A 122,252-nucleotide genomic window follows, 5' to 3' on the forward strand; every position below is an offset into this window, starting at 1 on the left:
ATTGTTAGTGTTTCTAAGATTTCAGAAGGCTATAAATATCCTCTAAGGGTAAGCATAATTCATCATTCAATCATATCTCATATGATTTGATTTCTTTTTTTCTTTAGTTTAATAAAAAATATTTCTTTTCTTCTATTTTCGTTTTCTTTAACTTTCTTTTAAGCCGAGGGATAAGTGATGACTCAATTCCAAAGTGGGAATTGAAAAGCACTCAAATAACTTCGGAAATCTCTCTCAATTTTTGTGTGCTTATTTTCAAAATCAAAGTAATTTCAAAATCAAAGATTGACTTTGGTCATGGTATTGTTGTGCTTAAATGTGTGAGAGGAAGAATTGACTTATTGAAAGCACATTCGACTTCCTGATAACACACTTAGCAAATTGATTGCTAAGAGGGAATTGAGATCGGAATTAGTAGTTATTGAAACAACAATCTGAGTCGGTCTTCACGACACGATGATTGACCTTGTAGACAAGGTAATCGACGTGAATCCCAAAATAAAAATCTTTTTCGATGATCCAAGGAAACTGAGTCAAAGCGAAAGTCTAAGGGTTGATTTTTACAAATTGAATCTACTTCTTTTAATTTTTCTTTCTTTTTAATTTCTTTAAAAAAATTATTTTCTTGCTTCTGTTTTATTTATTTCTCTTCATCTACAATCCCCACATTTATTTAAATATTGTTCAATCTATTACTAGGTGCAAAGATAAAACAAAGCACGAATAAATCATGAAGTTTTTTAATTTATGTGGGATCGATTATTAATTCTACTTCTATTTTTACTACATTTAATTTTCTTTATTTACTATTTGAGAAGAAAAAATTATTTTGATGCGAAAAACTATGTATGTCACACCTGCTTCTTTCAAATGAAAAAATGTCTCATCGAGGATGATGTTTACTTTCATGTTAGCGAAAGCTTTAACACTTTGTGACGAAAATTAAACTTGAGCGTCATCAGACTCAGCACTCGATGAACCTAGCCCGAGATGGGACATTTTCTAGGAGAAGAAACCCCATAGATCTCCAGAACGTTCGGCCAAAGATACCATATCAAACTACTAGCAAAAAACGTAAAATGATATCAAGAAGAACAAAGAATTCATCATATTTTCCATACTCATCAGAGATTACATAGCTCTTGATATGTAGCATACAAGATAGGTTGTTAGAGATATCAGACTATCAACCCTAGCTAACTGCATATAGCAGCTTCTACCAGCTCACTACACCGACGCCACTTGTACACACACTCATAATACTCAACACCGAGTAAAAACACGGGCAATTAAAATGAAACTTTTTTTAATTAATATGATGTAAGTACAAGATAATATTTGTTTAAAGATAACTCTCAATTATTTGATATTGAACGCTCACACTCTTAGTATTCCTAGTTCTCGAACCTGAAACCTCAAGAAATAACAATAATTTTTTTATCACTGAATTCACAAAATAAATTATAAAACATGCAATTTTAGTTTTATATAAAAGCCATGAAAACTAAAATTTAAAAGCCGTGTAAATAAGTTAAAAAGTTAAATTTGTATATAAAAAAGTACAATTATAACGCATGCAATTTTACTTTTACTTTTACTTTTATACTTAATTAATTAATTAATCGACAATCACAAATGAGTTTGTACCATTAGGTATCATAAATTAGTTTAAAACAAGACCGAGATAATATCAATTCCTTTAACCACTCAGATAGATTGATTAATGCAAGTCTACTGCATTTTCAAGCTGTATTATTCCATCAAAATTAAAATTTCACTGTATCAACAGTGATAAAAATATTATATTTTTAAAAAAGTAATCAGATTTAAATTTTAAAAATAATAACAAATCTTAAATATAAATCATAAAACAATGAAAATTTCTCACAGAGGAACTCAAAAATTTGATGCCACCCTCAAATAACTATATCATTTAGACACTTAACTTCCGATTCGTGTATGTTTATCGTTTTTCATTTATTTGTTAATTACATAAATATAAATATAATATATGTACGAAATTCGTAGTTCGAAAAAGATTTATAGAAACCGTTTAAAGATTAAATATAAAATTGATATTAATTTAAGACTATCAATTTTTATTATTATTTCATCAACAGTTTAATTGACTATTTATGATATTTATTAAAATATATATTTATACCGACAAAAAATTACATGATTTTGGTGGATACAGGACATATGAAATAGCGACGGATCCAAAAATATTTTTCAGTTTGAGCATACATGAGCCAACAACACGAATTTTTTGAATGTGTATTTATCAAAAAAATTCAGGATGAACACCATTAATAAAATAAAAAACCAATCGAAAAAATTAAGATTTCATATTAAACACTTACTCACGCTCAAATGTATGCGGTAAAACATCAACATGCAAAAGGTAAAAGGAAAATCGACCTTAAAAAAAGTCTAAAAAAATAGTATTTTGAAAAGGGGTAGAAAAAAAACAACAAATACATGTATGAAACTTTGTATAAAATATATTTTAAAAATAATAAATAATATCAAACAATTATTTATTTCTTTTCGACGCTTATATAACATGTCATGAATTTAGAAATGAGATCTCAAATAATATAGAGTGATATATTATTTCGAGTTTAAATAATTTATAAAATATATGTGAATTTCTTAAACAAGTTAATAAAATCACAACAAAAGAATAACTACTCATTTCCACCTTCTACTGATATTTTTAAGGTAAACTATACATTTAGTACCTCAACTATCGGTTTTGATCTGTATTAGTACCTAAATTTTCAATTTTTTGAAATCATACATACATTTAATTTTTATTTCATTTTAGTATCCCATCGTTAAAAATTTAACGCATTTAGTACCTAAACTATCATTTTGGTATGTTTCAGTACCTAAACTTTTATTATTTTTCAAAACTTAAAGTTGAATTTTGAACGGGATACTAAAATAAACAAAAACTGAACTTTAAGTATATTTTTTAAAAAATTGAAAATTTTAAGTAGTAAAACATATCAAAACTGATAATTAAGATATTAAACTTATAATTTATCTTATTTTTTCATCAGTCCAGTGTTTAATATAACTATGTAAATGATATTATTTAGAAATTCTTTTATTTTTAAAAATGTAATAAAATTTTATTTCGAAATATATTATTTATATTAAACATTAATAGACATTACTCCCTCGATCCCTCCGCTATAAGAATGTTAACTTTTTGACGTTCAAAAAATATATATTTTTTAAAAATCTCACGGGTGCGATGAATGTTAGTACAGTACAATGGGAGAGCATTTTTTGATACGCCTTCACAAGATTTGACGTGTACATGGGTGACGTGCATGGTTGATGAGGCAACAAGCGGAGAATTATTATACTGATAATAATAAAAAGGGAAAGGGTCATAAGCAAGGATTTTGTGTATAGAGAAGAAGGGTTGAGGTGGATTTATTATGAACGTCAAGACGCCAGCATCCGCCGCAAAATGTTATTGGACGAACCCCAAACCCAGACACCCCTTAGAAGAGGGTTAAGTAACTAGCTACCATACAATATCATAGCTAGCTTTCTAATTCTAAAATAATAATTATAACTAGCTAGATTTGGGAAAGGGTTAAGTAATTAATTTAACTTGGCGTTGGTTGCCTTAATTAATTTTGTATAGAACTCAAACAATCTGATCCCGGATGATCTATAGCTTAGGTGGTCAAGCACTGACATATAGAGAAATATGTTGGTTTGTTCCCCTATAGTCAATAGGCTGTACTTGCATGTTCAATAATGGAGGGAAGAGGGAGGGAGCAATCAAAGTTGTTGCCACGGTAATAATCATATGCGATGTCTAAGCTAAGAAAGATCATCCTTTTCATAATAATTAGGTACGGAGAGCATTAGTTCCATATAAAGTAATGATAAAAACCTGTTTAGGCATATATATAAGCAAATTATAACAATCTTGGTGATAAAATTAACTGTTTGAGACTCCAATCAAAACATCCAAGGAGAAGTTTATAACAATGAATTAATCATATAAAGCGTCTACATCAATTATTAAAACAGATGCATGTATTCTAGATTTTCTTATACTACTTGCAAATATAAATCAATTAGAACAGTGACTATGCTTATTTACAGGAAAAGTTATTGGACCACATCATATAAAGCGTCTACATAATTTGCTTAATTTTAGATGTTGTGAAAAGACATCGAGACAAAGAAGACGCCTCTATCTTTAACTGCTTTGCTGTCGATATGTTGACAAAATAACAAGGTTTTTCACATGATGCATCTATCAACCAATCCATCAATCCCAGATTCTATATGTATATAATGTAAAACTATGGCCTACCGTCCCCCATAATTATTAAAACTAAAGAAGCATGAATCTGCAATTAAGGGAGGCCATCAATCTGATCTTCCTAAGCTAATTATAACAGCTTCGGGTCTTTGATTGCACCTTGGATTTAATCTCTGGGATCCACACACCCACACAGAAACCCTAATCCAGAACCCAAATCATTTAGCTTCTATGTTCAAATTTACTACCACGTCAATTATGATTATTTTGGAAGGTAGCTCCCAAGTCTTATGAACCAACCTATAATCAACCAACTAGATTGATTAGAGAAAAAACTATTGAGTGTTTGAACAAGCCGCTGCAAAGCCTAGCCTAATCTTCATTGAATGTTCATAAAGATTTTCAATGGAATTAGTGATTGAGTAATTGAGGGGTAAGGCATCTTATGTCCCTAATTAACTAGGGTTACCTATATTAGTCATATGATTCATATCACAAACATACACATCGTTCATTTTCAGGTCGAGCACGGCTCAATATGATTACACCCTAATTCCAAGTCGAACTCAACTTTTAAAAGTAAAACTCAATCAAGATTCGAATTTCAGGTCATGCTCAAACTGTTAAGCTTAAGCTTCTGATTTCTTGAGCTCAACTCATTATGACTAGATCCTAATTTTTGAGTCGAACTTAAATTTTAAAGGCAAAACTTTATACTTAATCAGGATTCAAATATCAAGTCGTGCTCAAACTGTCACACTCAAGCTTCTTACTGCTTGAGCACGACTCAATAAGAAAACGCGCTATTTGTAAACGTAAGCTTAAAAGGAACAATACTGCCCATGAAAACAATTCAACAATGGCACTTCCAAACCCACACAAAACTAAAATAAGAAAACAACTGCTGATACGCCACCTTACCGCAATAACTCCATCCACAACAGAACAATACAAAGATCTTATAGCAAATCCTTTAAACAAACTTTAACAAAACTTGACCGCATAACTAAACTTGGTTAGTCCAAGCCTTTTCCTAACAACAACAAAAAAAAATTATTAAAAAATAGATAAACTTTTATTATTATTATTGTTATTATTATTATTAATAGAAATGGAATACACAAAATTATAATCATACAAGAGACAAAAACATGTATGCTACCAGCATCAAAGATATTCCTAAATATTCAGCAAAGTGTTTATGTGTAAAGGATTATTTTATGCTTGCAGTAAGCATAATCCTTTCAACAATCACTACAGCAAAAGTGGCTTATTGCGGTGTTTTTTTCTTCTTATAGCAGCATTTTTAAGCGCCGCTAAAAATACCTACGGCGTAAAACAAACGCCGCTAAAGTTTGCGGCGTTTTTCAACAAAAAAACGCCGCAATAGGTTACAACATATAGCGGCGATTGTTCAACAAACGCCGCAAAAGGTATTGATATTTAGCGGCGTTTAGAATTAAAACGCCGCAATATGTGTTGATATTTAACGGCATTTGGCAGACAAACGCCGCAATAGTCGTTGATGTTTAGCGGCGTTTTCTTCAAAAACGCCGCAGTAGATGTTTATTTTTACCGGCGTTTTCCTACAAACGCCGCAGAATATGTCTTGAGATTTCGCGGCGTTTTTATCAAAAACGCCGCTAAATGTATGGTATATTGCAGCATTTTTGTTACAAACGCCGCTAAATAACACAGAATTTAACAGTTCTAAAAATTATACTTAATACCCCAAATCTGTTTTTTCAACCTGTTCCATTATCCAACAAACAAAACAGCAATAACATCAAATCCAATATAATAAATAAAAGTTTTCATTAACGTAATATAAGTTAAGTTAAACACGGTTCAGTAACATTAACATAATGCTCATAACATAAATGAGGCTACGATGGTGGATTCTGAGGTTGCGTTTTTTGTATCATCAGCATCATATCATTGAGTCGTTTTTCAAATTCTTTACATCTCTGCTGATATATTACTTCTCTCTGTTCTGCTGCTGCTTCTCTCTCTGCTTCCGTTGCTGCTCTAGCTACTTCCGCTGCTACTCTCTCTGTTTCCCTTGCTTCATTTTCCGCTTTCAAGTTAGCCATTTGTTGATCCATCTCAGCCAACTTTTCTTTTAAACGACCAACTTCTAATTGGGAAGATCGAGACTGTGATGACATGTACTGTGATGAACTGGATCCAAAATATTTGGTGGGAGTAACGAATGATCCTTGACAGCGCACTCGACCATATCTTTCAGGACCCAAAACGTCATTAATAGCTTGGTTTTCAATGTCATCATCATTAACAATACCTTGACTCGAAGCAGTAGCATGATACTCTGCCCTTTTCTCCCTCAATTTTTCCTAATAATAAAGTGAATAATTAATTAAAATAAAAAATGTCATGGTACAAATATAAATAAAGTCAGGTAAATTTAAAACATCTACCCAATAAACGTACCATAATTTCTGCAGCGTCAGCAGTCATAGGAGTGCCATCCTTCTTCGTATGTGTCATGTCGAAGAGTTGGATTCGACCAACTTTAGAACCGGATGTATTTTCCTACAATGTACCATAATGTAATTACTATGAGTTAGTATGTACATGGAATACAAAAAAACTATTTCAATAATCTATAATACCTCCTCATGAGCTATACAAGCAAAGCTCTTCGATCCAGCCGTGTGCGTAAACTTTTGTTGTTGCCTGCTAGCAACACCAACATGCTCTCGGTCCTACAATGTCAAACAACCACTTATAATGATGATTTAAATTTTGTTACAAGTATTTATGAAAAATACATCATACCTGTCCTTTTTTAGAACTCCAAAATCTGACTGCATCTTCCCATTGGTACCTGAGCATTCCTGGTGGGACTGTTTGCAACTTCTCTTCAAGGCTGAGATCATTCTTGAAGTATTTCTTCTTTAAGGAGCTCTTGTGATCCCTCCATCTCTTCCCTAACGCTTGCTTCACATAATCGTCAGAGACCTCTAAAACAAATTTCTCCTATACAACAAATAAGTGTGCACCGTAAGTATAAATTAGTATTGAATTTATATAGAGTATCTATTATAATGACATTATTACCTTAACAAAATCCAACGCTTGATTTTTGTTACTATTAGGCATTTTGCGCCATGACTCATAATTGATCGGTAACAGATTCACATTACGTCCAACTATGCCTAAGTAACCTGCTAGAAGACGTGATTCTGGGCCAATAGGTTGACCAGCATCGTTTCTTGAAACTTTGACACGATGCCCAGGAGGAAGTTGGTATAATTCCTTTAAAGTTGTACGTCCTCGAGTCTTGCACGTTCCAGTATTTTCAACTATATAAGAAATTATTAAATGTCAGTTTTGAAAATGAACAAAGTAGTAAATAAAGTTTCGAAGATTACCTTGAATTTCTACTTCTTCAACAGTTTCAGGAACTTCGGAAGACTCAGGTGCATTCGTTTCCTCGTTATTTCTTTCTACATGGTCTTCAGAAGCTCGAACAACCCGCAAACCAGATATTTTTCTCCTCGGCATTATATATGTAATAAACAAACATGAGTAATAAAAAACGATTTAATTAATGAATACATTGAAAGACAATATATTAAGGGTTATAACATTATAAATAAATAAATGAAGATATAAAATCGTACAACAGTCTTATGTAATGTCAGTTGTCATAAATATCTTCATCAACGTCCTCCCGAACCCATTGAAATTGTGTTGTATTACTGATAGTTTCATCTAAGTTTTGTGGTAGTAGAGGTAAACACTCTGATCTTGTTTCAATGTCATCTCTACTTCCATCCCCGATGTCTATCAAGTCTCTGGGAGTATTTCGAAGCACAACATACCAACCGTCATCCATTGGATCGTGACAATAAAATACTTGTTTCACTTGAGAGGAAAATACATATGGTTTATCCATCAAACGTTGACCCGTGTGAATTAATCGAGAGAAATTCACCATTGAAAACCCGAATTTATCTCTTTTTATACATCTGTTTACATCAACCCAGTCACACCGAAACAACACAACCTTTCGTTTTCCATAATAATCTAACTCAATAATGTCCGTAAGATTTCCATAATAATCGACCTCTCCATCCTGCGAATTATTGTCCCTTACAGTAGCATAACTTGTAGTTGATGAAGTAACTACGACTCCACAATTTTGTGTCCTCCTTAATCTTTCACGAGATTTCGTGTGAAGCCTGAACCCATTAATGAGGAAGGCATTATATCTTTTAACTATTCTATTCGGACCTTGAGAAAGCCATTTAACTTCTTCACTAACTTCTCTCCCACTCCAAACCTATTACACATGAATAGTGAATTAATTTGCATTGATGTCGATATAAAAAGCAAGACATATATTATTTATAAGTGTTCCGTAAGATTTAGTTGCTTACCGTCTGGCCTAACCATTCATGAAAAGTTTCTGTGAATAACTTATGTAGCTATCGCTGATTTAATCTTCGGGAGCGTGCTCGAGATCTCAATACTTCTTTAAACTCACTATAAAGAATATTATGTCGTTAAAAATTGATAAATATAAAAGATAAAGAGATTTCATTAGGATTGGGTCCGAAAGACTTACGTGCGAAAGTGATCTATTGAATCGTGATGGAAAAGAACATATCGGTGTGCTTGTACCCAAGACGTGTCATCTAAATGTGCAATTTCAACTTTCCCTAATGGTTGACCATAACTTCCAAACAAATAATGTTGAGTTAAGTCATCAGTACCTAACTCATCATTTCGATTTGGTCTATTCCATCTTGTTTCAACATGTTCCAAATATCTAGAGCAAAATGTCATACATTCCTCTGCCAAATACCCTTCAGCAATTGATCCTTCCGGATAACGCTTATTACGACAATAAGACTTCAACTTGCCCAAGAACCTATACAGAAAACAACATACTACGTAAATACATTTTATTCAAATGTATAATCAGTAGTAATTTGAAACGTGTAATTCAATTAACACCTCTCTATAGGGTACATCCATCGATAGAAAACGGGACCACCAACTCTTGCTTCGTGAGGAAGATGAATTAACAGATGCACCATAATTGTGAAGAATGAAGGCGGAAATATCTTCTCCAAGTTGCATAAAGTCAAGGCAACTCGATCTTGTAGTTTATCAAGTTCTTCAACCATTAGAACTTTCCCACATATGGCTTTCATTATATTAGAAAGTTCAATGATACAAGACGTCACCTTACTCGACATGCAACCGCGAACAGCTACTGGTAGTAAATCTTGCATTAATATGTGATAATCATGAGACTTTAAACCATAAAGTCTTCGATCTTTAACACTAACACATCGAGAAATGTTTGATGCATACCCATATGGGACCTTTATATCCTTCAACACCGTGCAAAACACTTCTTTTTCTTTCTTCGAAAGAGAAAAAATAGAAGGCGGCAAGAAATTTCTTCCATTCGGACGTAATTGCGGATGAAGATCATGTCGAATTCCCATGTCCACTAAGTCAAGTCGACTCTTAAGATTATCTTTAGATTTTCTACCATCATTCAGAATGGTCCCGATAATATTCTTACAGACATTCTTCTCAATATGCATTACATCAAGATTATGTCATTCTTCTCAATATGCATTACATCAAGATTATGTCTCAAAATCTGCTTTTTCCAATAAGGCAACTCGAAGAATATACTCCTCTTTTTCCATAAGTCTACCTCATTTGGATCATCCTCTTCATCATACTCATCATCAGTTTGTTCGTCAACTTCAAGCTCTTCATTGACCTGTTTTGCCTTTTTCTTTGATCGTGTACTAGTTGGTTGATTCATCTTTCCATAAGTAAAATTGATATTTTCAACATTCTGAATATTTCAGAGCCGGTTGTTTGGTCAGGAGCATTTCGAAACTCTTCATCACCATCAAACATATTCTTTTGACATCTAAATCTATGATTATCAGGTAACCACCGACGATGTCCCATATAAGAGAACTTTTTTCCATTAACCAACCACTTCGAACATGTTTGTGCAGCACAACAAGGACAAGCATAACGACCTTTGGTACTCCAACCAGATAAATTTGCATACGCAGGAAAATCATTAATTGTCCATAATAAAGTAGCGCGTAAATTAAAGTTCTCCTTCGTCAACACATCGTACGTTTCGACCCCTTCCCATAACTGTTTCAACTCTGCAATTAACGGCTGCATGTAAATATCAATATCATTTTCGGGGCCTTTCTCGCCGGGGATTATCATGGATAAGATGAAAGATGATTGTTTCATGCAAATCCAGGGAGGCAAATTGTATGGAACAAGTACAACAGGCCAAGTACTATACGAAGTACTCATGAGTTTGAAAGGATTAAACCCATCAGTTGCAAGATCGAGCTTGACATTTCGAGGATCTCTCGCAAAACTTGGATACTTTTTGTCAAATGACTTCCAAGCTAAAGAATCTGCAGGATGCCGTAATAATCCATCATCGGTTCTGCCATCATGATGCCACCTCATAGACTCAGCAATCTTGGAGGACATAAACAATCTTTGTAGCCTAGGTATGAAAGGAAAATATCGCAGAATCTTGATCGGTTTCTTTCTTGATCGGTTTCTTTCTTGATCGTGCTTGAGCTTCATCCTCAGTAACATTTTATGCCTCTCTAGTAATCCATCGAGATTTTCCGCATACATGACAAGACTCCTGATTTTTTCGATCACCCCAATATAACATACAATCATTCGGACAACTATGAATTTTGTCATATCCAAGACCCAAATCTTTGATCATTTTCTTCATATCTTTGCATGATTGAGGGATTTTTGCAAAAGGAAACACTTCTCCTAGTAACTCCAACAATTGCGTAAAGGAGTTACCAGTCCACCCTCCCAGGCATTTTAAGTGGAAAAGACGAATGCAGAAAGAAAGCTTTGAAAACTTTGATCCCTCATAAAGTTGTTCATTCATTTCATTCAGCAACTTGTAAAACTTTGTCGCTTCTCCATTTGGCTCTTCATCACATCCACTTCTTCCAATCTCACTGAAATCATTAACATCATCCTGACAATAATTTTATGTATCATACGACTGATGATTGTGCATATTAAATGCATCTCGTAACATCCCTTCCATGTCATCTTCTCTAAAAGTTGGATGGGGAGAAGGAGCACGATAAGTCGAGTAACTCGTGGAAGCAGATCTATCTGATACAATCTCTCCATGAAAGATCCATTTTCTATACCCCCAAACAAATCCAAAAATTACTAGATGCTCGTACACAACTTCACGAATGTGCCGATTAATGTTCACACAATTCTTACAAGGGCAAAGAATCATATTTTCTTGGCTTGCATTCAGAAAAGCTAAATTTAGAAAGTTTTCAACTCCATTTCGATATTCGACGCTTACCCTTGAGAAATCCATCCAACTCTTATCCATTTCGTATTTCTGGAGTTTCAATTTCAAATGTTAATTGCTAATAATATAGATAAAATTAGAACCTAAACAGAAGCATTAAATTATCATATTTAGTGCATAATAATATTTGCATAGTATAAAACTAATCACTCGTAAATTATACAACTTTTAAATTGATAAAATTGTATGGGAGCAAATGTATCTCAGTTAATTTATAAAAATTATAACGAGAATTATATACAACTGCATACTATAGAACTAAATACTTACACATGTTTCATCGAAATGTAGCATTTACATCTAAACAGACTCATGTGAAATATAACCAGATTTAGATAGCTACCATAATCTACTAGCATCTCTTTGTTCATTTGGTTTTCCCTCTGCGTTTATTTATATGATAGAGTGATAGAGTGCTGTTAGTAACCAATCACCCTAATAAATCTGCATTAGAATCTAATTTATTCATATTATTTGAAGCCTATAGAATGAGATTACAGATTAATTTATCATCTGTGATTTTGTTTTCAATGTTGACTTTGGAACACCGAAAAGTAGTGGAAATTCAAGTTATCGGTGGTGATATTTCTAAGTGGGAGAAAAGATGGCTATGTGTATGGACCGGGAAAGAACCATCTCTTTGTTCCGGGGCCGGTTAACATCCCAGAACCGGTTATTCGGGCCATGAACAGGAACAATGAGGATTACCGTTCCCCTGCCATTCCTGCAATGACAAGAACTCTTCTTGAAGATGTCAAGAAGATTTTCAAGACTACCACCGGCACTCCTTTTTTGATCCCAACTACAGGTATTTATTGTTTTAATCACGCTACCATGTTTTCAGCTATCCATCTGAAGTTAATACTTAAGATTGACCGACTTGAAAACTAATACCATTAATCAATCACATAAGTAATATGTTGTTAATACTTAATAATAGTATCTTACCTGTTTCAGATTAGCTAACGAAGATAATGTTGGTGTTTGAATTCAGGAACTGGTGCATGGGAGAGTGCACTTACTAATACCCTGTCCCCTGGAGATCGAATTGTATCTTTCCTTATTGGACAATTCAGTCTGTTGTGGATTGATCAACAACAACGCCTCAAGTTCATCGTCGATGTAGTTGAAAGCGAGTGGGGTCAAGGTGCGAACCTTGACATTCTGGCGGAAAAACTTGCAGCTGATCACGCCCACACAATCAAGGCCATTTGCATTGTTCACAATCATGCAACCAAAAAATCTTTGTTAACAACAATGCAACAATAAAATAATTAGACTTTCCAGTTTTCCATGAAACATTAGCTTATTAGCAGCAAAATCCGAAAAGAAACTCGATTGAAACTACATCACACGAATCGCTTATTAGCTTATTAGCTTATTTCCAGTTTTCCAGTTTTCCATACAACAAGAAATGTTGTTGGCAAGAAGAGAAACTCGATTGAAACTACATCACACGAATCGCTTGAGATTAGGTAATGATTGTACATACCTTGTTTCAAAGCTGAGATTGAGATGGTCGGAAATTTGTGACTAGAAATTGACGACAACAGCTTGATGCGCCGCGACGTTGATGATTGGTTGTGCAACAGTGGTCACCCGCGGCGTGATGGTGGCGAGTGGTGCACCGATTTGTCAAGTATGCACTGCTAATTCGAGGAAGAAGATTTGGGGATAAAACAAATAAGGGATTCGGGCTGCAGAATTGGGGATATCTAATAAATTAAAGGACAATTACGACGTTTATATTAAAAATGCCACAAAGGAACTATTCTATTACGGCATTTATTACGAAAATGCCACTAAGGGACACACCATTGCGGCGTTTATGTCACAAACGCCACTAAAGTACAACTTTTTAGGGGCGTTTTTTAAAAAACGCCACTAAATTCAAAGTATTTTACGGCGTTTTCTTAAAACACGCCGTTATAAATGACAATATACAACTCTATTGCCACTACAATATTACTCTTTTGCGACGTTTTTGGATAAAAACGCCACAACATGTCAGATCTATAGCGGCGTTTCTGGATACAAACGCCGCTAATTACCTTTTATTTAGATAATATTAGTTGATTTTACATATTTCATTTCTAATGTACATCAACTAAATTGACTGATATATGTATAAACATTATATGGAGAGCTATTGTTGTTCCAGAGAAGAAGCTTTGAGGGAAGAAGAGTTTAATTGATTTTAGGGTTTGGGTAGGAGGAAAAGAGGACTATATATTTAACATTTTGCGGCGTTTATACAAAAAAACGCCACTATTGATTACACTATTGTGGCGTTTGTTAAAAAACGCCACTATTGATTAAAACTATTGTGGCGTTTATCTAAAAACGCCACTATTGATTAACACTATTACGGCGTTTGTGGTATAAACACCGCTAATTTACCGATATATTGCGGCATTTTTTAACAAACGCCGCAAGAAACCACACTATAGCGGCGTTTTTTGTAAAAACGCCACTAAAGTATCAATTTGTGGCGCTACAATTGTAAACGTTGCTATATGTTTAACTTTTGTGACGTTTTCTTTCAAAACGCCGCTAAAAACGCCGCTACATATTAGTTTTGTTGTAGTGAATTCTGTTAAAAAGTACCCTGTACAGAGATTCCCATACCCCACATTGATGAGATCTTTATCACATATTATATATCATACCCTGTACAAAATTGTATTTTATATTTCATGTAAATGGATTACCTAATTTGGTTGGCCCTAATAAATTAGAGAGGTCAGGAGAAGCCATGAAAACATTACATCACCATGATGACTTATTTTGTAACCATGTTTATTTGATCAGTATCAATTTAAGAGTTTAAAAGTACCCTGTACAGAGATTCCCATACCCCACATTGATGAGATCTTTATCACATATTATATATCATACCCTGTACAAAATTGTATTTTATATTTCAAGTAAATGGATTACCTAATTTGGTTGGCCCTAATAAATTAGAGAGGTCAGGAGAAGCCATGAAAACATTACATCACCATGATGACTTATTTTGTAACCATGTTTATTTGATCAGTATCAATTTAAGAGTTTCTTTTTGATACATTGACAGTAGTTTTCCTTTTTAGTTTACCTAATCTTTTCCCTAGTAATCACTTAAGAAAATTTAAAAATTGTAATTATTGCAAATAGTATAATTACTCCATTATACAGCAGTTGAACTCTAAAAATCAAAAGCATCAATCTAAATGGAGTAAAAGGATATACACATGCTAGTTACTTACCCATAGGCCATTATCACACCTGCATTTTGGTAGAAGGAAAAAATCTTCTGGTTTCTATTTATCTTCTATCTGATGAACGGCTAAAAATGCGAAGAGATAAGATCAAGTTCATGAGAATGTATTCATCATCGTTGAAAATATGGAAATGTAAAAAGAAGGGCTTGGTTTTCAAGTACGAAACCTAAGCTGTCAGCTAGCATGAAATGATGTTGAGAATTCATGGTTGCATGGCCAGGACGGAGACATCAGCACCCTGGGTTGGCCAGAAAGGTTTTAGACAGGGTGGATGTGCTTGGTTATCAGCATCCAGATGACTGATGAGCCCACAAGGATGAAAACTGCCAAGAGCATCTATTGTTTTCTATATAGTATAAAAACGTTCAAAGTTTGGCAGGTAGAAAAAGCTGCCTGGATATGCGAATCTAATCATACTTTTTGGCCACTTAAAACAACCTACATAAATAAAAAGTATACGCAATCTGATCAGGTGGATAATGCTGAGGAGACCTAAGGGTATAGTAGAAGATATGGGTAAACGGGATATTGATGAGCTTTGACATCGAAGCAAAAAAAAAACTCAAGGCATGCACCAGAAGAAAGCTTTCCAGATTATGGCATAAACATAAATATCATATTCTAAAAGCATTAATGTTCTTCCGACAGATCTTATCACATTTTTGAGAGCTTAATGCAAATATGACAAACTCCTACCAGTTATTGATGACCCCCTAGTCTACAACATCATGGGCCCTCAAAAAGAAACATTCAACAATTGTCCTAAATATGAGGAGTGGGGCAACAAGGAAGGATCCAGTCTCTCCATATAAGCCCACTAGAGGTCATATCTGTACGGACATCACAAGACTCGAACCTCTTTGGTCCTACAGTCCCCCCACACTACAAGAACTTTTTGACAATATAATTGATGTAACAATATCAGATACACAAAATATAGAAGATGTAACATCAGATCCCACGGGTGGTGATACTTGTGAACCCGGGTAAGATTCGTAAAATGTCGGTGGGATGGTGATACTTGTGAACCCGGGTCAGATTCGTAAAATGTCGGGTTGGGTATCCGACCTGAAACTTGAATTATTTTTTAAAAAAAATACTTGAATTTTTTATTGAAACGACATGTCAGATCATTCGGATAATTTGAATAAAATATTTTTGAATACACCTAATTGCTATCGCAAATAAACCACAAACTCTTACGTGTACCTATCAACAGAACGCAAATGCAAACACCACCCCAATACTCTAATTGTTATAGCAGCCTTTCGGGGCAGACCCCAACCACTCGATCCAAAATATATTTGCGAAACCGCACGTTACAAAAAGATGATTCGGGCTCTTCGTTCTGCCACCACACCACCGGATCCACACATTGATGGATCCTTGGCCGGTACCCGATCCAAAATCAATAACCATAAACTCTAAATCCAAGGTGGAATAATCGAAGTTGAAACCAGAATCATCAATATCATTATTGACTAGCAAAGCATTAAGTTTCTTAACCGAAAACGCTCATGTCTTATCCAAACTGCTTTTAATATTATATATTTGAAATTTTAATATTTTTTATTTCAAATAAATTTTTTAAAGATTAAATAAATTATCAAACTATAAAAAATTAATTAAATTACATAGCTATCTAAACAGCTAAATTAAGTTCATTTGTCATGTGATTATTTATCATAGATTATCACAATTATTATCATAATCATCAGATCGATATCGTAAGTCATCACTTTCACATTGCAATAATCAGCGACAATATTTATGTTAGATATTTATCATCAAACTAGTGAAATACAATAGGTTTTTTTCCCCGAATAATAAAAGGGAAAAACGAATATAAAATGAAACGTGCGCGAATTCAACAATTGAAAACGGAGAGCATTACGCGCGCCAAACACATTACGGTTTCTCTCTCTCTTTTTCCCCTCTCATTTCCAATAAACAAAAATATCTGGAAGGGGAAAAAGCAATTCGAAATTGACGGGAGAGCTTCTAGCGGATCCTATTGTCTAACGCAAACCACGCGGTAGCATGAATTTCTTTTGCTGGCTTTACTTTCCCATTTTCTCATCGTCTCAAAAAGTTCAGATATCTGTTGATTTTTCTCTTATTTTTTTTTTTTTGTATCTATTTTTCCTTTTTGTCCATTACTTACTTAGTATTGAAATGCAAAAAGCGGGGAGAATTTGATTGAGGTGTGAAAATTGGTTTTTGATTAGAGAAGATGGAAAAGGAAAAGGAGAAGGAAAATACGTCGAGGAGTTGGCTTTCGAAGTTACAGCCGAGGGATAAGAATAAGTCTTCGTCTAAGAAGAATCATACGTCGGCCGGCAGTGGAGGCGGCGGTGGAGGAGGAGGAGAAGGGAACCAGGATGCGAATTTGGACGAAGAAGCTCTTTCCAATATCACCAAACAAAAAGTCGCCGCTGCCAAGCAGTACATTGAGAATCATTACAAGGAGCAAATGAAGAATCTTCAAGACAGGAGAGAGCGGTACGGATTCCTAATCTTATGCTTAATTTTGCCCAAAGTATCTTCCGTTTTCTTTTATAATTTGCAGGTTAATTATTGTTACTGCTAGAGACTAGAGATTTAATCGACATCTGAGTAAAAATAATTGTTATTAGTAGAGACAGATTTAAACTGCCGTTGTAGTTACATTTATCACGATTGTGATCTTTGCGGTTATAGAAATATTTTCACATCACATCTCACGATCTTTTGTAATTGATGTAATAATTTTATCTCAGATTTCTTATGGTATTTAAAATAATTTATTCAATTTTCAACCAAAGAAATAAAATATTACTCAAGTTATAAGCAGGGCCGAGCCGGTTCCACTCCAGGGCAGATAATAATTTCGAGCGAATAGTATAGTGAGATAACGGCATTGGACATTTTATTGCAAAATTCATTTTAGAATTTAGTAGATTATTATCTTCTATATTAAAAGAACTCAATTTTTAATTAACAGACGAATGGTCCTGGAAAAGAAGTTGGCGGATGCTGATGTCTCCGAGGAAGATCAAAACAACTTACTGAAGTTCTTAGAGAAAAAAGAAACTGAGTACATGCGTCTTCAGAGGCATAAAATGGGTGTTGAAGACTTTGAATTATTAACCATAATTGGCAAAGGTGCGTTTGGAGAGGTATACTTCTATGTATGGTCAACTCCATTGGATTCTGTTTCTCCTCGCGCAAGAAGTGCTAATGCTTTAGATTACTCAATTTCCTTGTTATCCAATTAAAACTAACCTTTTGATTGCTTATTACTAACTATTATTATTATTATACGGTGCAGGTTAGAATTTGTAGGGAAATGACATCTAGCCAAGTATATGCTATGAAGAAGCTTAAAAAATCAGAAATGCTTCGAAGAGGCCAGGTACTTATTTGTTCTGGCCAAATGGTGGTGTCGTGGTTATGTATACTATTCATTCGGGTGGCTTCAATCTTATTTTAGGTTGAGCATGTGAAAGCTGAAAGAAACCTGCTCGCTGAAGTTGACAGCAATTGCATTGTCAAACTCTACTTTTCTTTCCAAGATGACGAGTTCCTTTATCTCATAATGGAATATCTACCTGGCGGAGACGTGATGACGTTACTTATGAGAAAGGATATATTGAACGATGATGAGGCTAGATTCTATGTTGCAGAAACTGTTTTGGCTATCGAATCTATCCATAAGCACAATTATATTCATAGGTTGGCATATAGACAAAGCAAATCGTCAAGGTGATTTCTCTGATGAAAGGTTAACCTTTGGAGTCTAAATGTTGCAGGGATATCAAGCCTGACAACTTGCTTCTGGATAGATATGGACACTTGAGATTGTCAGATTTTGGACTTTGTAAACCTTTGGATTGCAGTACACTCCAGGAACAGGATTTTTCTGTAGGAAGCAGCGTTAAGGAGATTTCAGAAACTGAAGAACGATCAGGAGCTTCAAAACGAACTCAGCAAGAGCAACTAGAGCATTGGCAAAAGAATCGAAGAATGCTTGTAAGTTCTCGGTCATTAGGCTTCAGCTAGACCTTCAACTCTCTATATCTTGAACTAGAAATAGTAAACCAAATTAAGTTAAATACATTGGTCGATTTAAGCTTTGTTGCTTTTGTCTGGTGAATCAAAATTTAAACATAGTCTCATCTCTGCATCTTTTCACTCGTGGAATCACTGAATGAAGACCCTGACCCTGTATTGCTTTTCAATTGTAAATAGAATTGTTTCTGTTTGCATGTGTTTTGTGTTTTAGTCTTAGAAGTAGTGGTTACAAGCTTCTTGGATGAAATCATCAGCGTCTGCTAGATGATTCATATTTTTGGGATCAAATACTTGAATTTTACAGGCTTATTCAACTGTTGGAACTCCCGACTATATTGCTCCAGAAGTCCTCTTGAAGAAGGGTTATGGAATGGAATGTGATTGGTTAGTAATTCATCTCGAAACAAAATTCCAGTTTGTTTCACATGCCAATATCCCTTTTGGTTTGTTTGACGCTGCTATTTAAATCATAACTGTTTAATGTAGAAACGGAATTGATTATGTTTAGTTTCAGGCTAGAATGATGACTCCTTTCTGAAAGGTTAACTTCCATCTGTCCCTAACACATAGTAAAATAAAGTGATGTTGTCTACCGATTCTGCCTATAATGCCCTTATTTCTTGCTCCAACAATATCATAGATTGTTGTGCTGATGAAAAGTATTTTGCACAGGTGGTCACTTGGTGCCATTATGTTTGAAATGCTTGTGGGATATCCACCTTTTTATTCAGATGATCCGATGACAACTTGTAGAAAGGTAACCTGAGAAATATCGCTAATTAATGTTAAGTGCTTTTTCCTTTTTTGATTTGTTACTTAGTCTGGATCTGGCTCGTGTTTTCTCTGTTTTTAGTTTCTGCTACTGTCATTTGAGGAACAATTTTTTGGTCCTGGTCATGCTGAGGAACGTGAAAAGAAATTTTCATAATCCAGTAATAAAAGCATTTATGTTTTTTCATAGTTTTGTTTCTAGTTTTATGAGTTTTTATTAGGGAAAGACAGTTTCAAGTGTAATTATTTTTCAGCTTCATAACAGCCATATCTTTTAATAAAAATGAACGAATTTAAGAAGAAACAGACGGATTTAAACAAGTTTCATTTGTCAAATAATGACACATTTTTTTAATTCCTTCCACAGATAGTAAACTGGAAAAATCATTTGAAGTTTCCCGAAGAAGCCCAGTTGTCTCCAGAGGCTAAAGATCTGATAAGCAAACTCTTGTGTAATGTAAATCAAAGACTAGGGTCAAATGGAGCAGGTGAAATCAAGGTGTTGTTTTATGTATCCTATCTATTCTAGATTCTTGAATCCGTTTTGCTTCCGATTGAAGGAGATTATCTTGCTTCATTTTAATTCTCTAGGCTCATCCATGGTTTGAAGGTATAGACTGGGATAGGATATATCAAATGGATGCTGCATTTATTCCCGAGGTTAATGATGAGTTAGATACCCAGAATTTTGAAAAGTTTGATGAGGTTCTGATATCCCTTAAATTTTGGATCCATATTGCTGTCTGTGTTGCAACTCTGATGTCATTCATGATGTTTGCTTATTCTTCGCCGTGCAGTCCGATATTCCAGATCTAAAACCATCATCAAAATCTGGCCCATGGAGGAAAGTAAGTTTCAAGTCTCTTTTCCATCCATTGCATTTCAGTCTGCTGTTAGCTAATGATAAAGTTATTGCTTTCTTTTCTCTCTTATCATTTCCCGGGACTAAAGATTTTATTTTAATTCAATGTGAAGAAGCCGTAGCATCTGAGTCATCTATCCTGAAATGTATTTCATTATAATTTCAGGGAGTCTTCACGAAATGCATTTTCATGATATCGAGCTCTCTAATCCTAACATCCATCTCCTTTGCAGATGCTTTCCTCAAAGGACCTCAACTTTGTGGGATACACGTACAAAAATTTTGAAGTTGTCAATGATTGTCAAGTGCCTGGGATGAGTATTCTTCTTTTTCTGCTTTAATTATCGAATTATGTACATAGGCATGCATGGGCAGCATGGCATTTGTTTCAGAATCATGTGCAAGAATGCATGTCTAACCATATTTCAAGATGCTAATGCTTCTTATGGACCTATGGTTATTATTAACTTAAATACCATATTTCAAGACTCGCGTGTAAGTGTCCGATATTGATATGTACTTGACATAACCATGTTTAATATCGAAGTTTTTCTATATATTTAGAGGATCCTTAGATACCATGTCTCAAATCAACATAGTTTCTTATATTCTTACAATTTCATTGGGTCAAATTTTCAAATAAGCAACCCGAATGAAAAGTACACCAAGTTAGTATTTTGATTTTGCAAATTAACATGACTAGGGATGGATAAGGGGGACGGTTGAACAGTCGCTCTCTTGAAAATTTCAAATTATATATTTGAGATTTTTTTCTATATATTTTCTATTGATAAATATTTTTGCCCCTCGCATAAAATCTTACGTCCTTGGACCTGAACATGACATCTGTTCTCTCTTTGCAGCTGAGTTGAAGAAGAAGAAGGGCAACCAACCAAAGAGGGCGTCACTGAGGTCACTTTTTGGTACCGTCGCATTCTCTTTGCTCTGCATATGGTGGTGGTCATTCTTTTTACATGCACGTAAATATAGCTGACTGCCACTTTATTTGACATATTTCATAGATGGCGACGAGCCACAAGATGGTTCAGAGTCGACTACTGATGATCAGTGAATGTTTAACGAAGATTTTTGTTCTTCTGTAAGCCTCTCCAACTGGAAGCCACCGAAAGGCAGTGCGGATCCCAACTCCTATCTTTTTCGAACCAAGATGATGCGGGTGCGTCGCTAACCAACTAAAAGGGTACTCTCTTTCTAATACTGCCTTTTGTAATTGGGACCCATTGGTGGTTGGTGGCTATGATTTACAGCTCAAGTCATAACTACCAAGGAAAAGTACTGCAAATAAATTGTTTTTTTTAATTATATTATTTTTTTATAAATATATTTTTTTAAAATAAAGATCAATACAAGAGAAGGATAGAAAGGAAAAAAGAATGAGGGGAAAACAAGACCAAGTTGTAACTACTGATTCGTTTTTAAATACTAGGTGTAAAATATTTTTCTTGTTTTTTAGTGTCAAAAACAGAGGAATATTGTACCACGATGCAAATATATGTATTTTTTTTTCAAAATCAATATGATGATAATATCGAATTTGTTGGAAGCGTAGATGGGCATTCGATAATTTATATAACTCGAAATTACTATTGACATGAAACAAAATACGTTACAATGACACTATCTCAATATTACAATACTACAACATTACAACACTAGCTGCGACTAGTTTACAAACACAATCTTGATATCCTAAGCTTTGCTAAGTTTTACCTTCTCTCTAATAGTTTTGCTAAGCTTTATCTCTCTAATAGTTTTGCTAAACTATTATTCATTTTGGCTTTTCTAAGCCTTCATTTTTCTCACTTGTGTTTATATAAATTAAAGCTATCAACACATATTTATATGAGTAATAAATCGTCTATTTTTATGCTCTATATTCTTCTAGCCATCCTTGCTTCTTTCTTGCCGTCTTGAATTTGTTTGTCTTGATTAAATTCTATGCAATTTTGACTTTTCAAAGTCTATTCTTATTTGATAAGAATTGCTTGTTGCTAACATTTGGTGTTGTCACGTTTTTTCCCTTAATTATTAAGCATATTCTTTTAGCCATCCTTTTTTTTTACTTTTCAAACATCTAGAATTAAGTTTAATTTCCAACACTCCCCCTCAAACTTGATTTTCCATTCCAAGCTTTTCTTTGCTTATCATCTCCAATCGATTCTTCATTTCTTGGCAAGTGCACGTTGTTGCGGCTATGTATTCTTCTTTTTTATTTTTGATGACAAGCGAGTGATTCTTCATCTGCACTTCATATCCTTTTTCCAGGAGTTGACCAAGACTGATGATATTGCTTTTCAAAGCAGGTACATAATAAACATCTGAAATGTATTTCTTTTCTCCATTTCTCTGAGTAATCATGACTTCGCCTTTTCCTTTTAGTTCTGCGTGCGAGTCATCTCCGAAAGTTACTCGCCCATGGAACGTTTCATCTAATTTCACAAAAAGTTCAATTTGACCACACATATGGTTACTGGCACAATTATCAAGATACCAAATATTTTTCTTGAATTCTTCATTTCCTTTATAAGTGAGGAATACATGAGATTTTTCAATTTTTTCTTCTTCAGCTGCTGTTACGTTATTTCTTTCTTCTTGTTTAGGAGCAGCTCTACACTCATAACTATAATGACCATACTTATTGCAATTATAACATTGTACCTGAAATTTATTTCCTTGTTGATATATGCCTCTACCTCTACCTCTGAATCCTCGTCCACGACTTGATATTGGATTGTTTTCAATTATTTGATCGGTGTCATATGATCGACCACCACGTCCACGAGTTTCTCGTCCTCCTCTGTATCTACCACGATAACCACCATGTTTTCCTTGACCTCGTGTGTAGCTGCTGCTAGCTTCTCCTTCGTTGAAATTCATCTTGCTTTGTAGAGCTTGCTCCAAATTTTCTGAATCTTCATTTTGTTTTATTTTCTGCTCATGGGCTTGAAGTGAACCCACAAGCTCATCGATCGATATTTGGGATTAATCTTTTGATTCTTCGATTGCCACAACCACATAATCAAGTTTTCTTGTTAATGACCGCAATTTATTTTCCATCACTTTAAACTCGAACCAAGCTCTGATACCACTTGTTGGAAGCGTAGGTGGGCACTCGATAATTTATATAACTCGAAATTACTATTGACACGAAACAAAATACGTTACAATGACACTATCTCAATATTACAATACTACGATGCTACAACACTAGTTGCGGCTAGTTTACAAACACAACCTCGATATTCTAAATTATGCTAAGCTTTACCCTCTCTCTAATAGCTTTGTTAAGTTTTACCCTCTTTCTAATAGCTTTGCTAAACTATTATTCATTTTGGCTTTTCTAAGCCTTCATTTTTCTCACTTGTGTTCGTATAAACTAAAGCTATTAACACATATATTTATAGGAGTAATAGACCGCCTATTTTTATGCTCTATATTCTTTTGGCCGCCCTTGCTTCTTTCTTGTCGTCTTGAATTTATTTGTCTTCATTAAATTCCATGCAATTTTGACTTTTCAAAGTCCATTCTTATTTGATAAGAATTGTTTGCTGCTAACATTTGGTGTTGTCACGTTTTCCCCCCTTAATTATTAAGCATGCACTTTGCTTAATAATTAAGCATATTCACCTTTTTGAATAGTCTGGAGTGATTATAGGTGTCAGAACCATCTTTCGGTTGGACCCGAAATTGGGCTTCGACTTAAAATAATGGGTTAGAGTCGTCACCGACCACTTCAAAACGAATTTAGGTGGTTCAGACACCATCTTATCTGATCTGCGTTGTACCAAAAACGTGTCGGGTTCGGGAGTCGGTTACAGTTAAGGAAGGATTAACATCCTTGAACCGCTCTCTTGGTACCAATTAATTTATCGGTTGTCTTTAATTGCGAAAATTAAAAAATTAAATTAGAATTTAACAATTCGATTCGAATTACTTACTTTTGATTGGTTGAAATTACAGCTAAAAAAATATGTTAAATGATAAAATAAAAGGAATATCGAAAAAAATAATCAAGGGAGAAAAAAAGAATAAAATGTTAAAGGAGGATGAAACATAAGAAGAAAAATATTAAATTTCAAGAAAGGAAAAAAATAAGATAAATAAAATAAAAATGTTAGATTTTAAAGGGGAAAAACGTTTAGGAAATAATGATAATTTTATATTAAAAAAAGAAAAAGAAAGTCAAAAAGGCTAAAAGAGAAATGTTGAAATGTTGAAAATGTTAAAATAAAAATTGAAAAAGTTGAAAAGATTGTTGAAAAAAACGTGAAGAAAAAATATATATTAATGATAATAAAATACATATAATAATAACAACAATAAAAACAAAAGAGTAATGAAAACAATATAGTAAAAAAATAAAAATAGTATAATATAATAGTAATAAAAAACAAAAAAATATGGAAAATAAATAAAAAATAATTATATATATATATATAATAATAATAAGGATTGATTTGAAAGCAAAATTAAATTTGAGGCCAAAATAAAACATGCATAAAATCTTGGGCCAGATTCAAAACATATAAATTGAGGACTAAAATATAAGGATAATAAATTCAAATTCCAAATTAAAATACTAAAAATGAAATTTAGTGACCAAATTACAAATATGACAAAACCTGAGGATCGAAAATAGGGTTTAGCTACTCTCAAAATTACACCGACGCGGGAGGGTATAAATACCCCAAAAACCGGCTATCAAGGCTCAAACTTTCATTTGCTCCTTTTGCTCTCTCTCTCTTCAAATGAGAGAACAAATATTCTCTCTGCCTTTTCTCTAAATTTCCCCGCCCGGTTGCCAAACACGGTTGCCGAACCGCCGCCTCCGACCACCACAGACGGTGGCCGGAAAAATCTAAACACACCCAAATGTTCTCCTCACCTCCCTTAACAACAATCCGAAGCCAAAATCCCCAAAAATGGCCCTAAACGGTGTAGATCTAGAGCGTAAGTTTCAGTTTTTTACCCTTCTCGCCGATATCCCTTCGTTTTCCCGAGGCCTTCGGCTTTGTGGTTGGTGTTTCAATTTTTGGTTATATGTTTGGTTCTCTGTTCGGTTCTTTTCTGGTATTATTGTCGTGTTTTTGTGGCTTTGATGTAGTTGGGGTTCTCGGTTTTAGTTTGCTTGTGTGGTTTGGGTCGTTGATGTTGTTGTTTTGTGATGGCTCGATTTGTTGGCCGCATGTTCTTGCATAGTGTTCTCTGGCAGTATACTGTCATTGATGGTTTCTTGTCGATGGCCCTCCCCCGTTGGTTCTGCATGTATTTATATAGCCCTTGTGCATCGCCTATGGCATGTATGACTAGGGTTTTCAAACCCTGAATCGTATCTTGCTGCTGGGCTGGTTCAAGCCCGTTATTTGGACTGGACTGTTTGGATTGTTATTTGGACCTGTAAAAAAACAAAATAAGTTAAATTAAATGAATAAAACGAAATAAATTAAAAATAATGATAATAATAATATGATATAAAATATAATATATATATTTCAAAAATATATATTTTTTAAACTATATTATATTTTTAAAAAGCGTTTTCAAAACTATATATTATATAGTTTTCCCAAAATGTTTTAAAAATATTATATAAGTTTTCAAAAAAAATATTTTTAAAACTATATATCATATATTTTTTTCAAAAATATTTTTAAAACTATATATTATATAATTTTTCAAAGGTGTTTTAAAAATTATATATTATATAAGTTTTCAAAAAGTTTTAAAAACTATATAATATATAAATGTTTTCAAAACTATATTATATATATATATATATATATTAAAAATATTTTCAAAAACCATATTATTATACATATAAACAAAATAACTCTGGGCGAAAATTTGTGTCTACAATAAGGTATTAATTATTCAAAATTTTCTTAATCTATTAATAGTGTACACACACTCTTTAAACACAATTGGTCGAATTAATTTTTTTTTAAAAGTTATTTTATTATTGAAACTATTTAATGAGTTTTATTACTCGACAATATTAAAAGCTCAATATATATATATATATATTACGAAGCTTAGACTTGGTTTGGTAGTTAACCTATGCAGTTGTTGGGGTGTTACATGGCTTCGAATTCAAGGTTTTCTCATGCGGATAAAAGTAAAAACAAATAAAATTTGGCTGGTGCTTCCTGTCACCCTCTTCGGCTTCAACTGGGACATTATCGTTAATCCATATCAAACCATGCATTTTTCCAATGTAATTATTTTTTGTCTACAATGTTAATGCACGTTATAATGACATTGATTGAAAAGGATATTTATATAAATATATATTGTTTTTTTCTCTTAGTTTTGTAAAATTAACACATTAAATTGGCATTTGAATACACTCAAGCAAACCCTATTTTTATTAATCTCTTTGTTAACCACTACACGATTTCAAAACTCAATAGAAAAAACGCCTAAGAGTTCAGACTTGGCAGCATTATATCATTAAGAGTTGACTTCGACGATAATTGCTTATATATATATATATATATATAACAAGAAGGAGTGAATAAATTAGTTACTGAATTCCAGTAGTCTCTTGTAGCATCAAAATCGTAACATGCTTTGATGTTTTATGGTAGATGAGTTCTTTAATGAATCGATCATGAGTCATATTTGTCAAGTATCTGTCACAATATTTATTTTTCTCAAAATATATTTTGTTGTGAACTTGAATTTAATACATATATAATAATTTAATTTCATTCTATTATAAATATTATTAATATTTTTTAATAAAAAATATATTTATGATCGAGACCAAGAATAAACATATTCTAAAGGAAGCCAAGGGCATCGACGACGTCGTCAGCGTACTCTCTCGTGCTCTCCCCCTCGCGTACGTAAAATCCCAAACACTAACCCATCACATTTATTTGGAGATTTTTCTATTTTCTTTTATCTTTTTCAAACAAAAATAAAGTTGATTTGTTCACATATATTCATTTTTGAGAACTTGATATGATAATCTAAATTGGCAAGCTAAAATAGAACGATTGGTTAAAAACCTTCCTAAATTTAGTATTATTAAAGAATTAACGCATCTTCTGCTTTACAGCAGATTTTGCTTTCCCATTTCTTCCCACCACCGATCCTACTGAAAAACATGTGTCAGAAACAGTCCAATTTTTAGTAAAATTTTTCCATGATTTTTACTCTTTTTCTTTTACCTTCCGTCCTCAGCTGGTTCGAGGAGCAAAATAATTCTTCTTTTTTCCCTTTGAATTTAGAAGATTCTTTGCTGTTTCTTATTGAAAACGGGAGATATTTTCATCATTTTCCTATGCAGAAAAAGATGCTCCAGTTGAAGGAGAAAATCAATGTTTGGATACTAGGAAAATCTGCCGTGGCGAATCCAAAAAAAAAAAAATCATCGACTGGATCAAAATAAATATTTATCTAACATGATTCTTATATATTTTTTAATTTAAAAAGGTAATAATTCTATGTGTGTGTATAAATATATAACTTTTTAACATAACTCTTAAGTGGTGTTTGGTTGGATGGAATCTCTTAGAATTGGGGGAATTGGAATCCAATTACACCACTTTCCCATGTTTGGTTCAAGTTTTTCAAGGGAATTGAAATTCTTCGTGACTTCAACTTTCCATGAAATGAGGGTAATTGAAATTTGACCATACTACCCTTATCAATCTTTTGGTAACTTATTCATATATTGAATAAAAATATTTTTTTATTATTTCGGGTCGGGTCGGGTTTCTAATTCATATATTCGGGTCGGGTCGGGTGAAACTTTATTTTGGTCGGGTTGGGTCGGATTTTTTAAGTGTGATATTCAGGTCGGGTCGGGTCGGATTTTTTAACTGTGATATTCAGGTCGAGTTCGGGTTAGGGTGAAAAATACACTACCCGAAAATATATATAATTTTACCTTATATATAGGAATAATTACAATAATACCCATCTATATATATATATATATATGTTTTTTCAATTAAGTCACTGTTTTTATTGAATAAAAATATTTTTTTTATTATTTCGGGTCGGGTCGGATTTCTAATTCATATATTCGGGTCGGGTGAAACTTTATTTTGTTCGGGTCGGGTCGGGCTTTTTAAGTGTGATATTCGGGTCGAGTCGGGTCAGGTTCGGGTTTAGAGTGAAAAAAACCGGACCGTCCCGAAAAAATATATAATTTTACCTTATATATTTAAGAATAATTACAATAATACCCATCTATATATAATTTTTTTCAATTAAGTCAATGTTTTTATTGAATAAAAATAATTTTATTATTATTTTGTGTCGTGTCGTGTCGGGTCGGGTTTCTAATTCATATATTGAAGAAAAATAGTTTTTGGTATATTTTTTGGTAACTAATTAACATACTCCGATTGGAATGTATCGAAATATTGTTCTATCTTTTGGTAACTTATTAACATATTTTGATTGCGATGATTTTAACTTATGATGTTTATATTATCATGATTTTTATAATTTATTGAAATGAATAATCAATCAATAAAATAAAATTTTAATATTTTTTAATTTTTTATAATATATTACTACATATAAGTTGTAAAACAAACTAAAATAAAGCAAAAAAACAAGAAGGGCAATTCTGTCAGTTTACATTACTGAAATCAAATTCATCTGACATGTTTGCGAACCAAACAGAATATGAAATTGGATTCCAATTCCATTTCCTGCCAACCAAACAGAATATAGAATTGGATTCCAATTCCTGACAGATTTCAATTCCTTCACAGATTCCAATTCTCTCATAAACATTCCAGCGAACCAAACGCCACCTTGGAGTATTTTTTTATTGGGTTAACTACAGAGATGATCCCTTTTCCTTTTGGCATATCTTATTTTGGTCAATGAATTTAAAAACGCTATTCTAGTCACTTTTGTTTTCGATCTATCTTATTTTAATCACTGAACAGTTGATTCCTGTTAGCTTACTACGTGACATGTTAGTAAAGATGATTTAATTTTAAATTTATCCTTATATTTTAGACAAATACTAAATTGACCCTAAAATTTAGATAAAATATTAATTTAACCCCTAAACTAAAAATATTGTATCTAAAGTTTAGGGTCAAATTAATATTTTATCTAAATTTTAGGATTAAACTAGTATTTTATCTAAAATTTAAGGGTCAAGTTAAAATCAAACCATTTTTTACTAACATGTCACGTGGTAAGCAAACAGGAAACAACTGTTCAGTGATTAAAATAAGATAGATAGAAAACAAAATTTACTAGGATGAACCTTTTTTAAAGTAACTAACCAAATTCAAACAGTACAAAAACTAAAGGGAACACTAATATTATTTACCCATTTTTATTCTAACTTTTTGGGGCATAAGGCGGGCCATGGCCTAGGCCTACACATGCCCCTGAAAATCTGGGTTTTCTCTATGTGTCTGTCTCCTCTTTTTGGGGTTCCATGTTAAGATTTGAAGTTAATCAAAGGCAACAACGAGGCCTGCTAAGAGGCCTTAAAGACGTTTCTCATATATTTGGTACGCTGATGCGGATTCTTTTATACATTTCTCAAATTTAGATGTACTGGTCTGTTTAATAATGGAGAATTTTATGTTCCAGAAAATGAAGATTAAGAGCCTGAAATTTGTCATATACGACTATCTTACTAAATGTTTTGATTTTATTATAATCACAAAAATAAAATAAAATTTGTCAACGTGAAAGTGGAAACAACATGATTCATATAAATGCGAATGAAGGGGTTTAAACGGAGAAGTAAGAGAGGAGGAACCTTCCAAATTTGTCTCTCAAGGTACAACATTTGTTGGTTCGAGTTTATCACACCAAGGGTCCGTTTGTGTTCGTTTTTTTAATATTTTATCCATTTTCTAATGTTTGTTTGACGGAAAATAAATTAATCAATATAATTCATTTTACTAATCATCAATACGATTTTTGTTTTCAGCAGACAAATCATCAAGGCGAAGTTCATCTGCAAATGCAAATGAGGAATGCACAAAGGAAAAACGTCCGTCGGAAAAAGGTTGAAAGACACCGCTGCCGGTAACGAGACCCCAAGGCCGAACCAGACCACCCACAACACTGATTCCGAGTCCGCGTTAGGGCCCAAGTCCAGAGTTCGAGATGAACAACGAGGTAGTGATGCACGACAAGCTACCACCATGGAAGCTTAATGTTGGTAAATATTGGTAGCTAACTTTAAAAGTTGCATTCTTTAATTGTTTTTCCCACCTTCGGGAAACCTTGTATATAGTAACATACATAATAGTTAGAGAATCATATTAAGATGATATCAAATATATTTAAAAACATAAGAATAGGTAATCGAGTTTTTGAGGATGGGGATCAAACATTTTCAAATGTTCAATACGTATAAAATCATTGAGACCTTAAAGTGCAATTAAACCATAAATTATACCTAACTTTTGTATTTATTAGAATATGCAAACACATGAAAAATTAGACGAAATAAAATAATAAATTATCATAAATTCAAACTTATTTAATAGGCTATGAAAACACATCTACCATATAATCTTACAATGTCAATTCCAATATCAACAGCTTTAAAAAGAAACTGTTAGGCGTTAGCCTCCTTCTGTGGTTTCCATTGCAAAGTATCCCACCCGAAATTTATGAATTTACAAAGTATTCCATGCATGGGGATTCAGCATTAACCAACGTAAACAGAAATGATTTTCGAAAATCAGAGAAAACATTTTCTGATATTTATTGCATTATTCGTTCAGATCACACACTAACAACATCAGATTTACATTGCATGAATGCGGGCATCTCTTGTGCATACATTCGGATCTAAAAAGAGAACCAAGAAAACTAAACTATTGAACTGAGGCTGTGTACTCCACAGAGAACTTCTCCAGTTGGACGGAGGGGGAAAAAAGAAAGGATAAAATACTACTCAAAAATTGGAAAAACGGTGGCCAATGAGGTGTCTACACTTGTGAGAAGACAACCTCACATCTGCAAGAAACGAGCGAGCTGGCTCGGGTTGAAGATGCCCGGTATGTGGGCCCCATCTGACTTCAGCAAGCTTGACACTTCAACGTACCTTTGGCGCTTCTCATCCCTCGGCTCCGGCTCGGCGTCGCCGGCTCTGGATCTCTCGTTTAGATCCACGTCTTCTCCGATTCTCCTCTTGGCTTCGCCGGCCGTTTGTTGCGGTAGAGCCGGGTCCGACGTTTGGCCGAACAGCGTCCCCCGGGTGAGGTACTCGTGGGCCAGGTATCCAGCCAGGAGCTGGTTGGAGAGGACCTGCTGAGCGGCTTTTTCGGAGCCGGGTAACGGTACAGCCGGCTTGGGTAACTTTGTGAGTGGGGGGTTTAACCGTTTGAGGTCAAAATCATCTCTCTCTTTGCGCTTGTTGGTGGGCATGGAAACCCGACGGGGTGGTAAACGCATCGTTTTGGTGTTCATTATTCCGCCCTTTATAGTACATGCCACGTCATAAAAAAATTATTTTAAATAAAGGACGGAATATTTTCTATTAAAAGATAACCTCTTTTTTTAAAAAAAAAAAAAGATTATCTGGGTAAATAATGAACGGGAAAAAATGGCGAAGAGTTAAAAAAAAAAGGAAAAAGGAAAATTGTGCCGGATAAAAAGTAAATATTTGAAAAACAATATATTTTAAAAATAAAAATGAAAAGTAAAAGTATAATATTTGAGGAAAAAAAGTTAAAAGAAAATTGACAGCTGCCGGAATCTGGCTTTAAGAACAAAAACGAAGAAGAAAAGAAAGAAAGAGTGAACGAGATAATTGAGAGAAATTAAAAGAGCTGATAGAAAAGAGAGGGAGGTCTCGTTGTAAGTTTTTATAGGGAGAGGGATGAGAATTAGCCCTTAGGATTAACGAAATTACAGTATTGCCATCAAGAAATTAAAATTACGAGAATATCCTCCGATCGTATCTCATGACTTGTTTATGTTGTTATCCTTATATTTTATATTATAAATTGCTTATTTTAGAAATTTAATATAATAACCCGATTTTTATATAAAAGCAAAATTATATTTGTTTTTTTGGGATAAATATACATATAACCTAATTTAAGAATAAATAATTTAAGAGGGTTGTTTTATAATTAAACCTCGTGTAAAAGTGGAATTGAGTACACAATTGAAGAGTGTAAAGATGGAAGATTCTTGATTAGCTACATAGGATAGGATTAATGGACATTTACATTTTCAATGTTGTAATTAATTTTAAATTTTATTCCGCTTTCGTGTAACGATATAAATGAATAATTTGTTGGTTTAAATAGTAATGTATTACATTTTTAATATAAATGTTAATATTCAAACTCATATAAGATGAGATAACATTAATATTTTTTAGAAAGTTTTATAATACTCGACGAGCACTGTTGAATACCACTAACGATTAGCACAGCTGAGCATATTTAATTTAATTTATAAAAGAATTAAAATTCTAAAAGACTCAATGTATAATTATAAAGTTATTTAAACCAAGAAAAAATATTTAGGGTTTTTAAAATTTAGGGGTGTATATTTGATCCAATCATTATTGAAAAAAGTTTATGAAAAATAATGCAATTGATATTTTATTTTAAATAATTTACCTTTAAAATTCTAACTAATTTATAATTATACGTTTCGCCCTTTAGAATTTTAATTTTTTATAAATTAATTTAATGGCACTCAGCGATACTCATCTAATGTGGAAGACTCGTAATATTTTTTATCACTTGATCAAATAATAAATCTCATATATATGAATATTTTATTACTAAAAAATAAATTACAATTTGATTTGGCCTTTTATGTTTCATTACAACATAAATGCTTGAATCATAATTCCAAATCAACTTCCTCCTCAATTCAATTCTTATATATATATATATATTTTTTTTAAATAAACGAAATAAATACTAATTTGAATCCTAAATTTAACAGCAATAAATTCTAAATTTATAAAAATTATTTACTAATTTTAGTTTTTATCATTTAGATATAAATGTGACATCTAAACGCAACCAATCGTTTTTCATACATAAAATCCTCACAGTGAAGAAAACTGAGCAAATCTATGCCTTACATTTCAGAAAAACTCCCTAATAGATTTATTCCAAAGGTGACACTAAAGGGGTAGATAGAAAATTAGGGTTGTTTATCGCCAGTTAATCATATTGTTTAATCTAAACATTTTAATTAATTATTGCAACGGTTAATAAATATCATTTAACTATAATCTAACCGTTAATAAATATTTAATCACTAATAGTTAATTGTTTTTTTTTTGGATAAATCAATTCCATTACCCAAGAAACAGGAAATCCTGCTACAGTAAACAAAGCCGATAGCCAGCTAGCTATAGCAGAACAATAAGATTCAAGTAATGCCCCAGTTAGTACACAGCGATATTAGACAGATCACACCGGTTAAAAGCTTTGCCCACCAACCGGATACGGATGGCCTCCTTGATGTCACCTAGCACTTCCTCCTTCGATCTTGCTCTATTCCCAAACAATCTTTTATTCCTCTCTTTCCATATACTATAGATGTGCCCAGACCAGGCGAGCTTAAGAATCCCCACGATGAGGGACTTACCCTTGAATAGAAGGGTGGCCCACGCCAGCTCACTAACCCAGCTGCAAGCTCCACGAGAAATGCAGCATAACTCAAGAATAGATTCCCAAAGCTCTTTAGCAAATTGGCAATCAAAGAAAATATGGTCCCTTGTCTCTGCCTCCTCACCACACAGCAGACATTTATCAGTTTCTATGGCCAAACCCATATGCTAGAGTCTAACCCGAGTAGGAAGTCTGTTTAAAATGGCCATCCAAACAATAATACTTTGCTTGGGAATACGTCCTGAGAACCAAACTAGGTGGTGCCAAGGGACCTTGGAAGCAGGAGAGCGCAATTTGTCCCAGATGTATCGCGTACTAAACTCGTGGACTTGACTCACAAGGATGGAAGCAGCCTTAGGCCTAATTTTCAGCAGGTACTTAAAGCTCCAGCTAGCGTTTTTAGGGACTTTCATCTGCCAGAAGTCAGCGTTTCTAATAGTTAATTGTTATTAATGATTCAATTACAGTTTAATATGCAATCTATTATATATTTTTTTCAAATTCATTATCTTTTAATCATAATGAAACTATCTCCCAAATAAATATTATATTAACATTTTTATAAATAAATACTTAAATAGAAATATTTCAAATACAAATTTCATTCATAGTTCAAAAGGCAAAAAATAGTACGCAAATATATTATATAGTAATTAGTACATCAACATATTATTATTATTATTATTATTATTATTATTATTAAGTTAAGGGATTACAAAGTAATATTTGTTTTATATGCTTTTAACTATTTGACAGTAAACGTTCAATCATCCTAATGTAGTTGTTGGAGCTCGAACCCAGGGATTGAGCCAGAATTAATATTGGCAAGGGTCGAAATATTAGACTATTTAATAAAAATATAAAGACTTATTAGGTATTTAAACTCGAAATTCAACACGAACCAAGCGACCTTAGTGATTAAGGGACTGTTATTATCCTTGAGGTTTCGAGTTCAAGCACGTATATAGGGGTATGAGCGTTCATTGTCAAATAGTTGAAAGTCTTTGTACATATATTACCTTGTATTCACCCTAAATTAAAAAAAAACTCAAAACTCAAAACTCGAAAGACAACTTCTAGTTTGTCTAATATTTAAACTTGCAATGACTTAAATTGTAATTAGACCAAAAATTTGAGAACACAGACTTATCATTTTTTAGTTCGACCCCTACTTGATTAAATATTTAATATATTTTTTAAATTTAAATATTTTTTTACATGAACCAAAATATTATTAAACTAAAATTATATCGAATATATAAATTTTAACAGGGATCGGGGCCCCCTTGGACCCTAAAAAAACTTCGTCCCTGCTCGAAACCTTAACCTCTAAGAAAATAATAATTCTATTAACCACTTAGGTAAGTTGAAACATACACCTATTACATTATTTTTAAAGTTCTAACACAATACAAAATACAAAATACATCATCATTAATCATGTTATAAAGTTCAGCACATAACAATACTTTAATTGAACATTAAAGTTTCAAAGATAAATATCTGACAAACGATTATACTTTTATTTTCTCTTAAAAATATATCTTTAATTTAATAATAATTAGTTAATCGTTTGTCGAAATCCAAACTCATAATTATAATCGCTAGTCATCATTTTTGATAATTTGATTAATTGAAATCAAATAATGTAATTAATTAATTTATAAAATATAACAATTACATCCATCAATGATTACAGCTAACGGCTATAGCTTTAGCGATGAAGTGGGTTTGGGTTTGACTGTTTATTGGGTGAAGAGGAATCTTATGATAAAAATATTTTTTATATTTTTAATAATATAAAATATTTACTTAAGTTTATTAAAAACTAGTACTTATTAATAAAATTATATTTATTATTTTAAAATATTTTAACAGAAGTATAAATAGTGATTATTGAATACATATGTCTTATAAAATAAGATGAATATTGTACTTCAAAATGTTGAAATTTTTTCATTAATGATAATAATGTATAAACAAACTTTGATCTATTAATTTACGAACGGAAAGATCTGGTTTTGAACTTTATAAACTCAATAACACATCTTTTTAATTTATTATATTTTATATAATTTATAAATATAAATACAAACATAAAAATGAATTTAAACTTGTACCTTATCCATCTATGCAATTTAACCACAACAACATGGAATAATTTTATTGTGTATTAATATTCAATTAAAAAATCTAATTAGTTTTCAAATTATATTATGTTAGTGAAAATTATATATTAATTCAAAAATTCTTGAGATGTCTCGAATTGCGGACTGATGCACTAAGCCTTTTAAGGGATTAAATATATTTTATTATTTATAAAATTCAGATTAATATGTTAAGAAGAAACAAAAATAAAATAATTTACATATTCAAAACGACTCCATAGCAAGATATTATAATCTTTATTCTAAATCACGCATTTAATTGGCACGAAGTGATAGGGAAAGGACAAAGCACGCCTTCCTCTTCCACGTGTTATATAAAAGATTCACACATAGGTTTTTGTTAACTATTTAGAAGATATAATATTAATGAATTCGTCCCAAAAAAATTAGACTAAAAAGCATTTATTAATATTTTATAAATTAAAAGTAATTTTTTAAAATACAAAATAAAATGATTGGACAGACTGAGCTTTTATGAAACGGCGACATTTAAGTTTTGAATATTTAAATTGTACATTTTATTTTCTAAGTATTAAATGAAAATAAATATTGTGGTTTATTTATCAAATTAAGTGAATAAAATTATAATTTTGTACCTCAGCACTCAGCAGAATCAAATTAAATCTTGTTGAGGTTAAATCTAAATGTCTTTTTTTATATCTATGTAAAATATAAAATTACGGTTCATTCATTTCAAATTTAAATGGGACAAACCTTAGTTTACCAAAATTTGAAAGGACCTATAAAGTACTAATCTAGTGTACTAATCTGTTCTGATATGCTTTAGTGAGTATACTCGTATACTCACTCTCTATTCTATGGTAGACATCATGGTGCGGCTAAGGGGCTACATCTCGAAGCTCATACATCTCTCTAGTCTACTGAGAATGTGTTCCCCGGAATCTCTACATTAGACACCACATTCTCGACTAGCCCACTCATTGAGTGTCGGACCTTGCGCACAACCTAGTCAACTTAAAGTGCCTCGCGCACTCCCTTAGGATATATTCGGATTGAAACTATACTTTCAACTTTGCTAACTTTTCTAAAGGAACTCGGGTGTCCGAATCGTTTCTCTAGCATCAAACAAGGCAAATCTTGTTTAATTCTACTTTATTCTTGTTTCTACATTTGAAATTAACTTTATTACTATTCTCACTTGTAGTCTTATTTGGAGAGTAATTATCAGCTTTTGGGAAAACCTCACCTATCTCTAAACATATATTCTTTACTGCTCAACACAAAGACTTGGTATCAATATTGGCCTTATAGTATCAATACTAACTCTATAATTCTCCTTGCTTTAAAACTCAAACCATACCCTTCGTATTGATATTGGCCTTACATTATCGACACTCTCTTTGCAGTTTCGATACCCCTACAGCTATTTCATTTGTTTCAACTCAACTTTAAACACCTTCTTTAGCACTTATTATAGTGTTTTACACCTATTCGATCCTATTTATGGTTATACAATGGGTCTAGGTCATTTCGAGCAATATTTTTGGCCAATTTTGATATTTTGGGCATGGGTTTCGAAACCCCAAACCTCTATACAGAATGTCATTATGGACAAAAGATTTCAAAACCAACCCTGAGGTTTCGAAACCTATACTGCAGAATTCACTTTTTAACTCGAGAAAACTCTCCTAAACACTCTAAAAACCTTTCCAAAGTCCCCAAACTCCTACCTTGATGTTTCCCATTTATTATTAAGTCTTATGTGATATTAAGGGGCATAAATAAGGCTCTTGAACATGCTATAACACCATTACAAAGAATTTACCATTAAATTATACTCAACAAGTTTCAACCATAATTCTCAAGCTTAAATCTTAACTTTCTAGCTAAAACTCATTTCTAATGATCTACATCTGATATGAGGAAGTTGTAAGTGTGTTACCTTGCCTTCTTGGTTGTTAAACTCCTCTTGAATCAACTAGAAATCACATTTCCTTTATCTTTAGCTTTGGAACTCTCTTTCACCCCTTTAACTTATGAAAAGTAATTAAAGGAATTGCTAGCTTATCTAAGGCTTGAAACTAAGTTTAAAACACTTTATACTACTTAAAATTACTCAAACAAGCTTAAATCTCTTGGTTTTATTCAAACTCCCAAAAACTCATTTTTGAAAACCAACACCAAAACTAAAGATTAAGGGCTTGAAATAAAGCTTAAGGGATGAGGAATATGATTCTTACCTTGGTTTCTTCTAATTTGGCTTGGAATTTGAAAAGCTTCTAACTTTTTATTTGCTCATGGGAAAAAATAACAAGAGAGAAAAGAAGAGGAAGAAGGGAATATATTTTTGGGGCTTAGTTTCTCACGTGAAAAAACCTAAATAAGGGGGGTTTATCTCTTTAAATCGACTATGGGCAAACTACTCTTTTGGTCCCTTTTCTTCTAACTCACTTTTAAAACTATCACTTCTTCTATACTCTTGGGCCTTACTTAAACCCAATACCTATATAACTTGGTCCAACTATCTTGGGTGGTCTGGCTTGATTTAAAGATATCGGGTTGACTCAAACTATTAACTCAAATTTTGGGTATTACATAATGTCTTATACTTATCCCATATTAATTAAAAAAAGAAGAAGGCAAATTCAAGTAGCAAATCATGTCAACAACCAACATGCAAATCTAACCTCATATTAAGATTAGGCATGCAAACAAACCAAACAAACAGAAAATATTGTTCATGTTTATTCATTTAATAAATAAACAAATATAAACTAACTTTTCGTCGAACGGTTTATTGAACTTTTGATTCGTTTACAGGCCTAATTATGATAATCATTTATGCATGTAATCATTTTATTATAACATTGAGTAGGCATATTCACATGAGTATACTTTTATTATCATATCATTTCTTATTAAGAACTAAAACACATCTCTTATAACAATTCAACCACATGATACTTACTATATCATAATCACAATGTCATGCAGATTTCATTTTTAATCATTTCACAATAGGTCTTCAATCTATATATATCTCAAGTCAGCAGCAAGCAATTTAAGAATAATCCTAAAAGTGATACTCTAGCATGGCATCACTAAGCAAGGTACAATAGTAATAATTCATGCAAACAATCAAACTGAGCAGATTCATGCATTTCACTACAATCATGTTATAAATTTCATCTCGAGAGTGTTTCTGATTTCTCATCCTTAGGTATATCTTACATTAGGTGTTTAGACATGCTTAAAACACAACAAAATCATCATTTGACACCAAGCAAGGTATAACAAGTCAAACATACCCTAACTCTTAGCATTAAATTTGTTTATCTACCTGGTTTTTTAGCAACCACCATCTCACTTTTAAGCTTTAATCATCAAGACCTTCCTCTTTTTCTCTTGGATTCTCTCTCATTACTCATAAGACATTTTCAACATGAAAACGAGATTTTATAACACTTAATAACACAATAATAACATAAAAACAATGAACGAGAACCAAATCATATGGGGCATGGTTTCATAAATGGGTACCATAGATCCTCCAACTTTAATACTTAAACCAAAAATCCCCTTTTTAACTCTATTCAGACCCAAATTTGTTTCAGTTAAATCAATCCTTAAATCGTTAGTTCTAATCAATCTCACAACTCAGTTTATCTCAACTCGAATCGACGTACAAATATTTACTTTGAATTTTTGTATTGGCGTTATAGGATCAATAGCTTAACTTCAACATGGATCTAATATTTTTTTTGATTTATTAGTAATTAAATACTCTCGCTTGAACCTCAATAATAATTAATTTGTTAAATTAAATTGCACGTTTTTTATTAACTAAAATATGAGGATTCCATGTTTTTTATATAAAAAATGTAGAATTTCATTTTAAAAACAACAACAACTCGAATACATGGTTTGCTTAATAATCAAAGCTTTTTCGATGCTTTTCAAGCCTTACAAGTTAGATCATGAGGACCGACCAAGCAGGCAGCTCACATGAGGAATATTACCATTTTCAAGCTTTTCATTCGTCAAAATATATTATTAATATTGAAATTGATATTTAATTTAACTAATTTATATAATCATTTTTATTAAATTCGGCCAAAAATATGTTTGTGAAAAAATAAATAAATAACATGAAAGAAAAAATATTTTAAAGAAAGAAAAAAATATTTAGATACTATTTGAATCAATTCGAATTGATTCAATCTACATAAAATAAAATAAATTATTTTTATTAATTATGAGATTTAAACTAATAATCTCAAAAGTTAGGCTAAAAGCCTAAAAGTAATATCACTAAACTAAATATATATTTTTAATTATAATCTAATATTTTCAATTTGATCCTAATAATACATTGAAAAAATAAATAAAGGAGCAAAGTCTCATTTCTCTTATTACTTACCTACCATCTCCATTTTCCTTCTTCTTTATTTTTTTCCAACATCAATATTCCCTTCGTTTAGCCAAACACAAATTTGACATTTAACATTTATCAAATCTACATTTATACACGATGAAGAATCTACTTACATCGGTGTAAAGCCAAGTGAATTTTATTAATATATATATATATGATATTTTAACAATTCGATCATTGAATTTATTAATATTATTATACTCGTCATGTGTGTAAATTCGAATCAATTAGATATCTTTATCATGTCGACTTAAAAGTAATGTCTTTATTAATATGTAATTATATAATTTACACTAACGACCGCTCGAAATTTCTTTACTTGACTTGTAACATTCACATTTTCCTCTAACACTTGATCATCAGAGTACAAAAGTAAACCCCCTAAGCCCACAAGTATTAGTTAAAGGCTTTTAATTCAGCTGCCAAACCCTCCTAATGGCCTAAACAGCTTCAGCAATCTCCTCAGTGCTCAGGCACATATTAGGCGAGAGCTTTAACTACCCTTCACTTAATTCAAACCATTTCTCACTACTAATTGGACCCAAAAGTATTGCACAATATGGCTAAAAAATATTAAGATAAGCCATGTCACCAGACAGTAGCTGAGAAAACAGAAAAGTGACCAAAAAAATCTAATGTTCAAAGTTTAGTGATTAAATTGATTTTTTTTTAAATTTTAATGAAAAAAAGAGTGAGAAGAAATTTGTAATTTACCCTAATAATAATAACATTAATAGAAAATATATTTGATTAGAATAAATTTACATATTGTTTATAATATGTTTTTGATATAATTGCCTATATCCTTGAGCTTTCCCGTCAACAAGTAGTTGTTTCTGTTGAGGGATTGTTTTTTCCGGACTATATATTGTACCTTAAACTCGGAATAATTTATTTATTTATTTTCATTTCATAAAAAAATAAATTAGTTGACCTTATTCCCATATGTAGTGGGGTGAATAAGAGATAAGATAGTAGGTTGCTCCCAACTCCATGTTGAGAATAACTTCTGTGGAAGACTTATATTCAGATTTTATTTGTGACTAAAATTTTAATTGTATCTACTTGTAAAAAAATTTGTGTTACTAACCTATGTGTGCCTATCTCAAAAATTATTTTTGAATCCACCATGAATTAAATAAATTGGATCGGAAGAGTTACCTTCATTTATACATTGTTTAATCCGGATTAATCGATTAAGATCGAATTCCGATAGATATACCAAAAAGAAAAAGAAGTTGAATAAAATAAAATGCCAATAGATCTCGTTAATGACAGTCAAAATGCAGCACTAAAACATATGAAAAAGCATCCCATGTGGTTTAGAAACTAGCCTTAATGGACACTGAATCTCAATTTCTCAGTAACCTGCCTTATTTAGTTCTCTTTTTATTTATCAATATTTTTTCCTTTAAAGCTTAAATCTCCAAATCTTCTTCCTCACGATCCAATTCACAATCCATCGTTTCACTGTTTTTTAATGTTTAAATCCAAATAAATGATGAGCGAAAACAAAGGAGGGGCCAAAAGGGCAAAATAAAATTTTCGAAAGAAGAGAAGAAAAAGTTATTGAAGGCATTTGGCTTTGGGTTCTTGATTGATTAATTTTGTTTTTTCAAAGGTACAATCTTTTAGTAAAGAATGTTTTGTTTGGATTTGAAGGGAACAATCTAGAAAAACACAGATGGGTGGTGTTGCTATTGATGGATTGTGGTCTCTTTGCTTTTCTTCTCTTTGGAAGAACAAAATGTGAGCTTTTCTTTCTCTTTGACTGTATAAACTTGAGATTGACTTCATACTACTGTTAGTTTTTGGATCGCCCATTGCTTGAATTCATACATTTTTTGGGTAATTTTAGTGTCTCACTGTCTCTTTTGTTTTTAAATTTATTATCTAGGAATTTGATTGGCTGTTTGGCGAGATTTTTAAAACGGGGTTAGTGAAATATAGGTGGGTTTTGGGTTTTGAACAGTAATTTTTTGTTTCTGAATTCTGGGTTTATGTTTCTTAAATTATTCTGTTGGATTTTGATTTCACTCTTGGTTTATGCAGATGTCTTGAAATCTCAAATGCTGGATTGTTTTTTTTCTCTTTTTGATTCTTCTAATCTGTTTTTATGTGGCTAAAAGCTTGAACTTCACTGTAATTTGATAATATTGCATTGATCATCGCAGTGTAACATGTTTACTAGATATGAATTATGCATTCTTTGGATCTTCTATTTGAGTTCTATTAATGCATTTTTTGTTCTTGAGTGATTCTCCATTTGAAGCAATCTTGTCCTACCGGTGGGCTCTTCTCCACTCATGGAATCTCGATGCAGAAACTACTGCAAGAATTCAAAAACAGTTTGCTATTTTTCTATTACATTCTGGAGGTGAAGCAAGCCCCCCGAACCTCCTGTCCCAAATGGGCAGTTCATTTGTTCCTGGTAATAACATAGAGGAAGCTGTGCTCCTGCTAATGATTCTACTAAGAAAAGTTTCTCTAAAAAGAATTGAATGGGATCCATCGATTTTGGATCATCTGTCATTTGCTCTCTCCATATCCGGTGATTTCAAGGCTTTGATTAAGCAAATAAAAGAACTGCTTCCAGGGTTTATTAATCACAAAGAAAGATATCGTATTTTATCCCTGAGTTACCATGGGGCGGGTGAAGATTCGGTTGCTTTGACTATATTGCGAAATATGTTGAACAGTAACGAGGATCCACAATTTTGTTCCAGCATTATTGATGGCTTCTAGAATTTGTGGGGAAAAACCTAATCTTGCCGAAGAAGGGATTAATTTTGCTTGTAGAGCCCTTGAAAGCCTGGAAAATGGATGCAAGGAGTTGGAAGGCACTGCTAACCTTTTATTGGGCGTGGCATGTTCAACTCGTTCGAAGTCTGTCTTATCTGACGTTGAGAGGGTTACAAGACAGTCTAAGGCCCTGCAGGCTTTGGAAAGTGCTCGAAAAATTTCAAGTACGAAAGACCCCATTATTCTTTATAACCTTAGCCTGGAAAATGCCGAGCAGAGAAAGCTGGAAGCTGCACTTTATTATGCAAAGTCTTTGCTAATAGTAGAAGGTGGTTGTTGTTGGCGCGTATATTGTCAGCTCAAAAATGTTTTGTGGATGGTGAAATCGTTGTCAATGCTGCCTTGGATCAAACCGGGAAATGGGATCAAGGCGAATTGTTGCACACTAAAGCTAAGCTTCAAACTGCACAGGGGGAGCTCAAGAGTGCTGTTGAGACATATAGTCAGCTTCTTGCCCTTCTTCAAGTACAGAGTAAATGCTTTGCTTCAGGGAAGAAACATCATAAGATCTGTTAAGTGCATAGCATTCTTTCGATTACCTATAGATTTAATCGATTTCTATTTGTCTTGGAAGTATCTGAAATGGTTCTCCTACCAAGTTGACTTGGGTAATGCATTAGTTTACGTTATAAGTTGATAAGTTAGAAGGTGAAGTTTCAGAAACGATCTCCGGTACCATCCTTCTTGCTATAACTCGGGTGCTTGCCGATGGTATGAATTTAGGACCTTTTACATTAGAAAAGTAGGTTGTAAATGGCCTCATATATATATATATATATATATATTTGAAAGGATGTAAATTGCCTTTTAGGGTATATGAATGAGGGTAATTATCCATTTTAACTTGAGAAACGCTGCATGTTCTTAGAACATTAAAATCGGAGTCTGCAGAGTATAATGCTCTTTCTTCTGTCAGATATCGTTTCTCAGGATACACCCCTTATGGCAGCTAATCTTTTCAAATGACTGTTTACAGGATCTAAGATACCCTTCTGCAAGTTTTGAACAGGAAATATGGCATGATTTAGCTCATCTCTACATAAGCTTGTCGCAATGGAGAGATGCTGAGATTTGTCTTTCGAAGTCGAAGGCCATCGATTCTTACTCTGCTGATAGAATTCATGTCACAGGTAACTAACTATATTCTTCCCTTAATTTACGTTGTTGTCCGAGTTAATGTAAGACGTTTTATTTCGCAGGTGTATTGTATGAGAGAAAATGCCTGCTAAAAGAAGCTCTAGAAGCTTTTCAGGCCGCCCTGGATATCGATCCGGATCATGTCCCGAGCATGATATCGACCGCCTGTTTGCTCAGACGAGTCAGCAGCCAATGCAACGCAGTCGCGAAAAGTTTGCCGATGAACGCTCTTCGAGTCGATAGAATGAATCCGTCGGCATGGTACAATCTGGGTTTGCTTCACAAAGCGGAAGAAGAAGAAGGCGTTTCATCAATGGAAGAAGCAGTTGAATGTTGGAAGTTTTACATTATTCATAAATGAAAATTCATGATTTAAGAAATTCATACATCGCTAATATGATTATAAAATGATTTCTTACCAAAATATCTTCAATACCTAATCTTATTTTTAATTTCCAGACTCTTGGAAAAGAAATGTAAAATTTGGCCGAAAAGTAATTAAGGGATTTTAGAGTAAGCTTTGGAATTTTCTTTTCCAAATGCTGAAAATCAATCTAAACAGGGATCTTGATCAAATTTAATGTTTGATCAATCAAAGCCATATTCTTCTTTATAATACAAATTTTCAGCCAGATTTTCTCTTCAAAGAAAATTGAAACCTCTAATTTTTTTCTTTTAACAAAATGATCCTTAAATTCCTTAAATTTGATCAGTTTTATCAAATTAATCCTTTAACTTGATCATTTTAGTTAAATTAACCTGTGAACTTTTATTAATAACTTATAAATTGAAGGGTAAATTGAACACCCAAAAAGGTTCAAGGCCCAGTATATATATATATTAAAAATATTTTTATACATGTTTAAATTGTGTGTCTACTCTTGTGTATAATTTATTTTTGTTGTACTTTTATTGATGCATGTATGATATATATATATATATATATATATATCGCTTTTATACTGAATCATTTCAGTGGTTATTATGACATTTAATATTAGATCATATCGTTTTAATCGAGTATTAATTATTATATAGAATATCGATATAAACATGTTCATTCTCACTATACATGTAAATTCAATGTTTTCATCATCGTCTTTAATTAGAATGACTACAATGCGAATATATATAAATTTTCATTGATATTTTAAGGAGAAAACTATTTTTATATAAAAACCTATTATTTATTCAAATATATTTATTTCAAGAGTCTTTGATGTCACTTTAGACTTGATTTTTTTTTTGAAAAACATTGGTTGTGTACTTATTTTGTTTTTTGAAAAATGACAACAATTAATACTTTAATCTTGGTAATTTCTGTCATTTTTTGTCATTTATTATATGTAACGTCTCAAATTTCGGGTCAGTAGTTTGGGTCAATTCGAGACTCATAAATTTAATCCAATGGACCTATTAAAATATTTTAGACCAAATTAAGTTGAAAGTGGGTTTGAGTTGGGCTCCAGAGTTGGAAAATGGTGATGATTTTAATTTGAGATAAAAAAGAGCGACCAAAAGTCAATTTACCCATTGCTTAAATCAAAGGATGAAAACCCTTTATTTTATGTGGTTGGTTATCACATGAACCACCCCTATTTCCTTACCAAAGATTCTTCCTTTCCCTTTATCTTTTTGTCTCATTTTCTTCTCTCAAGTTTAAGACAAAGGAGGAAACTGTAAGAATTTCAAGCTTAGTTTGGGTTAACCAAGGTAAAAATATTAATCTCCATCCTTTAATCTTCATTTCAAGCACTTGATTTCGAGTTTTGGTCATAGTTTCAAAAATGGATTTTAGGGAGGTTAAGATAACCGTGTGATTCTAGCTTATTTTTAGTAGATTTAAGTTATGTAGAATATTCTTAATTCTAGTCCAAGCCTCCTGATAAGTTAATAACTCATTTTATTGCATTAAATTAGAAAAGGAAGTGGGGGAAGCTCCAAATCTAGATGAAAAAAGAAATTAACCATTGGTTGATTTCGGAAGAGATTTTAGCAGCTAGAACACAAGGTAACACATTCACAACTTATTCATACCATTTGTGGATCATTAGTAATGCATTTTAGATTAAGTGTTGAGTTTGAAACATGTTAAGTAGTTCATGGTAAATTCTATGTTTTGGTGTTATAACATGTTTTAAAGCCTTATTTATGACCCATTTTTATCACATAATACTTAATTAAAGATTATGAACCTCAATAGGACGATTTAGGTGAGTTTAAGTGTCTAATTCGTGCCTAAATAGGGCATTTTCGAGGTTGAGTACCTGGATTGGAAGAAAAGTATCGATATTGTTCTTATGAGAGACAAAAATCAAAGAGTTTTATGAGGGCGGTAAAGGAGTATCGATATTGGGGTCCCGGTTTCGGGTCCCAAGGGGTTAGTATCGAAACTATTTTTCCAATGTTCAATTTTGGTATCAATATTCATGGGAGTATCGATACCAGAGGTATGTATCGATATTCATATCAGGAGTATCAATACTACTCCTTTTCCCTTTAATAAAGTATAGCAGTAGAGTATCGATACACTGGGAGGAGTATAAATACTCTAGGGGCAGTATCAATACCAAGAGGCTTGGTATTGATATCGGTGTACATTTTTTGACATGAAATTCAAGGTACTTTAAAATAGAGATGAGGTTTCCCAAAAGCTCTATAATTACTTTCAAATAAGACTACAAATGAGGACCAAAGATAATGTTTAATTAACTTTAGGAACGAGATGAATTTAGGGTGACATAAAACTAGCATTGTTTGAATACTCGGGAAATGATGAGGACACCTCGGTTACTTTAGTAAATGATACTTGATAGCTTGAGCATTTGATGAACCCGTTTAGAATGACTTAGTTGTTAGTGTGACACTCGTCTAGTGATCTCAGTGTTTGGAATTTGTTTCCTTACACAAATTAGAAGGTGGAGCATTCGAGGAGCCTTTTGAGTAGTCGAGATCCAGACCGAGTTCAGAGCATAGTACGTCTCGAGTATTTCTTTAGAGGGCATGTATATTCATACACCTGTTGTGTATTTGAGTCGTAACTTTATTTGAAAAGTTGGTATTTATATTTTGATGTATTTATTTTGGGAGCTCCCCGATGTAAAACTTTATTTATATTTTATAGATGGATTTCTTTATTGAAATGGTTATTAAAATGGCCGTTTTTATTAAGAAATTAAGAAAAATTTTGGATTAACCACTCCGGTAGTTCCTTGTGGCATTCTAATCGTTCGACTGTGTGTCGTACTGGTTTAGGGTGTTACATAATGTGTACGAATAGCTAATTAAACTTAATTAGTAGCTTATGTTATTGATTATGTTATGAACAATGATGTTTTACTAATGTTGAAAATTTAATGATATTCTAAAATATTTCTAATTTCTTATTTGTTAAAGTTTACATGTTTACAACGTTCAACTTTCGGGAATGTTTGCATCAACCGAATGATCTAAGTGGTTAAAAAGAATGATTGTTATTCATAGATGTTCCGAATTCGAACACCAACGACTGCAGGGTATTTGAGCGTTCATTATCAAATGCAAATATTAATACATTTCATAACACGTTACAACAAAAATGATTAACACATTTCATTGAAATCACTCCAAACAGACAAAACACTACCATATTCACATAAATCATAAAACTTCCCTATATTCATAAGCCAATAAAATTATCAACTCTCAAATCTCTAATGCAACATTAACCCAAATCATGGCATAACCCTACACAACATTTTCCATCTAAAACCAAATCCTAAATCAGAAATTACAATAATCTTTCATTATCCATTTCTAAACCTAAAGAATGTTATTTAAACAACACCACCAAGGTAAAATATCCAACACCATCCTTTCATTCTCAGTAGTTTGTTAATTTTAGAATCAAACCACTCAAAAAAGAATTACAAACTTTTAGCACAAAAAATATTATGTACGAATTATGTAAAATTTAACTCCTTCGTAATTCGATAAGACATTTACAATGACAAAATAAAATAATTCTTTTGTTATCCAAATGAATGGTAACATGTCATGGACATGTTAATTTCAATGAAAAAAATGGCATGAAAAATAAAAAAATGACTCACATTAGCATCGTCGTTGAAGTTTTAACGATCGGTGACTAAATTTAAAAAAAAAAGTAATGTTAATGACTAAATTCATAGAAAAAGAATTTGATTACTAAAATAAAATAAATAATTTAATGACCAATGATGAAGTTTACGCAAATTTTTTTTTAAATAATCTGGTATTAGTATATAACGGTATATGTTTAAAGATAACTCTCAAATTTTTTATATTGATCGCTCACACCTTTATTATCTATGATGATCAAACTTAGATCCTAAAAGAATAACAACAATTCATTTACTACGAAGATCACTCTAATTCATGCCCAAAAATTTATTCTATACTTGAAAATGGGAGACTATATTTTCCCTCTAAAGGGGAAAAATTTGGACACATTGTGTATATAATTGGAGCTCGTGACGAAAACGCTATATACTAAGTGAGTGTTTGATCGGGTCGAATCAAGTTGAGTTAAAAAATTTAGAGTTAACGAGTCATATTTTACAATTCGGATTTGATTTGAAAATTTTTCGAGCCAAGTTGAGTTTATAAATTCGTGTCGAGTCGATTTTTTATTTAAATTTAATTGTAAATATTTATAATATTTATTATATTATTTGATTTCAATTTACGTGATTTTCTATAATTATATATACAATACAAATATATTTTTCATATTTTGTTTTGATATGTGATATAAATATATCATACAAAGTCCAATGGCTCAACTCACACTTGAAAATAAATCTACTAATTACTAAAAATTTCGAATTATTCGAGTTATATTTTACAATTCGATTTGAACTTAGATTTTTTTTAGTAAAATTAAGTTTATAAAATTACAACTCAAAGTCAATTCAAATTGAATTTTTTCAAATCAATTCAAAAAATTCGATTTTTGGAATCGGAACGATTTTTGCTCAAACTAACTAACAGTCAAATTTTCCATCGTTAAACTCCCTTCTTCAGTAGCCACTTTCAAAACCCACCAAAAGAAAACCGTCTTCCATTTCGCAACAAACCAATGGCGGCTCAACCCAAACGAGGCGGAGTTTCCCTACCCGAGAGGGGATCAGCTTCCAAGCCCGAATCCAGCATCCTCGCCCGGATCACTTCCTCCCCCATCGTTTCTCGTGGTAAGCAAGCCGCAAGCGACGCCGCTTTCGTCTCCAAGAAGCTCATCCACAGCACCGGGAAAGCCGCCTGGATTGCTGGAACAACATTCTTGATCTTAGTTGTCCCTTTGATCATCGAGATGGACCGTGAGCAGCAGTTCAATGAGCTTGAGCTGCAGCAAGCTAGTCTCCTCGGTGCCCCGCCCACTGCACCCGCCGGTAAGTAATCGGGTCGGATTGTGTCATATCATGTCAGAGCTTGTTGGCTTTATCAGTTTTCAGCCATGTTTCAAGCCATTACAGTCCAAAACCTTTTAGATGTAGTTTAGGAGTTTAAAATTTTACCCTGTTTTTAAGCTTGAATTTCCTATGGAATGTTATTGGATTTGGTTTTATCAAGTTTATGCTTGTGTGTTTCATGTTAAATAACCTTTCGAATGAAAACCAGTTGGTGGTGGATTTTTCTTTTAATCTTTGATTGCAAATATGATCTTTAGTATCATTGGGATATTAGTGATGAATAGCTTTAACTTGAATGTTACGTGAAAACTGCCTTACATCATCAGTTATTCAGTTTAGAAAAATATGGAATGAATTGATCATAGTTCTAAGGACAATCTTTTCTTGGCTCTATTTTGATGTACCAAAGTTTTACTCAAATAGTCAAATGCATTTACTTGATCGATATGTAATGAAAAGGTGATTTTGAATTACATTGCAGAAGTTTAGTGTACATGACATACTTAGATGATTGAACTTAAGAGTCCGTGCTTCTATCTTGGATTTCTTATATTTCAATATTAGTCCTCCTTATGAATGTCATGCTGGTGTTGACCATTGACATTGGTGATAAATAGTTGGGAATTGAGAGTTGGAGACTTGGAGTAGGGTTAAAAATTATCGTAAGAACTTCTTCTATTCATTAGCTCTTTGTCATGGTAGGTGCACCATGGTAGCTATGATTGTAGTATTTTAACGGTATTGGTAATAGCAAGAAAACTAAAATACTTTAGTTCTTTTTCCTTGCCATTTGAAGTCGCATATTCATGATATATCATAAAGCAAACTGGAAGATATTAAGTTCTTGAAGGATTTTAGCTGTTGGATTCATAGTTGAACTAATTATTCCAGTAGGCATTGACGCTGCTTGTTTTCCAGTTGCATTGCTGGTTGAATCTATTTGATCGTAAAGCTAGATGTCATAGGCAAGGATGAGTAGAATAACCGTCCTCATTGAACTTAAGGTCTGTGATCCCTTTGCCCTTGAAAATTTATTTTTAAATGGCAGGTTCGGTAAAGAATATAATGTAAGATCTCTGGTCTTTGAATATTGCGATCAGGACACAGATTCTATGCTGTCTAGAGTAAGATCTTTCGAGAGTACTCTAGCAGTAGAACCTCCCGGTTTAATCTTTCGTCTCTGAAGATTGCGATCAGGACACAGATTCTATGTTGTCTAGTGTCTAGAGAACCCTTAAGCTTTTGCTGCTCACAAGCTAAAATCCATCTGCCAAATGGTGCTGCTGTTGCACCCGCTGCTTCAGGTATTTACTTTCCCCATCTTTAGCATCTAGTGAATGGAAGGGAATAGGTGGTAACTACATATAGTTTTCAACATTCTTTTGATGATTTCACTTATGGCCATGCGAAAATGCTATTTATGGGATCAAATGATCAACAGAGGAGAATTTTCTGAATGGTTTAAAATACTTTGCTCTAGTCAAAAGAAGTTTTCTTTCTCTTTTAGCGCACACGATTATTTATTTATAGCCCAAGCTCACAGCGGCTTTTAAAGTACACACCTTATGCTACCCTCCTAATTGCAGATAATCATATTCGTCATCCTATAAAGGGGAAAAAGAATATCAAGAGGTTTGGGAAATAATCTTAAGTATTCATCTGCTACTTGGCTAGCTTGCTTGTAACTCTAGAATCTAAATATAGGATGCAGGTGTACCTAGCAAAATAAAGTGAAATCAGGCATTTAGGCCAAAAAAGAAAGAAAGAAAAAGAACAGGCGAGGCTGGATGGTCCAAATCTTGACAAATATAAAGGTTTAAGAATACAAGCAAAGGAGTAGTTTGACATGGATTGTAGGAGCTATTTTCTTTGTATATGTGGCATTGGCTTAAAATATGAGGTAATCTGCCTCATAGTGACCACTTATTTACACATACTGGTCGGTGGAGAATTAGATAGGTCGGGCCCTGGTCCTAATTTAGTGAAGTTGATTCGTTTGCCTTTAAGGGTAGTGGGGACTTGGGAGAAAGCATTTTGACCTTAAAGGCGTTGATAGGACCAGAAAAAGGACAAAACCACTTGCACCCCGGTTCACTTGTTCTGACTAGCACTTTTTAAAGATGGTGAAACTGGGGTAGCCCTTTGAGACCCAAAAATTAGAAAAGAAGTGTTTGTTTTCTTTGGGACTTCGATCATTGATGAATAATATAGATACAGAAAAAGATGGTTGGCAGTAGGCTCTAGTTGTCTCTCTTTAAAGTATTGTTGTTTCAAGTACCTTTAATTTGTTTTAGAAGTGGTGGTGTGCTTTACAAGGTTTTCTTTTACACATACAATCTGCCCTTTGAAGTTAAAGGCGTGAAGAAGTTCATAAATTTCCTTGTATCTCAGCTTTTGTAGGACCAGAATCATTCCTTTTGTAAGAAATGTGTCGTAGCCGTCTTTCGGTTGGGCCCCGGAATTGGGCTTCGACTTGAATGAGTTGGGTTAGAGTCGCCACCGACCACTTTAAAACAAATTTAGGTGGGTAGGAAACCATCTTACCTGATCTGCGTTGTACCAGAAACGTGTCGGGTTCGGGAGTCGGTTACGGTCAAGGAAGGATTAGCACCCTTGAACCGCCCTTTCGGTACCAATTAATTTATCGGTTGTCTTTAATTGCGAAAATTTAAATTTAAAAATTCAATTCAAATTACTTACCTTCGATTGATTAAAAAATTCCCCTCAAAAGCCAATAATATTATTAGATTGTATAATAATAAAAAAAATGGATATTGAATAAATATTAGAAATTATATTAAAAATAAATAAATTATGAAATAATGCTAGCACTTTGTTCCCAGTGGCATACACCCTCTGTTTTGGAAACCTACGTACTAAATCAACAAGTTCAATTAGTACCCTTATTTTTTATAGTTATCGAGCAGGGCAGTGAATTACCTATAGCTCTTGAAAGATCCAAACTGCCATTGACACGTCCTTTTCTTGATATCACACAACGAGAATCGCCAGCATTTACAGCAAGAAGTTTGATGTTCCTTAGAACTGCTACGCACGTTGTGCTTCCAAAAGTTGGTCCATAAAAGTCAGAGTGAGGGCCCTCAACAAACACTGCACAGGGAGGAACATGTGGATCACTGCACCATCCGAGTTTCTCTTCTGTTTCTTTATGAACTTCACTATCACCCCTTCTCTTTGTCATTTGCCATGTTAACCCTCTATTTGGCTCCAGACCAGGCTATGAAATTTCCAGTCCATACTTCCTCACCAGTTTAATATACTCTTCAGCGTTGAAATGCTCGACCCTGAATCAGCCTCCATTTCATACGTTGGTCTCTTGGTAAAACACCCAAACGATGCCCCTCGAAAAACAGAATCGATTTTGATAATGCGTCGGAGTAATCGTGGTGGGTAGAATGAACCAAAGGTAAAGAAAAAATAATAATGGAATGAAGAGTAAAAAAATGGAGTTTCATGACGTTTTGAGGTTTTTGGATTTGGAGTCTCGGATTTGTCTCTTGATGGCGATATATGTATGTACTGGGGAGTCACGAGGGGGAGTTGAAGGCTTTGCTTATAATGTGAGTAGCGTCGACAGTGATTTGGGTGTATTTGTCAGTGAACTTCACATGCCTCGCAAAACGTGAACGCATAATTTGATGGTAAACCGAATGAGGACAAAACAGAAATGGAGGACCCCCTTCAATTCCTTCCTCCCCCTTTTCTTGACTCGAGCATTGCTTTTAAATAGAAAAAAGCAGGAACTGCTTTCAGTTTTTTTCGGCATCCGTTGCTCTTTTCTGGGCATGGTTTTGTTGGCTAGAAACGTGGAAGGGAGTGCCGTTAGGATCGTGGGGTTGAGGCCTGCAAAATAATTGTATATAAATCAATAATAATACTAATAATAATAAGTAATTATAATAATAATAATATAATATATTTTTTTAAGTCCGGTCAAAAACTGGTGTCTACAGCTGCCCCTCTTTGCACATTCTTGTGTTAGCAAGAATAGGGCAAAGACGAAAAAGACAACCAGTTTTTGTCGGTGTTCTCAAATGTGATTGAGCTTCCTGGAATTGGGCATTTGTCTTCTTCTCGGTTTAAAGACTCTGGTTGGAAATTCGACTGGAAAGTAGTTCATTGACTCCATCATGTGGTTGATAGGCCCTCGAGCTGAACGAACTCGAACTCGAAAGGTCTTTGGCAGATAGCCCTTCTCGACTTAAGCTATACTGCAAATGATGTGCCTTAGAGCTGAGCGTAGTTGAACTCGAAGGTCTTTTGGTCACAGATAACCCTTCTAGCCTTGAGTTATGTTGTAAATGATGTGCCCTCGAAGCTGAGTGTAATCGAACTCGGGGGTCTTTTGTTGGCAGATAACCCTTCTAGCCTTGAGTTATGATGCAAATGTTGTCTAAAAAAAATGGCTTCCCTTCACATGTCTAAGCCATCATAGTTCTTCAGGTGGTTCATCTGAGCGGGTCTGAACCAAGTAATATGATTTTTGGATGACTTCCCTTCACAGGAAAGTTCACTGATAAATTTCGTCAGTCAGATATCATCCGTCGTGAAGTTGAAATCCAAGTAAGTAGCATTGTTCCGAGTCCAATATCCTCCACTGTGAAGTTGGAATTGACTCTGAATGAAATTTTGTTGACAATCAGCCGCCCCTTCGTCATGAAGTTGAGCTTGTGTTGTCTTGGATTCAAGATCCTTCGTTGAGAAGTTGAAATTGGCTCTGAAATTGGGAAGTTGTTTATTGACAACCAGCGGTCCATTCGTCGTGAAGTTGAACTTGTGTTGTCTGGAGTCCAATATCCTTCGTTGTGAAGTCGAAATTGGCTCTGAAATTGGGAAATGTTTATTGACAACCAGCGGTCCCTTCGTCGTGAAGTTGAACTTGCGTTGTCTGGTCCAATATCCTTCGTTGTGAAGTCGAAATTGGCTCTGAAATTGGGAAATGTTTATTGACAACCAGCGGTCCCTTCGTCGTGAAGTTGAACTTGCGTTGTCTGGAGTCCAATATCCTTCGTTGTGAAGTCGAAATTGGCTCTGAAATTGGGAAATGTTTATTGACAACCAGCGGTCCCTTCGTCGTGAAGTTGAACTTGCGTTGTCTGGAGTCCAATATCCTTCGTTGTGAAGTTGAAATTGGCTCTGAAATTGAGAAATGTTTGTTGACAACCAGTGGTCCCTTCGTCGTGAAGTTGAACTTGCGTTGTCTAGAGTCAAGATCCTTCGTTGAGAAGTTGAAATTGGCTCTGAAATTGAGAAATGTTTATTGACAACCAGCGGTCCCTTCGTTGTGAAGTTGAACTTGCGTTGTCTGGAGTCCAATATCCTTCGTTGTGAAGTTGAAATTGGCTCTGAAATTGAGAAATGTTTGTTGACAACCAGCGGTCCCTTCGTCGTGAAGTTGAACTTGCGTTGTCTGGAGTCCAATATCCTTCGTGGTGAAGTTGAAATTGGCTCTGAAATTGGGAAATTGTTTATTGACAACCAGCGGTCCCTTCGTCGTGAAGTTGAACTTGCGTTGTCTAGAGTCAAGATCCTTCGTTGAGAAGTTGAAATTGGCTCTGAAATTGAAAAATGTTTATTGACAACCAGCGGTCCCTTCGTCGTGAAGTTGAACTTGCGTTGTCTAGAGCGACCCGATATCCTCCGTCGTGGATTTGAAATCATGGATATTTGGCTTCGAGCTAGATATCCTTCATTGTGAAGTTGAAATCTACTCTCGAGCAAATTGTGAGTTCGAGAGAAAATTTTCAATCTGTCGAGTTGGTCGAAGTGTAGCTTCTTGCTGCCGAGCTAAGCAACCACCATCGTTCTTTAAAGACGCTTACGAATCAAGTATCCTTGACTCTAAAAGCTGCAAAAATCATGTATGCTAAAATGAGGAATGTGATGCACCTAAGTATGTCTAAGATGCATGCAACATGAATGAATTATGTGTTATCTCTTCGTGCTTTGTCTGCCAATCTGGTCCATGGAATCGATCGTGCCCCATTTGCTTCTCGAGCTTGGGCTTTACAGACATTTCATATCTGAGATTGTTCTGTTTGAAAATGTTTTTCTCATTTTTCTTGTTTCAGGAGAGAAAATGATAAAAATGCTGTAAAATATTATTCGAAATTGAATCAAGTTATAAACGTGAGTTCAAAGAACATCAAAGGAATCAATAGCTCTTTTAACGTTTTCAGAGTTACAGCTCTTTGACAAATGTTCAAATGGATGGGTTGGCTTTAGCTTGACCTCCTTTCTAAGGTTTTGGAAAAAAATGTCATTTTTTTAAATATCTTGACATGCTTTGGCACTTCAATTGGGTGCGGACAAAATGACGCAACTAGCATGATCACTTACTAGACCTTTTATTTCAGTCCTCTGAAATCTTCTATTTGTTCAAGCTTTGTAGGCTCCTCTAACAAAGGCAGTGCGAAAAATATCGGTCTAAAAATGAAATTCTTGAGTGCTCGTGTGTAGTCGACTATAACATGTGTTCCTTAACTCCCTTAGTCCAACATTACTGAAAATTTCTTGCTCAGATAAATTTGATTTAATTTTCCATAGTTTGGCTAGCTGAATCCATAAAGTCGGGGCGTTTAACCAATTACTTTAGAGGGACAACTTAACATTATAATCACTTTTATCAGGTTTAACTGAAGGGTTCATCTCATCACAAAGTCTTCGGCCTGACAAAAGCAGTGGAGCAAACACCGAATTGCCAAGTGTCCGAGCAATGTCATGGTTTGAATACAATCTATTCATAAAGCCAGGGCTTTCGAGTTTCCTCTATAACCAATTGCCTTAGTGGAATAGCTCAGTTTTACAGATTTAATTTCTTAAGATTGTCAAGAAGAACCTGTTATAGTCTAGGTGTTTGTTGAAAGTAAAAAAATTCATCTTTAGAGTTCAATTTTCAAGCAACTGACCTAAACTAGATTCACTTACTCGACTATTCCATCTGTGAAGATCATTATCATCACTGAACGTCTTAAATAAAAAGTATAATAATGTCATATGCAAAAGGGTGCCCCATGTTGTCCACACCTTATGAAAGGAAAATGTTATATTGGTTAATTACAAGAGCAGGGTACGGTGTTTGAGTGTATATTCTGGGTAAAGTCAAATTCCTTGTTTTAAATCATGTTACTTCGTCAAATATATGTAACTTTGAATCATTTCAGAGTTTCTTAATTCAGATGATATTCAAAGAATTGCAAGTTTGCAAATGTTATTCATTGTTTAACATCTTTAAAGTAACATAAATTTATTTAAAAGTCCTTACAAAAACTTGAGAAAAAAATGAAAAAACAAATTCAAACAAAATGTCTCAAATGATGAAATGGTCTTCCTCACTTGGATGCCCCCAAGTTGTTGAAGTCGATCAGATTCTTGTTACGTATTTTATGTATGATTCTCTTGATTGTGGAGTAATTCTCGATAGTGCGCCCTGGGACTCCGCTATGGTTTTCGTAATGAGCGTTCTCATCATACTACCTGGGGTACGGGGCTACATGGATTTCTCTGGATATGGTGACACCACTTATGCGTCAAACAACTGTTGGTAAAGCTCCTTATATGTCATAAGATCAAAATGTTCTCATTTTTGATGAGACATGTGAATGTAAAAAAAGGAAAAATAATACGAATGTAAAGAAAAATAACAAAATGCACGATATGTCTGAATGCATGATGCATGAAATGTTCGAGGCATTGATCCAAAAAATGTACCTGTTATTATAAATTATCCTTATTGGGCCAAAAGTGTTACGTCTTAAGAGACAAAAATATTTTGAAGGCATATACCCCGAACAACTTCTGATAGGTTGACTAGTCTTCTGCCTTCGTCTGTCACCGGTTGAATACCCTGTCAAACCGTTCCGGCTCCTTTGGCTAAAATGTGCAAATAACGAGCTGCTTGCCCCCAAAAGGTCTCGAAGGACTGCATCCCCGGCTTTCACTATCTGCCGAGCTTGTTTCTAACGAAAATGCCATTGGAGCGAGAGAAACTATCCAAAGCTTGCTTCTTGAATTCATCAGCAATGGCATCCAGCTCAGCTAGGGTTTCACCATCTTGTTCTTGTAGTTTTCGAAAGGAGCGACCGGGTCAGTGACCTTTTCCTCGTCTTGCCCCTGCAACTTAGTCTTTGAGTATTCTTTGACCGCGGTTGGACTTCTGAGTTTTTTTTTATCTCTTTGTATTATAACCCCTTTGTCCGTTAATACAGATTATTTACGTTTAACAAACACATTTTTGGTGGATCAACACCTCGTTTTAATGATGCGAATGATAAAAAAAATGCCAAGAAAAAAATGAAGGGAGGAAAAACAAGTTAGTGAGATAAGGAAATAATAAAAAAATGATGAAAATGAAAAGTCCTACCCCACATGATATCTACCCCACATGTTTATTATTCCTACCCGGACATGATTTCTATCCCGCGTGCTAATTTCAAACAAATCCTAACCGCATATTTGTCTAGTTCGCATGCTTGGAGCAGAAAATATAGCAGAAAATAAAAATAGCCTAGGGTTTGGAATGAGGTTTTGGGGTGGGCTCTAATTCCCTATAATCTCCCGATTTAGGTTCTAAAAAGGTACTCGAGTTCTCCTTGATGGTGCCCCCTTGGGCTTGTCAGACCCTTAGTCCTAAGCCCATTACAAGCTTGTGTGGACTAAGTTAAACTCGAGAGGAAACATTCACTTATGCCCGCACGGTGAATAAATTCACACGAAGACATAAGGTATATGAATCCCGAAGGCTACTTGCTAGGCATATGCGGTGAATAAATTCACACGAATGCGTCGCTTTCACCCCCACTTAAAAGGGTTTGGAGCTCGGGTATAGAGCCAAAGATGAAAAATCTGAAATCATTGAACAAACGTTAGTACAACTATTTATTTGAAAAATAATCAAAGGTAAATAATTGAAATCGAATAAATAAATTAAAATTAAAATTTACAATTTTCGCATAAAAAGACAACGGAAAATTAATTTTGGCCTGACTCACTTACCTGTCCCCAGCGGAGTCGCCAAGCTGTCGTAGCCGTCTTTCAGTTGGGCCCCGGAATTGGGCTTCGACTTGAATGAGTTGGGTTAGAGTCGCCACCGACCACTTTAAAACAAATTTAGGTGGGTAGGAAACCATCTTACCTGATCTGCGTTGTACCAGAAACGTGTCGGGTTCGGGAGTCGGTTACGGTCAAGGAAGGATTAGCACCCTTGAACTGCCCTTTCGGTACCAATTAATTTATCGGTTGTCTTTAATTGCGAAAATTTAAATTTAAAAATTCAATTCAAATTACTTACCTTCGATTGATTAAAAATTCCCCTCAAAAGCCAATAATATTATTAGATTGTATAATAATAAAAAAAATGGATATTGAATAAATATTAGAAATTATATTAAAAATAAATAAATTATGAAATAATGCTAGCACTTTGTTCCCAGTGGCATACACCCTCTGTTTTGGAAACCTACGTACTAAATCAACAAGTTCAATTAGTACCCTTATTTTTTATAGTTATCGAGCAGGGCAGTGAATTACCTATAGCTCTTGAAAGATCCAAACTGCCATTGACACGTCCTTTTCTTGATATCACACAACGAGAATCACCAGCATTTGCAGCAAGAAGTTTGATGTTCCTTAGAACTGCTACGCACGTTGTGCTTCCAAAAGTTGGTCCAGAAAAGTCAGAGTGAGGGCCCTCAACAAACACTACACAGGGAGGAACATGTGGATCACTGCACCATCCGAGTTTCTCTTCTGTTTCTTTATGAACTTCACTATCACCCCTTCTCTTTGTCATTTGCCATGTTAACCCTCTATTTGGCTCCAGACCAGGCTATGAAATTTCCAGTCCATACTTCCTCACCAGTTTAATATACTCTTCAGCGTTGAAATGCTCGACCCTGAATCAGCCTCCATTTCATACGTTGGTCTCTTGGTAAAACACCCAAACGCTGCCCCTCGAAAAACAGAATCGATTTTGATAATGCGTCGGAGTAATCGTGGTGGGTAGAATGAACCAAAGGTAAAGAAAAAATAATAATGGAATGAAGAGTAAAAAAATGGAGTTTCATGACGTTTTGAGGTTTTTGGATTTGGAGTCTCGGATTTGTCTCTTGATGGCGATATATGTATGTACTGGGGAGTCACGAGGGGGAGTTGAAGGCTTTGCTTATAATGTGAGTAGCGTCGACAGTGATTTGGGTGTATTTGTCAGTGAACTTCACATGCCTCGCAAAACGTGAACGCACAATTTGATGGTAAACCGAATGAGGACAAAACAGAAATGGAGGACCCCCTTCAATTCCTTCCTCCCCCTTTTCTTGACTCGAGCATTGCTTTTAAATAGAAAAAAACAGGAACTGCTTTCAGTTTTTTTCGGCATCTGTTGCTCTTTTCTGGGCATGGTTTTGGTGGCTAGAAACGTGGAAGGGAGTGCCGTTAGGATCGTGGGGTTGAGGCCTGCAAAATAATTGTATATAAATCAATAATAATACTAATAATAATAAGTAATTATAATAATAATAATATAATATATTTTTTTAAGTCCGGTCAAAAACGGGTGTCTACAAAATGTTAATCTTGATGTTCTGGTTTTGTGGTTTTCTTGAGGTGGAAAATGCAGCGATGGCTACTTAATATGGTATTTCCTTCGAAAAATGAGGCATTCAGTGCAAATGTGTCACCATGAGTATGGTCTAATATAATTCGATCAGCTTATTCAAATTCGATATTACTTTTATTTGTTCTAATTTTTATAGATGATGAAATCGGTGACGGGCGTTAGACGAATTTCGGAAACGTCTCCGACAGCCAAAACTCGTAGTGAAAAATAAAATGACTCCGTTAATTAATTGAAAGATAAAGATGTTCATCTTCTCTTATTTTTTTATGGATTCGAATTTCAATATTTATTTTGAAAATATAATATCTCTACTTAATTAAAAAGCAATATTATTGTACGGTACACAGTGAACGTGAATATATTATAGGGTAAATTATGCATTTAGTTATATAATTATTTATGTGATTATGATAAATATTATGTTTTAATTTTATTTTGATTAATTATTAAAAGAATATTTATGATGTTGACATGTTAGTTATTATTATAAAATAATGTTTCTTCATAATTGAAAAATAAAAAAATATTATATCAATAATTTTATTAATTTTTTAATAATAAATTATTAAAATTATATTAAAATATAACGTTAAATATGACTATAAAGAAAAATAGTTAAGTGATTAAAATAAATTATTTAAACAGTTGAATTATTAAATATATAATTTATTGTACAGTCTAATCTAACACTTCCACGTGTAGTAATTTTATCATTTGATCTGATTCTTAAAACCCACACCTGCGTTATGTCCCCAGCAATTAAATATTTTAATGTTTTCAGTTTGTAAACAAAATGATATATTTGAATTTTAGGAAGCCCAGTTATATCTGAAATGACAGATGTCACAATAAGAGAGATGATTCCGTCACGTGTCAGTTAACCAGCAGAACCGGCGTGGAAAGATATAACGATTCTGCTGTATGTAATCTTATCTAATTAATAAAATAAAATAATTAAAAGAGGGAAGCGTGTACCGTGTCTTGTCTCCTGTCCCTCGAGCCGAAGGAGAAGCAAATTTTGACTTTTTTTTAGATGTCACAATAAGAGAGATGATTCCGTCACGTGTCAGTTAACCAGCAGAACCGGCGTGGAAAGATATAACGATTCTGCTGTATGTAATCTTATCTAATTAATAAAATAAAATAATTAAAAGAGGGAAGCGTGTACCGTGTCTTGTCTCCTGTCCCTCGAGCCGAAGGAGAAGCAAATTTTGACTTTTTTTTTGCGTAAATTACACCAATCGTCAATAAAGTTTGTTTTCTCTCTTATTTAATTCTCTGTACTTTAAATTCGTTCAATTTCTTCACTAAACCTAATACAATTAGTATTTTTGGTGACTCGGCTGTTAAAAATTAAATGGCGTGGAAATGATATCGTTTTAGAAAAACAATTTTTTTACCAAAACGATTTAATTTTGCATCTATATAACAACTCATTTATAACATCGTTTAGTGAGAAAACGATTGAGTGATAAAAAATGTTAATTATGTTAAATTAAGTGAGGAAATTGAATGAATTTAAAGTACAATGAGTGAAATAAAATAGATAAATTTTCAGTGATGATTTGTGTAATTTACCCTTCTTTTTTTGTTTAATATTTACTATTCGGACCTGAAAACCAGATTTCAATTCCGATTAATATAATGTTTTCGGTTTTTTATAAATAAAAATCGGGGAAAGTGGAGGAATCGAAGGGTTGGGTTGATGTTGAGGTGTGGGTCTAACGTTGATGATATCTTTAGCTGTCAATTTTTATCACTTCATTCGGTACCCGTGTGTTTTACGTTCTTTGATTTTCTTTGGCATAACAACATTTTACCCCTTTCAAGTTTATTAATTTAATCATCTTAGTCCATAAATCTTTGATTATATTTCTTTTAACCTTTAAACTTTTCAAATTTATAAAATTGGTTCAAATGTAAAGAAATAGTAATGAAAAGTTAAACCGATTGATGAATGAAAAATGTTACGTCTTTATCACAATGCTAACCGATTTGTTTCCGTTATTGATGAATGAAAAATATTTGAAAATGTATATTAATATTTTGATAAGTATAAAATAATTAATTTTAAAATTTTATTAATGATATAAAATAATAAAATCACCGGTTTTAATTTAATAGTCTCATCACTATTCTACTATATTCGAGTTAAATTGATGAAAGAAATATTTAGGGTTAGAAAACGTGTACTGAAAGATTAAGGGTTAAAACAATAAAACTAATGAAGTTGAGAGTAGGTGGTGTCATTCTGCCATTTGCTTTTGAGACATGGGGTTTTGAGGAGGATCCGACATTGTCGTGATTGACAGGGATGGGCCCCAGACTCCGATGTGTCGAGGCTTGTGATTATGGGCCCACATTTGTCGGTTTGTCGTCTGGTGTTTGTACTATATGGGCCCCACCCATCAACTCTACAGTTTTCAGTTTTCTTCTTTTCGCTTATCATCAATTCGGTCTAGTAAAATTGTTTTAATATTTTTAGTATGGTTAGGAAGTATTCAATAATCAAATTTTATCAAGATCAACAAAATAATCAAATTTTAAATTAATATTAATTAAATATTATAGTGGAAAATTTTAAATAAAAATATTTAAATTTTATTTGTTTTAGATATTTGAGATCTTTTAAGAAAAATACTCTAAAATACACGAATTAACTTATGTCAGTAGTTAAAGAAATCGTTATTGTACCTAGAGGTCATGTGTTTGGGCACCAACGACTGTAGTGGGGTAATTTGAGCAGTCATCGTCAAATGATTGAAAGTATTTAGAATAAATACTACTTTGTAATCACCTTAGCTTGATAAAAAAATAAAATATTCTAAAATACTAAAATAATATAAGAACCATTATAAGCTAATATATATTTAAATTTTTTTCTTTATTTACGATAGTAAAGGTAATCTTATAAACACAACTATTAAGATTTAGATTCTTAAAAAATAATAATTTTTATTACTAAAATTACTTGATGAATTCGCCGTATGAACTTTTTGAGTGACATTGATCCTAATGAAAAAATTCAAAAAGTTTAATGATTATATTACAGTTTTTGAAAGTTCTGTAACCAAAATATATGTTAAAAGTTTGGTGACTATTTTTATAGTTTACGCTCAAATATACGAGGTTATTTTACCCGTAACTCAAAAAAACGTTGCCAACCTGACATTTCCTTGTTTTCTCAGCAGTTTTAGTTTTTTCTTCCGGTCCAGTTTCCTCCATATCCACCAAACAATGGGAAGCTAATATTTAGGGTTTAACACAGACAAGAGCCTCTCAAAGTCTCCAATCTTTTCATTTCCCTCTGCCAGCAAAAGCTCCAGCCTTTTACTTCCACAATTCATCACTTTTTCTCTTGCTTTCTCCACTTACAAGTTGGAATCTTTGGTGGTGTTATATTTCCATGGTTAATGGTGGTTCTGAAAGTGGGTCAACGAGTAGCGTGTCAAGGGAGGATAACATGGTGGTCTCCTCTGAAGATTCTTCAAGCCCAGATGAATCCGAATTGGAATTGGGTCTTGGCTTGAGCCTCGGCGGCGGTGGTGGTTCCAAGATGCATCGGGCTTCAAAGTGTGGTCAATATGCTAGGATATTGACCGCTCAAGATTTCCCTTCTTCGTCTCCTCCTCCTCCCTCCTCCTCCTCCTCCTCTTCGTTTTCTTTAAGTGGAGCTAATGTCACGACAGGGACCAAGAGGACTGCTGATTCAGTGGCTGCTGCTGCTAATGGATCTTGGTATGCTTTAGCTTTAGCCTGATTTATGAATATTCCATGTTTCCATATATATTCTGTTATGGTGTTTAGTTAAGGACGTAAGGGATGGTCTCATCAACTACTCGATTTTGTTACAATGAATAGGAGATCATGGTGGAGAGAATTAGGGAAGGAAAAGAAAACTAGACTTATCCAACTAGGCTAAAGTATACTACTAAATAGCGGTTGTAGATCTTGCGAACACTTGGATATGATATGTTTTCTAAACGTAACTATATTTTTTAATTGCGGATGTGGTTGTGTCATCGTAGTGAGCTTGAAAACCGTTAAGATGAGACCTTTACAGCCGTAATTTAGTACGATACTTCTTGAAGGATTGATTCATTTAGGAAGGGGTTTCCAAGGGGAGACAATTTAAAGAGTTAGGTTGATGATTATGTGTGGATTTGGGATGCTTCCACTCTCGTTGAGACGGATCCTGTTAGTTGTGTTTTGCAAACATACTATTTTTAGCGATGTTGTTCCTAGGAGTATCAGTGTCTGATTTTCGGACACCATTTTGGGACATGTTGTGTAGGGATATGATCCTTTAAAAACCCCAAATACATGGAAAAAGGTTTTAACATGCTCGTGTCATACCTAAGTCTTGAGTAGCATTGCTATTTACGGTTTCTACTTATTTTCAAGATATAGATGATGATAGATCTCAACTTTCCGGTCTTCAATTCCAAACTCGGTTTATGTTCCTGTTTGATTGTTGATCCGATAATCAGCTTAGAATACATGGTTTAATCATTGAATGACTTTTACGATTAATAAGACGGTCTTACATTGTGACATATATGAGTGATAATGATGAACGAATTGAACAAAGACGAAAAAATAAGAAGGTAAAAAATCGTCATTTTGGCAACTTGGTCATGCAGGATGATTGTCCCTGTATTATACAACTGATCCAATTTTCCAGTTCTTGAACCAAACTTAAAGTAGAAATGGAACCATATTAAGTAGGAGACGGTTTAATGTGTATGATTATTCTTTGATACCTTTTCAGTATCCCGTTAGTAGCTCACACCTTTCTTTCTATTAACATACTGTTGAGTTATGGTGCTTGAATTGTTGATTTTGTTTGAAATGCAAACAGTCAAGTGGCTGGGTGGCCTCCCATCAGAGCTTATAGAATGAATAGCATGGTTAACCAAGCAAAAGCATCAGTCACAGAAGGATTTAACTCGACGACTACGGAGAACTGTAGAAAGGAGACCTCAATGGTTGAGAACAGCACCATTGGCAGCTACCATAGTAGTGGTAGTAACACTAATGCCAGCAGGACATCTCTTTTCGTGAAGGTCAAAATGGATGGAATTCCGATCGGAAGGAAGGTCGATCTGAATGCCCCTGAATCATACGAAAAGTTAGCAAAAACATTGGAAGAAATGTTCCTTGAAACCACCCCAAGTGCCAATCCAGCAGGCGAGCTTCCCTAATTTATTTTGTTTCAAGCATTGTGTTGAATTCCACTTTAGAAGAGTGTACTGTGATTTTTCTATTAGGTGATCATCCAAGTATGTTTCTCTTACTAGTGTTTGTCATGCTTTGTTATTAGGGTCGAGGGCACGGCAGCATGATGTGACAAACAAAACGACAAGACATTCAAAACTGCTAGATGGATCATATGATTTTGTTCTTACTTACGAGGACAGGGAGGGTGACTGGATGCTTGTTGGAGATGTTCCTTGGGAGTACGTATAATTTCCATTATGCATAAACCGTCTATTAGTTCGGACTCTAGGATAAAGCAGGGGAAGGGTTACTGGAAAAAGCTTAAAATCTTCATATACGTGCCATTCCTCTAGTGCACTTGAACTTGCCTTAAGGATGGAAAGTTGGTCATCTCCTTAACACTCACTGTGTATGTTCTCGGGTTTGATTCAGGATGTTCGGTAGCTTGGTGAAGAGGCTTAGAATCGTGAGGAAATCCGAGGCTACCGGATTAGGTATGTATGCTTATTCATGCCTGACCTTGTTTACAATGCTTTGAGTCTCATTCATAATTCACAGCGCCAAGAACTGAAGAAAGGAACCAGAGGCAAAGAAGAAAGCCCGTGTAGAACACGTTTCTCTCAAATCCATCCCTTGGAACATACAAAGGAAAAGAAATGCAGAAAAGTCGGAGCAATTTGGATCCCTTTGTGTCTCTTGTTCGTTTCCTATCATTACATGTTTTTGTTCCAAACTCAGTTACAGTGTTTCGCCATAGAATTTTAGTTTATACAGCATAATACTTGGTGAGTGATGTGTTCTTTTCTCTCCTCCTGAAGTCCTGATATATAATAAAAAAAATGTATGTTTTTATCTCATGAATTATCATTCCTCTTTTTTTTTTTCTCTAATGACTACATCACTACCCATCTTAACATTAAATAACAAAACATGTTCAACATTTATTATCAACAATATATACATCAACCTCCAAAATAAATTTTAAATTATCATCGGTCATTCGAGATTCTGTATTTATTCATATTTACAAACATTATGTATTTTGTTTGTGTATTATATTTATTATTTGTTTATATAATTATAAAATTTACATATAATTTTTCTACTATTGTATCTATAATTGTGAATTAAATATTTTAACGATGAAATTCAATTTTGCATTTTTGTTAGTATGAATATATTTAGGGGTGGCAATTGGGGGAAAACTCGAAAATCATGGGGATCCGAATCGACAGGATGGGGAATAACTGAAATCTTTACCTACGGGGATGGGGATGACAGAAGTTTTATTCCAGAAGTTCAAATGGGGTTGAGGATAGGGATTACTATATTCGAATCATGTGGAAAACTGTGGGGATCTCCGATATTTTACAAAAAAACCGTGGGCATCTTTGAAAAATATGTGGGATTACGTGTTGTCACTGTTACATCTCAAAGGAACTAAAATTAAAGTTTAGATATTTTCTCATTTAATATATATTGGTTTGTTGAGATTGAAAATAGTTAAGATTGAAAATGGTTAAGATTGTACATATACATTGGGTGTTAGATAAATATTAACGTTTGAAACTTTTATATTATAGATAGAGATCAATTTGAGATAATCTAATATGTTTTATAAATTTTAAACGTTGCATTGATTCAAAAATGTTTATTTATTTTTTAGGATATAAATTAACCAAAACTCGTATAGATTCCCAAGGAATGGTTCTGAAAACAAAAAAACTCGAAACATATAATGAGAATTCCTTAAAATCATATCCACAAATGTTAAGGACGAAGTAATGAAAAACCGCCTCCGTCCTGTTGTCACCCCCTAAATATCTTGGCAAGTTTAGAGTAAGACAATTTTTACACGTGGAGTACGTGCAACAGTGGTTGTTTATAAGGAAGAGGATAATGAATGGATTAAGGAGACCACAACAAAAGTGAGATGACAGATTTAGCCTGAGCCTGAGCCTGACTGACAGCTGTGTCACGGTGTCATTATCTCCAAGACCGTAATACCCTCTGGTCAAACACTTATTTTGTCCATCCAACTATCTTCTTTCGTCTGTCCATCTTACATCTACGGAAACCATTTTTTTATAATAATCTCCATTATAATAATCTCCATTTCACGCCAATACCATTTTTTCCCATTATTATTATTTAAAATATTTAAATTACTAAAATCGAATTACTTTAATAATGAAATATTTTTATAACTAAAAACTAAAACCATATCATATCAAATTATGCATTTATATTAAATCTGATTCAATTCAAAATATATATGTCAACATATTTTGCCATTAAATAGTAATTTTCCATTAACCGTTTTTGAAATGTGTAGAAGGGCAATTTAAGTCAAATATTGATAATGGGGGAAGCAATATGCAAAACCGTCATCAGCCCGACCTGCCGTCTCTATGTATAAATTAAGATTTAAAAATATTTAGTACCACCAACAACCGATTGATTTAGTGGGACGAGACACTAGATCTCTTAAGTAAGGTCATCGGTTCAAATCATAGCTTTTGCGAATAGAATAAACTAGGTTGGGAGAGTCGTCATCGCCTCTACAATACCCGATTTGTATTAATCGGTTAATAGATAAGATATCAGTGATTAATTCAAAAAAATATTTAGCAACTATAATTTATAAAACTATAAAATTATAATAATTACACTTACTAATATGGTACATTAAATATGGATTAAAAATTCTAGAATGCAAATTATTAATACGTTGGATTTAAAACACCAGAACGTATGAAATCTTACACAAATTGTATCGGTATTGGAAACCCAGAAATCTTATAATCTCACTCCCCTGTCAAAGCCATAAATATTATGTACACCTCAAACCCTCAGCTTGCTTATTACTAACAGACTGCCAGATCAAGCCAGGAGAAAAGAAAAACAAAGTGTGCTTCTCCAGCTCCTCGTATTAGAATTCTTGTTTGTAGAATTTTAACCAAGATATGGCTGAGAATAGCCTTAGAATTGTCGTAGAAAGAAAACCCATCAGAGTCAAAAACTGTCGGAGCTCAACATCAAGTGTTGGCCCTTTTTCCTTTTTGCTCCATTAATAATTTAGTTTGCGGGGGGGGGGGGGGAGGGTTAATTTTTTAGAATGAATAACAGATGGGGTTTTTCACCTGGGAGGTACCATCTCAAGTTTGAGGCAGAGGAAACGTGTTATTTGCTGAGGGGGAAAGTTAGGGTTTACCCAAAAGGTACATCGACGACGGAGTGTGTAGAGTTCGGTGCCGGAGATCTCGTAATCATCCCTAAAGGTCTTATCTGCATTTGGGATGTTTCTGTTGCTGTTGATAAACACTATAAATTTGAGTCTTCTTCTGCTAATCAGTAATTATTATATTATCAATACAGATACCTTCATTAATTTCTTCTCTAATTCCTTTACGTCACCAATACAAATTGTTTCTCCTCACGGCATAGATTTCTTCGTGACCTGAATAAATATGTGGTAGTCCATAATTATTAAGCAAGGTTATGCAAGGGATGATTAAGGAACCAGGTAGCTGAAAATGCTAATATTTTTTTTCTGGTCAAAGGAATATGTCTTATTCAAACTAATCCTTTATCACACCAAATGCCTCCTTTGACCGGTCATTCTGTTATACTGTTTTCGTTTTGCCATGAAGAAGACAGCTTCATTTATTTACGGAACTTGAAATTCAACGTAAAATTTTAAAATTTTGGAAGACCAATATTACCATTAAGCCATGGATATGGAAAATAATTTTTTTTATTGAACTGATAAATATATTGGTATAATTAAGCAATATCTAAAAAAATGTAAACATCCAATCTTCTTCCGTCTCATCAAGATGAACACAGAAACAAATTCTCTTCGCTGTACTGAAACAGTGGTATCGTGTAAGACATTCAGGGACAAAAGTAGGGTACAAAATATTTACAAGAAAAACAAGCAAAATCTGGGTGGGAGGCAAAAACAGGACAGCCACCAAACTAAAATTTTCATGCTGATTTTTAAAATAACATGAATCAAATGGAATACCTGCTGCTACAGGCTAGACAACAGCTATAAATTGTTTTTTTATGTGACAGGCTTACAGGTTGGAAAATTGATCAAATTTGATAAACATCAAAGTTTACGACTGAAAATTTTAAGTTCACAAGTGGTTACGATGGATCCCGAATATTTGACAAGTTGATTCAAGTTGATAATTGGCTACCATGGATACCAAATATTGACAAGTTGATTCAAGTTGTCAAGTAGCCAACTTTTGTACATGGTTCATCTTTTAGTCTCTAAACTATTATGGTATTTGTAAGTTGGTTCTTAGAAATTAACTATAAATAGGCCTAATCACTTTCACTTGAAATTATCCCAAAAATTATTTTTCTCATTTATTTTTCTCCATTCTCCCACTTTGTGATATTTTGGAAATTATAAGAAAATCCGTTTGTTGTAATATTTTCTTGATAAAGAAGTTATCATCCGATGGTGTACCTAATGAATAAACAATATTTCGTTGAACCTCGTAAATTTGGTGTGTTCTCTCTATTATTGTTATTTATTAGATTTTTACTTTGTGTTTCAATATTCAATAGTTTGACTAGTTTATCCGCTGTGTGGTTTTGATAGTTTTATCTTACGTTTTAGATTAATTTTGAAACTATGTTCGTTTGGGAAATAACTCAAATTCGTTGATCTTATGCCAACATCAAGGCCCTTTAGGGTTCCAGCTGACACAGTTAACTATCATCGAATGCCGGATAATAATATCTCAATAGACGTAGGGCTTTGTCGATTCCAGATATATACCTGCCAAGTTGCATAATATAGAGATGCATGCACTTCACTGGAAACATACAAGCAAATTAATGAACGAATTCACCAGCTATGGATCTTTGTACTATCTTTTAGAAGAGTCTAATTAAACTTTTTTTTAAAAACAGTAAAAGAATTCGATGAAAATTTCCAAAAACAAGATTAGAGGAGGATTCATTTTCTATCCTTGACCTCTCATCTCCTGAAGAATGAGATTTGGAGTCCAGAGTCCGAACCAACAAGGTAAGTAAAGTAGGTATGCTATGTGCTTACGTGATGGTGGATGCCACACGTATCCAATCCCAATATCAGCATCTTAGCGTTAGAAAAAAGTATACGAACTAAATTACTCTTCGAGGATCTGGGTTCATGTATAAAAAATATCAGGAGTTTGAGCATTCACTATCAAAAGGTTATGAGTTATCTTTTAATAGATAATGCATTGCACTTACTCTATATTAATACAAAAAATAGTTTGTGTCACCACATACAAAATTAAACTACTGAAAGACCACAACCCATCGTAAAATATATGTTGTGAGATCGAGTCAAATGTTGTAAAACACAAACTGCATATTCAAAATCAATATGAATATTCAAAACAAAAAAATATCAACAAAAATACAAATAGATCAGTTAAAGCTATATAAAATCCAATCATGAGAAAATTAAATAGTCAAACGACTGATAAATGAAATATAAAACATATTAAAAGATAGAAAAAAAACATATCATAAAAGTATAATTATTAAAACTTAAAAAAAATAAAGATACAATAAAAAAATATGCCTATCCACGGTCAACCCTAAAACTATTGCTGTTGTCAACCGATAAAGCGAATGAAAAAAGAAGAAGCAAACATAAGGAAAAGCCTTAAAGAAAACATAGGGCGTAAAAATTATCAAAATCTTAATATTATTACTAAAATTTCATTAACATGATATATATAATCATAATTATGATAAGAAAATAGTTATTCTATATCTAAATTGCGTTTTATAGTTTATATTAATATTTATAAACTTTTTTTTGTCTAAATTGCTATTAATATTTATATTTATTTAAAAAATTAATTTTTTATTTAAATTTGATTTCGTTGTTTTAAGTTAAACGTATGAAAATATAGTTTATTTATCAAAATATAGATAAAATTTTAATATAAATAAAGGATAAAAATTAAATACTAATTTTAATTTTCAAATTTGAGTTTATTATTATCTTTTGAATGCGTTAAAATATATTGTAAAAATCAAATTCACGTCGTAAATGTATGGGAGAAATAAAATTTAAATATCATTTAAATAAAAATTTATATAAATATCAGTTTAAACGTATTTACAAATTTAAGTATTAATTAAAAATATAATTATATATTTGATTTTTAATAGAAATTGTTAGTCTTATTAAAAAAGTAAAGATATCCAAAATTACAACAATAGTCTACAACTATCATCTTAAACTAAATATATATTTTGAACATTTTACTATAACATTTAAACCAGTCACTTTAGATCATATAAGGATCATGAAAAAAGTTAAAAAATAAAGCAAAAATTATAATAAAAAATAGATACAAACAAATCTGATTGTATCGATAATCGAATCACAAAAAGAGATTAAACTATTGAAAGACCGACTAGAACCAAAAACCCGATCCAAGCATCGTGAGAAATTATCTACGAACGCAGAATCAAGTATCCAAATTCAATTCGATAGTCTATAGTAGGGAAGATCAATAAGATTACAAATAAGCGTCATTTTGATCAGTCTTAACGTCGTCAAATTTAACTATGAGAAAAATAAAATAAAATAAACGACTAAATAATCGAGAAAGAAAATTAAAAACGTGTTATAAAGACAAAGATAATTATAAAATAAAGATAAAAATAAACGTGACATAAAAATAAAATTATTCTAATTAAAAAATTAAAATAAATAATGACCGATAACTAACATCAAAATCGATGTTACGATTGATGGAATAAAACCAAATAAGAAAAAGGTTGATTTGATTAGTAGGAAAGGGCACACACATATAATATGATATATTTTCCAAATATAAACAAAAATGTTGGCATACAATGATTTAAATTAAAGAAATAATAATTTAGGAGTTCCTTAAAAGGGAAAAAACGTTTCAAGTGACGGCAACAAACGGCTTCAGGTTTGTCGTTTTCGTCGGTGCGTTACAACGACGCGCTGAATAAAAGAGCGTACCAGACAACCGCCATCAAATTTCTGGAATTATATTTATTTTATTATTTACCAAAATTTGCCAAGTATACATATTTTTAATAAAAGAATGAATAAATTAATTTTATAATCTACTAAGTCCACTGTTCCGATTTTCCCTCTTATTTTAAATGAAAAAGCAGTAGTGGCCAAAAAAACAAAAAGAAAAAAACAAACAAAGAAGCAGGATTTGCGTTTGCTGTAGGTACACCCAAGCAATAAAAGCACGTCCCACCTTCCCCCACTCTCGCAAAGTTTATCGTATAATTCTCTCTTTTCACTTTCTGAAATTTTATACTCTGCTTCTGAAGATCTTCCCTTTCTTTTCTGTTCCCCTCGCTCTTTACAGTAGATCCCTCTTTTTCCTCCCTTTTTTTCTCTCCAGAAAAGAAAAACTTTTCTCGCTGCATTGTTGCGGTAGATCTTTGCCGCGTTTCATGGATCTATAATCGTGGAGCGCTGCATTTTCTTAATCTTCTCTTTTTTCTAGGGATTTTTTTTTGTACCGTTTGCTTTTTTTGGGGGTTCGGTGGAGCAGTGTAGTAGCTTCAGTTTTGGTCGGTTTATGAGGAGTGTTGTTTCGCTCGGAGGATGCGACGGAGTGTTTGGCGGGCGGAGAATGGTCCGGTTTAACCTTTGGACTATCCGGTGGCTTTCCGGCGAGGCTCGTCTGGTTCGAGTTGATATCCGTGTCTGACGATGGTTGCTTTGGACTCTGGCTCGGCGAGAGAAGATGCCTGCTTTGACTCTGCTACAGTTGCTTTTTGTTTACTTGCTCAGCTTTCTCTCTTGTTCTTGTTTAGGTACCACTCTCTCTGGATTCTTGCTGTTTTCTTTTGTTAGATTTATTTATTTACTTATCTATTTGGTTACTGTAAATATAGTAGAAACGAAAGGAAGTGGAGCAATATCCAGTTCTAGTCCAGCTTTAAATTTAGTTGGAAATAAATAAAAGGTCAACATGTTTTATTAAGCTGAGTAGATTTTGCTTAGTGCTGATTGGCTTTCTTATGTTTAACTATTTGTCCACTTTAAAGTTCTCCCTTTAGCTCACTGGCTGGCCTTCGCCGGGAAAAATGAAAAATATAAAAAATGCTTTGCTTTTTGAATAGTCGTTTAGTCACCAAAACTAAGTACCTATAAAGTCTCCAATTTTCTCGTTCCCTATCAGGGATAGACCGAGGGGTGGGTGGGGCAGTCTCCCCTGGAAATTTAATTTTATCATATATTTTAATTTTTTTCTATATATTTCTTATTGAAAATCTGTTTCACCTTCTAGAATTTTAGTTCACCCTTTGGAATTTTAGTTCATCCCCATTAAGTTTAAGTTCGCCCCCTTGTTCCCTATAGTATTTCGAAAATAATTGGGAATTTTGGGGAAAACTTAGATAATTGATCAGTATTATAGTCCCTTGAGCAACATACGTTTCCCTGTTGGTTTTCTGCTGATTTACAAAAAATGCTGTAGTTGAATTATCTTATACCATGTCTCATATGTGAATATATACGAGTTTATTTCGCTGTGGCACCATTTAAAAGGGAGTATGAGAATAAAATATCTTATTAAAAATGTTTTTTAACTTTTATTTTGGGTATTTTGAGTAAACAATCACAATCTACTACTCTTGGAAGTGTTGAAATCTTTTTCACAGTTATCGAATTTGTTGTAAACGTGTAATATACATTTATACTTGCTAAAATGATATACAGTTATTAAATGCTGCATGCAAATAAAATGTTTTGATATACCATTTTGGGTTTTATCGACATTTTAGAAATATTTTTTATACAGTCCATTTTCAAGTTTTATACTGAAGTATATTTTCATTTTATTCATTTGATATTTATAATTTTGAAAATTTATGTTTATATAAATATAAATGCTTGTGTTTTGAAGGTAAATACCATAATTTAATGAACATATTCAATCGTTGAATGAAACTGTGAAAAGATAAAATTAATCATCAGAGAAGAAGCATTACTAATTAGTTAAAAGAATAAAAAAGTACAAAAATAAAAATCAACCGGCACCTATAAGTACAAGTTGGTACAGACTGATACAATTGAAATGTACCAGTTCTAAAACTGAAACTGTATAATGCTGGTACTGCACTGATTTTATTCAAAACTGATATGAATTGGACGGTACAAATAATTCAAATTCAAATACAGACATGGACATGTATTAATATAGTGACTACAATAACTCTGGTTAATGAAGGAAGATTAACATCTATGTCATTTTATTGTACTTTAATTTCAGGGCTGCGAATATTCTTGTATCCTTTACAACCAGTGCATCGATTGTCGGCAGTGGAATCAATAGTTGACCGTGGTAATCATTTATTTCATTGATCTTAAATGTTAATGCAGTTGAACAGAACTCTTGATTTTTCCTCCTGTCTAGACTTGAAAGAACCTATTATGTATCTCCAAAATTCCATATAGCTTGATGTAGATATAAGGAGGAATGTTACCTGAAGATCTTTGAAGTAAAAGAACTTTTGAGTGATATATATTTCTCTGTGGCCTAGTCCACTGAACTTGCTCTGAGCCATGTGTCTTGGTAAACACAACATGTTTGGCAAGTATAACACAGGACTGAAAACATTCGAAGAGACATTTGGTTTCTACTTCTAGTAGATGGATAGATGTGTTCCTGATTAAAAATTGTTATCTTTGACTAGTTTGTGATTTTTGTCTATTTTCATCCGCCCATTGATTGTTATAGCTCTAAGATTATCTCTAAGGATCTTTGTGTATTCTGTTCAGAATAGGAAGTCTTACCTGTCTATTCACGAAGGATGCATGGTTATGAGATGAGATATGTTATTCTTATTCATTTGTTACCTTATTCTCTTCTCTTAGTGCATCCGATCATTAGAAAGCTTAAGTGAAAGCTTCTTTTTTTCTTGTTTAATTCCTATTCTTTTTAGGTCAATGTTATCTAAAGGTTTCTGGATCCTCCTATTAGTTGTTCTGTTATATAATCCAATATGATAAATTCATGATTTACAGAAAACTAAGTGTACAAGTTATGTTACCAGTTTATATAGATGTGTGGTATAGATTATGTTACCCAATAAGGTTGTTTCTATCCTAGCAGTTAGGTCTATTTCAATGCACGCGATATTCTCTCTACCAAGAGCACCCCAGGAACATGTTAATCCTTCTTTTGCACCTGCTGCTGCACCTGTGACTTCTCCTATCCATCAAGGTACTTATTGCAATCTGTTTCCAATACCTTGCTACTACATTAATGCTGCCATATGGCTTATGTATATTGCACTGCAGCTCCTGTTGCTACCCCCAATAACCATGTGGCATCCAGGCATCATCGTCATGGTGGTCACCATCGCCATCCTCATGTTAAACCTCGAGCAGATGCTCCATCACCTTCAGAACAAGGTAACATGTTATGCGCCTTAAGCAACATATAGAGGAGATGGCCTGCTGATGCTTGGTTTCTTTTTTTTTTGTTGCCAAAAGTAAAACTAAATTGTTGTTTAAACTTTAACCTTAATTGATGGGTCTACAAAACTTATTGTTAGACTTGGGGATTATGGTTGGGTTGATATTTTCATTCACGTAAGGAGAATGTTTGAATAATGAATGAGTCTTAGCATGTGCGTAGCCTTCACATGGTATCGTGTGCTTTCATTTTTTTTAAATATCGTTTTAAAACACTCTAAATGCTTGTTTTGCTTCTTTGTGGGTTTTTATTATAAATCTGTCAGGTTGCGATCAACTTTGTGCGGAGCCACTTACTGCAACCCCTTTTGGTTCACCTTGTGGCTGTGTTTTCCCAATGAAAGTCAAACTTCTTCTGACTGTAGCTCCTTATGCTGTTTTCCCTGTGATGGATGAGCTAGAGATTGAGATTGCTGCAGGCATATATATCCAACAAAGTCAAGTGAAAATAATGGGTGCCACAGCTGATACTCAAAATCAGGAGAGAACATTGGTAGAGATTAATTTGGTTCCACTTGGAGAGAAGTTTGATAATACAACTGCAATTCTTACATATGACCGTCTTTTTCATAAAAGACTCTCTCTAAATTCAACTCTGTTTGGAACATATGAGGTGGTATCCATCAGTTATCCAGGTGGTCATCTCCGTTTCTTTTAAGAACTTATTGTCATGCTATTTTGTTTTCATGTCATGGTTTTAATTTGGAAATATGTTTTCAGGAGTTCCTGTTTCACCACCATATGGTATTTTTGGGAGTGGTCCAACTGGAAGTAGTGGAGATCTCCCTATCACAGCTAATTTTGTTAGCAAGAACCAAAAGATGAACATCAGGATTGTTGCAATTATTGTTTTATCTGCTTTTGTGCTCTTATTGGTTTTAGCTGGAGCAATCTCTGTCCTCATAAAATGGAGGAAGTTTGGAAGACCATCAAATGCTGTTAGTCCGGCATTTCCTTCTTCATTGAACAAAAGATCTGGTAGGTTAGATTGTTAGCTTTATGTTTGACATATTCTGTTGCATGGAATTGCAATGCATTGCGATGTGGGTAACTGGTTTCCCACTATTGTTGTTTAGGCATAGGTACAACCCTAAGCTGATATGTGACATATGTCTATATGTATTTTCAGTTACTGCAACAATTGAATCATAATTGTTAATCATCTTTGAAGTTGGAATATATGATAAATGGAATTTTGACGCCTGGATCTAAGCTACTTATATTTCCTTGTTGTCTGTATGGATTATTTTGATATCTGAAGTAGGAATATATTATAATCTGATCTTCATGTTAACGCAGGCATTGGTTCTATCTTGTCAAGCAGCATGGCAAGCTCTCCATCAATGTCACTCATTTCCACCATGGCTACTTGTGCTCTCCCAGTTAAAACATTTACGCTTGTTGAGCTTGAGAAGGCAACGAACAATTTCAGTTCAAAGAGGATTCTTGGTGAAGGGGGATTTGGACGAGTTTACCATGGTATTATGGAAGATGGAAGTGAGGTAGCCGTTAAGTTACTTACAAGAGATAATCATAATGGAGATCGTGAATTTATTGCGGAAGTGGAGATGCTTAGCCGATTGCACCACCGTAATCTTGTGAAACTTGTTGGTATATGTATTGAAGGACGCATACGCTGTTTGGTGTATGAACTTGTTCCCAATGGAAGTGTGGAATCACACTTGCATGGTATATTTTCCTTATCAAATCATCCATTGTTTTGTCTGTTTCGTTTAATGGACTGATTGCTTGTTCATTTTAGTATTTTTCGTTATGTTAATGAAGCTACTTATTAACTTATACTGTTAATTCCTATCTATGTTGCCTACGCCCCTACTGTTGAAATGCTACCAGTATATATATAAATTCTAGTTTGACTAAGATGGATTGACCATATCCAAGTTTCTTTATAGTGTTTGTATTGGTGGTTTAGGTGTTGACAAAAACAAAGGACCTCTTGATTGGGACGCTAGGCTGAAGATTGCCCTCGGAGCAGCTAGAGGATTGGCTTATCTTCATGAAGATTCTAACCCTCGAGTGATTCACCGAGATTTTAAGGCTAGTAATGTTCTATTAGAGGATGACTTCACTCCAAAGGTCTCAGATTTTGGTTTAGCAAGGGAAGCAACTGAAGGATCCCAGCACATTTCCACCCGAGTCATGGGAACTTTTGGGTAATTATTTGCCGATGCATAATTAAAATACGATAGTTCTAAATTTCCTTGAAACCTCTTGCGTATCACTACATATCCTCCAATTTACTGGACGGTGAAACCATCTAGTATTGTATATATTAATTATAAGTTAACCCATGCAAATTTTATGGACTTATAAATTAAAACACTTGATATATAATGTTTACAGTTTCTTATGTCTGAAATGTCATTTTCAATCATCAATTTCTGATATCGCCTGCAAGTTTTAAAGTTTTTTTTCTACCAAATAGATGTCGTGAATTAGCAACTTCCGGAATATCGGTATCTGATGGTCAAAATATAAACCTTTCAACTTCCTTGTCTTCTGTCTGATTTGCTTTTCAAAATATTATTAAAGCGGAATTTTGTGAATTTGCAGGTATGTAGCTCCCGAATATGCAATGACAGGGCACCTACTTGTTAAGAGTGATGTTTACAGTTTCGGGGTTGTGCTTCTTGAGCTTCTGACTGGTAGAAAACCTGTGGATATGTCCCAACCTCAGGGACAGGAAAATCTAGTAACTTGGGCACGGCCTCTACTGAGCAGTAGAGAAGGTGTACAGCAACTGGTAGATCCTTCCCTGGCCGGAACATACGACTTTGACGACATGGCTAAAGTGGCAGCAATTGCTTCCATGTGTGTCCACCCTGAGGTGACTCACAGACCTTTTATGGGTGAAGTTGTGCAGGCTCTGAAGCTTATATACAACGACACCGATGAAACTGGTGGAGATTGCTGTAGTCAAAAGGAGTCTTCTGTCCCTGAATCTGACTTTAGAGGGGATTTTGCCCCTTCTGATAGTAGTTGGTGGAATGCTGGTGAGGTCACCCCCCGCTTCACTTACGGACAATCTTCATTTCCTTTTGTCACAATGGACTATAGTTCTGGTCAACTTGACGAGATGGAAAACCGACCATTTTCAGCTTTGAGTTTGGTTGGAGTGGGAACATCTTTACCAATAAGACATGGTAACAGATCAGGTCCATTGAGAATGGTTCGAAGCAAGCCAAGTTTTTATACGTTAAGAGGGAGCATGAGCGAGCATGGGGGACTCCTTCCAAGACGAATTTGGAGCGATGCCAATTGGGTTTGATCACTTCTTTTCCCAATTATTTTCATTTTTTTCTATTTTTGAACTGTAAGCAGTCGATCATAGTCTAGCATTGGGGGAATTCTGGAGTGTTTGCATGTTCGTCAAGAAGCGGAGACCTGACCTCGGCTGCTTGTTTTCTTGATTCCTCGCCATACAAAAAATGGAGATGTAAGTTGAAAAACTTCTCGACTGCTTTTATGTTCATTGGCATAAATTTTAAATTCTTGTTATCTAATGCCAAATCCAAGTGCGACAGGTTCATTTACAGTTTGTGTTGCAAACAAAATTTCATTTCCTGAGATCTATAACCTTTATAAAAATATAATAAGGAAATAGAATTTAAGTTGCAAAGGCTTTCATTATTTGGCACATTGGATGTCATTGAATCATGAATTTTGGGTGAAAATAAAATGTTATTGTTAAGCTTATATAAAAACTATACATTCCTGAGATTTATTGAATTTTTTGAATTAATTATTGTTTTATAATCTATTGATCGACTAATACAGATTAGGTATTGCAGTTACAGAGACGAGGATGACTGAATTACTAACCTTGTTCAATATATCTAGTGCCTCGTTTCATTAGATCAATCGGTTGTTGATGAGATTTATTGGTCTTTAAAATACGTTTACATTGTTTTTATAAAAAGAAAAATTACCTTTTTTATTGTTCAAGGATTTATTGGTTTTTTTTATGTCTGTGTCATGTTTTAATCTTTTTTTCCTTTTATGCAAAATTATAAATATATATAATTTTCAGATAGGCATTTTTACCACATAACCGACCATAATTTATACACTATTATAAAACAATCCCAAAAACAAAGAGAAATTAGACAGCATTCAAAGTTGAATATTACTTGATTCATAGCCAAACATTCGTATCCAAATTCTTGATTTGTATTAGCATATTGCTTCATCTTTTTATCAACATCATATCCCTATTCTCGTACTGATTTAATGATTCAAAACGATCATCACATGAAAACAGTGGACCGAAGCTTTTGTTTAACCCAAAGACATGGACATTGTGGTCTAAGTGATAATTATTCCCTCTTTTGACGATTGTGGTCTCACATTAAGCCACGTCATTGACCCCCTAGTTGTATTTGTCGACATCGTCTGTCGAGCATTAAGCCATCATTCACTTATCTCACATTACCTTAACGAATATTCCCGTTTTAACTTTTAAGTTTAAACGTTAAACCTGTCGTGTAACAATAGAGCTTTGTCACGTGAAATTTTGGGTTTCAACGCTACTATTAGGGCAGAAATTTGATAAATATTTAACTCGAATAAACTCAACTTGAGATCAAGTTTTTAACGAGTCGAAATGAATTATTTGATATTCGATTCGAAATCTTGTGAACAATTTGAAAACATAATATATTAAGATTTTATTTTTTAAAAGAAATAATTATTAATAATATTAAAGAAAAAATGTGAAATAATTGTCATTATCTACCCATTGTATTAGAATGATACCATATCTTAATCATTTTTATTAAATAGTATTCAATAATTTTTAGTTCTCACCATGACACTCATTTGTACCACATAACTTACACGGACACGCCTTTTGAGATAATCTTTTTAAAATGACCATCTTTACTTACTTGCAAGTGACCCAAAATATAAATATAATTTATACTTTGTATATAAGAAATGACCATCCAATTCAGTTGGTGGAGCACAAGGTTTTTAATTTGGGTTGTAAAATCGAGTCTTACAGAGGGCATTTCATAATTCGATGTCTCATACGAAGCTGGTCTCACCTGGCGTTGGAGGCAGCCTACTATCCTACCTTCCCCTTATCCCATTACATATGAAATAAGGGTCGACTAATTTTTTTATACTTTGTATATAACATATCGTGCAACTAAAGGTGTTTCTTTAAGGTAAATTTTTTCAAAAGATGCTATTACATAGACGCGGTCACCTTCATCCTATGCTATAGAAATAGATGCCATTTTAAAAAATAAATTTGTTGAGTTTATTTTAATAAAATATATATAATAATTTAACCGTTTGGCTGGTCCTTGCGATTGTAACATGATTTGTTCAAAGATCTTTTGCATCTCCGCCCCCATCTCTTCAATCCCTACTCGAAACTCATTTCCTAACTATTTACCATGATCATGATTTATTGCTTTAATCTCTCTTTTTAATGCCAATGATCACCTTAGATCTGAAATAATACTGAAAATGTTCTTTCATTAAAAAATACTGAAAATAGAGATTTTGAGGTCTTCAAATCTTTAAGAATTAAACATTAACAACTTCTAAAATATCATACTTTTATTTATTTTTTTATTATTCTAATGGGATTATAAGGGACATGGGCATATGCACTAAGCCCCCAAGAGTCGAGTACATCCAATTATTTAAGAAAAAATGTGAAATTTAGTTTAATATGTTAAGAAAAATAAAATAAAGAAATTTGCATACCCATTACTTTTAGGCAAAGAATATTAAATTTTAAACTTCATTTTTAATTTCTAGATCCACCACTACTAAGGGATAATATATGTTCTAAAAACTTTCAACCATTTGACAAAGAACGCTCAATACTTTGCAGATGTTAATATTTGAACCTGAAACGTTTAGATATAAATCATCTCTTAACCATTAAAGTCGCTTGATTCATACACGTACTTTTATTTAAACGTATAGTTTAAATATCTAATGATGAAAGATAAAATATTTGGGGTCAAAGCTTCTTTCCGTGATAAATGGAAATAAACCTACTTTTAAGTCTTTAATTACGGTTTGCATGACGGTAATTATGCGATTAAATAACATAATAAGCTCATTGCCGGCTATAAACAAAAAATACTGGTTCAAATCTTTTAATCTATAATTACATTGAAAGTACAAGGTAAACTACTTAAGTGATGAAAGGGATGATCATTTTCTTTAGAAGTCTCGTGTTCGAGTAGGTCGTTTTAAGGGTTTTCAACGTTCGTTATTAAATGATTAAGAGTCTTTCAGACGTATAATACCTTATAACCCGCTTTGATTTGAAAATAATTAATTCTATCGGGCTTAATGAAATCAAAATTTAGTTAAACTATTAAAATATAAAAAATTAGAAACCCTGTGATTCACAAAATAATCTAAAAAAGGGGTTAATTAATAAGGTTGTGGTATGTGGAAGTGGGTGGATATTGCGCATAAAATCTTATTACCGTGTGGATATGGTAGTTGGAGTTGTCCATCCCAAATGCCAAAAAATATCATTTAAAGGCAACATGGATTAATCAATCAATGGATGTCACTTAAAGAAAATTGCAATGCTACAAATTTACCTAAAAGAAAATTTAATACTTTGATTTATTCATCTTTTCCACCAAACGTATGTGAGAAAATGACTTCTTGATCGAAAATACTGCCGGAAAAAATGCAAGCTTTCCTCCTTATTTGACATTTTGGAATATTTAAAATATAAATTAGTTTCTAAATTATTTTATTTTAATATATTTTCAATGTTTCTATTACACTAAAGTGCATTCATATCTTTTAATTTGTGTCCATACAGATTTATTTTTAAGAAAATATTAATTCATACCGAAGATTTCTTTATATGGAAATATAAATTAAAATTCTAGTTCATCTTTGTATTTTCCTTTTTTCCCCTTCTTTACAACTTATGTTCATTTTATTGATCAATTAAACTTTTTCTTATTTAATTTTATTTAACGTTGCCGCCAGCCATTATATTTTTTTTTTTTTTTTTATTTTTTTAATAAAAATAATTATGTCTATGTGACATATTTTTTTTTTACATTTATAGCAGGTTTATCTATGCCTTTGTGGCATGTTTTTCTATGTCTTTTGATAGCTTATGATTTTTTGTCGTTTATCTTGTTTCACATGATTGGATTTGACATTGCCACGACTGATCAAGATGGTGATTATTTGTTATCCCGCTGATCTTCCCTGCTTTGGACTCTCGGATTGATTTGGATATGCGTTTTGCGCTCATGAATAGTTTTCTCACGTCGTTTGACTCTGATTTACGATTTGTCGGTAATCTTTCAGTAGCTTCATCCCCTTTTATGGTTCATTTATATATCAATTAGATTTGTTTGTATCTTTATTTATTCGAGCAGTGGTTAGGTTTTTTAACCTTCTTCCTTTTATGGTCATTGTGGATCTAGGTGTTAATTTTTGTGTTAATAGTTATAAGAAATATCCTATTTATAATTTACTTTACGTTTACGGTTATGTTCGTAAATCATCATTGTAATTCTATATATTTTTTGTTTTCAATAAAACTAACAACTTTCTATCAAAATATAATTAAAATTATTTCAATCAAATAAAAAATTTAAAATTATTTATCATCAAATTTACCAGAATTAATTTAGAGAAAATTTTATGAAAATTTATTTCATACATCATGACTTCACGTGTAAGTTTTTTTGGGAAGTTAGGGGATATACCCTTACTTAAATGTAAAATAGTCATATTCTCGGGCAAAATTAGTTGCACAACTGAAAAAAAAATTAGTAGCTTCAAATAAATTGTTGGAAGGACCTTAATTCGGGAACATCACTCGATTTTATTTGGAAAGTTGCGATTTTATTTTGAAATAAGTTTGGAGTCGTTATTGATATTTAAGTTTTGTAGGTGAACACTTAAAATATTTTTAAAATATTTAAAAAGAAACCATTTAAAAGAAAATAGGATGTGTTTAACCATAATATATTTTTAAGGATTTGATAGTAGATTACACGTGAACCACAACACCTAAAGTTAGTACTTTAATTATATGTTAGTTTAAAATAATGGAATTTTATAAATTTGAATTCTAAATTTAAATTGCGATCCTTTTATTTGTATGAATTTTAAAATAAGTGGTATTTTTAAAATATTTGACGCAATGAAAGGGATTTTTTACTCGTTTCATTTAAAAGGATGTTATCTTAATACGTGAATTAACATAAATTGAAATCCAATCACGTTGTCGCAATTCCATTAACTCATGACGCAAGAGAATATTGTCTTTAATTATTTTAGAAAACGAGAAACAAACGCATGATTTATGAGTGCACGAATAAATGATATATTCAAGATGGATGAAATATCGAATGCAACGTGACCAATATAAAGAAAAATTACACATAATATTTATGTTTATTAAAATTTAAAATTTGGAGGATATCTTCTCATTCGTGCGTCTTAAGGAATCACAATTCAAAAGGATATATTTATTTAAAATTGAATAAAACATATATATATATATATATATATTAAAATACTGTAAAGTATAAAAAAAATCGTTTTGTTTAAATAACTTTAAAAGGGCACTCCAAATTTTTAGAGGTTTTTTGTAACACTCTAATCTGAAGATCGAAGGATTAGAGCGTCACTCGGGATCACCGAAGTGGCTAACGCAAAAATTTTTCTTTTAAAAATAATTGTAAAATATCATATAAAACCGACCATGTAAAATGAAATAAACATAATAATCTAGTATACAAAATACAGAGATCTCTCAAAACATCTAAAATAAATACTGAGATTAAATCAAAATTTATGAGTGTTTGTAAATTTGACTATAACATGAATTTATCAACTCCCTTAATCCATCTTTTATCTAAATTATCTTTAAACCTTAGGCGTTACCATCTTTATTGGACTACATAAACTTATTATCATCATTTTTACCTCAACCTTAGCCATTATCACCTTTATTGATCTACATAAACTCGTCATCATTATTTTTTTTCTCTCGTTTCTTTCCTTTATTTCAAGGAATTTATTGCATCTTAGTTAATGTCATTTTTGAATATAATCGCTTCACGATGAACATAAATCTACGTAATAAATATATTTAACAAAAAATATAATTAATAATAATAAAAAAAACAAATAATAATAAATTAATATAATATAATATAATATAAATTTAAGATAAATCTCGGATAAAAATAGGTGTTTATAAATATGTTTGTTATTTTTCTCGTACACAAAATTTATGATGTATTACGAAAATGTTGTGGTCTCTTGAGTAAACTGTTTTATGGTGAATATATGTGAAACAGATATTTATAAACACTCTAAATCCATATTCTTATATATATTTATATATTTTACAATATTAATTTATATATTTTTATATTTTATCGTAAAAAAGTAATTTTAAATCTTTAAACCGTAAATATTTTAAAACATTCACAATAAACAAATCACAAAAAATTAAATTATAAATAGTTTTTATGTAGAGAATACTTTGATTAAAAAGTATCATTTGAATATTATTTTAATAGTAATTTTTAATATATATTTAACGTCCTTCCACTCTGTCTTCTCCCTTTGCTTCTTTCGAGCTCGCTTCCGTAATCGAAAGTGAAAAAACATAAATTAATCAGAATGAAATAATATATTTGGAGTCCGACACTAAGTCCTCCATAACCAAATAAGCTTAACTAAACACCAAAATCACCTATTTCTCTCTCTCTCTCTCTCTCTCTCTCTCTCTCTCCCCTCTTATCTACTTGCTCGCAAAGCTTTTCTATTCGAAAGCACTTTACGGAATCACCGCCACAAACCGCCGGCGTGGTAGTTAGAGTCCGGCGAATTTTCGGTCATATTTCACCTGATGTCAGATTCTGGTAAACAGGAATGTCTCTTTCTCTCTCTATGTAAACTAATGTTTGCCTCTAAACCCAACGGAAACGACAGCGTTTCCATTAGTGCTGGTTTTCTAGGGAGAGCTATGGAGCAGTTTTAGTTTCAATGCTTTCTGGCGTTCTTCTTCCGATCTATTTTACATCGAATAATTTTATTAATTCTCGAGGAAATGTGACTGCAAGATGAAATCCAATTTGCTTTCTCTATTTTTTTTAAATTCCCGCGGTAAATTAATTGTTTTTGTAGCTATTTACAAAAAATAGAAATGTAGATTCTTCCGTTTTGATTCGACATTTTTTTGTTTTGATCTGAAAGTTCAATTTATGTACTTCATTTAGAATGATAAAAATTTGTCATCTTTCCCTCTTGTTTTTAAAAGTAAATACCACTTTGCAGTTTTTGTTCAGAGCTAATAGCGACGTGTGATGTGAGCAACATTTGATTTGAGAAAAGGAGAATATTTTCTGATTTTTTCTCCCTTCGAGTATATTAGACTTGTCTTGTTCACATTCTCTTTTATTATCATTATCCCTTCAAAATCATGTTACTTTTCTCTTCTTTGCTTTGAAGCCTCCATGTCTTTGCTATTCGTGTTCGGGGATTCTTGGGTTGACACTTTAACCTGTATGGAATTTGATCGGTCAAGAAAATAGCTTGTTTGACTTGCAGAGTATTGTATTTTTAGCTGGTTTTGACTTGGGATAGGAATACAAAAATCCCTACAATTTCATTATTTTGAGTCCTCTTTGTTGTTATTTTGTTGTTTGAATTTGTATTTTTCCTTTGAAATTTATTCTGTTAGGTGCACTCTCATTAAACTAATTTGCAGATTTAATTTGATATTTTCACTTTTCCTCTGTCGATTTTGCTATTCTTTCTATGTATTTTGTAGGGGAATATCTTTGGAAATTAATATGGGGTTTTATTTGTGTGGTTAACAGGTGTTGAAATGAATGGGTTTGAGAACAAGAGAGTTCATAATATTGAGAAATTTCCAGGATGCTTGGGCAGGATGGTAAACCTGTTTGATTTGAATACTTGTGTTCCTGGAAACCGCCTGCTTACTGATAAACAACATGATGGTGATCTCCTTTTCATGAAAAAACTAGTTTTGGTTTTCATCTACATTGAAGTTTGTTTTGTTTTCTGGATATCGGTATAATATGGAGAGAGTTATTTCTCAGTCTTGTTGATCTGATTAATTGTTCCTATGATCAGCATTTGTTTCAATATTTTTTTCTTCAATTCAATTCAATGCACTTTCAGTTCTTTTCTTTTTTCCCCCTTGATACTTGAAGCAATTTGAGAACCTTGTAAAATAACAGTTGGGAAAAATAACTACTATAAATGCCTTTAAATTTTCTTACAAAACTTTGGAAGTTTTTAAAATGGTTTAAGATTATGAAATTTTATTCTGATACTGGAGGTTTGTTGTTTTAGTTCATGTTGATTACCTTAAGTGCTGATGCTTGCCTTTTCTTTGTCTTTCTATGTTTATGGTGTCAGTTCACAGATATTTTTCAAGTTGAACAGTATTTCCCCTTAAAAGAACTTTCATATTCAATCTTATACATCAACCTATATTGCTTGCTGGTATTTTTTGTTATCTACGACTCAATTATATTTATCTTGCTATTTTTGAAATGTTGCTGGTTCACGAGCAGGTTCTTCACTCTCAAGGAGTCAACCTGGTGTAGCAAGGATGTTGGGACCACCTTTGGAGATCAGAATCATCAGATAGAAGACAAAGTGGTACAAAACTGGTGTTAAGTCTCTGCAATAGTAATTATTATAAACAAGTTGAAAACAGATTCTGAGCAGAATTTGTCTCCGTATCTTCCACTTGAATTTTACTTTAAATATCCTTGTGTCCTGACCTGTGTTGCAATTTTGGTTCCTGCAGACTTCATCGGAATTAAAGCTAGTTTTCTCAGATAAAAAAGGAAATGGAACACCCATGAAGATGCTCATAGCCCGGGAAATGCTAAAAGAAGTGGCGTCTAAGCATAACCCACCCAATTTGGTTGCCAAGCTGATGGGACTTGATACACTACCAAGGCGACAACATAATTTATCTGCACAAAGATGCCATTCTAAAGGTTTCCTCAGCAATCTTCAAGTCATTCTGATACGCCAGTGGAAGGCTGGGAGCAAGATCAAGGCTTTGCAGACAAGGAGGTGCTAGGTGAAATAAACCCTTGTCAAGAGCTGAACAAATACATAGATGTTCATGAAACCGGCTACAGTCCCCAAGGGCAACCTATCAAGAGAGCTCTCCACAAAAGGGGAAGTATAAAGATAAAGTGAATGAGAAAAAAATGGCATTAGTTCGTCGGAAGTTTATGGAAGCAAAGCATCTGGTGACAGATGAAAGCTTCGCCAAACCAAGGAATTCCAAGAAGCACTGGAAGTTTTGAGTTCCAATAGAGAGTTATTCCTCAAGTTTCTGGAAGAGCCAAATTCCAAGCTATCTCAGCATCACAACGGTTTCCAGTCTTTATCTCAACCTCCTGAGAAAATGCGTATCACTGTTCTTAGACCTAAGATGATTGAAAATGAAATTTTGCTGGAATAGGGAGCGATGATAAACAGACAAAGAAACCAGTTTGGATGGGTCACGGAACTGTGTGGGATAGAAAGAACGAATCATTTGATCTTCCTTTCCCCGGTCCGGAAGTTGATGAATATCCTTCCCAACCAACTAGAATAGTAGTATTGAAGCCCAGCCCTGGAAAGTCTCAGGACAATAAGACTGGGGCATCTCCATCTCCCTCATCACCTAGGATATTGCTTGGTGATGATTTTTTTAAGGAACCTGAAGTTGATGATGCACAAGAACCAAGAGAAGTAGCAAAGGAAATCACTAGGCAGCTGCGTGAAAATCTGATAGGTCACAGAAGGGATGAAACATTACTTTCTTCTGTGTTCTCCAATGGTTATGCCGGTGATGATAGTTCACTTGATAGATCTGAAAATGAGCTGTGTGAAGTCCTCAGTGATTCGGAAGTCGAATCACCAACTTCTAGACATTCATTGGATTACATCAATAGGTTTAGTAGCCCTTATTCTTCCTCTTCCTTCAGCCACGCATCATGTTCTCCCGAGTCCTCAGTTTGCCGGGAAGCAAAGAACGGCTTTCGGAAAGATGGGCCATGATGGCATCAAATGGGAATTCTCAAGAACAAAGACATGTCAGGAGAAGCTCAAGCACATTGGGTGAGATGCTTGCACTTTCTGATACAAAGAAGTTGGTGAGATCTGAAGAAGAGGGAAGTAATAAGGAACAAGAACCAAGGGGATCAGCTTCCTGCATAGCTAGTAATTTGAACAAAGAAGAAAATAAAATTGATTCTCCCAAAAATCTTCTCAGGTCAAAATCTGTTCCTGTGTCCTCCACTGCATACGTTGAAAGGCTTAATATTGAGTTATCAGATCCTGAATCTAGCAAAGAACAAGTTCCGAAGGAACTGATAAAGGCAAAGAGCATGAAATCATCTTTAAAGGGGAAGGTTTCAAGTTTATTTTTCTCAAAGAATAAGAAAACGAATAAAGAAAAATGTACTGGATCTCAAACAGCTGAAGAATCACCATCTACAACTCCTGGAACACTGGGATCACCCATAAGTCATCCTCAAAAGATTAACAATGATGCACCTCAGCGCATTAAAGACAATTGCAACCAAGTGTGTTTGCCTCCTGTTCTAGGCCGATCAGTTAGTAAACCCTTCACCAGATTTGACTGGCATGGGACAGAAACGAGGCATGACTGCTGTGGAGGTACTTCTAACTTCCTTAAGTTTTCTGGTAATGCATATATTTATCTAATGTCTGCATCCAGTTTAGATAGTGTAATAATGTCTTCATCGGCTTGAACAAAATGGAAAAGTCTCCATCATTGATGATTAAAAAAAACTAAAGGATTAATCTCATTTATAAGACTTAAAGAGCGATGTTTATTTTCTATTTATCAATTGTTCTAGGCTATGAAAATTATCAGTCATACGCTTAAGTCAACTTAAGAAGTCAGCACCAAAATTTACGAGCTGACAGAAGCCATAAAATGTAGATTCTGTGGATTGAACTTGTTATCACATATTTTGTCTTCTAAATTTGTCCGAGTTGATCATTTATCAATACTGTTGGTATCTTTTGTAGGGAGGATTGTCTGTAGCAAAGCCTTCAATTCTTGTCCGTTTAAGTGAGAATCAGGACCAGCCTAGCCCTATCTCAGTTTTGGAACCTCTATTTGTTGAGGATGAGAACACAAGTCCAGAGTCCTCGGGCAGTATCAAACCAGTGCACCAAGGTGAATTTCACTTATTAAATTGGAACTCTGTTTGATTTTTATTTCCCTAATCTATTTTTCATTTATTAATACAGGAGTGGAGGTGCCACCCAAGTCTAACTTGATTGACAAGTCACCACCTATAGAATCATTGCTCGCACCCTCTCACAGGATGATTCTTGTTCGGAGACACCACAATAAATTCATCAAAACCCTCGAAGGTTTCCTCAGGTCTCGAGAAAGAACAGGATTGGATTTTCTCTGTCCAATCACTGTTATCAGCTGCTGGCCTCAATGGCAAAGTGTGCTTTGAGTCATGTATTGTCAGATTGCATTCACCCGAAAGTCCATTGGACCCGTCCTCGAGAGAAAAATATGCCAACTCGAATGACAAGGAGCATCTGCATGAGGCTAAGCTACGACAATGGAGATCAAACAGGAAGCTCGTAGTCGACTGCGTCAATGCAGCAGTACTGGAAATCACAGGTTATGGATCGAGCAGTTGCATGAGAAACATGTCATCGGGCTGGTCCATGCATGTAAGGGACATGGAGAGTTTATCATCATCACTGGAGAACCATGTATGTTCCCAAATTAAGGAATGGATTTCCGGCGACAGTAATCGTTTGGTGGATGACGATGATGGTGATGAGGACAGCAACAGCCTGGTGGTCGAAAGGGTGGTGCAGAAGGAAGTGGTGGGTAAAGGGTGGGTCGACCAAATGAAATCGGAAACAGATAACTTAGGAAGTGAGATAGGAGGGAAGTTGCTACAAGAGCTTGTGGAAGAGGCCGTGGTCGATTTGACCGGTACGGTGTTCTGTCTAAGCTCTTATTTTTAAGTTCTCCCCTCCCTGTATTTATTATAATTCCATTATATGTGAATTTATGCATTTTGTTCCCGAGAATGAGGATGAGCCTGCCAAAGCTTGTTAATGTTGATATATAATTTGAACATCTTGTACATTTTGGAGTGCTTTTCTTTTTAGTTGCCTTGTTCATAGTTTAAATCAACTTTAAAAATGATAAATAAAGATGTTGACCAATTTTCAGAATTCATTATTTGAACTTGGAGAAGATGAGGAATATTATACTGGGGACAATGCAGGTTGACAGTACATAGTTCAATTATAATAATCACTGAAACTTGATGTGTAGTTTTCCTAATACAACTGGCCAAAACCATTGGCTCTTTTGGTTGGTTAGCCAAATTATATTTCTGACTGGCAAAGTATCTGTATAATGATACCATCCACAAAGCAACTGGGCAGACAATAAGATGAGTACCAGAGCAAAATCTATACCATACTTTGGTATCTAACTTTGCTATTGATGTACAACGCAGTATCAATCTCGTTTTTAGTTTAAGAAATTATTTTACTTTCATAATCCTCTTTATGGGGTTTATTTTTCGATTTTAATTGAATTAACCGACTAAATCAATTAGTTCGGTTAATTCGACGGGTCATCGAATTAGTTCAGTTGGAGAACGGTTAATTTTTTCAATATTCAATAACGATTAATTCGGTTCGAGATTGATTAATTAGTCGAATTAACTGGAATTTTTAAATACTAAATTAATATATAATATTAAACACATATTTTAAGCTCAACCTCATGAGAGAAGCTTCCGTAATATACCTTCGAATTATGAAATGCCCTCGTGGGACTCGATCCCACGACCTCAAGGTTAAGAACCTTGTGCTCTACCAACTGAGCTGGATGGTCATTTCAAAAATGGTTGGCCTTGTTCCCATATCTAATGGGGTAAGGGGGAGGTAAGATAGTAGGCTGCCCCCAACACCAGGTTGAAAGCAGCTTCCGTAGAAGACCTCGAATTATGAAATGCCCTCCGTGGGACTCGATCCCACGACCTCAAGGTAAGAACCTTGTGCTCTACCAACTGATTAAATTATCAATACCTAATTAAATTTTAACGCGAATAAAAAAATACCTTTATTGTATTTAAATATAATTATGAAAATATTTAAAAAATGGGCTAATTAAGTAACCAACCGAAATAACATAACTTTGTTCGATTGGTTAATTTTCAAAAAAGAGTTAGGTTCGGTTAAGGATAAGAAAAAAATTCGACTATTCGGTTAATAGAAATTTGATTCGGTCGTAGCTGAATTAACCGTTTGAACACCCCTATCCTCTCGATTAGTGATGTTTTCCTTTGTTTCTAAGTATATTAATTAATCTTAAGATTTTTTAATATTGTTTTTTAATTGATAGAAATCGTATTTAACTGTTGTGATAATGTTAATGTGACAGTTAATTATATTAATATAGTAGTCCTATATTATTATGTCAATTCATGTGGAAGGTTAATTAATTAGTTTAGTCAAACTTAGAGGCTTGATTGATTTTCATAGATTTCGAAAGTTCATCTAAACACTATATATTAGTCAACGCCTATTTTTTCATTTCGGTTTTGATTCTTAAACTTTGAATTATAAATTTTAAAGACTAAAATTATATTAGTATTATATCATGTTACCCTCGGAAGAAAACCTGAAATCTTTAAAGTATATCCAGAGTGGAAAACAAAAATCAGAATGGGGTTGCCCTTGGAAGAGGAAAATCAGAAATAGAATGGGGATATTACCCTCCATAGAGAATCCTAAAAAGAAACAGAACGGGAACAAATTCCATGTAGAACATATCGATTGGGGAACAAATCCTTTACAGAATCAAGACGAGAATTTTGATCTTCGTAGAGCATCCCATGCGGGTATTAGGAATGCCTCAACATACAAATAAAAGGTGATGTAACAATATTCAGAAGTTATATACATCACACATACAAACACACATATACTCAGTTCACGAACATAGTTACAGATAACAACATATAACATAACATGCTAAATATATCAAACAAGTCAAAGGACACACCTATACCAGTTAAACGATACTAATTAAACCCTATGTTTCTCACGATCAGTAGCACTAGGACCTGTGAGATGGGAATATATCTCGAGTCGAATATACGAAATCAAATTGAGCCAAACGAGATGATCTAAACCTACCGGAAAGCAGTACGGCAAACAATTTGATCAAACGGGAGAAATTTCAAACGAAGGCATTATAGTTCAGATCACATGTTTATAAAAGTGCGAGTTTAATCCGGATACAAGCTCATAGCAGATCGTGTCAAACTAAGCCGCACTAAAGGCTGACATGCATGCTACCATATTTACTACCTTTATTATTGTAAGATAATAATAATAAACAACTTTCTGTTATAAACAAAATCACAGAATATATATATCCGAAATCTAAAGGGTACCTTACCAAATGAATAAAAGAAATAATATTATTTATTTCCTTACTCCCAATTACATGTTTTACTGGGCAAAAGTATCCCACCAAAGTTTAATTTACAAATAAAGAAATATGGCAATTGGGGGTGGGTTACACGTTTCACCAGGCAGAGGTATTCACCAATATTCTGTTTACAAATTAAGGAATATGGTAATTAATGTGGGGTTCCAACAATTATAAACAGATGGTGACCGATCTGTAGATTGCAGAACGACGATATAATGACAAGGACGATTACAACGAAGCAAGTTAGTATAGACTTAACTCAACAACAGCATACGTTTATTGTTCTTAGAACAAAACGAATTGAACCTGGTCTTACCCAAAGTTATACGCGTGATTCATCAGACAAATTGCTGGAGTAAGGTAGCAACGATGATGCAATGTTTATGGTTTCAAAAGACTGGCCACGGATGATACATGATGGGAGAAATAGAGACCTGGGCAGACGAATGGTACGCAAGGGCGAGGTTACACCGGTCGGTGCTCAATCAGACTAGAGAGGCTCGGCTCACGAACAGATGGTTGAATGAAGATGGAGGATTGGTTCATGGTGGCCGTAACTAACTAAAAATCGAGGTTTTTTAGAATATCTTGAGCAGTCACAGAATATCCCCATTTGGGTTTGAAATCAGACTTATAACTAAAAATGGTTAATTTACCAAACAAGCCACCCGACTTTTTAAGATTTCCAAAATAGAGCCAAACTTCATAGAATCCAAGCATATATCCTCAATTTCTGAATTTTCCCAAATTACTCTGCAATTTGAATTTTCACTTAACCGGATACAATTTAATTTCGAAACTTCTAACCCTAGACACGAGGTGTGACAATTGAATTTAGAATGTGACACTTATTGTCCTAATAATTACATATTATTGCTCTAAAATACCCAAACACACCTTAAATATAATCATAGTACATAAGAAAATAATGTAAAGAATAGAAAATTAGGTCAACTCGTCAAGTACCCTAATGCCTAATGGCTTATAATTAATAATTGAGTCAATCCAACATCTCCAAATGGGCCAACCTGTAAAGGTCTGTAATCTTAAGTAGTTAAATCATATAATATTTTCCACACTCAAATTGATTAATTTGCAAAATTATTAGGGGTGGATGCAAAACATCTATTAAAGAATTGTCAACAAAGAATTAGAATCTATTTAATGATTTATTGAAAAAAGAATTAATAAATTAGTAATTAATGATTTAATTTATTTTTTTATTAAGCTAAAGTGATTACAAAGTGATATCGGTTTTAAATACTCTCAACCATTTGATAATGAACACTAAATTACCCTATTGCAGTCACTGGTGTTCAAACCCGTAACATCTAGGAATAACAACAATTCCTTTAACATGTTTGATAATTAATAAAATTATATATAAATCTTTTTATATATATCAAACAATATATTTAATTCTAAATAAAATATCAAATAAAATTTATAATTTAATTTCAATATTTAAAATTTAATAATTAATTTATTAGTTTATAAGATTTTTTAATTCAGTAAGTGCGATTATCATTGTAACGCTCAAAATTTAAGAAATTCAAATGACATTTAATATTAGTTTTTTTTATGAGAAAATCGCCTCAGTGACTAAAAATGCCTTATAATATACGATTTTAACCAACTTTTTTTGGATTTGCCAAAATGACCAACAAAATCGCAACGCGAAATAAAAATCGCAACGCGATCCCCAGAATCGCAAATCAGTTTCCAAAATCGCAACGCGATTCTTGAAAATCGCAATGCGATAGTACAAATTCGCATTGCGATTTTACAGAATCGCAACGCGAATATGAAAATCGCAACGCGAACACATAAATCGCAACGCGTATCCGTAAATCGCAACGTGTATCCGTAAATCGCAACGCATATCCGTAAATCGCAATGCGTATCCGTATATCGCAACGCGTATCCGTAAATCGCAACGACAATACGTAAAATCGCAACGCGTATCCGTAAATCGCAACGCGATTTTTAAAGCGCCATTATAATCGCTACGCGTATTTTAATTTCAAATTACAAAAACGAATATTAAGACAAAATCCCGTAATCGCAACTCATAACCTAAAACCTAAAATCACAACTCAGTCCCATCTCCATCTCTCACTCTCTACGGCGAAATCCGTCCCATCTCCGAAGATTTCCGTCCCCATCTCCGACGAATCCCTCACAACCATTCACGGTCAGAAATCCCTCACAATATTCAGAAATGGAAAATCACCTCCGAGGGTTAGTTTTTTTAATTATTTTATTTTGAAATTTTTGCATTATTGTAGGTTTTTCATATTGAAACTGATGATAAGTTTTACTGGTCATTTCAATAATAGATTAACCATTTCACTTAGATTTCATTTCGCGTTACGATTCTCTTGTTGCGATTTTCATTTCGCGTTGCTATTCTCTCGTTGCGATTTTCAAGTTAGTATTTGTCTTTGTCTTTGTTCTGTCTTTTGGTTGAAGTAATTGCAATCCATTCAAGTTTCAATTTACAGAAGAGTCGCAACGAGATAAATGAAAATCGCAACGAGAGAATGACTGTCGCAACGAGAGAAATGAAAATCGCAACGAGAGAATCGCAACGCGAAATGAAAATCGCAACGCGAAACCAAAATCGCATTGCGATTTTCATTTCGCGTTGCGATTCTCTCGTTGCGATTTTCATTTCGCGTTGCGATTCTCTCGTTGCGATTTTCATTTCTCGTTGCGACAGTCATTCTCTCGTTGCGATTTTCATTTCAACCAAAAGACAAAACAGTGTTGCAAATTTTAGTTTCAAGAATAAACTACTACTTTTTATGTTTATTGTTTTGGTATATCTTCACAGTGTAGTTTTTGGTATATCTAACTTGGTATGTTTTTTGTTTTTGTAGAAATTTTTTTCGGCTTCATTGACATTAAGGAATAAAGTTAGCCTAGCCACTACAATTGCTTCGAAGCTTTCACCTGCACAAAGACAATTGTTTGAGGAAACCTGCTTCGGGCCTGGCTGAGTACAGCCGGGTGGAGATGCTAATTTGACCCATTTTGTGGCTTCAGACCATGACATCAAATCTACCCGACAGTATACAACGTGGTGAGGAAGAGATATGGTTTCATTTCCACCAGCGTATACTGTTTGGGCGGAAGGAGTTCTGCTTAATCATGGTCTACGATTCAGACACGATGATGTAGGCCGGTACACTCGTCATATCGCCCGCCCATCATGGTTATCCCGGGTTTTTCCGGATGAGTCATGGAGAAGCCGAACACGTCGACGACCTGAAGAAATTGTTTAATAAGAAAGCTGGTTTCACTCGGATGGATGACGTCGATGTTGTCCGAGTATGCCTTTACTACTTGTGTATGCCGGCTTTTTAGGCAGAGAGGCCAGACAACCTATTCCTCGGGAGCTAATAATATTGGTAGAGGATCTGAATGCATGGAATATGTTTCCGTGGGGTTAGTATATATGGAAAGCTACCTGGACTAAGTTGTCTACTGCCTTTGATGACCGCAAAGTTTGCGTGGCGATGGGTCGAAATACACTTTGTCAGGCTTTGTTTGGGCCTTTAAGGTAAGAATTTCTATATAATGTTTCTAAAATTATAATTAATTATTTAACAATTACTAATTTTGTTATTATATTGTTTGTAGATTTGGATATTCGAGGCTTTCCCCCATGCGTACATATGCAATAAAAACGTCAAATGATATTCCCAGGGCTATTTCCTGGAAGAGGAAACTCTGTTGGATGGGAAGACTTAATACCATATGCGACAATAAATAAGTAAGTTAACAAATACTTTCATATAATATATAACAAGTTATTAATAGTAGACGTTTAACTTGTTTGAGTTTTTATTGTTAGGAGGCCAACATTCCATTACAAAGACTGACACCCACGGAGGAAGAGCTTGCCACTGATGGTGGCAAGCTAGTCAGAGTTTTTTTGATGGCACGGATGATGAGCAGCATCCACTTCCTCCAATTCGAGAGCCATCACCTCACCCAGAGCCATCACCGATCGACCCGACTATACACCTCTAGAACGAGAGCCATCACCTATCCCGTCACATCATCGAGCCTCTTCTCCACCATCACCTCATGATAGGCGACCGGTAAAGGCCACGACATTATCTCCTTGTTCTCCACCTCCACGGGATGAGTTACGTGATGAGGTCAATGCCTTGCGTGAGGAGATCGGTACTCTACGCGATAACGATGGGCATGGCGTGTGGAGGTGTCAACTTTACGTGGTGAGGTTGCCGCTCTACGTGAGATGATGTATCATGCAGAATGAGGTTCATACTCTACGCAACGAGGTAAGTTTAAGATTTCCATATTAACTTAATGATAAATTTACTCGTAATTTCACTTAGATTAGCCATTTCACTTAGATTGCTTAGTAAATTTATTCGGTTGCTGCCAATTCTGCTAAACTGTGTATTCTTTAACACTGTGAAATAATATTTGTCTTTGTTTTGTCTTTTGGTTGAAAGTAAATTTGTTCGGTTGCTGCCAATTCTGCTAAACGGTATTCTTTAACACTGTGAAATAGTATTGTCTTGTTTTGTCTTTTGGTTAAAGTAAATTTGTTCGGTTGCTGCCAATTCTGCTAAACTGTGTATTCTTTAACACTGTGAAATAGTATTTGTCTTTGTTTTCTTTTGGTTGAAAGTAAATTTGTTTCGGTTGCTGCCAATTCTGCTAAACTGTGTATTCTTTAACACTGTGAAATAGTATTTGTCTTTGTTTTGTCTTTTGGTTGAAAGTAAATTTGTTCGGTTGCTGCCAATTCTGCTACACTGTGTATTCTTTAACACTGTGAAATAGTATTGTCTTTGTTTTGTCTTTTGGTTGAAGTAATGCAATCCATTCAAGTTTCAATTTGCAGAAAAGAAATAGTTTACTTTCGCAACACGAAACTTAAAATCGCAACGAGAGAATCGCAACGCGAAATGAAAATCGCAACAAAAGAATCGCAACGCGAAACCAAAATCGCAACGAGAGAATCGCAACGCGAAATGAAAATCGCAATGCGATTTTGGTTTCGCGTTGCGATTCTCTCGGTTGCGATTTTCATTTCGCATTGTGATTCTGTCGTTGCGATTTTCATTTCGCGTTGCGATTTTGGTTTCGCGTTGCGATTTGGTTTCTCGTTGCGATTCTCATTTCGCGTTGCGATTTTAAGTTTCGTGCGAAAGTAAACTATTTCTCTTCTGCAAATTGAAACTTGAATGGATTGCATTACTTCAACCAATAGATAAAACAAAGACAAATACTAACTTCAGGGTATTAGTTTGAAACATATTTTCTTTGTTATCTGATGCATTTTGAACTATGATAGAATAATGACTTGGGTGAATACAATGCAGTTTGAAACATATTTGTCTTTGTTTCACTGTTTAAATATCATGTCTGTTATTTACTGATTTTTGTATTTAATTATTTAGCGGCCTGATAGAGTGGATGCTTTACGTCGGGTTATGCTTGCACGACGGAGTTCACGCATCAGACAGCGTGCACGTGCTATTAAGTCTCCGTACACCCCAATAGTGCGAAGACACCGCAAGAAGAAGCCCGACTCGCCTATCATCCCTCAAGAGTCCACTCCTATCGTTGAGAGGCCCCCTATCATTCCTCGAGAGTCCCCTCCCACCGTTCAAGAGGCCACTGTCATCATTGAAGAGGTCCCTCCCACCATTCAAGAGCCCGATTCACATGGCGTCATATGTAGGCTTCTTGAGAAACCCTCTGACGTGCCGGACATGATGGATTCAGTTGGCTCTCGTATGAGTTACCGGCCAGTACCATACCGGTATCTGAAGAGGAGAGGGAACAACTAACCGGACACAATTCTGGATAACACCCTTTGGGCTAAGACCGCAGTTGATTTTATCTACATGAGCGGAGCCAGGGGTGTTTCACTGACATCTGCAAGCTCACCGATGATATCTATTTGTTGCTTGATCGGTCTTGGTGGGGCGTATTATTAGGGTCGAAGACAATGGCTATTTCGATGGGGGTAAGTCTTATATTTTTCTTATATTTCAATTTGATTAATTTTTTTTTAAATTTATGTAAGTCACTAATATATGTCTTTTTTTGTAAAACAGCATATCGATGCGTGGGTGACACGTCTTCTAATAATAAGAAACTTAAGAAAAATAAAATATACGATATACAATTATGCGACGTCTTTTAACGCCGTTCACTTGAGAATGCACGAGATGAATCATTTGATTTGGGCAATGGACAAGCTAAACTTTATCCTGCATGGTGGGAGGTCGATAAGGTTAGTATTTTTTTAGATTGAGTTTAAAGGTTTTATGAAATAAGTGCGCAAATGAATGAATTACTTATGATTGCAGGTGTTTATCCTGTTTTGGAACGTAAACATGGAGCTCTCATTTGGCTAAATTCTGGATGCGATCAATTATTGGACTCGTTCTGGAAACAAGAAGCCAAAGAAGCTCATATTACAGTTATTAGAGACGAGACCGCGCCACAACAAACGAGCGGAGCCAGAGGAGATTGTGGTCCTCTCGTATGCTTGGCGTTGGAGCGTTTGACGACGGAAGCACCAAGTATCTACCTCCCACGATAGAGATAGAGCGCAGTAGGCTTGTGTTTCGGCATTATATGGCTAAATCGATATATACGATGCTGCCTACCTGCATCCGCGTTATAAAAATGTCCATAAACAATTGTAAGTTATAGACTTTTGGTTGAAAATGTTTGGTTAAGTACCTAGAATTCAATAATTTGCTGTTTGTAGGTTTAGATGTGTAGAAAGTGTTGTTTGAGAAAATGTTTGGTTTCTGCAGGTTAATCTCAGAAGTGAACTGCGTGAAAATGATGTATGGCTGCAAAAGTGATTCAATAGTTTAATGATTGTTTTTTGATTGTTTAATTGATTTGTAAAAGTTGATTCAATAGTAGATGATCGGAAATAGAATTTGCTTATTTTTTGATTGTTAATGATTTGTAAAGATGATTTGTAAAAGTTGATTGTGTAATTGATGCGAACATAATTCTTATTTGTGCTGTTTAATTGATTGAAATGTAATGGTTGATTTTGTTGATTTCAATCTGCATTATGTTGAAGGCAAAAATGACTATCGCAATGCGAAATGAAAATCGCAATGCGAAATGAAATCGCAACGAGAGAATCGCAATGCGAAATGAAAATCGCAATGCGGAAATGAAATCGCAACGAGAGAATCGCAATGCGATTTAATTTCGCATTGCGATTCTCTCGTTGCGATTTTCATTTCGCATTGCGATTTCATTTCGCATTGCGATTCTCTCGTTGCGATTTTCATTTCGCTTGCGATTTCATTTCCGCATTGCGATTCTCTCGTTGCGATTTTCATTTCCGCATTGCGATTCTCTCGTTGCGATTTTCATTTCACATTGCGATTTTCATTTCCGCATTGCGATTTCATGTTGGGATTTTCATTTCGCATTGCGATTCTCTCGTTGCGATTGAATTTCCGTGTTGCGATAGTCAAATGCATGCCTAATAAGTGATAACAACTGAATAAAAAGAGTTGGTTAAGTCAAAATGGTTGGCCTGAGTCATTAATTCAACTGAAATGTTAAAAGTTCACACATAAAATCCACATAATACAACGTTTGCATTTAAAAATCACCTAAGTTAACAGTCCCAAAAGGTGAAGCCAATTGTGATTGGATTTTAAAGATGATTGCCTTTTGCTTGACACCATATGAGCTTTGGATTTTGATGAGGATCCATATTTTGGTAGAGGAAAATGATTTTGATGGCACTGGTGATCCAATGTCAACCTTGTATGACCACTTTCCTTGCACCGACTACATGTCGATCTCTTCTTCTCTTCACCCTTAGACGGTATACGATCGTGACTTTTTAGTCGGCCAGGTAGCCTTCTGTCCATGGCTGGTGGCAAAACTGTTTGTAAGTCATCTGGTATGTCCCACTCAGAAGGATGTGGAATAGGGTAGACAATCTCGGCATAAGTCTGTCGATAAACTTCTGTAGTGTAGCAATCCATAGCGTATGCGCTGAATCATTGGTTTAAATGAAGAGCAACTTTTATAACATGGCCACACGGATAACCAGATGTTTGCCATTTCATACAACTACACGTCTTTGCATTTAGATCGACTAGCCCATTTAAGTTATTATCCAGTACTTGAAACAAAGTGTTTGAACATGGTTCAACTCTCCATGACGTTGACTTCACAACACGTTTCGTTATCTTTTTCAGTCCATGGTGTAACACGATGTTCCAATGTTCCTGTAAAAAATAAACAATACTTAGTAAAATATATAAATATGATAAGTTACGAATTCAAAGAAATAATACCTGCATGGTTCTTTTCTTGTAGTACCACTGTTGAATAGAGGCTCGAAAAAACTCCATTAACATAGTAATGGTAATTTCCGGGAATGACGACTTAGAGCGTTGATTGATTCTGCACTATTAGACGTCATGAAACCATCTTGCTCCAAGTTGATGTACTCTTGACCATCTTTCAAACCCGACATCTTCTAGTGTTGAGCACACTGAGGCAAAACACGTCTTAAACAATTTATATGCTTATTGAAATCCACTTCCCGATAAGCTTTTACAGCCTTCCAGTATGTCCATTTGTGCTTTTAAGTCCATGAAAAGCATCTGGGAAACACCTTCTAACAGCGTTGTCAATTGAGTTTGCCCTATCGGGATGCTAATAGGACCTATGCAATCCCTAAGATGCCCATAAACCATGTCCATGAATCAAGGTTTCAGATTTGCCAACCCCGTAAGCTATTGGCAATATCCCATTGTTAGCATCCATGGCTACTGCTAATAAGTTTACTCAAGGTATCGACCTTCAAATGTGCTCCGTCAACTATAATAACTGGGCGCATGCAAGTAATAAACGAACGAATCTACAAAATAAATACACAAGAAATAATCATTTAAATGTGAAATGCATGTAACTAACAAAAATGAGTCAACAAAATTATATTGATTTACTAACCGTAGCACCAATGGCGATAAACAGCAACTCAAGCGTCCATCTCTATCTGTTTTGATATGAGTTACGACCCAGGATTTTCAGCTTTAAATTGTGACAATAAGCCGGCAGTTGGGCAAACGATGCTTCTGGCGACCCCCTCAACAATTCCAAGGCATAACATTGGCTCTCCAAGCTTGAGAATAGATATACTAATCTTGAACCGAGCATTCATGTCAGTCATAATTTCATGTCCCCGATATCCCTGCCATTCAAAACATAACTCAGCCAGAAAACCACCCAACACCTTTTTGTTTGCCTGTCTATGGTGAGGAAAAACTTGGGTTCTTGAACATGTATGTTTATCAATAAAAGTCCTAACTTGAAACATTTCGCAATCTTTTATTCTCTTTGCAATCATACGCCACGTACAGTTTTTGTCAATCATACACCTTGTTTCGAAACGATCTTTGCTTGATTTGTTAACTTTTAGTTGATAGCCATCTTCCACACATTTCGTATACAAAGCATCTTCAAGTCTTCCTTTGTATCAAAACAATCATCTTTCTTGATACGAATAACTTTTGTGTAACAATCAACTGCTTTCTTTACCAACTCTTCTTCCGGTATCTGAAGTAATTCTGGCATATTCCAGTTATACGCCCGTGGTATTTTCCTTTCTTCGGGGACTTTTTCTTCTTCTTTTTCTTCTTCAGGATTATATGAATTACATAATGGATGTTCAACATGTCATTCACAGTCGTAACTTCCTCCTCATTATCATCAACAATACATTCTTCGGCAACGGCTGTTTCATCATCAAAATTCGGGTATTGACCATATCAAAATCATTACACGCAGGGTCTGTTTCTTCTTCTGAAACATCATCAAAATCCGTGTATTGACCAATATCAAAGTCCGGATATTGACCAAGACCAAATTTCGAATACTGACTAGTACTCACAATTTTTTCTGTTGGCTCATCATCGTCTAACTGGTCAATACGAAAACCGGAATTTGGTGCTGAAAGTTGATTGGGATTTGGATTAGAGAAAGGTTGTGGGTTTTGAGAAAAACTTAGTTGATTACTACCCGCTACTGACCCAACAATACTACTTCTAGGTTCAACAACATACAATGTAACATCATCTTGTGAAACACTAATGTAAGCAATGAATCGTTCAACATCTTCATTGTCGGTTAACAAATAAACTTTACCATTTCTCTGATAAGATAGCCTAAATCCACTTAGGGGCTCTAAATTCAATTTATTTGAAACACGTAGCATTAGAGTTTCATAAGTTAACTTTTGTAAAGACAATTTTAGTTGAAGATTCATGGGTAAAGGCATATATTGTAAAACACCATGAACATTATCCCATGACCCTCCAAAACACAAATCTATCCAAACATGATCAACATTAGATGATTTCATGGTTGTAAATTAATTTACTAAACAGACGAGCTGCGAAACTAAAACCTGTTGCCGGATTGGGAAGGATGTCGTTGGATATAGGAACGGATGTCGCCGGAGAGAGTGATAGATGGAGATGGAATGAGTTGCGATTTAGGGATTTAGTTTATGATTTGCTGCTGTTGGGTAGTTATATACCCAAAATTTCAGTGTTGTGATTTACAGATTCTCGTTGCGATTTACGGATTATCGTTGCGATTTACAGATTCTCGTTGCGATTTACGGATTATCGTTGCGATTTACGGATACGCGTTGCGATATACGGATACGCATTGCGATTTACGGATACGCGTTGCGATTTACGGATACACGTTGCGATTTATGGATACGCGTTGCGATTTATGTGTTCGCGTTGCGATTTTCATATTCGCGTTGCGATTCTGTAAAATCGCAATGCGAATTTGTACTATCGCATTGCGATTTTCAAGAATCGCGTTGCGATTTTGGAAACTGATTTGCGATTCTGGGGATCGCGTTGCGATTTTGTTGGTCATTTTGGCAAATCCAAAAAAAGTTGGTTAAAATCGTATATTATAAGGCATTTTTGGTCACTGAGGCGATTTTCTCTTTTTTTATCTAGAGATTTTACATAAACTCATCCCAAGTTTTTATATAAATAAAAGACTTAACGTTACTTTTATCCCTGTAGTAGATCTAATTTTTCATTTTCGACCCTATCATATTTTCACATTAATTTAATCATCAAAATTGTTTAATTATACCATTCTATACCATTCTCCTAATTTAAAACCCTAAATTATAAATTCCAAGTTAGTATTTATGATTTAGGGATTAGAAATAATAGGATTATGTTTAGGGTTTATAATTTAGGACTTTAAGATTGTGGTAGGTATAAAATGATGCAATTGAACAACTTCGAGGATTAAATTAATAAAAAAATCTAATAAAAACGAAAGAGATAAATTAAATGTACCGCACGTAAAAAAAAAGTTATCTTTTGCCCAAGTAAAATCATCCCGGCTGTTGTATATATAAAAAATTATTTTGTTTATACCCAAAAGGGGTTTTTGTTGGGACTTTCTTTGTCATGAAGGTAGGTTTTTCTTGTTTATAAAATTCCTATTTTTAATTTATTGAGTCAAATCATCGCCTGCTTTGAAACTAATTCATTCCTACCATTCCATTAACTATGATTAGTATGATGTGATAGGAGTTGAATGACCTGTTAACAAACATTCTGCTATTAATTTATGGTGAAACTTATTATTCATTGGATTGTTAAATTTTAAAAGTCGTCTCCTTTTTATATATCTTGCATGGCAGGTAGACTCGAGTTACGTCCTTAATCGATTTCTTTTACGTAAGCCTTCGAAATTAAAAGAAAGAGGGATGGGCATTCGTTGAACAAAACCCTAGTTTCTAGTTTCTCTTTTTGGTGTGACATCCATACTTTTTCTTTTCATAATTGTTGATCCGCGACGATATTAATCTTAATATTAATTGTCGACCGGCGTTAATTTTTGTTGATTGACGATGACACTAATCTTGAGCTAGTGAACAATGATAGAGAACATGATTGATGATCGAAAGTGTCAAAATTGCATCTATTCGAGAGGAAATTAGAAGTTTTGAAAAAGTGTTTTTGAAGAGATAGAAGTATAATATTTGTCCCCTTTAATCGAATGAGTGTTATACAATAAGGTGATACAAGACTCTTTATCATTATGGTATGCCATGGTTGCACTAAAAAAGAAACTTCACAATGAGTGTTTACACGTCAAAATATTATTCATCTGAAAGATCATAATGACAAATCCACGTTAATTTGATGGTGGACACTAGGGATGGCATGGGTTGGATTTCCTATGTTCTCTCTACTCGTGTGAGTGGCAAGTACCTGTATCCGACAAGGGCGAGCCCAATTTTTTAAAAATCATGTGTATGGATGATTCTTGGAGGGTCGTATCATCGTATCAAGTCAAAGCGTAGCAAAATTCAATTTAGAACTCATGAAAATAGTGGATAAGTTCGCCTTTTTTATGGTCTCTGCTAATAACCAAATGAACTTTGTATTTCTGCCTGTTTCAAGTTCTTCCTAGCATGTTTCGTTTCTCTTTTCTCTCTCTAAATCTCATCGAGCTCCGATGTCTCATCACATTGTTATTTTTGATGACACAGACGGTTGTGTTCTGTTTGGTGGATATTTATATAATGCTGGGGAAAGCATTTTTGCCACGCCCGGAGGGGCTTAACAGCACTCAGTTGCGGTTGGTTACAATTTATGCAAATCGGATCTCACAGGCCAGGACTGGCACCCCTATAGATGCTAACCATGATTAGCCGGTTCATTTGGACGGGGATGTCGGGTTTTTGAAACATTTACTTATTCATTGTTGTGTATTTTGTATATTGTGCGAATGCATTTCAACAGCGATCTCTGTTTTCTTGCCCCGTTTATCTTTTAGAATGTAGCTGGGTTTGGCCAAAAAGGGTGCTTTTGGTGCGTAATCAAATAGGAAATTGCACTATTGTGCCCATCTCGTAATCACCATTTTCTTACCATTGATAAAAGAAATATTGTTTTGGAGAAATATGGGCTTGGGTTCGATCTATTTTGCGTTGGGTTAAGTCCATTTTGATGGATAGAGAACTGTGAATTTCACATCGGTTGTGTGCTTGTTTTGGTCTTATAGAATACATAGTGTTCACGCCATTTACCACCTGTGAGGTAATAATATTTTGCATGATGGTACGCCACTTATCAATCATCCTGCTCTCTTCCATTGTTTACTAGTAACATTTATTTAATGCAACAAGTATTATCTATAAGGTGTGAGAAATTCACAGTGCTGACAGGAATATATCAACATGGATGGGTCGATTAATGCATTCCAAGAATCATGAAATTCGTGGATGCTAGAGTTGAAGAGTTCCATGAATGAGTTAACACGATTGGCAGTGAAGACACAATCTCTGGCATAATTATAGGGCTGTGATGTCGCTGTGTAATTTCACCAGCTTTGTTGTTTTCTTCAACGTTGTCAAGTGTCGTGAGTTTCATGTTGGTAATTGCTGTCGGTATGCGGAAACAGGGGTAATTAGTGACATGAATGAAAATCTGTCCTCGCTAAATACCTTTGATTAGCTATTATTGTTTATCGTTGTCTCTATTTTTCTATGTTTTATCTGTATCTAACTGGAAGTTTTCGGCTTGTTTAATCGACCACTTTAATAACTAAAAATATTCTAATTTTCTTGCTCGTTTTATGTATCTTGAAATGCCATTGACTGATTAGACCTTGGCTTAATTGCTACCCATTTAATTTTACAAAATAAATACAACCCATAATGCGTTTATTGGGCTCAAAATTTAATCTAATTACATCTCAAAAAAGTCTAACTGATTCATGTAATTTTTCTCAATTTACATCCTAACGAGTTGGGAGCTATCCCGTCCTATTTCGTCTTCCTCAAGCAGTTATTCTGCTTAAGAATGATCGAGGAAGAATCAGAGTAACCCATACATCCAACAACACAATTTACAATCGATGGTGTCATTTCTAACGAAAACTCATTAATCTTAAGAAATAATGACCCGTAATCTAATTATTTAATAATTATCTCATGAGTAACTCTTATTCAAATTAAATTATTATAGTTTTAGTCTACTTAAAAATTTAACTTAAATATAACTTAAATATATATATATAACAATTTTTTTTTTGCTAATTAATGGCTAATAGAGAAAAACAAAACAAAATAGATGATGCAGATTCGGTACCATTTTAAAAGTTAAATCTTGTTTATTTTACAGCAGATATTTTTAATTATTTATTTGAAGACATTTCGATGTTTATATCTCTCCGGTTATGGAAAAAGATCCGATTTAATAGATTTTTATTGATTTTAGGTTTAATACAAAAATAAATGTCTGAATTTTGTCTAAAAAAATGTTTTAGTGTCTAAAATTTTTTTCGCTAAAAATATGTGCCTAATGTTTCTAAATATATACATTTAGGTGTCCGCCGTTAAAAATCGTTGTTAACCGACCTTTAAGTGACATGTATTATATTCTGGTAATTTTGAGAGTTTATTTAAAAATTAAAAATATTTTTTGTAAAAAAAAAAGGATAAGTGCCTCCGGCGTGCTTCCTCTCCCCCTGCCCCCTGCAATAGGTCGTCGATTGGTCGGCGGTGACCATCACTGCCACTATCACCGGCAAAGGCCTCGACCTTCGATCAAACCCTTGGTGACCTTTCGCCGTAAGCTGCTGTCGTTTTCGATGGAAAGCTTTCGAAGTTTCGTCAGATTTTAAGCCACCGTCGCTATTTTTCATCGATTTCGATCGATTCCGACGTCCATATGCCACGTTGTCACCACCATTTGAACCACCACCAATTCCACTCAAAATCCATCCTCACCGTCGCTTTGTCAGTGCTCTTCCGGCGTTCCACTATGGTAACGAGTTTGAAATAAGATATTAATTTCATTAAAAGTTTGGGGTTCTTTTGTAAACAAATTAAGTTTTTTTATAATTTTTCATTAAAAATAATATATATATATATATATATATATATATAATGTTGACAACTAAAAATAAAACTGAGAAAACTTTAGACATCAATTTTTAACAAAAATTTATTTAGATATCAAATCGTTTTTCGAGATAAAATTTATACACTTGTTTTTGTATTAATCTTTGATTTTAAACACAATCGAACCGATACTGCTACATGATATCTCATTGTTCAGTCACTTAATCTTTTACATAAAGCTAAATTTAAACCAAGAAATCCACCACGAGCATTATTCTCCTTGACAGCATACTCTTCATTCAGGTTAGTTTAATCTTCTTCAACCTCATTAGGTTTATTGCACATGTCGAGTATATATACTTCAGAAAAAAATAGATATCTGGGTAACACGTACGTATACCTTTACATTGTTTGAGATCCTAACATATCTAAATGTACTCATCTTCTTGGCCTATTCTCCATGGAAGTTGATGCCATAATTTTCAGAAATTTGTTGTTTCTGAACTAACAAGTTAAACGATTTCACCTTTCCATGGAAAAAAGTTGGTCGTCGTTAGTGTTCTTTTGGTTTTCGAATAGTACTAATATATATATATATATATATTATTCTTTGATGTATTGAACATGGTCAAAGTTTGATCTCAACCAGGTCATTCCGGGTCTAATCAAGTTCACTAATTATTCACTAATTCTTTGACCAAATAATTACATCTTTTGTCTTTGTTCTTTTCATTAAAAACATCCGTTGCCTTGTAAACAAAACATGTTATGTTGAGTTTCATAGTCCTACGAATTAGATTTTACATGCAACTCAGTTATTTTTTTTCTTGGTTCAGTTTTCTACAGGAACAAAAACTCAAAGTTCCTGCAGGGGGAACTTAGATGGCGGCGCAGGGCAGACATGGTGGGAGAAAATCAAACAAGATGACCGCACTCGTCGTGGACGAAACATGGTAAACCGAACGATTCACCACCGGCTTTTAGACAACCTCGGCATCGAGAATGTAGCCGTTGGCAACGGGAAAGAAGCCGTCGATATCCACTGTTCCGGGAAGACGTTCGACCTCATCTTGATGGACATGGATATGCCTATCATGAATGGCATTGAGGTACGTTATAACTATTTCGTTCACATTTATGTATGTTTAATTTGAACGGTGGCATTGATTTTGATTCGAAATATGTCAGGCAACGAGGAGGCTTCGTGAAATGGGAATTCGGAGCATGATCGCCGGTGTGTCGACGCGGTCGATGGAACAAGAAATACGAGAATTCATCGAGGCTGGTCTAGATGATTACCAGGAGAAGCCATTGACAATGTCTAAGCTTATTTCTATTATCCATAAGATCAATTGATATTAGAATAACCGAAGGAATTATAACTCCCATAGCTTTTAGTTTTTTGTATGATCAAAGGAAGCTAACCCGTCTTTCTTCTTCTACAGTTGTTTCTACTGTAACTAAGGCTTAGATAAAGGTAAATATATTACTCATTGCTTTTGTGTTGCCTCATCTTTTTTTTTTTTACTATTAAACTATTAGTAAAATTCAACGATTCTAAAATTTATTGAGTAATATAAATGGTAAAAAATGTTATTCTTAAAATATTCGAGTTCAAACGATTATGTGGACAAAATATGTGTGCGTTTTCAATGTCTAAGATGACTTTGAATTCAAAATGCTTCAAAGCCTAAAATAATATGAATCTAACCCAAAACTGAAATTTTAATCAAAAATTGACTTAAATTCAAAGTTATGAAATTGAAATTTATAGTGATAAAATGATCAACTAAATTTTAAATTCTAATTAACACGACAAAAATCAAACTCGATTCGTGAGTGGCCACCCCCACTCACGTGATGTTTCTTTTCATGTCGTTTAGTACAGAAAAGAAAAGTTGGACATGATTTGTTACCTTGACTGAAATTTAGTGGAAAATTTCAATATTACAAAGAATCTTCTATTTACCAAAATAATTCCTTGTAGGAGGCAGAGAATTTTATTATTATGGGTCTAAGAGAGAAGGAATTTTTCAATACGTTGCTTTGTTTTAATGCTGAAAAGAGAGGAGTTGTTTTGATCTTACGAATATGAACATTTTTGTTAGATGGTAGATGCATGCATGCCTTTAAAAGTTCAAGTGGCACTTTTATAATATGTTAGTGTTTTTGTTTATGTCGTGTTATTATGGAAGAACTAATAGTATGGTAGAGATGAGAGTTAACTTTTGAACTTAAAGGATGATGAGTGTAAAGCTAAAGAAATCATTTGTGGTATCTTTACACATAAAAATAAATGTGGATTGTAGACGATGAAACAAAAGGGAAAAATAATGATAAAAACCCTAACGCATCCTCCAACTTTTTTCGGAAGATTCCAATGCCGTCCGCCACCTAATCCCACCGTCATTTGATGATGGTTGGTTCGTGAGGAAGCCCCGATGTGTTGGCCTTAAGCCGTCGGATAAGGGTGTTAGTTCGATGGAAGCGGATGCCAATCCTGAGAAGCCGACGAACCCTGCTCATTCGGCATCCTACTATTATGGAAGGCATTGAGAACAACTCTCCCAAGGCAGTGTCTACCCCCTACCACCCCGTCCTACAAAGAAACATTTATGGGTGGCAACCCCACAGTTCCTAAACCCGATGAATCTATCTTTGATGAGGAAGAAATAGATTTACTAGATGGAGACGCCACCGTACTGTTATCGACAGTGTTATCTCCATTGAATTTTCCAATCGTGTTCAAGAATTGGCCGAGAAGAGTTTCGATCAAACGGTTTTCGTCAAGCTCTTGGGAAGGAAAATAGGATACACTACTCTTCGACACAAGATTTATGATCTCTAGAAGCTGTTGAAAAGTCAAACATGAGCCAAAACTTTCAACAATTTTGGTTGGGAATTTTTTCGGTGTTATTTTGCATTTTAGTCCTATAAATTTACATTAGTCCCTCAGATTCAATTATAAACATTTAATTTAGCTTCAAAATCATCCCAAATCACTAATACTAGAGATTTATTGTGAGTTGTGAGTGTTTTATAAACATCTGTAAATTTTTCTCTTTAGTAAAAGATTTGCAGCAGTCCGGAGATGTAGGCAAAATTGACTGAACTCTGTTATCAATTTCGGATATTATTTTTCCACTTTTATTTCGCATTCTCACTAATCTGATTATAGGGAAATTGCTCTCGTTTATTTCCCAACAACTGGTATCATGAGCTTTTGGTTGTGAATTTTATCAATTTTTCGGTAAGGTTACTATTCATGTGAATAGTAAAATTTGGTCGGCGATACAAATTTGTCGACGGAGGTGTTCTAATACACAGTGGTTCACGGAAATTGTTAGAAACGATCCAAAAGAAGCCAAGGAGAGTCATCGACTGCTCGTAGCCAAGGAATGCCATCGGGAAAGAATGACAAGGCTAAGTCCGGGGCAAAGAAGAAGGTGAGCAAGGAAAATCTTAAGTGCTACTTCTGTGATAGTCCTTATTTGATTAGAGAATGTCCCGAGAAGTGTCGCCTTACAACCATAATGAAGAGGATGGGAGAAGGAGAAGTAGCAAAAATTGGCACGGTCACAAGTGTTAAAGCTACCAAGCCAGGAAAAAGACTTGGTCCGATTAAGGGGATCAATGTGGCCAAGCAAGGATCGAGACGAGGCAAGGCTGTTGATGTTGAAGGAGTCGAACCTGGAAGAAAACGTGACGAGACTGCATGTGTCAAAGCAGTCAAGCACAAGAAAAGACCCGATGCGATAACAAGAGATAAAGCTGTCAAGCTGAGGGTGCAAAGTGAACAAGTCTGCTCACAATATGACAAGATAGAGGCGTGGTCCAAGTTGAGGTGTCTCAGGCATAAAGGGACACTTAAAGAGTATGTGAGTCGATTCAAAAAACTCATGCTCAAAGTCCCAAGTTTGACTGAAGAAGATGGATTCTTCACCTTCATGTTCGGATTGAAGCCATGAGCGAAGAGAGTGTTGGAGCGAAGGGAAGTCAATGAGTTGTCTAAAGCCTTGACAACCGCTGAGTCCGTCAAAGAATTTGGAGTCAAGAAAAACAAGACTTTCAAAACAAAGCCGAAAGCTGAGGGTAGTGGCAAGCGAATCCATGATGAAGGCAAGTCAAAGGATGGGGAATGTTGTTCCTTGAGTGGTAGAGAAAGTCCACTCAATGATGAACCAGATGGTGAGTATGAGGAAGATGTGTGCAATCTTGGCACAAGTTCGAGTGTCAAAGATGCTAAGCCGAGGGTAAGAGTCGAGAAAACGAGGGGGCGCATGCTTAAAATGCCATAAGTGTTTCAAAATTACCCGAGGGGTGTCGAGTCATCCAAGGTGATGGATGAGCCCATGATCGAGTTGTCCAGAGAAGATGATGAACCTAGGATTGAAGAGGCGTTAAGAGTTGGCTCAATAAGGTTCATTTCAGCCAAGGCGAGTAGAAGCCAAGTGCAGGAGGAGTTGTCCGTGTCCAAGGAGTTTGCCGAGCATGTTCGTGTAGAGAACATGACTTTAGAGACCATCTTAAGAAAAGGGTCAAAGCAAGGGCTTGCCGAGGATGTTCAAGTGAGGAACAATCCTTCAAAGACTAGTAGACATGAGTCGAAAGACGCCAAGACGTTGAGGGACAAGGCAACCACGGAGAAACTGGCCAATAACAAGTGGTTTTACAGGGCAGTGACTACAAACAAACTGAAGTTGTGTTCAGCTTCAGTTGGCATGCTAGAATAACAAAACCACAAATACTGCTACATCGATCGAGGTGTGAAGACAGATTAAAATCAGTCTTCAAGTGGGAGATTGTTGAAAAGTCAAGCATGAGCCAAAACTTTCAACAATTTTAGCTGGGAATTTTCAGTGAATTAATGCACGGATTTCGGTGTTGTTTTTGTTGAAAATGGAAATATGAATATTGCTCTTTAGTCCCTACATTTTTAGGGTATTTACAAGATTAATCCCTAAGCTTCAACTATAAAAAACATTACCCATTTAGCTTCAAAATCATCCAAATCATTTCTTTCTCCCAATACTAGAGAGATTTCTTGTGAGTTGTGAGTGTTTTGTTAACACCTATAAATTTTCTCTCGTTAGTAAAAGATCTGCAGCAGTTCGGAGATGTATGCAAAATTATCTGAACTCCGTTGTCAATTTCGGATATTATTTTTCTTCTTTTATTTCATATTCTGACTAATCTGGTTATAGGGAAATTACTCTCGTTTATTTCCCAACAGAAGCCGTCTCAGCCAGTCTGTGTCATGGATATCGAAAACGATTACTTCTTGATTACCTTTCGCACTCAGACTACCTGAAAGCCCTCGCTGATGGACCATGTATGCTTTTCGGGCAATATCTGATTGTCGAACCATGGACTGCCGACTTTTCGCCACCTCAAGCTCACCCACAAAGAATAATTGCTTAGATCAGACTGATAGGTTTGTCGGCGACTCTTTACAAACACAGTTTAATAACGGAGATAGGTGAGTGCATTGGACCCGTTATCTAGCTTGACTACCAAACCGAATGTGATCATCAGGGGCGTTTTGCTCGTATGGTCGTTCCTATTAATCTGAGTAAGACCCTCGCCTCGAAAATTCTCATCAATGGCCGACTTCAACTTGTTGAGTATGAAACACTTCCCACGGTCTGTTTCGAATGAGAAAGATATGTCCACGTCGCATATATTTGCCCCTCAAAAAGTTTTCAACCTGCTCTATCACCACAACCTAACCATCTTGCCCCGACTAAGAACCCGTAAAATTCTGAGTTTGGTCATTGGATGATAGTTGAGAGAAAGCAAAGGCGTAATCCTTCCAAACCACCCGACTCTAGCACATCCATGAAGCCTAACCTTCCAAGTGGTTCTCGTTTTAACCGAGGTCCCCGCCTAGTTGCAGCCCCTAAAGCGTCGATCATGGATAAAGATAAAGCCCCATCTGCTCTAAAAACTCTTAGGGTACAGAAAACAGTATCAGTCAGAAAACCTCTATCGCTCAACATACATCCCTCATCCTCTATGGGTTCCTCGACACCTATAGCTTGTCCAACAGCCACATCTAGACCCCCTAGTGACACACAAAAATCTTAACCCGCCTCTACACTTGACCCCAAGAAACATACTATTATTACATCCAAGGAAATGCCGACCTGAATGTGCTACTTCAAGGTAATATCCTGGTCGTCCTTGGTGATCCTCTTGATGCTAGAGCCAAAGCTAGGTAGCAGGTGTGCTCATCATCCCCCAAGCAATGATAACTAGGGCGTTGTGGCTATATTCCAGTGTGCATTCAAGCGGAACCTCTCGAACTCTCATGAGGAAAACCGGGTGGCTATGATTGTTGGATGACCTTGGGTATGTTATCTCCTCTCATTATTATTTCTGATGATGAAGTTTCTCGTTTGGAATGTTTAGGGTTGTGGAGACCCCAAATTTATTAAGGTCGCTAAACAATTTATTCGCGATAATAAGTTGTACGTTGTGAGTTTTGTTGAGCCGAGGATAAGCGGGGTTAAGGCTGCTTTTGTTATTGCTAAACTCGATTTTCCTAATTCTCACCACATTGAAGCAAAAGGTTTCTCTGGAGGCTTATGGCTCTGTTGGTTTAATTTCATCCGTATTCAGGTTCTTGTTAACCACCCACAGTTTATCCATTTCCATATGCTCCACCAAAATGATTGTAATGCATCATTAGACACCCTCATCTATGGGAGCCCCAATCATACTAAAAGGAATTCTCTTTGGGCGCATCTCCTCTCTTTGGCCGCAAATATCCATTCCCCTTAGGTCCTCATCGGGGATTTTAATGCTATATTTCATCTTTCTGATCGTATAGGGTCTGCTTCCTCTACTACCATCAGTAAGGACTTTGAGCAATATGATCTTTAGCACTGGGTTAAGAGACTTAGGCTTCCAAGGTCCTGATTTCACTTGGAATCGGTGTCATGTTTATTGAACCGAGCTCTTTGTAACTCGCATTGGGATGAGCTTTACCCTGAATCATTTATGCATAATCTTCTTCGGATTTGCTCTGATCATCGTTCCATTCTCCTCCATTCTCGGCCTCCACCAAGGCATAGTCATCCTCGACAATTCAGGTACTTCTCTGGTTGGCTTGCTCACGATGATTTTGAGAGGATGGTTCTTGAGAATTGGAAATCGGCTTCTAGTTTGTCTGAAACTATTTCCAACTTTAATGATGTTGCGGACACTTGGAGCAAAAATGTGTTTGGATATATTGGCGCCAAGAAACGCGCTGTCATGGCTCGCTTGAGGGGTGTTCAAAAGGCCCTTGATCGCAGGCAAACTGCTTCTCTTTCATCCCTAGAATTTAATCTGCAAGTTAAGCTTGAATCACTTCTATACCAAGAAGAACTCATATGGAAGCAAAAATTATGTTCTGATTGAATCACTCAAGGAGACAGGAATACCAAATATTTTCATCAAAAGGCTCCTCATCATAAAGCGAAAAATCGCATATCCACACTCAAAACTAGTGATGGAGAGTGGTGCTATGATGATACAAAGCTTCAATCCAAGGCAATCAACTTCTTCCGTCATCTTTATGCTGATTCTGATTCCCCATCTGGCCAGTTTCCTTATTCGGAGTCCACACTTGATTCGTAGGATTTTTAGGTTTCGGTTTGTGAATTCTAAAAATGTTCCAATCACCTGCAGATTGGGTAATGATTTATGTGGATTCATGCCTTTTGTAATTCATATTGTTGCTGTAATGATTTGTTTGGATTTCTTTTTATCAGGGGATCATATTGTTTGTGATTCAAAAGAACTGAGCCTATAATAAGTTTGTAATGGGAACTGAAGAGACAAAGGACCTGTAGAAAGGGGTTGACTGGAAAGCAATTGTTAGTGAGTTGCAGAAGGACCCCAATGCTGGTGGTAAGCATGCTGTAAAGAAGCGGCTTCCTAAGAAGATTAGGCAAATTCCAGATTGCTATTTCCTTCCTTGGATGTTTGTTCCTTCTGCGCTCGCCTTCTATGGACCGTGTATCGCTGGCGGGATCGGTGCTGGGATGCTACTTGAGCTCTGGATAAACAAGAAAATTAAAGTTATACATAATATATATATATACCCAAAGATCTATCTTCTTTCCTTTTTTGAACAAGTTTTTAAAACCTATTGCTCGCTTACACGAGACAAGTTTAGAGAAGAATTGTGTCTGAATACACTCTTCAACGGCTGAGGCCATTGTTGTACTCCATTGAGCTCTGGATAAACAAGAAAATTAAAGTTATACACCCAAAGATCTATCTTCTTTCCTTTTTTTTAAATAGTGTTTAAAGCCTATTGCTCGCTTACACGAGACGAGTCTAGAGAAGAATTGTGTCTGATTCAACGGCTGAGGCCATTGTTGTACTCCATTGTGCAATAGCCCCGTGCTTTATTAGTGTAGTGTTAGAGAAGGGAGTGACCAATATGACAGGGCAAGAGCTCCACTTAGCTTATTTGGGAAGGCAATATTTTGCGTGCTAAGGCGCGTAAGCATCAAAGCCCATAGCGCGTTAGTAAAGAATCTTATTCTGGGTAGCGGGGAAGATAGTTCATATGATTTTTCCAAAGAACGATTGTACAATCGTAAATAATCCAATACAAAACTGATTTTTCGATGCAGGAATAGTATAGGGAAACATATGCTGAGAGTTGGTAATAGGAAGGGGAAAACATTAGCTTAAATATTCCTACAAGACTTGAGACAAATGTAATTCTATGAAGATTGAAGGGTGTTAATGGAAGTCAACAAAATGATTTCTTTGGGGTGGGGAGCTTTGTGGTTATGCAAGTAAGTCCATGAAACATGATTCTTGGTCTGCACGAGTGTTCATTTCTGGTTATAGGTAGAGCTCATTGCTAATATAATCCCCCCCCCCGCTGAGGATGGAGCGTAATGTGGGAGTTTGACAATAAGGCTTCATATCATTATAAGAGATTCTTATATTCCTCTTGGTGAGTTCCAACACTGGAGTCATTTTGCCTTGCATTTGGTAATGTTTATGTCTGAAACATAGTGTTCTTTTTTTACTCTATTTGTCCAACAAAATTATATAGTTTTCTTTCGAGACCAGCTAAAGTACTTGTTTTCTCTTGATTTATATGGCACAATAAAACATCAACCATCAATTCATCTCACTTCCTCTTAATCAACTTAGTTTATCTGGAATATAATTTGTACGTAAACAGTTGGTGGCAAGTTTTGAGTTGTCTTTTTTGCAAGCATGGAGGATTATCTTTTGAATGATGTTTAATAATACATCTTTTTTGCAAACACTTATTCTTTAGATTGTGGGTTCAATACCCATTAGGAGCACCTCCTAGGCAGAATTGTTATATATATATATATATATATATATATATAAAAGAATTATACTATTGGAGCGACATTGGCTGGTTTTAATGATCAAATGAAGCTAAATAATTAAACCCAAATTGTAAATGAAGGATTTGACTTTAATAATAAAAAATAAAAACAATTGATTTGCTTTGTTCCCCCTACTTCCATAAATTGGTTGGCGCTGGGGGCGAGATGGTTGTTAGCGGTCAATAATACTTAGTCAATTCGAAAAATTGATTTTTTTCCGATTTCGAATTATAATTTTATAAACTCGACTTAATTCGAAAAAGTTTTAAATTCAAATCGAGTTTAGAATACAACTCATATAACTCAAAATTATTAGTAATTAGTGAATTATTTTTTAAGTTTGATTCGAGTTCCTTAAATTTATATGATATATATATATATATCACATATAAAAAATGAAAAAATATATGTATAGTATATGGTTATAAAAACCATTTCAATTAAAATAAATACTATCATAATATTATAAAAATTTATAATTAAATTTAAGCAGAAACTTAAAAAATCAAATTAATTCGACTTGAAATTTTTTTAAGTCAATTTTGAATTATAAAATAAAAATCATCAACTTGAATAACTTAATTTTTTTTACTTAATTTTACTCGATAGAATACTCACCGTGATTATTAGGTCAGCCGGAAGATAAAAGGGACGCTACGTTACACTCTCACCCACCCCTTTTATGCCACGTCTTCAAGTTGAACAATGCATTACCTTATTGATTATAATAAAAATATTTTTTTAATTTTATTATTTAAGTTAATTTGAGTTAGAAAAAAGGGCTTAAATTATATTTTTCGTTAACTTAAATGTTAAAGTTTTTCTTTCTGAAAGTAGGTGTTTAAATTTTTAAAATTATCATATGAAGTGTTTAATCGTTAACGATAATTAAAAAGAATTCATTAAATATAATGTCAAATAGTTGATTGTCACACTTAAATGATTAAGAGTGAAGTATAAATAGTTACTCAACTACATAATATTATTTTATTAAATCATTTGACTATTAAATTTATAAAATATTTCATTAATTATAGGGAGTTACTTTATTTAGTCACCCAACTATTAAAAGTTATAAAATGGCCACTCAACTACTCATTATACTCCAAAATCGTCATTTTCTGTTAGAAAAATTAATGGTCGTTTGACCTGGATGTTAATATATTGATTGAGATATTATAGTCGTTTAAGATTATGAGATCATATTTTATCATATATTAGTTAGCAAGTTAATGTATAATACAGACTGTCGTCAAACTTTTAATGAAAAATGATGAGTTCGGAACATAATGAATAGTCTGGTGATCATTTTGTAACTTGTAATAATCAAGGGACTCACCAAAGCAACTCTCAATAGTCAGAAGACTAGTGTGTAACTTTTAATAGTCGATGAACTTAATAAAGTAATATCATATAATTAAATAATCTGACTAATAAAATTTTAACATTAGTGGTCAAATGAAAAGGAAAAATGATTATACAAAGTTTACCCAATTAAAATTAATTAGATTAAAAGAGAAAAAATTCAAATTAAAGCAATCCCTTTAATTAATCTTGGGTGATTATAAGTGATAATATATGTTATAAAGACTTTCAATAATTTGACAATAAATGTTTAAATATTATGCAGTTGTTAGTGCTCAAACCTAAGAACTCTGAAAATAATAATCATCCTTTCAACCATTAAAATCACTTGAGGTGATTTGGTTCGTGCGATTAACCATCCCAATTTAATAAAGCCAAAATGTGATTAAACTGATGTCTTTTAGGGGTCTATTAGATGAAAATATTTTGTATTCGCCCCCACCATGCTTCATCCATAAAATTGTATATCTCTGCTTCCGATATGCTGTCTGTTGAACTAATAAATCAACAATAGGAAGAGTCCATATTGAAGCCACAAATTCGTTGAAACTCTCCTCGCTAAATCAATGGCGGAGCCATAGCTTGGTGGGTGCTCACCTTGAAATCCGAATTATTTTCGATTATTACTTATTTTACTAATGGTGTCCACCCTAAATTTTTCTTGCTCACCCTAAAATTTGAGTTGTTTTTATTATTTATTTATTATATTAACGTTGTCCACCTTAAATTTTAATTGTATTCATTCCATTTAAAAAATTTATATTGTTAACATATGTTTGTGTACCCTAAAAAATATTTTGGATCTGCAACTTCTCTAAATTGAATGCATTTAACATTAATACTACATTTGGTAGGAATGTTATATTACTGATATTTGAGTATATTTTTTTGAAAGATATTTTAGTACATTAATTAGGAATAAATAAATTTAATTTTATGATTTTTGGCCACTTTACTTAGCTGGAATAAAATTAAGAAACGGATGTTATTTATTTTCAATATATAAATTATTTATGAGTGCCCTACATTTACGATGATGAGTTTGATGTTTGAGGAACATCTCCACTCAATTGATCTAGACTTTTTTATAAGACCCTCCAGTTACATTGAACCGTTCATTTAAATGTACATTTAGGCTTGAAATCATTATATATACATATATAATAATTTGCAAGTACAAAACGATCCAAATTAATTTCGGATGTTCATAGGGTATGCCACAATGTGAAGGGACAGTCCCTATGAATTAAGGGACTGCTTGTATCTTATCCATCCACCATCCCCACTGCTCGGCCCCACAATTAACTAAACATATTTGAAAATAGTGATGATGAAATAAATTTTAGTGCAAAGTAAAAAAAATGGTCCCTCAACTATAGAGTGTTATTTTATTGAGTCTCTCGACTATTTAACATTACAAAATGATCATCTTACTATATGATATTACTTTGTTGAGTCATTGGCTAATAAAAGTTACAAGATAGTCAGTTGATTATTCGTTGTGTTCCAAACTCATCATTTTCTATTAAAAAATTGATTACATTTTGAGTTGCAGGTTAACTTGTTGATTAAAATATGATATAATCTGATATCAGAATATCAAACAACTATCATATATTAGCCAGTATGTTAACATCTAACTCAAACTATCATCAATTTTTTAAGAAAAAATGACAAGTTTGGAACACATTGAATAATCAGATGATCATTTTGTAACTTATAATAATCGAGGGATTCAATAAGGCAACATCCTAATTAGGAGATTATTTGTAATTTTAATAATTCAGGGACTCAATAAATTATAATTATTTTTTGTAAAACAATCTTTTAATTAGGACATGTCATAATAAACTTAAATACATACTAAAATGGACATTTTATAACCCCCAAAAGTTTTGTTTTATAAAACACGTATTTTTATTTAAATAAAAAATAATTTGTCATTGGCATTTTATATAATGTAAGGTAAAAACATGCCTAATTAATCGTGCTCTTGAAAGAAAATTGGCTGTATTATTATTTTATATTATACAAAAATATATTATTTAAAATTAAAAAAATCTTTAAAAAAAATACTAGATCGAGAGGAGAAAATTGAATCAATTTGATTTTTTTTTTAAAGGAAAAGTCGGGGAATAATAAATAAAGTAAAGGTTCACATATTCACAAAATTCAACTTGGTCGAGTCTTCTTCTTTATAATATTCGGAGAGAGACAGAACAGATGAACCCCTATCTGTGGGAGTGCATCAGCCCGCAATAGACTTTTAAAACACAAAAAATATTTTATTTTTTTTCTCTTCTCTGTTTATTAACATTGCGAACGAGGCATATAATACAACGTTAAGAGTGCTTTCTCTTTTCACCATGAATTTTTATTTTTATTTTCATTTACGTTTTCCTTTTTCTCTGCAAATTTTTCAACCTCAATGGCAGCTGCAGAAAAAG

General features: G+C 34.0%; 8 protein-coding genes, 1 long non-coding RNA gene and 3 pseudogenes across 11 annotated transcripts; 9 read left to right on the top strand and 3 right to left on the bottom strand.

The window, feature by feature from the left end:
- Positions 1–12,315: 12,315 nt before the first annotated feature.
- On the top strand, positions 12,316–12,971 carry LOC120154050 (serine--glyoxylate aminotransferase-like). The gene is made up of 2 exons (XM_039165907.1): positions 12,316–12,510; positions 12,697–12,971. The coding sequence occupies exons 1-2, from the start codon at positions 12,387–12,389 to the stop codon at positions 12,969–12,971; spliced, it is 399 nt and encodes a 132-aa protein (XP_039021838.1). The 5' UTR covers positions 12,316–12,386.
- Positions 12,972–17,135: 4,164 nt separating this feature from the next.
- LOC120153929 lies at positions 17,136–21,938 on the top strand (annotated as a pseudogene).
- A 9,423-nt stretch (positions 21,939–31,361) lies between these two features.
- Positions 31,362–32,241, bottom strand: LOC120153667. The gene has a single exon (XM_039165578.1). It carries the CDS (start codon positions 32,088–32,090, stop codon positions 31,632–31,634), a length of 459 nt encoding a protein of 152 aa, XP_039021509.1. The 5' UTR covers positions 32,091–32,241; the 3' UTR covers positions 31,362–31,631.
- A 1,800-nt stretch (positions 32,242–34,041) lies between these two features.
- LOC120154051 lies at positions 34,042–34,431 on the bottom strand. The gene has a single exon (XM_039165908.1). The coding sequence runs from the start codon at positions 34,429–34,431 to the stop codon at positions 34,042–34,044; it is 390 nt and encodes a 129-aa protein (XP_039021839.1).
- Positions 34,432–42,954: 8,523 nt separating this feature from the next.
- LOC120154052 lies at positions 42,955–45,131 on the top strand (annotated as a pseudogene).
- A 383-nt stretch (positions 45,132–45,514) lies between these two features.
- Positions 45,515–69,133, bottom strand: LOC120154215. Its single transcript, XR_005518861.1, has 3 exons — positions 69,016–69,133; positions 64,006–64,010; positions 45,515–45,549 (listed from the first exon to the last, which is right to left on the bottom strand). It is a non-coding gene; the product is annotated as an uncharacterized LOC120154215 (long non-coding RNA).
- On the top strand, positions 49,841–50,352 carry LOC120154214 (mitochondrial import receptor subunit TOM9-2-like). Its single transcript, XM_039166035.1, has one exon. The coding sequence runs from the start codon at positions 49,869–49,871 to the stop codon at positions 50,184–50,186; it is 318 nt and encodes a 105-aa protein (XP_039021966.1). The 5' UTR covers positions 49,841–49,868; the 3' UTR covers positions 50,187–50,352.
- Positions 63,987–66,703, top strand: LOC120154213 (auxin-responsive protein IAA11-like). Its single transcript, XM_039166034.1, has 5 exons — positions 63,987–64,573; positions 65,697–66,025; positions 66,159–66,294; positions 66,488–66,549; positions 66,614–66,703. The coding sequence occupies exons 1-5, from the start codon at positions 64,242–64,244 to the stop codon at positions 66,661–66,663; spliced, it is 909 nt and encodes a 302-aa protein (XP_039021965.1). The 5' UTR covers positions 63,987–64,241; the 3' UTR covers positions 66,664–66,703.
- A 4,197-nt stretch (positions 69,134–73,330) lies between the features above and the next one.
- LOC120154201 (receptor-like serine/threonine-protein kinase ALE2) lies at positions 73,331–80,099 on the top strand. Of its 3 annotated transcripts, none has more exons than XM_039166019.1 (9): positions 73,331–73,897; positions 75,358–75,429; positions 76,198–76,311; positions 76,389–76,502; positions 76,832–77,200; positions 77,286–77,543; positions 77,865–78,254; positions 78,499–78,739; positions 79,140–80,099. In XM_039166019.1, the coding sequence occupies exons 1-9, from the start codon at positions 73,828–73,830 to the stop codon at positions 79,852–79,854; spliced, it is 2,343 nt and encodes a 780-aa protein (XP_039021950.1). In that variant the 5' UTR covers positions 73,331–73,827; the 3' UTR covers positions 79,855–80,099. The 3 variants fall into 3 exon arrangements, with proteins under 3 accessions (XP_039021950.1, XP_039021951.1, XP_039021952.1); XM_039166020.1 differs by having other exon boundaries at positions 76,201–76,311; positions 79,140–80,098; XM_039166021.1 differs by lacking the exon at positions 75,358–75,429 and having other exon boundaries at positions 76,201–76,311.
- Positions 80,100–88,916: 8,817 nt separating this feature from the next.
- LOC120153697 lies at positions 88,917–91,539 on the top strand (annotated as a pseudogene).
- On the top strand, positions 90,969–91,643 carry LOC120153698. Its single transcript, XM_039165607.1, has one exon. The coding sequence runs from the start codon at positions 91,287–91,289 to the stop codon at positions 91,620–91,622; it is 336 nt and encodes a 111-aa protein (XP_039021538.1). The 5' UTR covers positions 90,969–91,286; the 3' UTR covers positions 91,623–91,643.
- Positions 91,644–110,016: 18,373 nt separating this feature from the next.
- Positions 110,017–110,422, top strand: LOC120154053 (two-component response regulator 24-like). Its single transcript, XM_039165909.1, has 2 exons — positions 110,017–110,175; positions 110,255–110,422. Exons 1-2 carry the CDS (start codon positions 110,017–110,019, stop codon positions 110,420–110,422), a joined length of 327 nt encoding a protein of 108 aa, XP_039021840.1.
- Positions 110,423–122,252: the final 11,830 nt, after the last annotated feature.

Source organism: Hibiscus syriacus, unplaced genomic scaffold, assembly GCF_006381635.1.
Source record: "Hibiscus syriacus cultivar Baekdansim isolate YM2019G1 unplaced genomic scaffold, ASM638163v2 tig00111105_pilon, whole genome shotgun sequence".
NCBI lineage: Eukaryota > Viridiplantae > Streptophyta > Magnoliopsida > Malvales > Malvaceae > Hibiscus > Hibiscus syriacus.

Excerpts from the sequence above, each read along its gene's own strand:
- LOC120154050 (XM_039165907.1), top strand. The coding sequence starts at position 12,387 with ATGAACAGGAACAATGAGGATTACCGTTCCCCTGCCATTCCTGCAATG. Across the intron at positions 12,511-12,696 it reads TTTTTTGATCCCAACTACAG|GAACTGGTGCATGGGAGAGT; the intron begins GTATTTATTGTT and ends GTTTGAATTCAG.
- LOC120153667 (XM_039165578.1), bottom strand. The coding sequence starts at position 32,090 with ATGAACACCAAAACGATGCGTTTACCACCCCGTCGGGTTTCCATGCCC.
- LOC120154051 (XM_039165908.1), bottom strand. The coding sequence starts at position 34,431 with ATGGGTTTGGCCATAGAAACTGATAAATGTCTGCTGTGTGGTGAGGAG.
- LOC120154214 (XM_039166035.1), top strand. The coding sequence starts at position 49,869 with ATGGCGGCTCAACCCAAACGAGGCGGAGTTTCCCTACCCGAGAGGGGA.
- LOC120154213 (XM_039166034.1), top strand. The coding sequence starts at position 64,242 with ATGGTTAATGGTGGTTCTGAAAGTGGGTCAACGAGTAGCGTGTCAAGG. Across the intron at positions 66,026-66,158 it reads CCCAAGTGCCAATCCAGCAG|GGTCGAGGGCACGGCAGCAT; the intron begins GCGAGCTTCCCT and ends CTTTGTTATTAG. Across the intron at positions 66,295-66,487 it reads GTTGGAGATGTTCCTTGGGA|GATGTTCGGTAGCTTGGTGA; the intron begins GTACGTATAATT and ends GGTTTGATTCAG.
- LOC120154201 (XM_039166019.1), top strand. The coding sequence starts at position 73,828 with ATGCCTGCTTTGACTCTGCTACAGTTGCTTTTTGTTTACTTGCTCAGC. Across the intron at positions 73,898-75,357 it reads TCTCTCTTGTTCTTGTTTAG|GGCTGCGAATATTCTTGTAT; the intron begins GTACCACTCTCT and ends CTTTAATTTCAG. Across the intron at positions 78,740-79,139 it reads CGAGTCATGGGAACTTTTGG|GTATGTAGCTCCCGAATATG; the intron begins GTAATTATTTGC and ends GTGAATTTGCAG.
- LOC120153698 (XM_039165607.1), top strand. The coding sequence starts at position 91,287 with ATGAGAAACATGTCATCGGGCTGGTCCATGCATGTAAGGGACATGGAG.
- LOC120154053 (XM_039165909.1), top strand. The coding sequence starts at position 110,017 with ATGGTAAACCGAACGATTCACCACCGGCTTTTAGACAACCTCGGCATC. Across the intron at positions 110,176-110,254 it reads CTATCATGAATGGCATTGAG|GCAACGAGGAGGCTTCGTGA; the intron begins GTACGTTATAAC and ends GAAATATGTCAG.